The sequence below is a fragment of the Phacochoerus africanus genome, chromosome 8 (genome assembly GCF_016906955.1).
Source record: "Phacochoerus africanus isolate WHEZ1 chromosome 8, ROS_Pafr_v1, whole genome shotgun sequence".
In the NCBI taxonomy this organism is placed as follows: domain Eukaryota; kingdom Metazoa; phylum Chordata; class Mammalia; order Artiodactyla; family Suidae; genus Phacochoerus; species Phacochoerus africanus.
The window spans coordinates 58,802,675-58,946,321 of NC_062551.1; the positions used below are offsets into that span (position 1 = coordinate 58,802,675).

Genomic DNA, 143,647 nt, shown 5'->3' on the forward strand with positions numbered 1-143,647 from the left:
ATCATAACCACCTAAAACCCATAGCTCACCTCAGGGTTCACGCTTGGGTTTGAATATATAACGACATATAGTCATCATTTACGGCATCATAGAAAGTATTTCCTCTGTCCTAAAAATCCTGTGTCTTCTGCCTATTCATCCATCCCCATGCATCTTTTCTGGCAAGCATGGATCTTTCTATTGTCTCCACAGTTTTTCCTTTCCCAGAATGTCAGAGAGTTGGTATCAGACAGTATGCAGCCTTTTCTGATTGACTGCCTTCACCCCGTAACATCCAGTTAAGTTTCCGCCATGGTTTTCACGGCCTGACCGCGCATTTCTTCTGGCACCGAGTATCAGTCCGTTGTCTGGATGGACGACCGTTTACATTCCTGTTCGCTCACTGAAGGATATCTTGGTTGCTTCCGAGGTGGGGCAATTATGAATCAGGCTGCTATGAACAGCCACATGCAGGGTTGTGTGTGCACCTGCTGGACTGTAGGCTGGACGCTTAGTCTGTAAGAATCCTCCAAACTCTCCTCCAAAGTGGTTTTGGATTTCTACCAGCAGGATTTGTGAGTTTCTGTGGCTCCACAGCCTTGTTGGCATTTAGCATTGCCAGTATTTCAAATTTAGGGTATGCTAACAGGTGTGCAGTGGTATCTCGCTCCTGGTTTAGTTTGTCTTTCCCTGATGACACATGATATGGAGCATTTTTTCTTTTCTTTTTGTCTTTTTAGGGCTGCACGCACAGCATATGCAGGTTCACAGGTTAGGGATCCAATTGGAGCTGTAGCCGCTGGCCTACGCCAGAGCCACAGCAACGCAGGATTGGAGCCGCATCTGCCACCTACACAACAGCTCACGGCAATGCCAGATCCTGAACACACTGAGAGAGTCCAGGGATCAAACCTGCATCCTCATGGATGCTAGTAAGGTATGTTAACTGCTGAGCAGTGATAGGAACTCCTGGAGCATTTTTTCATGTGTAGTTTTCATCTGTATACCTTTGGTGAGATATCTGTTAAGGTCTTTGATTCATTTTTAATCAGGTTTTTTTCTTATTGCTGAGTTTTAAGAGTTCTTTTCAATTTTTTTTTTTGACTAATAGTCCTTTACCAGATGTCTTTTGCAAATATTCTCTCCCAATCTGTGGCTTGTCTTATAATTATCTTGATTGTCTTTCACAGAGCAGAAGTTTCCAATTTTAATGGAGTCCAGCGTATCACTTCTTTTGTGGACTGTGTCTTTGGCACTGTCTAAAAAGGCATCACCGTGGTCTTCCAGGTCTTATCCTGTGTTGCTGTCTAGGAGTTTTATGATTTTGTCTTTTACATTTAAGTCTATGATTCACTTTGAGTTAATTCTTTTGACAGGTCTAAGGCCTGTGCCTAGATTCATTTTTTGCCTGTAGATGTTTCACAATCTGTTGAGGAAACTATTTTTGCTCCTTGGTCAAAGACCGTTGATAATACTTACGTGGGTGATTTCCAGGGTCTCTATTCAGTTGCATTGATCTCTTTGCCTGTTCTTTTGTCAATACTGCACTGTCTTGATTACTATAGCTTTGTAGTAATTTGTGAAGTCAGGAACCACTGGTCCTACAATTTTGGTCTTTCAATATTATGTTGGCGTTTCTGGGTCTTTTCTCTCTCCACATAAACTTTAGAATCAGCTTGTTGAAATCTATAAAATTACTTGCTATGATTTTGATTTGAATTGCACTGAATCTATAAATTAAATTGGGAAGGACTGGCATCCCGACAGTATTGAGTCTTCCTGTCCATCAACATGGACCATCTTTCCATTCATTCAGTTTTTCTTTTATTTCATTCATTATAGTTTTGTAGTTTTCCTCATATGTATCTTAATGGATTTTGTTGGACTTATGCCTAAATATTTCACTTGAGGGGGTACTAATATAAACGGAAAAGTGATGGGTCTTAAGACATCCTGTTTCCTCTGTTCTGGATGTTGTTTTTTAAGGTCTTGTCACTGTTCCTTGAAACATTTTTGTATTCTTTTAAAGTTTCAATGTAGATATCTACTCCTCAAAAGAATCATTTTCTGACCTCATGGTTTAGGTCAGCTGCTTGTTTCCCCATGGTTTCATTTGTTCCCATTACTGTAGATATACATTATATATAAAATGTTACTCTATCTGTTCTCCATTGGTTTGTTACTCATTCCTGGACTGTGAGTTCCTTGAAGCAGAATAAAGTCTGATTTATCTTTAAGACCCAAGTTTACGTACAAAGATGCAGCACTTAGAGGCTTCAGGAAGTACACGTCAAGTGAATGATTGGATTCCTTCCTCTCTGAAGACAGATAAAAATCCTATGGGAATAATATGCTACCTACTTGCACTAGCGAGGTTCCTTTTATAAGGTGGATCAGTTCTGGGACCTAACATACAGCATGGTGACTATATTTTAGGTGTGTAGTTGGCATTTAAGTTAGCAATGCCAGTGAACAACAATGAAAAAGATTCATTGCAATGACCTTGGCAGACTCACTCTGCGATGTGTGTTTTATACACACTTCTTTGCTGAATCTTCGTATTTGTGTGGGGACCCAAATAGAAGATTCCTGATCCCATCTCCTGTCTGCTGGACCACCCCCTATAAACAAACATCACACAGTAGAGTTAGGGGTTTGGTCCAGACATGGGCTTGGAGAGACACTGGGTCTGAGAACAAGGTGAGATCTTGGGTTTAGCTCAAACAATTTTCAGGAACATAGATATTTTTGTCCGTACATGTCATGGGAAAACCAAACTAAGCATGGGAAAGAAGGAAGCTGTTCAACCTCCTCTGTCGTCATCAGTTTGTGGAGGGAGCCCGGGGCCCAAGAGACCACAACCAATGCGTGAGTCAGTTCTATGGGGCCCCGGTTTCTGTTTCACAGAGGTGTGCAATGGCCAAGAAAATAAATGTTTTAGGTCTTAGCGAGATCTGGAAGGAAAATGAAGGGAAGAGCAGGATGGAGCTACTTGGAATTGCTGCTCCGAATTCCCCCGGAGAAAAGGGCATGCCCTCAAGGTGGGGCGTACTCTCAGAATACAACTAACTTTAATATTCCTCTTCTACAGAAGGAAATAACAAAAGAAAAACTCACGCCAAAGTCTGTGGTGAACTAACACACTGTGCCCATGCTGACTGATAACTGTGGTTCAGGCCTAGAAAATCATTTAGTTTTGAAGCAATGTTTATAGGTTGTTTTCTGCTTTTTAGGGCCACACCCGCAGCACATGGAGGTTCCCAGGCTAGGGGGCCGAATCGGAGCTGTAGCTGCTGGCCTGCACCGCAGTCACAGCAACGTGAAATCTGAGCCACATCTGCGACCTACACCACAGCTCACAGCAATGCCGGATCCATAACCCTCTGAGCAAGGCCAGGGAGCGAACCTGTGTCCTCATGGATATTAGTCAGATTCATTTCCACTGTGCCACAATGGGAACTTCAATATTCATAGTATTTTTAATCAGGTCATTCTGTCTCTAGGAGCCCTGAATTTTTTCACTACTCCTTTAACTCATTTAAAATACCCAACTAAGAGCACAGACACTATTTTCTCTCTACCCAAGCCACATTCGAATGAGAGTAAAGAAAGAAAGAATGCCTAAAGCAAAAGAAAGAAAACTGGAATGTGGGGCAATTTTCTGCAACCTACCTCACTAAATTTTCAGGTGACAGATATATATGGAGATGGATGAAATATGAGGAAAAAATCCACAATTTAAATTTGCACAAAATCGCTCAGACAATTCCAAAGGCAAAAGTCTGCATCTATTAACCCCAAACTCCCAGTCCATCCCACCCCCTCCCCGCCCCTCCCCCCCGGCAACCACAAGTCTGTTCTCCATGTCCATGAGTTTCTTTTCTGCAGAAATGTTCATTTATGCTCTATATTAGATTCCAGACATAAGTGATATCATACGGTATTTGTCTTTCTCTTTCTTACTTCACTTAGCATGAGAGTCTCTAGTTCCATTCATGTTGCTGCAAATGGCATTATTTTGTTCTTTCTTATGGCTGAGTAGTGTTCTATTGTGTATGTATACCCCATCTTCCTAATCCATTCCTCTGTCAATGGACATTTGGGTTGTTTCCATGTCTCGGTTATTGTGAATAGCGCTGCACTGAACATGCAGGTGCATGTGTCTTTTTTAAGGAAAGTTTTGTCTGGATATATGCCCAAGAGTGGGATTGCTGGGTCATATGGTAGTTCTATATTTAGTTTTCTGAGGTACCTCCATACTATTCTCCATAGTGGTTGTACCAATTTACATTCCCACCAACAGTGCAGGAAGGTTCCCTTTTCCCACACCCTCTCCAGCATTTGTTACTTGTGGACATATTCATGATGGCCATTCTGACTGGAGTGAGGTGGTACCTCATGGTAGTTTTGATTTGCATTTCTCTAATATCTAGTCACGTATGATGGTGCATGATCATTTAAAAAAATGTATACATGTATGTGTGACTGGGTCACCTTGCTGTACAGTAGAAAACTGACAGAACACTGTAAACCAACCGTAATGGAAAAAATAAAAATCATTATTAAAAAAAATAGCTCAGACAAGAGTTGATTTGCCTTCCGAAAGATGAGAGAGGCTCAAGTCTTTACACTCGGTACACTGGAAAGCATTGGAAAGCAAAATTACCAGGAGCTGGGCTGGGGAGATTGGGGTATGAAGGTCAAAGGGCACAACATTTCAATTAAAAGACAAGTAATTTCTAAGGATCCAATGTATGGCATGGTGAGTATAAGTGCCCATACTGTAGTCTATATATATTTATTTATTTTTGTCTTTTTGCCATTTCTTGGGCCGCTCCCGTGGCATATGGAGGTTCCCAGGCTAGGGGTCAAATTGGAGCTGTAGCTGCCAGCCTATGCCAGAGCCACAGCAACACGGGATCCGAGCCGTGTCTGCAACCTACACCACAGCTCACGGCAACACCGGATCATTAAACCCACCGAGCAAGGGCAGGGATAGAACCGGCAACCTCATGGTTCCTAGTCAGATTCGTTAACCACTGCGACACGACGGGAACTCCTGTTTTCTATACTTAAAATGCGCTGACAGAGTAAATCTGAATGTTTTGACCGCCCACACACCCCCCAAAAAAGAAACGGCAATTATGTGAGGTGATGGAGCCCTCAGCTAACGCCACAGTGGACATCGCCTTGCAGGACAGAAGTGTATCAAGTCGTCATACTGTGCACCTTAAACTTACCCAATGTTACGTCCACTACATCTCCATAAAACTGGGAAAAAAGAGTGATGTACTGGAATGAAATGAGACAGCTAACAGAAAGACGGATGTGAAGTATTTGACTTCTAATATTTGAAGAGCTAGTAACAGTCAGGTGTCTATAACCCACTCCATCTATCTATAGATTAATCTATCCATCCATCGATCTAATCTATGCTCTCAATCCATCTATTAATGGATTATAGACATAAATACAGATGTAGATTCAGACCCGGATACAGATATAGCTAGAGGAGTTCTTTCTTCAGAGTTGATTAGTACCTCCTGTAAAAAGGATTCCTCTACATGCTGGCATTGAGATAATCCAGGCACAAGTATACCGCCTGCCGCACAGCAGAAATTGGCACAACAATGTAAATCAACTATACTTTAATTTTAAAAAGAGAAGCGTACACAGCCTGCCTGATTAAGCCCAAATGGGTATACTTGGTCCATGAATTCCTGGAAGGACATGTAGAACTGTAACAGGTAAGACCACATAGCTTCTGACTGATGGACCAATGGAGAAAAATCTGTGTGTCTACGGCACCCGTCTTATGTTCTTGGACGTGGGATCTGGTCCAAAGCAAGACTTGAGCCCCATGAGACACAGGTTGAGGAAGAGGTTCACTTCTCATCTGAAACACAAGCAGGAAGATCCGTCTCCTCTTAGACTCCACCCAAGAGCTCCCCAGAACTAAGTTCTTTGGGAAGGAACCATTCCTGTGGAGCAACAGATGTAGAAATTCTCTGACGAGGAACTCTGGTCTCATACTTCCTGTGGACCTGACAGTCTCATGAGACTCTGTCATCTGCTAACATGCACCAACAAGAGGCTAACTGGGCTGAGGCCGGCCGTGTCAGAATCATGGTCCCCAGAAACACCACCCTCTTCTGTCTTGGTGAGTCCTGAAATGCAAGTGGGATAGAGGGAAGCGGGGGGGGGGGGGATTCCAACACAGTCACGCTCTCTCTCGACACGCAAACTCAGTGATTTTGTGGCTGCCAAGAAGACTCTGATCTCCTTAGTGGAGAGATGGTCTTTGCCCAGGTATCTCTAACTGTGTCCACCCAAGTTCGTGCTAACTCGTAAGGCTCAATGGTCAAATGGTCCAGGTGACCTTGTGGGGCTCGTTCAACCTATGGCTATCTGGAGATTCACGACAGTTCCGGAGTTCCTACAGACGAAAGCCCCAGGTAAGACTGAAAAATGAGCCTTAAAGCTATGCTTACTGTAGAAGAAAAAAAAAATGACACCTGTATGTCATGTTGGGTGATTTATGACAAAGACTGGAAACTGGAGGATTGTGTTTTCATGAATGTCTCTTTTCCAGTGTTCTGTCTTGGCCAGAAGATTGAGGCACAGGAAGGTAAGTATTCCCCTAGATCTCTCCCAATCCCCCTATTCCTTCGCGGCCACTCTGGGATAGAAAAGCTGGAGAGTCTAAAACCCAAAAAAATTCCAATTTTATTCTCCAATCTAGTTGTCTCTGCTGGGTTGCTCTTGCATAACTTCTACCTGACTCACAACTGCAGGGATGAGGAAGTCAGGAGACACCTTCTACTGCCCCATATCCTTCCCATATAGAGAATGCACTTGTTTCCACAACCTAACTCTCCCCAGTCTATCCACTTTGTTTCATTTAAAGGAACACTGCCTTAGCCCAACGCTCCTGTAGAATCTGTGTATTTCCCGGTACTACTAGAGTACCAAGCACTAAGTAGTACTAAATGACTCCTGTATATTCTGTCATCCCAACTCCCCTGGCCTCCGGGTGGGTGTAATTCCATGTCCATTCGCGTCTTCTTTCTTCCAGTTCCTTCTAAAGATTATAGCTTGGATTATTTGTGTCTTTAAAATACAAATGTATTTACCTCCCTCTTAAACGCCTCAGTAGCCTATCTTCAAATAAACCCATGGACTTCCCCCTGTCTCTCAAGCTCTATCCTTCTGGCTCGTGACTACCCATCTAGTCTATCTTCCACTCTCCACCTCAGTTTCTGCTCTTTACCCTTGCTGATCTCAATTTAGTTTCTCCTTCACTCACTGCACATTATTATTATCATTTGCTTTTTAGGGCTGCACCTGTAACATAGGGAGGTTCCCAGGCTAGGGGTTGAATCGGAGCTACAGCTGCCAGCCTACACCACAGCTCATAACCCATTGAGCGAGGCCAGGGATCCAACCTGCATCTTCATGGATCCTAGTCGAGTTCGTTAACCACTGAGCCACAGAGGGAACTCCTCACTGCACACTATTAACTCAGGGCTTTCTCCCACTGCTCCTTCTCTCCAAAATGCTCCAAATCTTCCTCTCCACATCGCCCTGGCAGTTCGTACTCATCCTCACCCGTCAGCTAAATCCTTCAGGCCTGCCATCAGATCTCCAAGCTCTATACCTTAATAATTGCAGATCATTATATCATGTCCTACAATTGCATACTAGTATATTTTTTAAATTAATAGCTGGCATTTTCCTCATTATCCTTCCCTTAAAGGTTTGGTTCTGCTTTGGGCAGAGTTTCTCAGTCTTAGTAGGGTGGACATTTGAGACTGGAGAATCCTTTGTTTTAGGGGCAGTCCTGTGAATTACACAATGTAGAGCAGCATCCTTGGCCTCCACCCACTAGATGACAATCGTACCTCCTACCACAACTGTAACAACCACAAATGCCTCCGGATATTAACAGATTGTCCCCTGGAGGTGAAAACTGCCTGTCTCCTGTTGATAACCACTGGTTCTGGTCATGAGAGTAGATAAACCATGTGCCTGGGTTTAGGGAGGCATGCCTCTAAGTATTTTTTTATATATAATGATTTTTACTTTTTCCACAGCTGGTTTACAGTGTTCTGTCAATTTTCTACTGTACAGCAAGGTGACCCAGTCACACATACATGTATACATTCCTTTTTCTCCCATTATCATGCTTCACCATAAGTGACCAGACATAGTTCCCAGTGCTACACAGCAGGATCTCATTGCTAATCTATTCCAAAGGCAAGAGTCCGCATCTACGTATTTGGAAAAATAAATACTGGATGTATTGGTGAGTGAACAACACTGAATATAAGGAAGTCCTGCAGGGTTCATCTTGCTTCACAATCCCTGTGGGGTGAGCAAGCTCCCTGCGTATCCCCTTTCGCAGAGCTGTGGTTGAGCACATTACCATTAAGTCTAAAATAGATGATACGAAGGGAACCATCAGGTTTTGAGTGTTTCTCTATTTGATAGTTGTTGTATTGCCCAGAACAGAAGTCCTCAAAAGGCAACATCACTCAGAGTCACTCAGTATGAATGGCTTGGTGCCAAGAAGCCAACCAGTACCTTCATGTGCCCCCAAAACCTTTCCAAATCCTGTTACACTCTAAATCCCACTCCCCGAGCTGTTTAGTTTCCAAGTCTCAGACTTCAGGCCCTCTCCCACAGAACTAATCATATGTATCTGACACTCGGGAGAGGTCCCTCACATCGTGCTAACTGCTTCCAGAGAGGGAGCTCTCCCCATCTGCAGAGGGGCGAGGGCACAGAAGCTGGAGTGAGATACTAGTTTCCAAACCAGATACGATCGCTCTTCAGCTTGTGGTCTTGAGCAATGCACGTGGTTTCTCCAAGCGTCAGGACCCTCCCCTTCGAAGAGCAGAGGGCATGTTGATGAGGATTACCATGACAACAAAACACCAAGCCAGCTTGTGGTTGCTAGGAGCTGCAGGGAGGGTGGGATGGGGAGCGCCTGATTCATACGTGTGGGGTCACCTTCTGCGGGCAATGAAAATGGAACTAGATAGAGGTAATGACTGCACAACATTGTGAATGTACTAAATGCAACTGAATTGTATACTTTAAAAATGGTGAATTTTATGTTACGTGAATTTCACCTCCATTTTTTTAAAAAACATAAAAGGAATTCAGTTCCTCAAAAAATCCTTCAGTTCCTCAAAAACAAAACACCCAATCCAGCAATTCACATGTGTGTGTGTGTATATATACACCCATACAGATATATACACATATACAGATATATACACATATAGAGAGATATACACCCATACAGATATATACACATATATAGATACATACACCCATACAGATATATACACATAGATATATACACCCATACAGATATATACACATATATAGATATATACACATAGAGATATACACCTATACAGATATATACACATATACAGATATACAGATATACACATACATACACACAAAAGGAATTGAAAGCAGGGACTCTAACAAAATATGCACACACCAACGTTCACAGCAGCATTTTTCGCACCAGCCAAAAGTGGAAATAATCCGAATATCCATGCACATGAATGGATAAACAAAACATGGTCTATACATACAGCGGAATATTAATCAGCCATGAAAAGGAGGGGTATTCTGACACATGCTACAACGTGGATGAATCTTGACAACATTACACAAAGTGAAAAACACCAATACAGAAAGAAAAATACGGTGTTAATCCCACTGACATGAGGTGCCTCGGCTAGGCACATTCGCAGAGACACACACAGATGAGCAGGGACCAGAGCCAGAGGAAAGGGACAGTGGGAGTTAGTGCTTAGCGGTTATAGGGCACTTGTTTGGAATCATCAAACAATCTTGAAAACAGACGGTGGTTGTTTCACAACACAGTGACTGTAATTAATGCACCAAGTTGGGCATGGTTTATATAACATGTTTTATTTTACCACAATTGGAAAATACCCCCCCAAAAATGAAGGCAGGAATTATAAGTCTGTCACACCTTACTTTATTTGTTCCCCCTGCAGCAAAACAAAGAAGTATGGTTTCTCCTTGGCAGACCACCTGACGCTGGGCTCTGTTTGCTTCTAGGGCATTTTCCCATTCCTATCATATCTGCCACACCCGGTTTTGTGATTCCCTGGAATGAGTCTGTGAAGATCCTGTGCTGGGGAACTCCCGAGTCTTACCTGTACCAACTGGAGATCATGAGGAACTCTACATACGAAGTGGTGGAGGAGAAACTGCGGTTTCAGAAGGCAGCTGAGTTCATCATCAACCACATGGACACAAATACAGTGGGGCGTTATCGGTGCCGATATAAGAAACAGTACAGCTGGTCAGAGTATAGTGAGGCCCTGGAGCTGGTGGTGACAGGTGAGGAGACATCCGGGGTCTCTGGCCTTTTCTTATTTTTTCATAGATGCTACTTTTAGAACAGTTTCAGATTCACAGAGAAGTTGAGAAGCTACACCAGAGAGTTCCCACATACCTGGTACCCAGTTTCCTCCTGGTGTTAATATCTTCCTTTCATATGATACACCCATAACCACTAAGAACAAATACTGATACATTATGATGAGCCAAAGTTCACAGGATTTTTTTTTTTATTTCCTTAGTGTTTACCTAACATCCTATTCTGTGATCCCATCCCTCATTGCATTTGGTCATCCTATCGCTTTAGGCTCCTCTTTCCTAGGGAGGCTTCTCTGATTTTCCTGGTCTCTGACAACACTGAAAGTCTTGAGGAGTCCTACTCAGATATTTTGCAGGATGCCCCACCATTGGAAGTGGCCTGATGTTTACTCGTGATGCAACAGAGACAGTTATGAGGAAGACCACCCAGACCTGGTGCCTTTTTCACTCTATCATATCAAGATAGGTACGATGAAAACGAATGTGGCGGCTGGTATGCGCTCAGGCACCTGGCTGAGATCATGTTCCTCAGACTTCTCCATGGTAACATTACGTGTCCCCGGACCTTCCTTTACACATGGAAAGAAATCACTGTATGCAGCTCTTGCCGACGAAGTGGGGAATTACGCTCCCACTGCACGAGTCCAGTCCGCCAATGCAAGCTCTGTCTTCAGGGTGGCCTAACCCTGCTTTTCCAGAAAGATGCACTCCGAATTTCCAGATCTTTCTTTCTTTTTACACAATATCGCCTCCTTCGGCCCCTGACATAACTTGTCAAATTATCTGGATACCATGCTCCCCCTTCCCCAGCATGTGGCTTGTGATGTTGTGCCTTATAATAGGAAATAAATACAGCTGGTTTTCATCCTGGTTCTGGGCACAAAGCTCCCCAAACCCTTGGAATTTTCCAAGTGATCAGAGTGATAAAGATGTCTTAATATTTATAAGAAATCCATTTTAACCACACCTGAGTTCGTGTTAGTAAGGTGACTTCTGGAAAGTACCTTAGGGGACTGGGTGCCAGGGGAAAAACCAACCAAGTAATTAATGGGAGGGCTGACCTTTCAGCCCCACCACTCCCCACCCACACACAACGTGATCTTCATGGAGGGGAGAGAGGCTGGAGTTGAATCACATGTCAACAGTCAATGATTTAATACTATGCCCAGGTAACGAAGCCCAATGCATCTCTTTTATCTAGCTGTTCCTGATTCACACTTTGATAGTAAACCAATAATCTAGTAAGTAAACTGGTTTCCTGAGATCTGTAAGCCACTCTAGCAAATTAACTGAATCCAAGAAGGGGGTCCTGGGAACTTCGAGCTTAGGGCCATTCAGTCAGACGCTCAGGTCATGACATGGACGTTTGATTGGCATCTGAAGTGGGGGTGGTCTTATAAGACTAAGCCCTTAACCGGCTGGATATGACATTCACTTCAGGCAGATAGTTTCAGAATTGAGTTAAATTGTGGGATGCCCAGCTGGCGGTGTCTCAGACTTGCTCGGTGGTATGGGGAGAACTCCACATGTCGTAACTGGTAACAGAGTGGCATGGTGCTTCTGATTGGAGGGCGTTCTCTCTTGAAGACGGAACCTCATCTAAGTCCCGCAGGCTACTTGTTTGCTCAGCCCTATCCACCATAATTTGGAACAAATTATCAGTCCTGTGGCAGTGAGATGAGATGTTCCCTGCTCCCCTATCTCTGTGGCAGGAAAGACTAGCACCTTCCCTCACAGCATGGCTCCAACACGAGTGGCAGGGATAAAAGAGAATGAAAAGAAATTCTTACTCATAACGTATCTCTTCTCTTTTAGGCTTGTATGACAAACCCTTCCTCTTCGCTGATGAGGGCCTCGTGGTGAGGCCAGGGGAGAATATTTCCCTCCAGTGCAGCTCGGCACACATGGCATTTGATAGATATTCACTGAGCAGTGAGGGAGGGGCCGCTCTGTCCCTGCACCAAAATGGGAGACGCCAGGGTGCTTTCATTCTGGGTCCTGTGAACCTCAGCTTCTCAGGGAACTACGCATGCTATGGTTGGTACAGTGGCAGCCCTTATGTGTGGTCGGCCCCCAGTGATGCCCTGGAGCTTGTGGTCACAGGTAAGTGCACCCCAGCCCAGCCTACATCCTCCTCCTTGGAGCTCTAGCTGGCTGTCCAGGGCCTTGGCTTCGGGCAGGACTATAAAGAGACACACTGAGAAAGAACGGAGTGCAATACAGAGTTTCTTCTCAGAGAAGTGTGGAGAGAGAGAAAGCACTTCTCACCTACGTCCATGTGGCATTCGCATCCTTTCCTAGAGTTCTCCAGTGTCTTTTGAAAACACGTGGCTTGTTAAGAAAGCAGAGGCCAACACTCAGCACCACGCTAAGTGGTCATGTGGAGGCAGTCGATACTAGATACAAGCTTATACTGTTCACATGCTCAGCTGCAGCGGGAAATCCTTATAGGAACCTACAGCATTAGAATCAACTCTTAAGTGGTTGACTGGTAACTTAGGGCTCATAGAGAAGATGCTAAAAAACTCTATCGAGACTCCCACTTTTATACTGTTTGCAGGCATCACTCTGCTCAGAGGGAGAAACGAGAGTTACAGCAGAGGAAAGCAAGTGCTGATGGCTGAGCAGGGTCACCACACGTGCCTCTCATGCTTGCCCTGTCCAGTCATTCTCAAGCTAAGCAAATTGACGGTCATGGGCTGAGAGAGCATAGAGGCTAAATGGTCTTTTCAAGGAATGGTTCAGGGACAAATGGGCACCTGTGCAGGAGGGTGAACTGATGAGCCTTTTTCTTGAGAAGATTCATTGTATCTTATTTTGGATTCATTGTATCTCCTACCCCAATGTCAAGATGATCCTCTCCTGGATTATCTTCCCAAACCTGAAACAGTCTGCCTCTTGCAGTTAAGAATTCCCGTGGGACTGATATAGGTAATTGGGCAAGGCCCATGGGAGGAAACCACATCCTTCTGGCCCCCATCTTTAAGGGATTAAAAACCCCTATAGGGCAACAGAGAGGGGGGCTCTCCTCTCCCCTCCCAGCTGTCCAGGGAGTTGTTTGCTTTCCTGTAATAGACTTTGTTTGCTTGCAAAAAAAAAAAAAAAAAAAATTCCCTTGGAATTCCAAATCCACTTGGAATTGATTTGTCCTTTAATAGGAGAGCATTACTAGGATTTCTGAGCATTATAATTTCACAGTGTTTTATTACATCCTTGAGAGGGATATAGGCCCCTGAAGTCCATAAAACAAAGGAAGAATTTTTTAAAGATTCAAAGAGTACCAATATCTAGTGAAAGGTCATACAATAAGGGAGAGAAAGTTTACCTGAGTTTTCCTGAAAAGTTTCTCCTACCTGCTTTCCAGATGCCCCCCATCCTGTACCCTCTGTCACGCATGAGAAAGGAACACGAATCATTATGGGGGGTGAAGAAGGTGCAGAGGAGAAAAGTTAGGACTCTGGGTCTACGGAGATGTCACAGGGATAGGATGAGACACTCGGCAAAATCGCCACGTGAGGAGGGACTGAAAAGCAAACACAACGCCCCACGACCGCCTCCTTTCCTATCGACAAGTTTCCCCTGGACTGCAGTTCCTCACTCTCGGACCCAGGCTTAAGACAAAGCCGGGGGCTCGCGAACGCAGGCGCTCCCTGAGGAGGGGGTCAGAGGGAAGCCACACACGGGGACAAAGGCTCCCTTTTCGGGGCTCTTGGGACGGGGTGAAAGGAAACATGACCAGTGACCATTCCTCTCCTTCTAACCAGACACCACGAACCAGGGCTCCGCGATGGAGAATGCGATCCGAATGGGCGTGGCGGGGCTGGTCCTGGTGGTGCTCTTGGCCATCCTGGCTGAACACTGGCATGGCCGTCAGATGCCACACACAGACCAGCCCGATGTGCCTGAATGGAGCTGAGTAACCCGAAAAGTCAGGCAGAATGGACTTACAGACGGACTCCTAAGAGCCCCCAGGTATACACCAGGCCCTGAGGCAGTGACGTGATGTCACAACGTGAAATGAGGTCACATCCACGCTCCACACCTTAATAAAATGTGGGAGATTCCACAGCGCCCCCGGCCCAACGTCTAGGCAATGCAACAGGGATGGAGCCACACGGAGGCGGGATAATTACCTAAAACCCTGAAGGAGAGGCAGCTTTCTCTCTCACGCGTGGATTCACGGAGGGCTACTGGGGTAACACAAGAGAGAAGGCAGTACTAACAAGCTTGGGCCCTGTTTCTAACCAATCGAATGGTATTTTCTTACATGGATATGGGATATCTGCAGCCCACCTGTCTAGACATTGGTGATAAAATCCTCAGGATAATCTCGGTTCCTATGATAAAAAATAATGCAAAGCATTCTCAGTTCTCCTTGCTGTTTTTCACACTTCCTCTACAGAAGTTCTGGCTCACAAATTCACTTTGTCTGGACTTAATCAGCAAATGCTGTTTTGTCCTCCTGTAGGACCTGAATACCTAGAATTCCAGTAATTATGACTATGAATAATTAATTAGAATACTGTCCACTCAACATATCACATATTCCAAGATGTAAGTGCACGCACACTAACACTTGTGTGCTAACACGTGCTTTTCCCACGGTTACAAAGACTCTCCCGTTCTTATAAAATTCATGTACTTTAAAATGTCTCATGCCTCCGATGCAAGACAGCCAAAGAAGCTTCTCCTTTGGATTATCTCAGGACTTTAAGCTACTGATTCATCTTTTTGTGGCATTCATCATAAGAAAACATGAAACACTGGAAATGTTTATGGCAGTGATGAATAAATTGAAAATGGAAATGGTTGTGATTGGACCAGACAAAACAGGGAAGTGTCACAGTTTCAGAGGGAAGCTCATAAGAGACTTTATCTCAGATCCAAATCAACCAGAGATGCAATGGGGTTTGATTTGAGAGAGCAATAAGATTAGCCTCACCTGTGTAGTTGTGTCTGCTAGGGTGGTGGCTTGTTTGGAAAGGAGAGGCTGAGAAGAAAAGGGTCCTACATGCCTAGGAAAACACTTTATTGTCTTGTGGCCATGACGACAGGGAGCCGCCAGAACAGGTTTTCAACCCACCATCAATGACCGCTCACCTTGGTGAAAATGCCTTGGTGATTCAACCAATCCGCTCCTTGCTTCTAAATGTCAGCCAGCTAGAAACAGGTTCATGCCAATAAACACACCTGTGAGTGACAGTCAATCCAAGCAGAGTCCCCCAGAACCCTCCTACACCGTTGGTGGGAAGGTAATTTGGTGCAACCGCTATGGAAAACAGTACGGAGGTTCCTCAAAACACTAAAAACAGAACCACCACATGATCCAACAATTCCACTCCTGGGCATATACCCAGAGAAAACCATAATTTGAAAAGACACGTGCACCCCAATGTTCATTGTAGCACTATTTACAATAGTCAAGACATGGAGGCCACCTAAATGTCCCTGGACAGAAAAATAGATAAAGATGTGGTACATATATATCATGGAATATTACTCAGCCATAAACAAGAATAATGTCATTTGCAGCAACACGGATGGACCTAGAGATGATCGTACTAAGTGAAGTAAGTCAGAGAAAGACACATATCAAACGCTATCACTTATAGTGGAATCTGAAAAAGTGATACAAATGAACTAATTTACAAAACAGAAAAAGACTCAGAGACTTCGAAAACAAACTTCTGATTACCAAAGGGGAAAGTAAAGGGAGGGATAAATTAGGCATTTGGGAATAACATATACACACTACCTATATACATATTTTACAATGATTTTAATTTTTTCCATTACAGTTGGTTTACAGTGTTCTATCAATTTTCTACCGTACAGCAAAGTGACCCAGTCACACACACACACACGCACACACACACACATATATTCTTTTTCTCACATTATTCTCCATCAATGCTCCATCACAAGTGACTAAATATAGTTCCCAGTGCTATACAGCAGCATCTCATTGCTTATCCATTCCAAATGTGAGAGTTTGCACCTATTAACCCCAGATTCCCAGTCCATCCCACGCCCTCCCCCTCCCCCTTGGCAACCACAAGTCTGTCCTCCAAGTCCATGAGTTTCTTTTCTGGACACACTACTATATATAAAATAGACAAACAACAAGGACCTACTGTATAGCACAGGGAACTACCCTCAATATTTTATAATAATCTATACGAGAAAAGAATGTGAAAAAAGAATATATGTATATATATAACTGAATCACTTTGCTATATACCTGAAACTCACATAACATTGTAAATCAACTCTGCTTCAATAAATAAATAACTTTTTAAAAATAGGGTTCCTCAAATAAACATGCTTGTATGGTTAATGTCAAAACCACACGAGCCCCTGAAAATCTCCATTTCCCAAAAGCCCTGTAAAGGATCATCGGAAGGCCCTGCTAAGAGACCCTGTGTCTGGCCAGCATAACGCTCCCTTGCCACAGTACTAATAACTTCTGCTTTGCCTTTTTATTTCAGACATTGAACAGAGAGGGTACTGGCCTCTGACAGTTTATGTACTGGCTTGACTCAGGTCAGGTTTAAGGTCCTTGCTTAAGGACAAGATGCTCAGGGATTTATACTCCATGACCTTCAGTTCTGTACAGGGCATTGCGCTGGTCGTGTCATCGCAGGAGCACACTGCGGCGAATTTCATTTTAATCAATCCACACGTCACGGGAGCCAACAGAAGCTCAGAAATGATAGGCCTGGATAATGACCCAAACATACGGATGAAGAGTTTCATCTTGGGAGGATGAAACGTGCTAGAGATGGACAGTGCTGATGGGTGTCTGAGGATGTGAAAGTCCTCAAAGCCGCTGAACTTTATACTTAAAATGGTTAAAATGAAACTATACTCGTTAAACAATTCCCCTTGCGGGGTGCAGAGTTTCGGTTTTGCAAGGCAAGAAAGTTCTAGAAATTTGCCTCACAACAATGTAAAGACACATCGCACTACGGAACAGGACGCTTAAGATGATAAAGACGAGTGAGTCTTACACGTGGGGTTTTACCATTAAAAAAAAAAAAAACAACCTTTAAAACACTTAAATGGTAAGTGCTGTGTTATGTATGTTTTACCACAATTTTTAAAAGTTCTTTGTGGTCTCTAGAAACTGAAAGTAGATTAGGGCTGCTCAAGGCAGAGAAGTGACAAGGTAGCGGGAAGTGAGGGCAAGTGTGTATTGGGTTGTGTGTCGGGGGCGGGGGGAATGATTACAAGGTTTTGAGGGGAGTTCCCGTCATGGCGCAGCAGAAACAAATCTGACTAGGAACCATGAGGTTGTGGGTTCAATCCCTGGTCTTGCTCCGTGGGTGAAGGATCCGGTGTTGCCGTGAGCTGCGGTGTAGGTCGCAGATGCGGCTCATATCTGGTGTTGCTGTGGCCATGGTGTAGGCCAGTAGCTACAGCTCCGATTCATCCCCTAGCCTGGGAACTTCCATATGCCACAGGTGCGGCCCTGAAAAGCAAAGAAATAACTAAATGAAACAGTTTTGAACTTACAGCACAGGATACCGTACTCAATATTCTGTGATAACCCACATGGGAAAAGAATCCGAAGAACAACGGATGTGTGTTTAGGTATCACTGATTCACTCTGTTGTCCAGCGGAAGCGACCGCACTGTTGTTCATCAACTATACTTCACTCAAACCTCAGAAATGGGAGGAGTTCTGAAATGAGGCTGTGGTGATGGCTGAGCAACTCTGCCAATATAATAAAACCACTGAATGCCATACTTTAAATGGGTACATTGTATAGCACGTAAATTGTATCTTAATAAAGTTGGGTTTTTTCCAAGTATCAAAAATGATTACATTATTAGCAACACCCTCAGGGCCACTTACCCTTTGAGTGGTTGAGTCACGACTTGAAATCCATCACCTTCAAATGGACTTAGAGTCTACACAGGGGAATAGTCCTAGGAGTACAGCCGTGAGCTTAGGTGAAAACTGGGGCTAGACTAAACAGGTACAGAAGAGTCCATGAGAAACAAGAGAAGGACTTAGTGAGAGCGGATGGTGTGGCTGACCTTAGCGTGTGCTACCCAAGGAAGACACTCCAGTTTTGAAACAGCTCCCCTGAGAGGATCAGCCGATACCTCTAATAAGCTGGATAACACACGGCATTTACTGAACTTACTTGTGCTTCGGTTCCTTATCTGAAAACAGTGGAGTAAATACTGCCGAATTCATCAGGTTAATCATGATAAGTCCAAGAATTAATGATGCAAACCACTGAGAACAGTGCCTGACATATAGGAAATACTTTTCAAATCTGGTTACCACAAACCTTACCTCTAAAGGAAATTTTATCTTCAGATCTCTGCACACTGTTGGAGTAATTTGTTCCACTCTGAGTGACCTCCTTGGTGAGTTCTGCAGCAGAAAACAGAGGAGGAGAGAATCATCATTATTTCCATGCCAGCCTCAAGAATGGCTGTAAGTAATTAAGAATGTGTTATCGGCAAAAACAAACAAACAAACAAACAAACACCAGGCAAATGGATCAAAAGAACTAAATAGATAGCTCAGAAATAAACCCATATAAATATAGTCAACTGATTTTATTCACAAGGGAGCAAAGACAATACCCTGGAGCAAAAATAGCCTCGTCAACAAGCGGTGCTCCAGCAACTGGACACGTACGTGACCAAAAAAAAGAGTTGAGATACAGACTTTATACCATTCACAAAAGTTAACTCAAAAACTCCAAACAGATCAGGGCCCTAAGTGTAAAATGAAAACTATGAAACTCCTAGGTGATAACATGGAAGAAAAATAGATGGTCCTGGGTAAACCCAAACGGCTCATCCCAGAAGATGCGATCCATGAGAAAGGTAAGGGATGAAGGGGACTTCAATAAAATTTTAAAATCCGGCTGTGTGAAAGACGACGTCAGAAGAACAGAAAAACAAGCCATGGACTGGAAGAGAGTATCTGTGAAAGATGAAGTGGGACACCTTTTTATACCATACGTAAAAAATTACTGGAAATGGACTAAAGACTTAAACATAAGACCTGAAACACCAAAACTCAGCTAACAGAATATTCGATGGCGAAAAGCTGAAAGCATTCCATCTGAGATCAGGAACAAGGCAAGGATGGTCACTCTCGCCACTTGTATTTAACATAGTCTTGGAAGTCCTAGTCTCAGCAATCAGACAAGAAAACTAAACAAACAAAAAAAAAAACCAAATTGGGAAATAAAAGTAAAACTCAAATTGTTTGCAGATGACTTGATACTATACATAGAAAACCACTGGGGAGGAGTTCCCATCGTGGCGCAGCAAAACGAATCCAACTGGGAACCATGAGGTTGCAGGTTTGATCCCTGGCCTTGCTCAGTGGGTGAAGGATCCGGCGTTGCCGTGAGCTGTGGTGTAGGTCGCAGACGCGGCTTGGATCTGGCATTGCTGTGGCTGTGGCATAGGCTGGAGGCCACAGCTCCAATTAGATCCCTAGCCTGGGAACCTCCATATGCCATGGGTGCGGCCCTAAAAGGACAAAAGACAAAAAAAAAAAGAAAAAACCATTGGTCATCATTTTTTACTTTTTTTTCCAATTCGGACTTCTTTTATTTAGTTTTCTTGGGTCATCATGCTGTGCAGTAGAAAAAAAACAAAATAAAAGGTAAAAAAAACCATAAAGAATCCACCATAAAACTATTAGAACTAATAAATGAATGCTTTATTAATTGATTAGTTCTAATGGTTGTAGGACACAAAGTTAATATATGAAATCTGTTGCATTTCTATACACTAACAATAAGCTATCAGTGGGAGAAATTAAGAAAACGATCCCTTTTATAATTGCATCAGAAAGTGTAAAATGCCTATGAATAAATCTAACCAAGTAAGTAAAAAAACTTATACTCAGAAAACCATGAGACGCTGACAAAAGAAATTAAAGATAACACAATGAAATGGAAAGAGAACCCATGCTCTTGGATCAGAAAAATTTATATTCTTAAAATGACCATACTATCCAAAGCAACCTAGAGATTTAAAGCAATCCCTATTGCAATACTCATGGCATTTGTCACAGAACTAAAGCAAATAATCCTAAAACTCATATGGAGCCACAGGAGACCTGAATTGCCAGAGCAACCTTGAGGAAAAAGAGCAAAGCCAGAGCTGCTACACTTCCAGACTTCAAACTATACTACAAAGCTACTGGAATCAAAACTGCATGTTACTGGCACAAAAACAGACCTACAGATCAACGGAACGGAATAGAGAGCCCATACATAAACCCACACACATTTAACTCACATCAAAGGAGGCAAGAGTATACAATGGAGGAAAGACCGTCTCTTCAACATGTGGTGCTGCAAAAACTGGACACCCACACGTACAACAATGATTTAGAACATTCCCTCACCCCACAGAGAAAAATACACTCAAAGTGGTTTAAAGATTTAAATGTAAGACTGGAAACCATAAAAGTCCTGCAAGGGAACAAAGGCAGAACACTCTCTGACATAAATCATAGCAGTATTTTTGTGGCTGTCTCCTAAAGCAAAATAACTAAAAGCAAAAATAAACAAATGGCATCTAATTAAAACAAAAGTTTTTGTACAACTTAAAACTATGGACCAAACAAAATGGCAACTCCAGAATGGGAGAAAATATTTGCAAGTGATGTGACTGATGGGGTTAATATCCAAAACATATAAACAATTCATACAACTTACTACAAACAAGAAACGACCCATCAAAAAAATAGACAGAAGACCTGTATAGACATTTTTCCAAAGAAGACAAACGGATGACTAACAGGCATCCTAGAAAATGCTCCACATCTCTAATTTTAGAGAAATGCAAATCAAAACAACACTGAGATGTCCCCTCACACCTGTCGGAATGACTATCATCGCAAAGTCTGCAAATTACAAGTGCTGGAGAGTTTATGGAGAAAGGGGAACCCTCATACACTGTTAGTGGGAATGCAAATTGGCACAGCCACTATGGAAAATGGCATGGAGGTTCCTCAAAAAATTAAAAATAGGAGTTCCCATCATGGCACAGTGGAAATGAATCCGACTAGGAAACCATGAGGTTGCAGGTTTGATCCCTGGCCTCACTCAGTGGGTTAAGGACTCAGCATTGCCGTGAGCTGTGGTGTAGGTCACAGCTGCGGCTCAGATCTGGCATTGCTGTGGCTGTGGTGTAGGCCAGTGGCTACAGCTCTGATTAGACTCCTAGCCTGGGAACCTCTATATGCCTCAGGTGCAGCCCTAAAAAGACAAAAGAAAAAAAAATTAAAAATAAAACTACTCTATGATGCAGCAGTTCCACACCTGAGTATGTATCTGGAACAAATGAAAGCACTAATTCAAAAAGATAGATGCATCCTCATGTTCAGAGCAGCACTATTCACGATACCCAGGACTCAGAAGCAACCCAAGTGTCTGTCAACAGATGACTGGAGTGAGATGTCATATACATACATATATATATACACACACGCACACACACGGGAATATTACTTAACCATAAAAATTATGAAATTCTTCCATTTGTAGCAACATAGATAAACCTAGAGAATATTATACTTCGTGAAATGCAGCAGAGAAAGACACAGAGCGTATGATATCCCTTATACACACACTCTCAAAAAGAACACAAGTGAATGCGCATGTAAAACAGACTCAGAGATGCAGAAAGTGAACGTGTAGTCACCACAGGGGAGAGGGGAGGGAGGAGGAACCAATTAGGGGGATGGGATTAAGAGAGACAAACTCATGTGTATAAAATAGATGAACAACCAACATATGAGACGGCACGGGGAAAGACAGCCATTAGCTCGTAATAGCATATAATGAAGGATAATCTGCAAAAACACCAAATCACTACGCTGTACACCCAATACTGCAAATCAACTCTACTTCAATTAGGTAATTAATTGATTTAAAAATTTAGACCATTTTTCAGTTCCTATTGTGGCTCAGCAGAAATGCATCTGACTAGGCTCCATGAGGACGCAGGTTCGATCCCTGGCCTCACTTAGTGGGTTAACGATCTGGCATGGCCCTGAGCTGTGGTGTGGTGCAGACACAGTTCAGATCTGGCAGTACTGTGGTACTAGGCTGGCAGCTGTAGCTGCGATTCAACCCCTAGCCTGGGAACCCCCATACACCGTGGACGCAGCCATAAAAGACCAAAAAAAAATTAGATGGTTTTTAAAAAGAACAATGGACATATAGAACTTAATATTTAATTTCTGCTTTATAACCCACTAAAGGAATGTCATTATGTAAGAAATAAAATACATTTTCCTTAAAAACAATAGCACTTTATTAAAACATTGTAACAAATATTTGAAGAAAACAGTGGTATCATTACATTCTGACAAGATCAGCAAACATCCAAAAATGTGAATGCTGTACACAAGGGAGTCAAAGTTAAATACATATTTTTTTTAATGATTCCAAGGTTTTTGCTCTGTACCCTGCCCCACACCATCCCTGGGCATAATCCCCGTATTTCACAATTTAGAAGTTGACGCACTATGTCATGTGGGTTAATGATCCAGTTTCTCTCTTTGGAGGCATGCGTCTGACTCCAGCCCATTGCGGTGGGTTAAGGATCCAGCGCTGCTACAGCTATGATGTAGGTCACAGCTCCAGGATGGATTCCACCTCCGGCCCAGGAACTTCCGCATGCCCTGGGCACGGGCCAAAAAGAAAAAAAAAAAAATTGACCCAGAAGTGAGTTTCAGTTGGGGCAGACAATCGTGAGAGGTTCGGGTCAGAAACCACAGACACCATCTGATGTGTCAGGGGGACTGGGTCCTTCCCTTACACCCAATGGCCAGAGGTGGAGGGAGACGCTGAACCCTCTCGTAAGAAAGTCAGTGAGGAAGGCCCATGGTGATTGGTGCCCGCTCTCACTCACCACATCCTCTGCATCTCCCCGGCCTGCGGGCCTTAGTCTTCGCCTAGCTGCTCCACACCAGCCCGGCAGACCGTGAGCTATGCCATCGGCACCTGCGGCCCTTCTCTTCCTTGGTGGTGAGTTTCTGCGTGGCAGAGGTGGAGTTTGGGGGTCTGGTGCAGGAGGGGCAACGCACACATCGTTCCTGTTTTCCAGGGCTGTGTCTGAGCCAGAGCACCGGCACACAGCAGCGTGAGTCTCTCCTTCAAAGCCCCAGAGGCTGGGTTCCAGCTAAGTATCCACCTGAGAGCCGCTGGTGGCGAGGGCAGGGGCTTTCCATGGCTCGGAGGGCCTGAAGCCAGCAGCTAGGGGGAAAGCGGGGTGGGGGGGGGGACTTTATGTGGAACCGCAGCCTGTGATTGCTTTCCAGAGACCCTCTCCAAACCTGTCATCTGGGCCAAACCCAGTTTCATGATTCCCAAGGGACACCCAGCGGTCATCTGGTGTCAGGGACCCCACCAGGCTGTTGAGTACCAGCTGCTCTTCGAGGGGGGCCTTTCTGCCTTAGACAGACCGAAGTCACCTGGAAGCGTGAACCGGGCCAAGTTCTCCGTCCAGGCCATGAGCTCCAACACCGCAGGGCAGTACCAGTGCCTCTACCGAAGCGGGGAGCGCTGGTCCCAGCCCAGCGACCCTCTGGATCTGGTGGTCACAGGTGACAGTCCCACTCTACAGCTGCAGAGTCACGCTCTCGGCCTGAATCCTGGGGAGGGTTATCCGTTGCTCCTCCTCTCCTGTGTCTCCCAAGCCTCCCTCGGGTACTGGTCCCTGTCTTGGAGGTAACAGAGGGAGCAGACTGCTGCTTACAGGGATTCTCTTTAGAGAAGTTGTCTCTATGTCCTAGAGGCAGATTTGTCTTAGGTTCTTCAGAAAAGAGACTCTGAGATGGGTGTTTGGCACAGAGGGGATGACAGTGGAGTAGCCTCAAAAACACGTGGGAAGAGTGAGGGACCCAGGCTGGGCAGAAGGTGGGGATGGACTGGGAGGCAGTTTCCCCAGGGGCCTCATCCGAGAAACCACGGAACTCCAGACCTGGGAGGGCCCTTCCGAGTGGTCTTTAAATGCAGTTGGGGGCGCTGGACCCCTCGGCATCAGCCAGTGACCGGACGAGAACCACTCCTGGGGACAAACGTCTTTGCTTGTGTAGTACTTGCTTGTGTTGTCGCAGAAAACAGACCGTGAGTCCAAGTCAGGAAACTCAGATCAGTGAGAGAGGACGTGAGGTACAGAAAAAGACAACGTAAGCGGGGTTAAGGTGAGTGGGAGGCCAGGTGACCTTGAGTCAGATGACTGCCTTGAGTGAGGAATGTGCTTCTCAAAGTAAGCAAATACCAGAATCGCCTGGAGGACTTAGACGACGCACAGATGACTTAAGTTAACCCATGTTCATGGAAGCACTATTCATAATGGCCGAAAAAAATAGAAACAGCTGTCCACCCATGAGTGAATGGAAGCAGAAAATGGGGTCTATTCATACAACTGAATTTTATTCAACCTTAAAAAGGAAGAAAATTCTCACATGCTATTAAAAAAAAGGATGCGCCCCGAGCACATTATACGAGTGAAATAAGCCTGTCCCCAAAGGAGCAGTAAGCGCCAGGGTGCACCCGCCTCACCAGGGCATCTAAGCAGTCGGGTGCAGAGGCAGAAAAGAGGACAGTGGTCGTCAGAGGCTGGGGGAGGGGGACGAAAAGCTCGAGTTTAAGGAGGAGTTTCGGTGTTGCAAGACAGAAGAAAGTCCTGGAGATGAATGGCGATAATTGTACAATGACGTGGATGCACTCACTGCGAGGGAACTACGCAATTAAAACAGTCAGAGGGGAGTTCCCGTCGTGGCGCAGTGGTTAACAAACCCGAATGGCATCCGTGAGGACAGGGGTCCGATCCCTGGCCTCGAGCTCAGTGGGTTAAGGTCTGGCGTTGCCGTGAGCTGTGGTGTCGGTCACACACGGGGCTCAGATCATGCACGGCTGTGGTTGTGGCGCAGGCCGGTGGCTGTAGCTCCAATTCAACCCCTAGCCTGGGAGTCTCCATGTGCCATGGATACAGCCCTAAAAAGCCAAAAAAAAAAAAAAGAAAAAAAAAGTCAGGATGGACACATGTATATATATAACAGAACCACGATGCTACACAGCTGAAACTAATACAACATTGTAACTCAACTATACCCCAATAGTTTTTTCTTCATTTTTGATATGCCACTTTTATTTTTTAAGTTTAATTTTATTATAGTTGACTTACAATGTGGTTTTTGTGTCAGGTGTACCAGCAAAGTGAGGCAGTCATACATACAAATATACCCATTCTTTTTTCCCATCTAAGTTACTACAAACCAATAAGTAGATTTTCCTCTGTATTACAGGAGGTTCTCACTAATCATCTACTTCATACAGTAGCAGGAAGAATGGGGAGGGTCAGAGAAACATATAACACATAAAATTTCATTTTAAAAATAAAAAGTCGGAGTTCCCATCATGGCACAGTGGTTAACAAATCCGACTAGGAACCATGAGGTTGCGGGTTCGATCTCTGGCCTTGCTCAGTGGGTTAACGATCCGGCGTTGCCGTGAGCTGTGGTGTAGGTCGCAGACTCGGCTCGGATCCCGCGTTGCTGTGGCTCTGGTGCAGGCTGGCGGCTACAGCTCCAATTAGACCCCTAGCCTGGGAACTCCATATGCCGCGAGAGCGGCCCAATAAATGGCAAAAAATACAAAAAAAAAAAAAAGGCTAAAGAAAAAAAAAAGTCAAGAGGGCAAATTTATATACATTTTACCAAAGCTAAAACTAAGACTGCTTTCAAACGCAGACAGCTGGCCCTCTCCTAAGTTCCTGATGCAATAGGTCTGGGGTAGAGCCTGGAAATTTGCATTCTTAACAAGCCTCTAGATAATGCTGGTCCCAAGGATCAAACTGGGAGGACCACAGATGCGGGGCAATTCCCAGAGAGAGATTCGTATTAACGCCCCTGGAAGCTAGGGGAGCAGCCCCGAAGGGAGAGATCAGAGAGGATGTTTCAAAGACCAACCGAGACAAATTCAGGAACTAGAGGAAGAGGCTGAGGTTCTGGGGAGCAAGAGCCCGGTCCTAAGGAGCAGAGGGGTGGGAGCGAGGAAAGCAGGATCGAGAGGCTCCTTACCTACCAGCCGCCTCCTCTCGCAGGGCTGTACGACACACCCGCCCTCTCTGTTCAACCCAGACCCGAGGTGACCTCAGGAGAGAACGTGACCTTCTCCTGCCGTCTAGAGACAGCAACAAGCATGTTCTTCCTGCTCAAGGAGGGGAGGTCCAGCCGCCCGCAGCACGGATACGGGACTATGCAGGCGGAGTTCCCCATGGGCCCGGTGACCAGGGCTCACGGAGGGACATACAGATGTTTTGGCTCCTACAACAAGCACGCATGGTCTTTCCCCAGTGAGCCTGTGAAGCTCCTGGTCAAAGGTGAGGACACCCCCCTGCTGCCACCCGCTCTTTCTCCTGTCTGGATCCCACGGTGAACCCCGGACAGGAAGGAGGGAGGCAGCGAAGGGGAGGGTGGGAAGAGGCAGATCGGTTATTTCCACCACACCTTCTTCCACAGCCACTTTCTAGAGGCGCAGCTGATAGTTCATGAGGAAGGTTGCCAGAGGGATAGGGGGCAGAGGGAACCAGTGGGAAGACCAGAGGAAACCCAGAGCCCTCTATTTTTTTTATTTTTTTTTATTTTTTTTTATTTTTTTTTTTGCTTGTCTCCACTGCCAGGAGGTGGCGAGGACACCACCTTTGCACCCACAGAGCACACCTCTTATCCTGGTGAGTAACAGGTACTTCTAAACTTGGGCAAGGAGTCAGTGCCTCCCACAGCAGGCAAAAGCGGGTGTCCATTCAAAACATCCCCTGAATGCACAGCACCTGCCATGAACTATAGGTCCATCCGCCAACCAGACAGACAGCCCTTTTTGGGTGGCATTTGCATTCTCGCAGGAGAAGGCAGACCGCGAGTCAGAGTCAGGATCCATAAACCCATGACGGGACATGTGGGGAGGAGATGACGGTGCGGAAGAAGAGAAAAGTAGGACAAATGGAGTGAGGGGACTGGGAGGAGGGCAGGAAGCACCACTCAGGAGAGCTGGCTGAATCGGTCTCATGGAGACGGAGGCACCAAGCCAAGCCCTGAAAGAGCTGCGGTGTTAGTCCTGTAGCTGTCGGTTAGAAAGAACTTTCCAGAGAGAGAGAGAGAGCAGCCATAAGGATGGCATAAAGATGGGCAGGGAGACAAAAGAAGAAAGGAGGCCAGTGGGGCTGGAAATGGTGTCAGGGGGGATGAGGGGGATGGGGGGGATGAGGGGGATGGGGGGAGATGGGGGGCTGGGCCAGCTCACTTGGGGTCTTGGGGAAGGTTGGTGATACTCGGAATGCTCTGCGAGGAATAAGAAAGGAGAGCGACGGAGGGACCGAGGAAGCAGGCTCAGGCAGAGATAGGCCGGACATCACTGGCATGTGGAGGCTACAACACGACACAAATGAACCCATCTACCAAACAGACTCAGGCACAGAGAACAGATGTGTGGCTGCCAAGGGGGAGGGAGAGGGGGGATGGACGGGGAGTTTGGGGTTGATAGATGCAAACGATTCCATGTAGGACAGATAAGCAGTGAGGTCCTGCTGTACAGCACAGGGAACTCTACCCAATCACCTGTGATAGAATTTGATGGAAAATCATATGAGAAAAAGAATACATATATGTATGACTGGGTCGCCACGCTCTACAGCGTAAACGGCCACAACACAGTACATCAGCCATACTTTAAAAATTAAACTTAGGAAGAGACTATCTCTGCTCCCCTATGTGTTGTCTCCTTTGTCATAGATTAATCGACCATAGGCGCTTAAGCTAAAACAGGACACAAAGGGACCTACCTGTGACACAGAAACAGACTTGCTGACACAGAAAATAGATCTGCGGTTGCCAAGGGAGATGAGGTGGGGAGATTGGGGGTTTGGGGGAGCAGATCCGAACTCTTACACACAGGATGGACAAAGGACAAGGTCCTGCTGTGTAGCACAGGGAACGCGACCCGATGGCCTGTGATGAGGCGGAAGAGAAAAGAATACGAAAAAGAATATATATATATATACACACACACATATATAACTGAATCGCTCTGCTGCACAGCAGAAATTAGCACAACATTGCAAATCAACTGTACCTCAATTTTAATAAAAAAGGAATGCCTTAAAAATAGAAGATACGCCTGGAGACACACACTTATTAGTCCTAGAGCTGAATCCTTCCCCTGGTTTGTCTTTTGTTTTGTTTTGTCTTTCCTAGGGCTGCTCCCGTGGCATACGGATGTTCCCAGGCTAGGGGTCTAATTGGAGCTGTAGCCACCAGCCTACACCACAGCCACAGCAGTGGGGGATCCGAGCCATGTCTGCGACCTACACCACAGCTCACAGCAACGCCAGATCCTTAACCCACTGAGCAAGGCCAGGAATCAAACCCGCAACCTTATGGTTCCTAGTCGGATTCGTTAACCACTGCGCCATGACAGGAACTCCCCTTGGTATGTCTTTGGACTCTCATTCTACCTGCCAGATGAAGTCACTGAGACCTGGAATGTGGCGGGGGGGGGGGGGGGGGGCAAAAAGCTACAGCACGGCATGGAGTGTGTCCAAGGGTGGGAGAGACAGGGATAGAAGAGGCCGACACTGTCTTTCTCTCTTCCTCACTTTCCTTATCACCTGCAGACGGCTGGGACCCCTACATGTTAACCGTAGACACCCGGATCCAGAAAGGTAAGCGAGCCACTGGCGGTGGGCACGCAGGGAAGGAGTGTCTGGGACAGAAGAGGAAGAGAGGCCGGGAGTGGTCTTGGGAGGTTCCTGCGAGTGACCACTCTGCTCTTCTGACCCCAGAGCCTGACCTCTGGGATCACACTGGCCAGAACCTCCTTCGCATGGGCATCGCTTTCCTGGTCCTGGTGGCCCTCGTGGGGCTCCTGATTGAAGACTGCCTCCACAGGAAGAGACGGCAAGACAGAACCCACGGGGCTTCAAGTAGGGGATGCAGGAGAAGGCCCAGAACACAGAGCCCCCTGGAGAAATGACCAAGACGTGCGGGGGGCCACAGGGAGCTCGGATGCTGGTCCCCACCTTGGGCTGTGGGGAGCTCTGGGTTGTACCCACGGAGGAGGGGGTCGCATGGCAGCAAAGTGAAAGGGAACTGCGTGGACTCTGGCAGGATGGGGGATGAAGACGCTAGATTTTTTTCTGCAGACAAATCCCATTGTCCCTTCCCAGCTCTAAGTATGGTTAGGACTGCTTCCTGCCCACCGCAATCTCCACTGCGCCCATCGTTCCGAGAACGTCTTCTTGAACAGCATGGCAGTGGGATGTCTGCCTTCCTGGTTCTGTCTTTATCTCTCTCTCTTCTCTGCCTCTGCCATTCCACATATGTAATAACTGGTCCAGAAACTGGCATTTATCAAAAGGCACAGGAGGCAGAGAGGCAAAAACCAGCCAATGGAAATGCAGACTATAAATGAACAGCACAGCGACGGAAACGTGTCCGGCTGGATGGCAACCGTGCCCCGATTCCCTCTGTCCTTGGCCTTTGTAGGATTCCATATTCTTCACCTCTTTATCCACACTTTGCCTTATTCTTTGGGTCTCTCAGAAGAAACATCCTCCAAGGAAACTTCCCACATCCTCCCGCCTGACTTAAGATACTACCTCTATACTCCCTGAGCACCTGCAATTTCTCCACAGCAGCACCTGAACCCCAATACTGCCCCCCGGCCCGCTGTCCTGTATCTACTGTGACCTCATGTGAATTAAATGTATGTCAGATTTAACGGCTGTGTTCGTTGTTCCCACGACTAAGAGTCCTCAGCTCGTGATGTTGGGTAAGTGGCGATGCAAACGTGACTCCGAGCACGACCCCTGAAAGGTTGTGCGGGCCCCAGAAATCCTCTCCTTTCAGAGAGTTTCTCCCTGATCAACCCAAGAATACATCCATTGTGTGGGCCTCCACCTCCTCTCAACATTGGGACACCTCACCCCCGTCAAATTCGTTCTATAAATCTGAGTTTTCTGTTTAGTATCAGAAAATAGGAATTCCAACCTCGAAAGGATACCTTGAAGATTTAATGAGATCGAGAATATCCAAACACTGGAAATCAACTAGACTTTAATTTTTAAAATTGTGTGAGTAACAATAACACACACCCACAAAGAATTATCAGGAAACCAGCACGAGCTCTGACGTAGAACAGTGGCTCAATGTGTGGCGACCATTCCTGGTCCCAGCACGACAGGCAATTCGAGATCGTGCCAATTACTGCCTCATGACCAGGGGCCCCAGTACCGAATCTCTTCCTTTCCAGCCTTCATCTGCCAGTGTTCTCATGCATGAGAACTTCTTAGTTTATATTGATTTATAGTCGTCTCATCTCAAGATGAGACGGACTTGGCTGGAGGGAATCTATGTCATTCCGCATTTTGCAGCTTCCAGTTCATGGCAAGAAACCAAGAGTCTCAAGGGGAAAAAAGCCGATCGGGTAGAAATATTTTAGGGGTTGGAGTTCACATTCAGGCTCAGCAGTAACAAACCCCACTAGCATCCATGAGGATGTGGGTCCGATCCCTGGCCCCGTTCAGTGGCCGAAAGAGCTGGCACTGCTGTGAGCTGTGGTGTAGTCACAGACGTGGCTCGGATCCTGCGTGGCGGTGGCTGTGGTGTAGGTTGGCAGCTGCAGCTCCAATTCGATGCCTAGTCTGGGAACGTCCATATGCCATGGGTGCAGCCCTAAAAAGACAAAAAAAAAAAAATTAGGACTCAAGATAGAGATGCAGGGGCTTGAGCCGGGCAAAGGAGTGTCCTCCAGGGAATGGAAGGGTCTCAGCAGTCCAAGTGAAATGATGAAGTGTTGCATTCCTCTTTTCGGGAGCTTGTCTGGAGGTTCCATCCAGGGAGCACCACTACTTGTACACCCCTGACCGAAGAACGGCCCTCCTCTATCGGGCACAGTGGTCCTGCTCTACCGAGCACAGCTTCGGGAGGGATGCACATGGAGCGGGGAGGGAGGAAGGGGACACCCACCCAGCCATCCAGATCAGCCGAGTCCACGCTGACCATCAATGGGGTGACAGATGTCACAGCCAGCTCGCCCTCACACCCGCATCACTCTTTTTTGAAATATTGAACATGGCTGATAGTCCAGACAGAAAAACGAAGCATGGGGAGAAAGAAGAGAGGGAGGAAGGAGGTGGGGGGCAAGGAAGAGAAGGAAGGGAGATAGAATACAGGTCAACTGTTAGGATGCTTTCTTGGAAACACTCAAAACCACTTCCATCTCTTCCCAATGGTCAGAACTGAAGAGCCTGCCCCACCCAGAGGCAAGGGAGAACGAAAAACGTGGCCTTTACCCCAAGGGGCTCTGTGGCAAGCTAAACATGGGTACTTCCGTCCCCAGTGACGTGAGAAGTGATGTATCGGGTGGGAATAAGCGGTTCCGATCTCTGGTACAAGAGCCTACCACATGCCAGGCACTGACGAAAGCTTAACACACCAAGGGGAACCTCATCCCCAGCATAACAAGGTTTACTGTCCAGGAGCAGCGACCCTAAAGAAGGGAGAAAATAAAAGAGGATACATCCTGTGAGGAGGAAAATACAGGATGACTTTACAGCCTCTTCCTGTGAAAGATTTCATTAAACAGACATGGGGGGGGTGCTGCAGAGGTCAGGAAAGGGGACGATGTGGGGGTGCTCATTTGTGCGAAGGCTCAGATGCACAACAGAGGCTGAAAACATTCCATACGGCCAGAGCTTTGAGTGTGAGAGAAAAGGTGGCGCTGGAAGATGCTGGGCACATGCAGGGGATGATCACGCACGGCCACGGATGCTGCATGAATAAATTTCACCCTCAAGACAAAGGGAGCTCGTGAGGCATTTTGGTCGCAGTTGTGTTATGATGAACTGTGTCCTGGATAAAGATCCTTCTGGTTGCAGTGAGAGGTAGGAAGGAAGATGTGGGTCCCGTAACAAATCCTGTAACGCAGAAGGACAGCCAGCTACTGGGGAACGGGTACATGGTCTTGAGACTTGGTAACTTACTCTTTAGCTCTGTTCTTAGTTATCGAGATTGCCTTGATTATTCTGCATGCTTTGGATTTCAATATTCACTTTAGGGGGTCTGTTTTCACAAAATAGCTGCCTGGTAATTTGCATTAAATCCTGGGATCCATTCTACAGTTCATTATTTTCAACCACCACTATGTGTTTGAATAGTACAAAAAAGGGATTCTTTTTATGCAGTGCATATATATATTTTGTTTGTTTTGGTTTGGGTTTTGCTTTTGTTTTTTTTTTGTTTTTTTTTTTTTTTTGCTTTTTAGGGCCGCACCCATGGCATATGGAGGTTCCCAGGTTAGGGGTTGAATCAGAGCTACAGCTGCCAGCCTACACCACAGCTACAGCAATATGGGGTCCGAGCTGCATCTGTGACCTACATCACAGCTCATGGCAACACCAGATCCTTAACCCACTGAGTGAGGCCGGCAATGGAACCCACGTCCTCATGGATCCTAGTCGGGCTCATTAACCACTGAGCCACAAAGGGAACTCCCACAATGCATATATTTTTGACTAATTTAACGTCATATAAATGAGTTCATCTCATAACATAGTTTCTTTCATTAAAAAGTGTTCTGAGATATATTTGCAACCTATTTAATATAAATAGTAATTGCACTTTGTTTATTGTAATATCTGCTAAATTAATGCAGAACTGTATGGAAAATTCCACTCAGATCCACCCCTAAATTTTCTTTTTGTATCCTATTTCCTCTATGTAATATTACGATTATTTTATTAGCTCATATAATATTTTATTCGCTTAATGAGTGCTACTTTCCCGTAAGATTGTGTTGAAGCTGCAGATCAGTTTAGGGAGAACCATCTCTTCAATCTATCAATGGAAGTTTCAAGCCACAAATGTGGTGTATTTCACCATTTAACTTCACATTCAAAAATTTATATAAGTGACATCTCCTAGTCTTCTGTGGAGAAAATATGCGTCTTTTGTTAGATACCCACCACCTATACCCACTAGGTGCAATCACCTGCAGATTGATGCCGACTTATATGACTTTCATTTTGTAATGCTTTCATACTTCAAATAATTTTATTGCTTTTGTTGGTTGCTAGTATTACAAGAATAAAATTGAGTTTGTATATTGAACACATCTTGCAAAATTCACTTAATTTTTAGATTATTTCACATTATTTTTATGTTGTTGTTTTGTTGTCTTTTTAGGGCTGCACTTGAGAGATATGGAGGTTCCCAGGCTAGGGGTAGAATCGGAGCCGTAGCTGCTGGCCTACACCACAGCCACAGCAACGCCAGATCCGAGCCGTGTCTGCAACCTACACCACAGCTCACGGCAACACCGAATCCTTAACCCAGTGAGGAAGGCCAGGGATCAAACCTACGTCCTCTACATATACACAATGGAGTATTACTCAGCCATTAAAAGGAACGAAATACCAGCAGTTTTAGCAACATGAGTGGATCTAGAAATTATCATGCTAAGTAAAATCATTCAGACAATGAGATACCAACATCAAATGCTTTCACTGACACGTGGAATCTGAAAAAAAGGACACAATGAACTTCTTTGCAGACCAGATGCTGACTCACAGACTTTGAGAAACTCATGGTTTCCAAAGGAGACAGGTTGGGGTGTGGGGGGATGTGCCGGGGTTGCAGGATGGAAATCCTGTAAAATTGGATTGTGATGATCAATCACTGTACAACCATAAACGTAACAAATTCATTGCATAATTAAAAATATGGATTTCCAGCCATTTAAAAATCAAAATAATCAATATATCAGGAAATAGATATATTATTGCAAATGAGCTTCTTTTGCCACTTGGTTTATGGTTCCTGTTTCTAATCTAAAAGTTCGCAGCAATATTCTTTACTTGAAACAATTTCATAACGCTGTCGAGGGTTTTATGTTTTTTTTTTTTTAACATTCAACCTCTCTGTACTAGTACCTACATGACATTGTAATTTAGCATTATTAGTGGCTAAATCGCAGGCCAAAGCACCCAATTAGAATGAGACCTCTGACTCCTGAATCGAGGTTTTACATGTGCCATTTCTAGAACATATACGTTCTGCAGTCTGTGCTGTGTCCCACAGGGTGAACGTGATGAAATGCATAAAACCTTACAAGGAAGAATGAGGCCCATTAGTCAAACTGGACCTCTAATCTGCGCAGGCATTACATCCTGAGTCATTCAGAGGAACGGGCAGGGTGTCCTCCTGAATTCACTACAGCATGAAAGTAACGTTTAGAAGGTAGGGTGTCCAACATGAAACTGTACCTCTCAGGTAAAGCATTTTTCCCATGAGAAAGTCCACCTTCTATTTTAAGAGAGACCAACAGTATTCCTTCTCCAGTTCATCATGTATACATGACTGGAACCTTATGAGCTCATCAGCCCAAAATCCCTAGGACGCCTGATGCAAGAAAGAGGCAGTGCACATCAAGGCCACATAAAAATACAGCCAAGAGAAGTTATTTCATTTAAGGAAATGGTCTGTGGAGATTTTGTTGAGTCTAGAAATTTCTCTAGCAATACAAACATGCAATCAAAACATTCTTCTCGAAGAGCACTGGGTAAATAAAATGAATGGCTTCTCCCACATTTTTATCTTAGGATTTACCAACCTCATATCTAGGAACTTCCAACATTCAAATACTTGATTAAACATTAAGAACCTGAAAATCAAAATGTAATGTAACTCTGTGACCTCGAGTTATGTCTAAAATAAACTCTTTCTTTCTTGCAAAAAAAAAAAAAAAAAAACAAACAAAACAGGAGTTCCCGTCGTGGCGCAGTGGTTAACGAATCTGACCAAGAACCAGGAGGTTTCGGGTTCAGTCCCTGCCCTTGCTCAGTTGGTTAACAATCTGGTGTTGCCGTGAGCTGTGGTGTAGGTTGCAGATGCGGCTCGGATCCCACATTGCTGCGGCTCTGGTGTAGGCCGGCAGCTACAGCTCCGATTCAACCCCTAGCCTGGGAACCTCCATATGCCGCGGGAGCGGCCAAAGAAATAGCAAAAAGACAAAAAACAAACAAACAAACAAACAAACAACAAGCCTACGTCCTCATGGATGCTGGTCAGATTCATTACCACTGAGCCACGACAAACTCCGTATTTCACGTCTTTTTTAGATTCAAAGATTTTTAGATTTCTTTTCAAAAAAAAAATTTTTTTTTTTTTTTACCTGTTTAATGACCTGGCTAGAACCTCCAGTAGAGTCATGAATAGGAGTGACGATGGAGGAATCCTTTTCTTAGAAGCGATATTATGGGGAATTTTTTTCTTTTTTCTTTTTTTCTTTTTTTTTTTTAGGGCCTTACCTGCAGCATCTGGGAAGTCCCCAGGCTAGGGGTCGAATAGGTGCTGCAGTCGCCAGCCTATGCCACATCTGTGACCTCCGCTGCAGCTTGTGGCAACACCCAATCTTTAACCCACTGAATGAGGCCAGGGATCAAACCCACCTTCTCATGGAGACTGTGTCAGGTTCTTAACCTCCTGAGCCACAATGGGAACTCAAGGGGAATGACTCTTGAGGGAGCTAACTGCTACGATTTTTTTATAGCTACTCATTGTCCCAGTTAGAAAATTCCTTTGTATTCCTCTTCCGCTAAGTTCATTTCCAGCAGAAATGGACACAACGCTGTCCATCAGCTATACGCGAATACAAAAAATATACTTAAAAAACGAGAAAGAGCGTATCAAGCGAGGCTCCAACATCATTCCAGATGAAAGCCGACAACCACTCAGAGATGACGGACACCTCTGTCACACGTCAGGCGCAGCAGCCATACTTCATCTTACTGCTTAGAAATGATGAGTGAGGAGGTGACAGAGTCAACAAGAACTCTTTTTGAGTCTGGAAACTAGGTAACTGGATAGGCTCATTTTTTCCCCCTCATTCCTACTACAGATGAGCCATGATAGATATAAGAACAAGATACGGCTGGGGCAGCCGCAGAGACACCAGAGAGAGTCTTTTGTCCCAAACTGAAAAGTGGGTTTTTTTGGTTTGGGTTTTGGTTTTTGTCTTTTCTAGGGCCGCACCCACAGCATATGGAGGTTCCCAGGCTAGGGATCTAATTAGAGCTGTTGCTGCCGGCCTGCACCACAGCCACAGCCACAGCCACGCTGGATCCTTAACCCACTGAGCAAGGCCAGGGATGGAACCCACAACCTCGTGGCTCCTAGTCGTTAACCACTGCGCCACGACGGGAACTCCAAAAGTGGTTTTTTTAATTGAAATACAATGGACAGCTCACATTGTGTAGATGCACACGGCACTGATTTGAGGTATTTCTCTATTATAAAGCGACTGCCACTGCAGGGTGAGCTAATCCTGCTATCGCATCACCGAGTTACCATTTCTTTTTGTGTGTGGTTGGAATAATGAAGATCTGGTCCCTGAGCAAGTTGGATGGTTTTCACATGATACTGTTTATCTATAACCGCACACTGTGCCTCAGATCTCCGGGACGTGTCTACTCGTTCCAAGTTTGTACCCTTAAAATCATCTTCCCAGGTCCCCCGCCCGAGGCTTTGGGAACCACCATTCTACTCTCTGTTTCTATGAGTTTCACTTTTTTAGATTTGACTTCTAAGTGGTGTCATCTAGCATTTATCTTTCTCTGACTCATCTCAGCCTAACACCCACGAGGTCCCTCTTAGTTGTTATAAATGCCAACACTTCCTTCCTTCTCATGGCTGAAATACATACATGCATGTATTATTCTATGTTATGTTGTATGTATATAGACACATATCTTTTGTCTTTTCTAGGGCTGCACCCGAGGCATATGGAGGTTCCCAGGCTGGGAACTACCACTGCCGGCCTACACCACAGCCACACCAACGCCAGATCCTTAATCCACTGAGCAAGGCCAGGGATCGAACCCAAAACCTCATGGTTCCTAGTTGGATTCATTAACCACTGAGCCACGATGGGAACTCCCACTTATGTATTATATAACTATCTTACACACACACAAACACATCTATTTTCTAAGCAGGCTTGCATCATCCTACACCACAGCATGGGTTTGGCCCACCTCCCTTTCTCAAAGAGCTCACGTGCTCGGGGATGTTCTGCAGGTGGATGCTACAGCATCCAGACCTCGGGGCTGTCGGGGGAGGGGAGGCTTGAGGGTTGAGAGAGCATCTCCTCCCTCCGCCTCGGCCCAGCCTCTCCTGCTGCCGTCTGCCCCCACGGTCTCCCGCGTCCCCAGGGAATGACTCTGAGGCGGGCCCTCCCGTCGGCCTCCCTGCCTGTTGCCCTCATCCCGTCTCACGCAACGGATGCCCTGAGAAGTCAGGAGGGCGGGGGAAGGACCAAATCCCAGCTCCCCTAAAACCTCTGTTCCCGACACAAGCTGTGGCCCTTCTGTTTCGCCTTCCACTTGCCGAAAGAAGGGAACAGGAGCGTCCTCTTGGGAATGGAGGTGTTCGTGATGAACTGCCAAGGATTTGTCTGGGCTCCCAGTTACAACATCACCACACCTGTACCCAGAGTTTTTCTAACTCTGGGTTAGAAACAGGAGCTAAAGCTTCAGAACACAGATACGATCAGGCAGAAGGCGGCCCATGTCCTTCCACTAGTAGTGGTCCCCGGATGTGGCCATCAATGGCCCGGAGATACCACCCACCCTGGCAGAGTCTGCTCTGGAACCTGGTTTCTCACCTCCTACTTCCTCTGAAGCTGAAGCTGTTTTTATAACAAACACTGATGGGCTTCCTGGAACTCTCAGTGGACACGTCTCAGCCCTTATCTCATCGGGTTCCTCTGTCAGTGGTCTGTGACCACGTCCTCTCTCATGCAGGACTCCGAGCCAGGCCCTGGGGCTCTCGAGTGCCAGAGCTGGGAGGGTCTACGGCCGACCGGCACTTCTCTGGACACAAGTCTGGGCTGACCTCATTTAACGCCATGGCTTCCATTTCTCCCGGGGGGTCCGGACTTCAACATGTACCTTTGAAGGAGCCAAAATCAGCCCACGGCAAGGACCCTGAGCATTGCAGGGAGTTGAGCAGCATCCTTGGCCTCGACACATTAGAGGCCAGAAGCACCCACCCAGCAGGTGACAACCAAAATGCTCTCTGGACATTGCCAAACAGCCCCTTGGGGACAAAATTAAGAACCCCTGTTTTTTGTTTTGTCTTTTTGCCATTTCTTGAGCCGCTCTCACGACATATGGTAGTTCCCAGGCTAAGGGTTGAATCGGAGCTATAGCCACCCACCTACACCAGAGCCACAGCAACACGGGATCCAAGCCGCGTCTGCGACCCACACCACAGCTCACAGCAACGCCAGATCCTTAACCCACTGAGCAAAGCCAGGGACTGAACCCGCAACCCCATGGTTCCTAGTTGGATTGGTTAACCACTGAGCCACGACGGGAACTCCAAGAACCCCAGTATTAAGAACCCCTAGCTTGGAAGGATATAAATGGGATGCTGGACGAGGTGAGTGTGATGGGGGAGGGACCTCACTGAGAGCCATCCAGTGGGCAGCTCGGCAAGGGCCTGTTGATGGTACTGAGAATGGGCAGCCACGTGAGATGCTGCAACGCTCCAAAAACACTCGCCCACAAGGCGGAAAAGAACAGCAGGTCCCAGGCCCAAGGCAGGGAAGTAGCAAAATGCCCAGCACAAGTGGAGGAGAGCGATCAAGAGGAAACCGAGCTGGAAAGAGCATAAAGAGATCAGCAGGGCCAAAGGGAAAACCTCTGAGTAAGGCTTTTCTTTGCAAAGCATCTCCGTCTATCCATGTTTTCCAGCGGTGCTTCATCTCTTCTCACTGACATGGAACCTATGGCCAGTCCCCTAAAACACAGCAGTGTTTGATCCAGAGTTTGGCCAATTGCCCCAGACCTGTGACCAGGCCTTTCCCCCCAAATTGGGTGTTTTCAAAGGTGGTTATTATTTTCGGGCCAATAACCATCTAGGTCAGGGTTTCTCACACCTGGCGCTGTTGACATTTGGGGCCAGAGCATTCGTGGTTGCATGGGGGTGGGGTGCTGTACTGCGCAGGGCACAACGTTTAGCAGCAGCTCTCGACTCTGCCCGCCAGACACCAGTGACACTCCGTCTCCTAGCTGTGACAACCCGAAATGCCTCCTGACGTGGGGAGGGAGGAGAGGGAAGGTCAGCGCCCTTGAGAGCCACCAGGCTAGAGAGAGAGCTGGGAGGTTAGCCTGCCTCCCAGAACAGGAAGCAGACACGGTCTGTGTGAGTGTCTGTGTGAGCCCCGGACGGACTGGGACGTGGGATGGGAAGTTGGGGGTGGATCTTCTGGGACACCAGACCCCAGCCTTACCCTGACCAAAGCGGCCCTGGAGGGTCTTACTCACTGGTCACCGATGGCTCCCCTGGGTCCCTGAGCTCTGCCCAGGGTCCTCTCTCTCTGTAGAAAGAATGGTATCTCCCTGCTCTCTCTGCATCCATCTCTGAGACGTGCATGGACCCGGGCTCTGGACACAGGTTCTCCCCCTTGTTCCATGATGGAATGTTCTGCTCCTGACACCCTCTCGGTCTAGAGAGCACGTTCCACTTCCAGAGGACGGAGCCAGGGGTGACCACAGACTCCTGCTTTAGAATCATGAATCGGAGTTGCTGAAAGAGAAGGTCGGGCAACTAGCACGAAAGACCAAATCCCGACTCCCTCTGAAATCAGCTCTCCCTGCCGTCCTTCCTACTGAGACTTTGGCAGAAGTGACCTCATCACCCCGAATCTGCCTTCCCTTGCACAAAACGAGAAGAGGGATGAACAACCGTGAGCTTGTGGGAAGGACGCACCCACCCGTGCCTGGCTCTTCTGTATCACACAGCCCTGATCAGATCAGCCCAAAAGTCAAGAGTTGGCCTCCACTTCGAGGCGTTGGTGCCCCCCTCCCCAAAATCTTCTCTGAGGGACTCACTAAGGCTCAGCAGGACGGCAAGCACAGGAAACCAGATTCTGCAAGCACTCAGGGCCTCTGGCCCCACAGAGCTGAGCTGTGAAGGGACAGAGCTATGATGGGAGCTATGATCAGAGGTCATCATATGATGAAGAGCTATGACAGGAGGTCAGGGAGAGGAACAAGATGCGGAAAGGGAAGCTCGCTTGACGCCTTGAGGCTGAGGTTCTTACACCTGCTCTCCCAAAGAAAAAGACAAGAAAAAATAAGCTACCCCTCCTGGATCTTTTACCCTGCGGAGCAGGGGGGCCTACGGGAGGGGGCAAGATCCTGAAGACATCACACCATCTCCGTTTGCCATGGGGCTATCAACCTCAGGACGATGAGAGGATTCTGGGTTGTGGGGGCTGTTGTGGGCATTGTAGGATGTCTCTGCCCCCTAGAAGCTGGTAGCACAACCAACTGGGACGGGGAAAATCCAAAGTCGTCAAATCTGTGGAAACAAAGTCAACTGATGGTGACAAAAGAGTTCCGGGGAGCTCCCGTCGTGGCACAGTGGTTAGTGAATCCGACTAGGAGCCATATGAGGTTGAGGGTTCAATCCCTGGCGTTAAGGATCCAGCGTTGCCGTGAGCTGCGGTGTGGGTCGCAGACGCAGCTCAGAGCCCACGTTGCTGTGGCTCTGGCGCAGGCTGGTGGCTACAGCTCCGATTAGACTCCTAGCCTGGGAACCTCCATATGCTGCAGGAGCAGCCCAAGAAATGGCAAAAAGACAGAAAAAAAAAAAAAAAACAAGAGTTCCGAAACTAGACAGAAGGGATGGTTTCGCAGCGTGGTGAATGTATCAACTCCCACTGAATTGTATGCTTTAAGATGATTTAAATTGTTAGCATTGATAGGTGTATTATGCCATGATTTCCTAAGTCTCCAGACGTTAGTAGACTCGGGGCAAAAGCGTGCTCAGGTAAGGACCGCGCTTATTCTACAGCAATGAAGAGCTAGGCTGTCAAGTTTCTCCATTTCAGCACCACTGAAATTTTGAGTAGAATCATTTTTTTGTCTATCAAAGGCCGTCCTGGGCATTGCAGGGTGTTTAGCCGCATTGCTGGTCTCCACCCATGGGATGTCAAGAGCGCCCCCTAGCGGTGACAATAATACCTGCAAGCACCACCCAATGTCTCTTGGGTGGTAAAAATCGTCCCTGCTGAGAACCACGGATCTAAACTGTAGGTGGTTTTACCCCCAATCGCCTAGGACTTTTTAAGAACTTCTGCACAATGTGAGCTGTGAGACCAGCCACAGGCTTTACAATCTGAAGACGTGTTTCCAGTTTCAGTCTTTGAGATTCCGTCACGGAGGGTACTCAGTCCCCTCACTATGTCTCCTGACTGATAAACCAAACCATGACGAGGTATTCGAGTGGGGACTGATATTCCCCAAGCTATCAATCAGAACATAGTTAACTGCCCAGGGGGAGAGGGGGGGAGTGGGAGGGATGGGGAGCTTGGGGTTGATGGATACAAACGATTGCTCTTGGAATGGATTTACAGTGAGATCCTGCTGGGTAGCACTGAGAACTATGTCTAGATACTTACATCGCAACACAACTATGGGAGGAAAAAGAATGTATACATGTATGTGTAATTTGGTCCCATGCTGTAGAGCAGAAAAAAAATTTTAAAAAAAAGAACCTATTTAAGACACCCAGCAGAGAGTCTGACCCAGACACTGGCAATCACGACCTCCCCCCCACTCTATTTATTTATGCTTTTTTAGGGACACATGTGTAGCCTATGACGCTCCCAGGCTAAGGACCACTTAAAATCTCATCATCTATTTCTGAAGTTTGGGTGGAAGAAATAAGGAGATCACTCACTTTTGTCAGCGCCTAGAAATTAGCACAAAGTGGTGATTTTTTTGTTTGTTTTTGTTTTTAAAGCAAGTTCTGAAGGGGCTTTCCTGCCTTTTCTATGCATGACCAGCAATCAGTTGTAGGTAACAGAAAAGCCCTCTTCTCCAATGCTGTGGATCTCACTCACTCACACACACACACACACACACACACACACACCATCACTCCAAGTTTAAAGCCAAGAGGGATGTGGTCAGGTTTGTGCTTCATCAGTAACAGGTTAGGGTTTTTTCTTTGTTTTGTCTTTTGAGGGCGGCACCCATGCCATATGGAGGTTCCCAGGCTAGGGGTTGAATCGGAGCGCCCAAAGCACCACGAGATCTGAGCCTCATCTGCGACCTACACAACCACAGCAATACCCGATCCTTAACCCACTGAGCGAGGCCAGGGATCGAACCTGCGTCCTCATGGATGCTAGTTGGATTCTTTTGCACTGGAACTCCAACAGGATGGTTTAGAGCAGGAAGTGGCAAACCAGGACCATGGGCCCCATCCGGCCTGTTGCCCGCTTTTCTAACCGTTTGCTGGAACGCAGCCCTGCCCACTCTCGCATGTGCTGTTTGCGGCTGTCTCACATGCTCTTGGCAGAGTTGAGTAGTTGTGACAGAGACCACGTAGCTGGCAACACCTCAAATATCCATTAGCTGGCCCTTTACAGAAAAAGTGTGCCCACTCTTAGGGTTACACTGTCATACGACGGATGCAGAAAACCAAAACCCACACTGATCATGGACATGCACTGGCCAACTATTACCATTGGACATGACGTATCTGCACTAGAACAGAAAGACTAGAGAAACCCATCATCTACTGACTTTGTAGCATCTTTTCCCAGATCCATGGACTCGAAGTTAGCTCTTGGGCATATTCATAAGGACGCCATCAAACCAAGTGCTCTGCCTTTTATTATCTTTGCATGGATGTGAGAGAGAACTCTGCCACACCAAGTGGGACTTGTGCAGAATTTACCAGAAACCCAGACAGTGAAAACCAGTGCTCGGTTCCACACTTTGATCCAGTGTTTGCTGCCTGACAGCCTGGTCTTCGTTGCCGAGACGTCCTAGTGCTCTCCCGTCACCCCCTTTGGGACGTGCGGGAACATGATCTCGGGGCGTTTCAGGAGAGGAAGTCACAGCACGAGGACCTCCGGGTGCCGGCGTGGTTCCACTCAATGGTCAGCTGCGGATTGTCTTCCCGCACAGCCTCCGCCATCCTCTGGATCTCTGTGGACTCATCCGCCTTCAACCTGAGTGTCTTTAAGGGGCCGTGCTTTTGTTTTAACGCCTCCAAGAGCGCCGTGATGCCGCTCTGCCCCAGGATGTTCTGGCCCAGGTCCAGGGTCTCCAGGCTCTGGTTGCTGAGCAGAGCAGACGCAAGGTCCTGACAACTAAAAGGGGTGATGGAACAGCCCCAGAGCCTGGGAGAAAGAACAGAAACCCACCTGTTTGGGACGCGAGTTCTGATGGAGACCCGGTGTTGCCAGGCATCCTCTTACTTACTGGGGACTGAGTGGTCAAGGACTGAAAGTGATTTTCTCCCCAGAGCTTGTTCTAGCACCATCAGCACATGCTCAACTGAAGACAGGGGCACGTGGTATTAGAAGGAGGCCAAGAGGAGTCGGATGAAGAGGACAGAAGAATTAGGTAGATTTGTGATGGCCATGAATTCCCCACTGGAAAGACGACAGGAGAAAAAAAAAAGAAGTCCAGAGTGAACCGTTATGACAACGGGGGCGGGGGGGAGGACATAAGTGAAGCTGCAGTGCCAGGCTAGAGGGAACGTACAAAGAGCGGCTCGTCATAGGATCCCAAAGCGTCTTGCAGGCTATTACAAAAACCTTGCTAGTTTAGCCACAGTGGTACGAGGAGCTTTTTTGAGTCTTTTTGAAAGACAAGTGCCGAGGCTTCCAAGGGCAAGGACCCCTCGGGGCGATGTGCTGAGAACCAACGTCCGGACACCAAGAACCCAAACCCGCAGACGAGTTCAGAGCCGACACCATCATCCCTGTGACAGGCGCTAACTCCGTGGAGAGCCCTGGCGGCGAGGCTGGTCAGGCAGGAATCGGCCCAGAGGTGCCTCAGAGCTGCTCTCGCGTGAGGTGGGGAAAGATGGAAGGAACAAGGGTCAGAAGCCCGAGAGCCAGCGAACAGGACGCCAGGAAGGTTTTCTTTAGACCTTCCAGCGCGTGAAGTTAAACTCAGTCACAGATTCCACTGCCTCCGCCTCCACGCCTCCTTTTCCCACATCTCCTGCTGGACTAACAGATGTTCTTACCCATTAAGGATGGAGAGAGGCGCTATCCAGGGCAGATACAGTTTATGCCCAGCTTATACACAGCCTCGTGCGCCAACTCAAGCCAGACTGACACCCGAGCCACGTGGCCTTGACCACTGCACCATCTGCCCATCTAACTCTACGCGGCATCTCCAACCATCCCTGGGCTGCCCTCGCACTCAGGTAGGCACTAGAGAGGCGCAAAGCTGATCTGACGCTTCTCTGCAGGACGCTTAACTGGTAAATGGATGGACAAGCCTGTGTATCCACCCAACGGGGCACTGCTTAGCCATATAAGGAACGAAGCACGTACACACACAACCATGTAGATAAACTTTGGAAACAGTGCTAAGCCCAACACACAAGGTCACATGTAAATATACCCAATAGTAAGTCTTTAGAACAGAAACAAAGGGGGTGGCCAGCAGCTGAGGAGAAGGAAACTGACGGCTACGTGGGTAGAGCGTTTACCTTGAGATGAAGAAGTTCTAGAACTAGAGAGTGGCCATGGTGACTCGACATGGTGCGAATACTCAGCGCCACCGGGTATTACCATTTAATACACAATGGTTCATTTTAGGTGGCGCTGAGGGAAATTCACGTCCATCAGTGTCGTTAGGATCGTTATTTCTGCCCTATTTCAGATTCCACGTGTGAGTGTTATCCTACGGTATCTGTCTCTTTCTGATTTATTTTGCTTATTTCTACAAAAAAGGAACAGAGCAGAGACACGGAGAATAGACGTGCAGTGGCTGGGGCTGGGGTCAGGGAGAGAGTGGGACGGACTGGGGTTTGGGGTGAGGAGATGCCAAGTATTACACTTGGAGTGGACAAGCAGTGAGGTCCTCCCATGCAGCACAGAGAACTATATCCGGTATCTTGGGACAGGACAGGATGGAAGACAGCACGAGAAAAAGAAGGTGTGTGCATTTACACGCATGACAGGGTCACTCGGCTCTAGAGCTGAAACCGACAACACTGCACCTGCTTTCATAAAACTAAAAAATTTTAACTAAGTGTCTATAAATCGTCTATTTCCAGTGACTGGGCAGAACAGTACCATACTCAAGTGGGTATTTGTTACAGAGACGAGATCCTACTGCAACAGCATCGTCAGAAGGTCTCGCAACCATCAGAGCTCGTTTGTCCTCCCTGCAAACAACCCAACCAACATGAGCACCGGCAGAGAGCCCTACAAATTTCAGGGTCTGTCAAAACATTTTTAAAAATCACAAATGAGACCAAAGACCTTGCTATGGGGGGAAAGGGTGGGTTCTGGGAACTGAGAAGCTAGCTGAGCGGGCAGAGACACATCAGACGAAGTGACACAGGAAGGAAACTCCGGCACAGATAGCGGTCTGGGATGTGGTAGCCCACACAGATTCACAAGCTTGTTACATAAAAATGTGTCCAATGAGGGAGGCCGTCCAATTGACAAAGTAACTCATCACACGCATTAACTGTCCTATGAACAGGAGGGTCATGCAAAAGAACTGTCCATTCCGTAAGGAGAAAGTTAGGAGTCAGAAGTAACAGCTAATTAGTATCCAACGGAATCTGAAACACACCCCAATGTCCAAAGCCAGTACTTGATGCCTCTGCTATGGTGCTGGGCCCTTGTTCAGTGCGAGAAAGATGAATTTCCATCTGTGGAGACCATGGATTTTCCTCTCCACCCTCTATGTCAAAGGAGCTCTGATGTGACTGAATGTTAGAATCAACTGGAATATCCTTAAAAATTCTGATGTCTGCCTCCACCACCACCAAGAATCAGTTTCTCCAAGGGAAGCTCCATCATCAAAAACGTAAGCTCCCAGATTCAGCCAGGATGCCCAGATATAAAACGAAACCACCACATAGCCTAGTGTTCATTTTGCTCAAGGCTGAACAACTATTTACACTTGTATAACCCAGATTCGCTTTCCATTAGGGTTCTAGTCGCAAAGGAGGTTGCATCAATGAGATGCATTTGACAGACTTGGGAGAGAGACGTGATACACGGCTCTCCCTCCTGTTGGGGCCACTGCATATCCTAGGGGGGTGGTACCCCGCTGCATTTCCTGGGTGGGGCAGGGAAACGAAATGGGGCAGGCCCACCGCGTCCTGATCACTGGATCCCAGCAGAAGCAGTGTGCCTCTGACGTCTCCTTCACTGGAGGCCATCCCCACCTGTACCTACACCCCCAGCCCTCTGACCACCTTTATAAGGACCCAGTTACCTGTATTCGATTCCTGCAGGGGGTTGCTCCTAAAATTGGACCATAGCATCACCAAGAGTGGTGCTATTGCAGCTAATATTTCCAAGTCTCAGGAAGTGATAAGCACTTTCCAATCATTCTTAAACTGAAGAAAATGCTCTTTATAACAGGATGAAGGCTGCTCGGTATTCCAGACAAATGGAAGCTGTCTGGAATTACTTTTGAGATTCCATTTTAAATACTGTGATGAACTGTAGTTTTTACGTAAACCCCTGGTTTTCTTAATGTTTGTTGCTTTCTAATCTATCTCAGTATCAACTCTCATCTCTACATATAGACTGTAACCTCCCAAACGTCAGATGCATACCTCCTTTGTCCACCACATAATCAAGACTTCATCATTTACTTAATTTTCAAGTGAAGAGATAAAAAATATCAACCTCTAAAAAAAGAAAAATGAGGAGTTCCCGCCGTGGCTCAGTGGTTAACGAATCCGACTAGGAACCATGAGGTTGCAGGTTCAATCCCTGGTCTCGCTCAGTGGGTTAAGGATCTGGCGTTGCTGTGGCTGTGGTGTAGGCTGGTGGCTACAGCTCTGATTCAACCCCTAGTCTGGGAACCTCCATATGCTGCAGGAGTGGCCCTAGAAATGGCAAAAAGACAAAAAAAATTAATTAAAAAAATAAAGAAAAATAGAAACATGAGGAAAACGACTTACCCTAGACATTTCAGCTTACAGTTCGGTTTCTTCAACGCTTCACAGAGAAAGTACAGTCCAGTGGCGATGGGGTTGAAACCCAGGTCTAAGCTTGTGAGGCTGCAGTCTCCTTGGAGAAGCTTTGAGATGTATTTGCAGCCATGTCTGTTGATGCTGCAATGATGCAACCTACAGGGACAGTCACATGAAGCCTGTTATCCCTCCAACATTCATCCTTGTGCAGCAGTCGTTACTCTGACCATGAATTTTTCACCTCGAGCCACATGCTCCTCAGTAGACTTGTACGTAAAGACACAAGCAGAAGAAGATTAGTTCTACCCTGCCTCAGTGGTAGAGAGTTTAACTGGCCTCTGTCTGCCACTATTTATGATGCACAAAAAGACTAACATCTTGCAAGATGCAGGTATCCCACAAGTCAAGGGCTCTGGGTCCAGAGGGACTCAACCTGAAGCCTCACTGACTTCCTGCACGGTTCGGTCTTTGGAACTCTCCTCTGTCTCATGTTTTATTTCAAGTCCCGTATTTAACCGTCCCAGCACAACTGGGGTACACCAAGAGCTCGATATTCCTGCTCTCTTGCTGGCTGTGTTTCTCATTTAAATACCGTAGAGTCTCCCACAGGCTTAGACTCCTACACATGCTCCCCAGACAGCAAATGACGGGCCTCTGCTATGATTAAGCTGGCAGGTCTGCAGTCGACCCGAAGAGCTTGGTATCCCAAGTGTGGTGAAATAGCCGTCAAGGCTGTAGAGCCTGAAGTGACTGGACCAAGAGCAGACGCATAATGACTGGGCCACAACATGCCAAGCTTTGTACTGTTCAAGACCCTAAGATCAAACTCTCGCACACTGTGGGTAGGAATGTACACTGGTACAACCACTACGGGGAGCAGTCTGGAAACTCAATATGAAACTACCATGTGAGCCAGAAATCTCACCTCCTGGCCGTCTACCTGGATAAAACTGATGCAAACAGATGCACTCGCACGTTCACTGCAGCACTCCTCACATGAGCCAAGACACGGCAACGACCAAAACATCCAACCACAGACGAACGGATGAAGATGTGGTACATACACACAACCGAATACTACTCGGCCATTAAAAAACAAAATAATGCCATCTGCAGCCACATGGATGCAACTAGTGATTCTCTTATTCAGTGAAGGAAGCCAGAGACAGAAAGACAAATACTATATGATATCACTTATATGTGGACCCCAAAACGTGGCACAGAGGAACCTCTTTATAAAACAGAGACACACTCACAGAGAGCCAGACCTGCGGTTGCCGAGAGGGAGGGAGTGGGATGGACTGGGAGGTCGGGGTTGGTGACGCCAACTACTACATCTAGACTGGATGGGCCTAAGTCCTACTGTACAGCACGGACTCTCGCCCTCTCTTGGGGTAGATGCTCATGGAACATAGAATGAGGAGTGTGTGTGTGTATATATATATATATATATATGACGAGGCCACTTTGCTATACAGAGGAAATGGACACTCTACTAGAAATCAATGCTAACAAAAAAAAAAAATTTATAGACTGCAGCAAAACTAAAAAAAAAAAAAAATTCCAGGAGTTCCCGTCGTGGCACAGTGGTTAACGAATCTGACTAGGAACCATGAGGTTGTGGGTTCGGTCCCTGCCCTTGCTCAGTGGGTTAAGGATCCGGCGTTGCCATGAGCTGTGGTGTAGGTTGCAGACGCGGCTCGGATCCCGCGTTGCTGTGGCTCTGGCATAGGCTGGTGGCTACAGCTCCAATTCAACCCCTAGCCTGGGAACCTCCATATGCCGCGGGAGCGGCCCAAGAAATAGCAACAACAACAACAACAAAAGACCAAAAAAAAAAAAAAAAAATTCCTAAAATCATACCTGACCCTAGGCAGCTTGGGAGAGGGCCTACCACATCCTCTAAAATTAAGTTTTGACAGACAGCCTACACAACAGAGGTTGGCTTAGGCACTGCCTCTATGTATTTAAGGTCATGACCGTCGACACCTCAGTTTCTAGAAGGAGCTTCATCCCGACTGCCCAGAGGTGATCATGGGCAAACGACGTGGCCAGGCTTCAGTTTTCTAACTAGCTTATTGGAAAAATTCAAATAATGGTAACTATTGCCTGTGGTGGCAAGTATTTAAAATATTCTAAAATTTAGTGACGTCCCTGAAATACACTAAGTGCTTAAGAAGCATCAGACATGTGTTGTTGATGAGATGCCTGAATCAGCTCTAACTTTACAACAGGGTGGCTCACATAGTGCTGTCATACAGAACTTTTTTTCATTTTTTAACATTCTACTGCAGTAGAGTTGATCAATAGAGGAAACTGTATTCTTCTCATTCTCTTGAGGCAGAAACATGACCTTTTTCTCTCTCTGCCACCATCACTGGGTACTTGGTTTTCCTTTCCAGTTTTGAACCCTGCTATGTAACTCCATCTGTTCCCAGTTGCTGGAAGACAGCATGGGAACTTTCAGAATACATGGCAGGACATCAGAGCAAATGCTTATCTCAAATTCTCAGATTAGGAAGAAGCTGGCAGGTCAACCCTCCTCTTTAAGACATGCGAATAGGGGACTTCCCTTTGTGGCTCTGCAGGTTTTAAGAACCTGAGTAGTATCCACGAGAATGTGGGTTCAAAACCTGGTCCCACTCAGTGGGTTAAATGATCCGGTGTTGCTGTGAGCTGCAGTGCAGGTCACAGACGCAGCTCCCATCGGGCATTGCTGTGGCTGTGGTGTAGGACAGCAGCTGCAGCTCCGACGGGACCCCTAGCCTGGGAACCTCCATGTGCCACAGATGCAGCCCTTAAAAAAAGAGAAAAGAAAAGGGCACCCAAATATCAACATCTGTTTCTACCTCACCTTTCTCTAATTTCCACCATGATCTTGCTGGTTTCTTTCACGGAGAATCATTAAGTGCTCTTCTTTCTGCCCTACTTGAATCCAAGTGTGTGTATGTATATACAACACACACACACACACACAGTCAGCACAGACTTACACCAGGGTTTGTAGTTGACATTCGGGGTAACTCAGACCTTCACACAGAAGTTTCACCCCACGATCCCCAAGGTTGTTTTTGGCCAAGCACAGGTGGGTCAGCCGCTGGTTGACAATCAGAGCAGAAGACAGCTCCTTGCAACAGGCTTCTGTCAGCTGACAGTCTTCCAACCTGCAAAGGCACCACATTAAGTGCTAAGGTGTTTCCAAAGCCCAAACTGCTTGGCTGATGGCCCCCGTTAGTTTCTCACCCTCTCTATCCCACGCTAGTGATCCAAACATCCAGGACCAGGAATGAGAGAAGGGCAAGCGAAACTCACAAGTTATCCACTCGGAACCAAGAATGGGAGGCAGCTGTCTCTATCAGTAAGAGGTCCCATTGGGGTCGCTCCGAAAGTCTGGTCTCAGCATTGCTCTTCTCTATGGGGCCCCCGAGACCTGAAATGAAGATGCTCCATGGAGAGAGGAGAGACTTACGATAACTTCTGCAGGGAGCACTTTGGGTGTCTCAGAGTTGCACACAGCAACTTGACGCCCTCATCCAGGAACTCGCTGGCTGTGAGATCCAGACATTTCAGAGACTGGTTGATTTTGAGAGCCGAGGAGAAGTCAGCCCACTGCTGTGTGGTGTCAGAACACGACCCCAACCTGTGGGCGAACAGGGGCAAGTCATTCTTCTGGGAGAACCAAGAGACCCCTATCAGCTGTGTCGCCCTGAAGGTTGTACCCCTGCCTCTCATCTCATTCTGCTCCAATTTGCGTCAGACACTGGCCTGCATTACCGTGGAGAGTGGATCGCCTTCACTTTTTCAAGGATCTCCATGGCCATCGGACCAAGATCCAGCCTCCTACCTAGGAGGACAAGCTCCAGGACACAATTCTGTGTCAAGTTTCACCAACATGGCTTGTTATTTCTCACACCCCACTTTTTATAGGATCACAGTCGCCAACCTGAGTCTGCCCTAATCCCGCTGAAATGCAAATGTGATGCTACTGAAAGAAAAAAAAAAAAAGATGCTGGATACTCAAAAAAGTTCACCTTTCTAAGTTACTAGGAAATGAACTAATTAACATAAGGAGATAGGCGTTCCCGTCGTGGCGCAGCAGAAACGAATCCGACTAGGAACCGTGAGGTTTTGGGTTCGATCCCTGGCCTCGCTCCGTGGGTTAAGCATCTGGTATTGCTGTGAGCTGTGGTGTAGGTTGCAGATGCAGCTCGGATCCTGCGCTGCTGTGGCTGTGGTGTAGGCCGGCAGTTGTAGATCTGATCAGACCCCCAGCCTGGGAACCTCCATATGCCATGGGTGCGGCCCTAAAAACACACCCTAAATGCACACACATCAAAAAAAAGAAGAAGATATAATTTGGCACTTAGGCAGCCAGGTCCAAAACTTGCTTGAGTTTGTGTTGCAAGAGTTGGAAACTCCTTCTGTTGATGGAAATGTGCGTGTAATACATTTAATTTAGAGAACACTGAGGTGACCCATTAATCCTGTATTATATTGGGTTAACTCAGCTGCTCTTGTAGACACAGGTCAGAGTACGGGCCTCTAGGACAAGCTTGTTTGAATCATGGCTCTGACCCTTAATGGGTTCAAAATAGTCTATTCGACTTTTTCTTTCGTCTTTATTTGGGGACAGATGACAGCTTTATGTCAAACAAAAGATGTAACCAGCCCATACGTTGTGCATATTACAATGTATGTCGTCGGAAAACTGAGTTTCTTAAAAATCAGTACCTCCCCAACTTCGCCTAGAACAAGGACAGCTAAGTTCTCTTAAGCAGTTGAAATGCCAAGTAGAACATAAAAGTGTCTCGAGTCAAGTGAGCGGATGTACATTTTTGCCCCAAACACTGGTCCTTCTGGAACCTCTGTCTATCCACTTCGAAGGATCATTTATCAAACCTTTCAAGAAGGGATGCTTTCTCCCCAATTAATGAAGAACAGCACCGTCAGACCTCACTCATAAGGCTAAGAGCTACCGTTTGTGCCTGGCCCTATGCAAGGGCGTTCCCATCTTCGGTTTCCTTCAGTTCTCCAAAGCCCACCTTACAGATGGGCGAGCAGCACAAGATCATACAGGTCCCTGAGTGTCACAGCCAAGACTGGAGCTCATTTCCAAACCCACAATCCTGTGTCCCTAGCCAGGACTTCAAGGTGCACTCAACTAAGCAGAGGAAGGTACCCTACAGTATGCTGTGATTCTGAGAGCACTCATAAGACACACACACACACGCTGAAGATAAAGGACCTCGAACCAGATGCTTCTACAGTGTCACTGAGTGACCAGTTAAGGTTGATGACTGCTCTAACAGCTAGGCCACATGCAGCCTGAAATGCCACGTCTATGAACCAGAAGATGATACGGACTTCTGAGAGTTTCCCCTCTCTTTATTTTTCATTCAGGTTTCAATCAATGCAGAAGACCAGCTGGCTGGGCAAAGACTACAGGCTGACACGTCATCCACATTCTATTTGCCATTATGTTCCCCTGTTGAGCAGGGTACCCGATCGGGGTGGCCACCTGCTTCTTGGTTTTCATGCATCTCATAGCATCCTTTCGATGCTGAGAACAGCAGCGACATGAGACCTACCTCAGATACTGAAGATTGCATCTTGCATGTTTCAGGATCTCACACAGCAGCAGCAGCAGCATCTTATCACTGTGGACATTGCCTTCCAGAACCAAGTGTGTCAGAGTTTTCTTACCAATGAAAGCCAGACAGAAGTCTCGATAAGCATCGGCAGGAGAAATGTTTTTAATCCTAAGGAAAATAAAAAGAAGGGATTCCATCTCCAGTGCTGTAGGTGACTAGTACTATGAACACTTAGTGGGATGAGGCGTTACAAGTCAAAACGGGGAGGGGAGACGGTCTGGTGGGCTGCCCCGAGGAATGAGCCTACACGTGATAGCTGCCAAGAGGGAAAGGACAGTCCACTGATGGGAGGAGGAGATGGCGACACTTGGGAAGATGGAAGTGGATGGCAAAGGGCTTGCCACACCCTTGTCTTTGCTCATCCTGATCTTCAGCCAAAACACTCCCATCTTATTTTTCGAATTGTAGGAGAACGAACACGAGTGTATTTTTGGCAGGAAGATCATTTCAAGCTCAAAACAATCAAGGCTGAAAATCCTCAGCAGAGACTGACTTTTGCCCTAACTTCCTACAGAATTTAGATAGAGGTACAGTTCCAAAGTAAGAGCTATCACCAGGGATCTCTGCAGAGAAGACTGGCGAGGTGTGGGGGAAACTCCTTGAGATGGAAGTCCGCTCTGTGCCCCACTGTCTCCGCTGGCCCTGTCACCATGTGTAAACAGATGGTGAGCACACATTCGGTTTTCTGTGTCCCTGTCCATCGTCTTCTTCTCCTACGAGGTCCCAAACCACTACCCCCAACACTGTTGCATCTTTAGTTGAGGACATGGGAGGACTTCAGTCATTGAGGGAGTTACCCAGTTTTCCTGGGTCCCCCCCCCATGATATGTGTTATTAAAATTGTGTTTGATTTTGTCCTGTTAATCATACCAATTTAGTTTGTAGAGCAGCCAGAAGAACCTCCAAGTATACAGACAATTCTTCTTCCTCTCAGACAGTTTATCATATCCTTTATTTCTCTCAACATTGAATTCACATATAACTTTTCCTCCTCCTCAAAGCCTGACTTTTTCTAGTAAGAATGTAAGGCACCTCCTACTTCCCCATGCAGGCAGGTCTCTTTCCACAAAGCCGTTTTCATTTAGGCTACAGTAAGTTATGCTTTCTAGGTCAGTAAACAAATCACTGTCTCTTTGGAGATATGGACTCTTCGGAGTTTTCTGGTGTTTGCTTCCACGGCACAAGCACAGAAATAGGGATTGATACACAGAACCATTAGCATGGCTCCGTCACCAAGATAACATGCCAACTCTTGAAGCATTCCACATTTTTCACAAAAACCAAGAAGAAGATATGAGCACAAAAATCAAACCGTAAAAGGAAAAACAAAAAGGGGCAGAGAAGAAATATATAAAAAAAAAATCAATGGGGAAACAGGTTTAAATCAGCAATACATACATCTCAGTAATTACCTGAAATGTCACTGACTAAATGCTCCGATCACAAGACAGGGGCAGACAGGATTAAAAAAACAAATAAGAGCCTACAATACGCTGCCTACAAGAGACCAGCTTTAGGGCAAGGACACACACAGATTGACAGTGAGGGGGTGGAAAAAGCTACCTCATGACAATGGAAGTGTCAGGAGAGCAGGTGTCACAATACTCTAATCAAATCAAATACATGTTAAAACGAAGGCTATCAAGATCAAAGAGGACACTATATAATCATAAAAGGATCAGTGCAAGAAGAGAATACTCTACCAACATCCAAGAAAGAACTTGCACTGAGCCTTCTCAAACTCCTAAGACCATAGACTACAACCAAGCTGGACACACTGTGGGGTCACAAGTGGTTCATTACATGCAAATCAAGGTGAGAGACCACATCCACAAAGCAAACACTACATGATCATCTCAAGAGATGCAGAAGCAGCACTTGATGAAATTCAACACCCATTCATGATCAAAACTTTTATGAAAGAGAAGGTAAAGGGAACATCTCAACATAATAAAAAGCCGTTTGTGACAAACCCAGAGCCAATTTAATACTCAGTGAAAGTTGAAAGACTTCCTGCTAAAATCTGGATTAAGACAAGGATTCCCACTCTCGCCACTTCTACTCAACATAGTATTGGAAGTTCTAGCCACCACAATCAGACAAGGAAAAGAAATAAAAGGTATTCAAATAGATAAGGAAGAGATAAAATTCTATCACATGATACTAGATATAGAAAACTCTGAAGACTCCACACACAAACTATTAGAAGTTATCAACTAATTCAGCAAAAGGTAGCAGAATACGAGATTATCACAGAGAAATCAGTCGCTTTTCTTTACACTAACAATGAAGTATCAGAAAAAGAATGAGATTTTTTACTTTTTATTTTTTAACCTTATTGGAAGATAGTGTTGACTTATGAAGTTGTGTTCATTTCAGGTGTGCAAAATAAATCATTTATACATATATATATACACATGTATGTATGTATGTATGTATGTGTGTGTGTATATATATATATCCATTCCTTTTCAGATTCTTTTCCCATACAGGTTATTACATGGTATTAAGTAAATTTCTAGGCATAAACCTCATCAAGGAAGTGAAAGGCTTATATGCCAAGAACTACAGAACATTAATAAAGGAAGCTGAAGATAATACAAAGAAATGGAAAGATACCCCATGCTCTTGGACTGGAGGAATTGATCCTGTTAAAATGGCTCAACTACCCAAAGCAATCTACAGATTGTGTGCGATCCTTATCAAAGTACCCATGACATTTTACACATAACCATAACAAATCATCTGAAAATTGACATGGAACCATCAAAGACCCAAAATTGCCAATGCAATCCTAAGCCAAAAAAAAAAAAAATCAAAAGCAGGAGTCATAACTCTCCAGACTTCAGACTTTATTACAAAGCTACAGTAATCAATACAGTGTGGCACTGTATAAAAGCAGACATACAGATCAATGCAACATAACTGAGAGGCCAGAAAGAAACCCAGAGACCTATGGTCAATTAATCATCAACAAAGGAGGCAAGAATATAAAATGGGGAAAAGACAGTCTCTTCAGCAAGTGGTGCTGGGAAAACTGGACCACTGCATGTAAATCAGTGAAAACTAGAACATGCCTTCATACCATGCACAAAAATAAACTCAAAATGGCTTCAAAATTTAAATGTTAGACAAGATACCATCAAACTCCTAGAAAAGATCATGGGGGAATAAACTCTAGTATAAATCATACCAGTAATTTCCAGGTCAATCTCCCAAGGCAACAGGAATAAAAGCAAAAATAAAGAAATGGGACCTAACCAAACTTACAAGCTTTGGAGTTCCCACTGTGGCTCAGCAGTAACAAACCCAACTAGTATCCATGAGAAGGCAGGTTTGATCCCTGGCCTCACTCAGTGGGCTAAGGATCTGGTGTTCCTGTGAGCTGTGGTGTAGGTCACAGACATAGCTCAGATCCCGCACGGCTGTGGCTGTGGTGTAGGGCGGCAGCTGGAGTTCTGATTCGACCCCTAGCCTGGGAACTTGCATATGTTTCAGGTGCAGCCCTAAAAAGCAGAAAAAAAAACAAAAAACACAAGCTTTTGCACAGTAAGGAAATCAAAAAAAGAGTAATCTACAGAATGCAAGAAAATACTTGCCAGTGATATGCAGTTAAGGGCTTCAATTCCAAAATATAGTGACAGCTTATGCAAAAAACAATCCAATCAAAAAAAAAAAAAAAAAGGTCAGATGACCTAAATAGAAATTTCTCCAAAGAGGGCATACAGATGGCCAATAAGCCCATGAAAAGATGCTCAGCATTAATTATTAGAGACATGCAAATGAAAACTACACTGAGGTATCACCACACACCAGTCAGAATGGTCACCATTAAAAAGTCTATGAATAGGAAGTGATGGAGAAGGGTTATAGAGAAAAAAGGAACCCTCGTACACTGTGGGTGGGAGTGTAAACTGGTGCAGCCAGGACAGGGAACAGTACGGAGCTTCCTCAGAAAACTACATACGGAACTACCGTACGATCCAGCAATCCCACTCCTGGGCAAACATCTCAACAAAACTAACTCAAAACGGTGATGGTTACCCCAGGGGAAACGTCGAGGGCAGGGATGGATGGGGAGGCTGGGATCGATGGAGACACACGACTGTACACAAAATTCATCGGTAACAAGGACCTACTAAAACTGGGGACCATCTATTGGCTCTGTGGTAGCCTACACGGGAAAGAGACTGAGAAGCATGGGTATGTAGGTATGTTATGATTTATTCCCTTGACTGCACACCTGAGACACATGCAACATTGTAAGTCAACTATACGCCAATAAAAATTTGTAAAATATCCATGCGTATCTATGTTCACAGCAATGCTATTTACAAAAGCCAGGACATGGAAACCACCTAACTGTCCATCTACAGAAGAATGCATAAAAAAACATGCTATTTTATATATTTAACACACACACACCCCCAAAGATACAATGGAATACCACTCAACCATCATCAAGAATGAAATAACGCCATTTGCGGCAACATGGATGGACCTGGGGACTATTGTACTAAGAATAACTTCACAAACAAAGATACCATGTGCTGGCACTTCTGGGGGGAAGCTATGTAAGCGACATCTATATAAATATGACATGAGTATCTACACAACGAACAGACTCAGACACGGAAACAGACCTGTGGTTGCCAAGCGGGAGGCAGGAGGGAAGGATGGAGAGTTTGGGATTCTATGACGGATAAACAAGGCCCTGCTGCAGAGCAGGAAGAACTGCACGACTCTGTTCAATATCCCAGGAGAAACCGTAATGGAAAAGCGTATGAAAAAAGTCCATGTACCTATGACGAATTCGCTTCGCGCACACCAGAAATTAGCAGTGTCCATCAAGTACACCTCAAGTGAAAAAACTTTAGAGAATTTTTTTTATTTTCCTGTCATCTTGCATGATTGTGGAATTTTCAATGGGATTTAAATATATCTTAAGTGGAATATAACATGGATTTTCTTTAATCAAACTCTGGGCTTTAAGTAACAATTCAGCGTTATATATATACATATTTCTCCCCTCAGCATTTAACTGTGCCACCTTCTTCAAAATAAGACTCATTCAACCTACTGCTATACAATAATGAAGCTGGCTCCTAAGTTTTCCTGTGTATATAGTAGGACATAAATGGGCAAAGGACTTTTATCAGGACCTCTTCTTAAAACAGGCTTCATTCACCCTAGTTTGAGATTAAAACAACAACAACAACAAAAAAAAAAAACCCACGCCCATGTTATTGCCTCTACCACCACACTCTTCTTTCAGATCCTCATTTTCACTTGTAATTTTAGAACTTTTTTTTTTTTTTAGGGCCACACCCACGGCATATGGAGGTTCCCAGGCTAGAGGTCGAACAGAAGCTGTAGCTGCCAGCCTACATCATGGCCACAGCTATGCTGGAGCCGAGCTGCATCTGCAACCTGCACCACAGCTCAAGGCAACGCCGGATCCTTAACCCACTGAGCGAGAGCAAGGATCGAACCCGTGTCCTCATGGATGCTAGGCGGGTTCGTTAACCACTGAGCCATGAAAGGAATTCTCAGAATATACTTTTTATAGACAAAAGGCAGATCAGTAGCTATGGAGGGCTAGAGGGAGTGGGGAAGGATAAATGAAAGAAAAATAAATAAATGCCATTAATTAAAGTATAGCTGATTTAGTGTTGTGTCAATTTCCACTGCACAGCATAGTGACCCAGTCATACGTATATACCTGTGTGATATATATACACATACAGAGATTCCCATTCTTTTCCTCATACTATCTTCAAAACTGACCGTTCATTTTTTAGGTAATGAGCATTTCCTGTGGCTCATTCAGAAGAAGCCTCAGAATTTCAGCAGAGCGAGCCAGAATAGGGAGGACGCGACTGTTCAGAGCTCCTGCCTCAATGGTCCTTAACTCTTAGTGGAGTGAGTCACAAGTGCCTCCTAGTTCCTGTTACTCCACATAAAACCCCAACAACTCAAGCCTTTCAAAATCGTATGGAAGAAACTGCCACCTTTGCTGGCACCAGCCTATGTTAGATTTTTGCTGCCTTGTACACACAAGAGCATGGCTTTCTGAGATGGCCAAGCTGTGGGCCGCCTAAAACCAAATAGATGTGGGCTATTTGTTCAAGTCCGCATCACAACATTCTCCTTTCAAACCAAACGCTATTTGTTTATGTTATGGGAATGTGGTTGCTTTAAAATGCTGTGTTAATTTCAGGGGTAGAGCAAAGTGATTCCGTGACACATACACATCTATTCATTTTTGTTCAGATTCTTTTCCCATATAGTTTATTACAAAATATTGAGTAGAATTCTGAACAGCACAACATTTTAATTAAACCTTCCAAGCTATGTTGGTTTGGGGGAATTGTCACCCATGTATCGGTGTGGGACTTTAAACCTAACTTAAAAAGTTAATGCCCTACACATGTTTTCCTTTTGTCTTTAGGGGTTTTTTCCCCCAAAATGTGGGGGAGAGTGGGCAGCTATATGTAAAAAAGAATGAAACGTTTCCTTATACCATATATAAAAATAATCTCAAAATGGATTAAAGTCTTAAATGTAAGACCTGAAACCATACAGCTCCAAGAAGAACATGCTGTATACGCTGACACAGCTCTTGGCAGTATTTACACGTACATCCTCGGAGAAGGGAAACAAAGAACAAATAGGACTCCATGCAACGGAAAAGACCTGCATGGGGAGGAAACCAACACAAGGCCACTTGCCGAATAGTACACGTTTGCAAACATGGTCTAGCAAGGTTAATACCTCACTCGTGAGCTCACATCATTAGCAAAGAAAAATCCCATTAAAAATGGGTAGAGGGGAGTTCCCGTCGTGGCGCAGTGGTTAACGAATCCGACTAGGAACCATGAGGTTGCGGGTTCAGTCCCTGCCCTTGCTCAGTGGGTTAACGATTCGGCGTTGCCATGAGCTGTGGTGTAGGTTGCAGACGCGGCTCAGATCCCGTGTTGCTGTGGCTCTGGCATAGGCTGGTGGCTGCAGCTCCGATTCGACCCCTAGCCTGGGAACCTCCATATGCCGCGGGAGCGGCCCAAGAAATAGCAACAACAACAACAAAAAGACAAAAAAAAAATGGGTAGAGGATCTCAACAGGCCTGTCTCCCAAGAACACACACCGACAGCCAACAGATCATCATATGAGAAGCTGCTCAACATCACTCATCAGGGAGACGCCAGTCAAAAGCACAATGAGGCATCACCTCTCACCTATCAGAATGGCCACTGACCAAACAAACGTGTGTTGGCTGAAAAGGATGGACAACTCATGTGCATTATCCTGTATATAGAACAGAAACCAACTCACAGACAGAACAGAGTTGGGGTTGCCGAGGGGGAGGGGAACGAGGATGGATGGGGAGTTTGGGGTTAGTAGCTACAAACTGTTACACTCAGAATGGATAAGCAATGAGCCCCGACTGTCTCTTGGGGTAAAACACAATGGAAGATAATGAGAACAAGAACCTATGTATTTCTATGTGTGTATATATATATATATAAAACATAAACATATATACACGGGTCACTCTGCTGCAGAGCAGAGATGGGCACAACATTGTAAATCACCCCTACTTACACACATACTACATGTGCCAAGTGCCACCTGCCCGGGTGACCTACATCTTGATTTGCTTCCACCACAACCTACCTTAACTCTGACCAATTTCTCAACCCCATTCTACACACTAGTCATAGATGCATCACTGCCTCATCAACATTCTTCACATCTGACACTTTCATAGCCCTGGGAACTGTATCTAGCCACTTCTGATGCAGGATGAGAGAGGATACCGTGAGAAAAAGAATGTCACCACGTATGTGTGACTGGGTCACTTTGCTGGAGGGCAGAAAAGTGACACAACACTGGAAACCAGCTGTAATGGAAAAAATAAAAATCATTAAACATAATAAAAAGTCTCCTCCAAACCCACATGTGCCTTTTCTCTAGAGGCTGAGTTTTTGATATGCCCTGTAGCAGATGGACGGGAACATCCAACCTCCTGGCCAAGTTTCATAAAAATGACTCAACCTAGTAAGATTCTCCTACTAGAAACACGGAAAGCAACCATTTCGTTTCTTTGTATTCTGAGCCCCCAACTGGTCTGAGCCTCGCTGAGCGTTCCAACACTGCTCCCCCATTTAAAACACCTGGAGGTCACGTCACAGGACTGGCTCCTACTTACACGACTTTCTGCAGGTGACAGGTGGCGTGGGTGATGTGCTCACAGAGGATCCTCACTGAGGAGCGACTCAGGACGCTGTCCCTCACGTCCAGGAAGAGCAGGTTTTCGTTTGAACTGAACACAGAGCAAAGATCCACCCAGACTTGCAGGGAGTGCTGGTCGTGCTGGGACCTGGGAGGAGGGGGAGAGGCAAGCACCACTCAAGCACGTGCGGAAAAGTAACAAGGATTGTTACCAAGCTGCACCGCAGAAGGCATCAACAAAATGAGAAGGCAATGCGTGGGCTGGGGAAAAAACGTTTCTATCGCATGTTTGACAGGGGGTTAATATATAAAAATATTAAGAAACAGCTTAAGTATCCATTGATGCATGAAGAGTTACAGAAAGCATGATGGGAGGAAAACGTGAGTAAAAGAATGTATGTATGTATGTGTTACTGGGTCTCTGTTGTTCAGTAGAAAACTGACAAAACACTGTAAACCAGCTATAATGGAAAAAATAAAAGTCAAAATAATACAAATAATACAAACAAGTAAATTAAATCATAAATCAAATCATATGCATAATCAAATCATAAATCAAATCATAAATCAAATCATAAATCAAATCATAAATCATATGAATTAAATTACATAAAATTACATAAATTATGTAAATAAATGTAAATACAGAACTACCCCCATGACCCAGGTATCCCACTTCTGGGTCTTTATCTGAAGAAACCAAAATCATTATCTTGAAGAGGTATATGAACCACGTTCACTGCAGCACCATCTACAATAACCCAGACTGGTTGTTTCCCCAAGTGTCCACTGAGGGAGGAATGACAGAAAGTATGCTGTGTGTATATACACACAATGGCATATTATTTAGCCATAAAAGAGGAAATGCCGCCATCTGCAACAGCATGAATGGATCTTGAGGGTATCACGCTACATGAAACAAGTCCAACACAGAAGACCAATGCTACATAATCTCATTAATTATATGTTGTATAGGCTCTCATGGATACAGAAAACAGACTGAACCGGGCTGGTGTCTGTCAGAGGCTGGGGTGGCCTGGGGGTGGCGCTGAAATGAGGGAGCTGATCAAAGGTACAAACATCCAGTTGTAAGACCATCAAGTCCTGGGGTCTGATGTGTAGCATGGTGACTACAGTTTAAACCACAGTTTTTAAAGAATAGGCAGGAGGAAAACTCTGGGTCATGTCTCACGTGCCCTGGGCCCAGTTTGCACGTGTAAACGCTAACATTAAAACAAAACAAGGTTCCACAGGCCCCATTCCTGTCTCAACACCATTTTCCCCATCTTTAACAGTGAGTTGGCAGGAAGAAATTTCAGCAAGAAGAGAATTCTGACCCTAAGCCACAGGGACAAGGAGGAAATTCTGCCCTCTTCCCAACACAGCACGAGATGAGGCTAGAAATGGGCCAACTGGTAAAGCGAAAATGACATGCCTTTACCTGTCAACCTCAGCGTCAGCATCATTCTCCAGGAATATCCTCTTCCCGACCTGCAGGGAAATCTTCCGCAGGTCCTGACAGTGCTTGAGGCAGAAGGAAGCCTCCCCCATTTCAAACGCACTGGTCAGGTGAACAGCAATCTCCTGGACGTGGGCCATGGCGTCCTTCACCAGCTGCTCCTCCTGCGATTCATGAAGCCAGTGCAGCATCTCCTTTGCGTCCATCATCGAGGAGAAAGGTCCGTTCCCATCGGACTCGGACCTGCACTTGAGTAATTCCCGCCTGACCGCCCCCGACACTCGGCAGCCGAAAGTGGTCTCCAGCTCCCGGGCTCTCTCTTCGTTCAGGAGGCCGAACAAGAAGGACCCCACGCGGGTCAGGTCGGGGTTCTTTCGTCTCTCCTCCTTGGACAGCAGCTTCTGCACGTCCCCGATGTCCCACGTGCAGCTCCCTGCCTCGCCTCCCGCCGCCGCCGCCTCCTCCTCCTCCTCCGTCTCCAGGACGTAGACCATGGCCGCGAGCAACTGCTGGACGCTGAGGTGGACGAAAGAGTAGCAGCCCCCACAGTCGCCGCTCTTCTGGAGAATCTGCTTGTCCAGGAAAGGACAGAGGGCCGACGGTGTGAGCCCGAGCCTCCCGAGGTCGTCCCCGTCGAACACAGACGTCTGTGTCCACGCGCCCTCGGCGGCCAGGAGACACGCAGCCCTCAGCGCAGCCTGGAGGCGCGGACGGGGGCAGGCGCCCGGAGCCGGGGCGAACTGGCTGCAGAGGAAGCGCAGGAACAGCGACGTGGTGGTCTGGCAGGTCGAGGCGGGGTCCTCGCCGCCCTCCATCTGCGCCTTCAGACAGGTGCAGACGATCCGGCACACGGCGGGGGCCGAGCCCAGCCGGAACAGCGCTGCGTTGCCCTTCATCAGGGCGAAAGCTCGCAGGGCCTGCCTCTCCTCCCCGAAGTGCTCCAGGAAGTAGGCCTTCTTGTCGGGCTCCAGGAAGCCCTCGATCTCCACGAAGAGCGGCTGTTCCGCCAGGAGCCGCAGCTCTCGCAGGGCCCCCGGGCGCGTGGTGATCACCAGCGTGGCCCTGGGCAGCATCTTCCTCCTCAGCAGACTCCCCAGGAGGACGGCCACTGGCTTCGGCTGCTTCAAGTCGCCACACAGGTCACGGACGAGGGCCCCCGAGGGTACCCGCAGCTCCTCGAAGCCGTCGACGACGAGCAGGATCTCCTGGGCTAGGGCCGGGAGCTGCGGAACGGCCTCCCGCGCAGCCGGCCCGGCCGCGGCGATCAGCTCTGCAAACGTGCACATCCCCCTGTGGCTGAGGTCCTTGCAGCTGAGATAGAAGGCGGAGTGGACGGCCTGGGCCAGGCCGTTCTGGGTCCAGTCCAGCATCAGCTTCTTTGCCACTGTGGTTTTCCCGACGCCAGCAGGACCGTGCAGGACCACAGTCAGTGGCATTGGCTGTGTGGGTATTGCGGGGTTCAAGTACGTTATCAACTTCTGGCTTCTATGGGCGATGTTGTTGTAGTGGAAACCACCATCGCTTGGCCAAAACGTATGGTTGCAAAGAGAAGATGTTTCCTCCATTGTGTTTCTCCGTCTCTCTCTCTCCTCTTCACCTACACTGATAAGCAGTGGGAGAGAGTCGGGGCGTCAGGGACTATGCTCAGCTAGAGAAATATATATTATAAAGGACCAAGGTCAGAAAAGAAGAAAAGTCGTTCTACCCTTCTGGGTCCTTCTGACTGTGCTAAGAATTAAATTGACAGGGTACAAACAAGAGAAATCCAACAGAAGTTTAACAACATGGACACGCGGGGGACCCAGGACAACTAACCCCTCGCCTTCAATACCATCTCCAGCTAGAGAAGAAGGGGGCTCTGAGTGGTGGTGACGTAGGACTTCATAAGGGGAGGAAGTAATATACACAGAGATGGGGAATAAAGGGTGTGGTCAACACCTGCCTCCTGGACCCTGCAGAGACCCTGGGCGGGAGCGGACGCTGGCGTCTAGGCTCTGCTGAGGTTCTCCCGCCACACCCAGCCCCTGCTCTTTGCCTCTGCGGATGTCTCTACCCAGTGATCTAACTTATTTACAAAGCCAAGAGGGAGTCACAGCTGCTTCCCGATTCCTTCGGGCCTTGATTCTTTTCAGCTTTCCATCATCTGCATGGCAACGAGACATCTTGGGGGTGGCACTCTTGCTCCCCTTCACCAGAAATGAGGAGAACCGGGAAAAGGAGGATTCTCATACACACTACCAAACCCCCAGCCTCTGAGCCAGCAGTTCTCCGCCCGGGTTTTCCACCCTCCAGGTCTCCCCTGGCCTCCCCCAGCTGCGGGTTCTCTCTCCTTCACAATGTGTGTACGTCATTATTTTTTCCCTTCTTTTTTGGCCGCTCTGCAGCATGTGGAGTACCTGACCCATGCCACAGCTGCAGTAGCGCTGGATCCCTAACCCACAGTGCCAGGCCAGGAATCAAACTTGCACCCCAGCACTCCAGAGATGCCGCAGATCCCCCTGTGCCACACTGGGAACTCCTCTCCACATTTCATTCAAGTCACATGGGTGAAAGCGTGCCCACAGGGTTATCTGTGCTTCCTTGATTAGACCTTATTGCAGATAAAGACACCTGAAAATAGTCTTGATTCTTAAATATGCTTGTTTTTATATGGTTAAGAATATTACGTGTATTTTACCATCTTAGCATGTACGACTCGATGGTTCTGAAAACATGCACAACGTGGCACAACCAACCACCACAATTTAGTGCCAAGACTCATCACCCCACACAGATACCTCACACACGTTAAGCAGTCATTCCCCATATGCGACTGCTTAACGTGTACTCCTGTTGGACAAAACAGACTTTAAAACAAAGGCCATAAAGACTAATTCATGATAAAAGGGTCAATTCAAGAAGAGGATGTGACCCTCATCAATGTATATGGCCCCAGTACAGGAGCACGAAAATACATTCAACAAATACCAACAGACGTGAAGACGAGAAACTGATGGGAACACAGGAGATTTTAACACCCCTCTCACATCAATGCACGGATCCTCTCGACTGAAAGTGACTAAGGCAACAGAGATCCTAAGAGACACAACAGTTAGATTTAATTGATATTTTCGGGGCATGACATCAAAAATCAGAATATACTTTATTTTTCAAGTGCACATGGAACATTCTCTAAAACTGAATACTGGGGCAAAAAAATAACCTCAACCCATTTAAGAGTATAGCATTTATTTCAAGCATCTTCTCTGACCACCATGGCATGAAACTAGAAGCCAACCACAAGAAAATAAATGAGAAAAAAGCTGACTGCAAGGAAACTAAACAACATACTACTACAAAGCCAGTGGGTCAACAAGGCAATCAAAAAGTATATTAAAAAGTACCTTGAGACAAATGACATAATAACAACCATTCAAAATACTTGGGACGCCCCAAAAGCAGTTCTTAGAGGGAAGTTTATAGCAATACAAGCCTTCCTCAAAAAAGAAACATTTGAGGAGTTCCCGTCATGGCTCAGCAGTTCATGAATCCGACTAGGAACCATGAGGTTGTGGGTTCGATCCCTGGCCTTGCTCAGTGGGGTAAGGACCTGGCGTTGCCGTGAGGTGTGGTGTAGGTCGCAGATGCAGCTCGGATCCTGCGTTGCTGTGGCCCTGGCGTAGGCCAGCAGCTACAGCTCCGATTCGATCCCTACCCTGGGAACCTCCATATGCCGCAGGAGTGGCCCTAGAAATGGCCAAAGGAAAAAAAAAAAAAAAAAAATATATATATATATATATATATATATATATATATATATATATATATATATATATATATATATTTGAAATCAACAATCTCATCTACCACCCAAAATAATTAGAAAAACAAACAAAACCTAAAGTAGCAGAAGGAAGGCAATCATAAAGAGCAGAGTAAAATAGAAACTTCAAAAATAATGAAAAAAATAGCAATAACACCAAGAGCTGGTTCTTTGCAAGGGTAATAAACAAAATTGAAAAACCTCTGGCCAGACTCACCAAGAAGAGAGGAAAAAACCAAACAAAACAGGAAATGACAAAGGAGAAATCTCAATACTGGAGAAATACAAAAAAAAAACAAAAAAACAAACACCAGAACATTATCAACAATTGCATGCCAACAAATTTGACAACCTAGGAGAAATGGACAACTTTTGTAGAAACATAGAGCCTGCCCAAACTGAATCAAGAAGAAACAGGTCACATAAACAGTCTGATCACTGTAAGAATGAATATGTATGTGATAATAAAAAATAAAAAAAAAACCTCTCTACGAATCCAAGTCCAGGACCAGATAGCTTCACAGGCGAATTCTTCCAAATCAAGAACAACTTGTGGAATTCCATTCCTGGCTCAGGCATTAACAAGAACCACGAGGATGCGGTTCGGTCCTGGCCTCACTCAGTTAAGGATCTGACGCTGCGTGAGCTGTGGTGTAGGTTGCATGTATGACTCTGATCCCATGTTGCTGTGGCTTAGGCTGGTAGCTACAGCTCCGACCTGACCCCTAGCCTGGGAACCTCCATATGCTGTGGGTGCAGCCCTAAAATAGCAAGACAAATAAACAAAAAACCCTTATACCCATTCTTCCTAAATTCTTCCTAAAGACTGAAGAAGGAACACTCCCCAAAACATTCTTGGAAGCCACCATCACCCTAATACCAAAACCAGGAAAAGGTACTACCAAAAAAACAAAATTACAGGTCAGTATCTTTGATGATTATAGTTGCAGAAATTTACCAATCTTTAGCAAACTGAATCTAACAACACATTCTAAGGATCCTAACACCTCAACCAAGTAAGATTCACCCCAAGTTCACAAGGGTGGTTCAACATATGCAAGTCAAAGTCATACACCACATTAATAAAAGCAAAGGCAAAAATCACATGATCTCAACAGATGTGGAAAAGCTATTTTGACAAAATTCAACATCTATTCCTGATACAACTCTTACCAAAGTGGGTACAGAGGAAACCTATCTCAAATTAATAAAAGCCATTTATGACAAACCCACAGCCAATATAATACTCAATGGAGAAAAGCTGAAAGCCTTTCCACTCAAGTCTGGAACACAACAAGGATGCCCACCCTCACCACTGTTATTCAACCTAGTACTTGAAGTCCTAGCCACAGCAGTCAGACAAAGAAAGAAAAAAATACCCAAATTGGAAGAGAAGAGGTAAAACTGACACTCTACGCAGATGACATACTATATATAGAAAACCTTAAGGACGCCACACAAAAACTGCATGAACTGATCAACCAATTCAGCAAAATAGCAGGATACAAGATTAACATTCAGACATCAGCTGCATTTCTGTATACTAACAATAATATTATAGAAGATAAGTATTAAAAAAAAAAAAACCAGTATCTCTTAAAACTGCACCAAAAAAAAATCTAGGAAAACACCTGACCAAGGGGGTAAAAGACTTATACACTGAAAACTGTAAGATATTAATGAAGGAAATTAAAGAAGATTCAAAGAAACAGAAAGATACCCCATGCACCTGGACTGGAAGAGTACCGTAAAAATGGCCATGCTACACAAAGCAATCTATAGAATTAATGCTATCCCCATCACATTACCCGACACTTTTCACAGAACTAGAATAACCCCAACATTTATACAGAACCACCAAGAATTGCCAAAGCAATTCTGAGAAAAAAGAAAACTAACACCAAAGCAGGAGGTATAATTCTCCCCAACTGCAGACAATACTACAAAGCTACAGTCATCGAGACAGTGTGGTACTGGTACCAAGACATACAGACCAAGGGAACAGAATAGAGAACCCAGAAATAAACCCAGACACCTATGGTCAATTAATCTTTGACAAAGGAGGCAAGAATATAAAATGGGAAAAAGACAGTCTCTTCAGCAACTGGTGCTGGGAAAACCGGACAGCCGCATGTAAATCAATGAAACTAGAACACACCCTCACACCATGCACAAAAATAAACTCAAAATGGCTGAAAGACTTAAATATAAGACAAGACACCGTCAAACTCCTAGAAGAGAACATAGGAAAAACCTTCTGACGTCAACTGTACACATGTTTGCTTAGGTCAGTCTCCAAAGCAATAGAAAGAAAAACTAAAATAAGTAAATGAGACCTAATCAAATGTACAAGCTTTTATCACAGCAAAGCAAACGATTTAAAAAAAAAAAAAAAACTACAGAATGGGAGAAAAAATAGTTGCAAATGGTGCGCCTACAAAGGCCTAATATCCTAAATGTACCCAAAACTCATACAATTCAACAACGACCCAATCAAAAATGGGTACAATACAAAAATAGACTTTTCTCCAAAGACATATGGATGGCCAGCAGGCACATGAAAAAATGCTTAACATCACTAATTAGAGAAAGCAGATCAGAACTAGAATGAGGTACCACCTCAAACCAGCCAGAATGTCCATCATTAGTTAAGTCTACAAACAACAAGTGCTCAGGAGGGTGTGGAGAAAGGGGACCATCTCACACTGTTGGTGGGACTGGAAACTGGTTCAACCACCATGGAAGACAGTATGAAGCTTCCTCAGAAAACTGAATAATGAATTACCATATGATCCCGCAATCCCATTCCTGGGCACGTATCTGGACAAAACTGTACTTCAGAAAGATACACGCACCCCTATATTCAACAGAAGCTCTATTCACAATAGTCAAGACATGCAAACAACCTAAATGTCCATCCACAGAGGAACGGATTAAGAAGCTGTGATACAGATACACGATGGAATAGTGCTCAATCCTAAAAAGGAGAAAAATGCTATCATGGATGGAATATCCAGCAACATGGATGGAACTAGAGATTCTCGTAGTAAGTGAAGTTAAGTCAGAAATAGAAAGACCAATACCTATGCGATCATTTATACCTGAAATCTAGAACATCGAACAGATGAACCTACCTACAGACCAGAAACAACAGACCCACAGACATGGACAACAGACTTGTGGTTGCCAAGCGCAAGGCGGAGGGAGTGGGAGGGACTGAGAGTTTGGGGTTGGTGGATGCAAACTATGACATTTAGAATAGATAAGCAGAGTTCCTGCTGTGGCTTAACAGGTTACGAACCCAACTAGTATCCATGAGGAGGCAGGTTCGATCCCTGACCTCACTCAGTGGGTCAAGAATCTGGCATTATAGCAAGCTGCTGTGCAGGTCATGGATGCAGCTCAGATCTGGTGTTGCTGTGGCTGTGGTGTAGGCCAGCAGCTGGCTACAGCTCCGATTTGAGGTTGGGAACCTCCATATGCTGCAGGTGCAGCCCTAAAAAAAATAAAATAAAAATATATGGATAAGCAATGAGGTCCTACTGTACATCACAGGGAACTATATCCAATCACTTGGACAGAACACAATAGAATATAATATGAGAAAAAATGTGTGTGTGTGTGTGAGAGAAAGAGGGAGGGAGGGAGACCTGGTCACTTTGCCATACAGCAGAAATTGACACAACATTATCAATCAACTATACTTTAAAAAAATGAAAAAATAAATAAAATCAGATCAAATGGGATAAAAATCAAGAAAACAGAATGGATAAACAAGGCAGTCCTCCTGTAGAGCATGGACAACGATACCCAATCACTTCTGACAGAATATCATAGAAGATAATATGAGAAATCGAATGCATATATTAAAAAAGGAATGGAGAAGCAATGAGGTCCTACTGTATAGCACAGGGAACTATACCCTGTCTCTTTGGATAGAACATGATACAAGATACATACATTCTTTTTCTCATATATGTGTAACTGAGTCACTTTGCTATGCAGCAGAAATTGGCACAACATTGTAAAGCAACTGTAACAAATTGTACACAATTTCGTATAAATCAATAAATGGAGGGAGATTATACATACATATAATGGAAGTTACTGAGCCATAAAAAGAAAGATATAAAGCCATTTGCAGCAACATGGATGGTCCCAGAGACGAGCATACGAAGTCAGTCAGAAAGACAAAGCCCAATACCTTCTGACATCACTTACATGGGGAATCTAAAATATGGCACGAATGTACGATCTACAGAACAGAAACAGACTCACGAACATGGAGAGCAGCCCTGTGGTTGCCAAGGATGAGAAAACGATGGAGTGAGAGTTGAGGGATTAGCAGATGCAAACTATTCTACACAGAATGATATTAACAAGGTCCTACTCTACCGCACATGCAACTATATTCTATATTCTGTGACACACTTTTTTACATTGTTATATTATGATGTGTGTATCTATCTGCATCACTTTGCTCTACAGAAGTTAACACTGTAAACCAGGAGTTCCTGTCCTGGCTCACTGGTTAAGGAATCTGACTAGGAACCATGAGGTTGTGGGTTAGTTAACCCATTGAGCGAGGCCAGAGATCAATCTGCCGTTGCCGTGAGCTACGGTGTAGGTCACAGACACAGCTCAGATCCCGAGTTGCTGTGGCTCTGGCGTAGGCCGGTGGCTATAGCTCTGATTGGACCCCTAGCCTCGGAACCTCCATATACCATGGAAGCAGCCCTAGAAAAAAAGCCAAAAAAGCATTGTAAACCAACTATACTTCCACAAAAAAAAATTTAAAAGAAAAAAACAGCCCACAGCAAATACTCAAGGGAGAAAAGCTGAAAGCCTTCCCACTAAAATCTGGAACAAGACAAGGATGCCCATTCTAACCACTGTTATGCAACACAGTATTGGAAGTCCTAGCCATGGCAATCAGACAAACAAAAGAAATAAAAGGCATCCAAACTGGAAGAGAAGAGGTAAAACTGTGACTGTATGCAGATGACATGATACTATATGTAGAAAACCCTAAGGACTCAACCCAAAAACTACCTGAACTGATCAACAAATTCAGCAAAGTAGCAGGATATAAGATTAACATTCAGAATTCCATCACATTTCTGTACACTAACAATGAAATATTAGAAAAAGGGACACAAAAATACCTTTTAAAATTGCACCCCAAAAAAAATACCTGGGAATAAACCTCATCAAGGAGGTGAAAGACTTATATGCTGAGAACTAGAAAACATTCATCAAGGAAATCAAAGAAGATACAAAGAAATGGAAAGATATTCCATGCTCCTGGGTTGGAAAAATTAATACTGCAAAAATGGCCATACTACCCAAAGCAGTCTACAGACTCAATGCAATCCCCATCAAATGACCCATGACGTTTTTCACCAAACTGGAACAAACAATCCAAAATTTTATATGAAACCATAAAAGACCCAGAATTGCCAAAGCAATTCTGAAGAACAAAAACCAAGCAGGAGGCATAACTCTCCCAGACTTCAGGCAATACTACAAAGCCACAGTCATCAAGACAGTGTGGTACTGGTACCAAAACAGACAGACCAATGGAACAGAATAGAGAACCCAGAAATAAACCCTGACACCTATGGTCAATTAATCTTTGACAAGGGAGGCAAAAATACCGTATGAAAAAAGACAGTCTTTTCAGCAAGCATTGCTGGGAAAACTGGACAGCTGCATGTAAATCAGTGAAACTGAACACACACTCACACCATGCACAAAAATAAATTCAAAATGGCTTAAAGACTTAAATTTAAGCCAAGACATCATTAAACCCCTAGAAGGGAACATAGGCAAAACCTTCTCTGCTATCAACCTTACAAATGTTTTCTCAGGTCAGTCTCCCAAAGCAACAGAAGTAAAAGCAAAAATAAACCAATGCGACCTAATCAAACTGACAAGCTTTTGCACAGCAAAGGAAACCATAAAGAAAACAAAAAGACAACTTACAGAATGGGAGAAAACGGTTTCAAATGATGCAACCGACAAGGGCTTAATCTCTAAAATATACAAACAATTAATACAACTCAACAGCAAAAAAAGCCAACAACCTAATTTAAAAATGGGCAAAAGACCTGAATAGACATTTCTCCAAGGAAAAGATACAGATAGCCAGCAAGCACATGAAAAAAATGCTCAACATCATGATTATTAGAGAAATGCAAGTCAAAACTACCATGAGGTACCACCTCACTCCAGTCAGAATGGCCATTATGAATAAGTCCACAAATAACAAGTGCTGGAGGGGGTGTGGAGAAAAGGGAACCCTCCTGCACTGTTGGTGGGAATGTAAGCTGGTACAATCACTATGGAGAACAGTATGGAGGTACCTTAGAAATCTATACACAGAACTACCATATGACCCAGCAATCCCACTCTTAGGCATTTATCCAGACAAAACTTTCCTTAAAAAAGACACATGCACCCACATGTTCATTGCAGCACTAAACACGATAGCCAAGACATGGACACAACCCAAATATCCATCAACAGATGACTGGATTAGGAAGATGTGGTGTATGTGTGTATATATATTTAGAATGGAATACTACTATAAAAAAGAACAAAATAATGCCATTTGCGGCAACATGGATGAACTGGAGCCTCTCATACTGAGTGAAGTCAGAGAAAGAAACACCGTACGGTATCACTTACATCTGGAATCTAATATACGGCTCAAATGAACCTTTCCACAGAAAAGAAAATCATGGACATTGAGAAAAGACTTGTGGTTGCCAAGGGAGAAGGGAGGGAATGGGATGGATTGGGAATTTGGGGTTAACAGATACAAACTCTTGCCTTTGGAATGGATGAGCAATGAGAGCCTGCTGTGTAGCACTGGGAACTATGTCTGGTCACTTGTGATGGAGCATGATAATGGGAGAAAAAAGAATGTATACATGTATGTGTAACTAGGTCACCTTGCTGTACAGCAGAAAATTGAACACTATAAACCAGCTATAATGGCAAAAATAAAAATCATAAATGAAAAAACAGGTTAAAGCTGAAAAAACACCCCAAAATTTTTTTTAAATGGAGAGGTAGCATTCATGGGTTGGAAGGCTCTGTATCACAGTATCAGCTCTTTCCAAACTGTTCAACATTTTCCATTACAGGGAAGCAAAACTTGCCACCTCCTAGATGTCTCTTTGTCATGTGCATTATTTTGAGGCCGAAAACAATTGAGACCCAAAAGACTTGGGAAAAATCTTTTGCCTTTCTCCTTAACTGCCTAAAAATCTTCACATGAAGAGTCTATTCTGGGAACAGAGCCATCACCAGAAATGTCGAGATGCGGCCATTTGGGCAAGTTACTTAGTCTTGCTGCATCTTTCCCACGAATACCTTTGAGAACTGTTGTTTGACTTCCTCTTGTTAATCTCTCTCATGTTACCTCAATTCCTAGACTAGTCAGAAGAACCTAGAAGGGCAAAGGAGTATTTCTTCCTCCTGGGCCTATGAAAATAAGATAAAACTCAAGGAAAAGGAATTGAAACAACAAGGTGTTGTGTAGCACAGAGAAAAATAGTCAGCGTCCTCTGATGAACCCTAACAGAAAAAGAATATTAAAGACAAGTGCATAAAAATAGAAGAATAAAACAATTCAACTGTTTTTAAAAATGAACAAAAAGACAAAAAGCAATCAAAAGACTTGGAAAAAGCATTTCAAAAAAAAAAAAAAAAAAAAAAGCCCAAATAGCCAAAAAGCATACTGAAAGATTCCACCTCAGAGAAATGCGAATTTAGAAGCCCATGAATAGAAAATGACGCTCCCACCAGAATGGTTAAAACTGAGGACAGGCATGAGCCCTGCTGCACCCAATGAAGCAGCAGTTTCAACATTCCCATTGCTGACAAGAGCTAAGTTGAGCAAACACTCCACTGCCCAACGTGACGGTGCTTTTCCCTGCAGCTGGCCAGGTGCACACGCTATGACACAGCAATCTCACCTCCAGTCAGAAACCCCACAGGCATCAGGGCTGAAGTTTACAGAAGATGCATGCTCACCTGCTCACAGAACCTTTATTCTTCATGCTCCCCAACTATCGCTGTCAAACTATACAGTAAGAGCCCTGGAATAGAATGGATTCCATTTATACAAAGTTCCTAACAAGCACAATTCACCTATGGTGGCAAATGTCACAAGAGTGGCTGTCTTTCCCCGACACCTCAAGGATGACAGTCAACACCTGTGGTGCTGGGAAAGTCGTCTGCTGGCCTGGTTAGTGATTACATGTCGGTGTGACTGTATGCAGAAATGTACGTGTGTAATCACCAGAGTATGATTAATTACGACTGTCAGTGTTATGTCTAACCACCCAGAGAGTTATTTATACACAAACAAATGCACAAACTTAAATCTTTTTTTTTTTTTGTCTTTTTGCCTTTTCTAGGGCCGCTCCCGCAGCATATGGAGGTTCCCAGGCTAGGGGTCCAATCGGAGCTGTAGCTGCCAGCCTGCGCCACAGTCACAGCAACTCGGGACCTGAGCCGAGTCTGCGACCTACACCACAGCTCACGGCAATGCCGGATCCTTAACCCACTGAGCAAGGCCAGGGATCGAACCCACAACCTCATGGTTCCTAGTCGGATTCGTTAACCACTGTGCCACGACAGGAACTCCCATTTTTAAAAATTAAGTAGCATTGGGAGTTCTCGTTGTGGCTCAGCAGGTGAAGAACCCAACTAGTATCCATCAGGATGTGGGTTCAATCCCTGGCCTGGCTCTGGGGGTTAAGTATCTGGTGTTGCCGAAAGCTGCAACAGAAGGCTGGCAGCTGCAGCTCTGATTTGGTCCCTAGCCTGGGGACTTTCAAATGCCACAGTGCAGCCCTAAAAAAGAAAAAAAAAAAGAAAAAAAAAGAATTTACACAGAGGATAAAATATGACTGTGTGAAACATTCACTTTATAAACATAACCCCCTGGAATTTCCATCGCGGCTCAGTGGTTAACAAATCCAACTAGGAACCATGAGGTTGAGGGTTTGATCCCTGCCCTTGCTCAGTGAGTCAGGGATCCAGCATTGCCATGAGCTGTGGTGCAGGTCGCAGAAGCAGCTCGGATCCTGAGTTGCTGTGGCTCTGGTGTAGGCTGGTGGCTACAGCTCCAATTAGCCCCCTAGCCTGGGAATCTCCATATGCCTCGAGTGCAGCCCTAGCCAAGACAAAAAGACAAAAAAAATAAATAAGTGTAACCCCTTTGACCCGGATAATCTCCTTTACGTTTTTTGTAATCCCTGGTTTGGGTTTTTCGTTTGTCTTTTTAGGGTCGCACCCACAGCATATGGAGGCTCCCAGGCTAGGGGCTGAATCAGAGCTATAGCTACTGATCTACACCACAGCCACAGCAACTCAGGATCTGAGCCCCGTCTGCAACCTACACCACCATTCATGGCAATGCCGGATCCTTAACCCACTGCGCAAGGCCACAGTTCAAACCCACATCCTCATGGATCCGAGTCAGGTTCCTTAGCCACCGAGCCACCATGGGAACTCCCTGTAGTCCCCGTCTGTTCTGACGGTATTATGACCGTCAACATCCGAGCATCTACCCTGTGCAGCCACTATTACACGCTCTCCCACAGGCCACCTCCATTTCCTGCAACCATCTTACTGGTAAATCCTATTATCTACGCTTTGTATGATGAATCTGAGGCTTAGAGCAGTCGGTCTCCACGTGTGGCTCCCGGACCAGCAGCCTGATCAGGGGACTTGTGCAAATGCAGGTTCTTTTTTTCAACCTTTTTTCAATGATTTTTTATTGTTTCTATTATAGCTGGTTTACAGTGTTCTGTCCATTTTCTGCAGTTCAGCACAAGTGACCCAGTCACACACACACACACATATACATACATTCTTTTTTCTCACATTATCATGCTCCACCCTAAGTGACTAGATCTAGTTCCCAGGGCCACACAGCAGGATCTACTGCTTTCCCATTACTAAGGCAACAGTTTGCCTCTATTAACCCCAGATTCCCAGTCCACTCCCTCCCCCTCGGCAACCCCAAGACTGTTCTCCAAGTCTATGCATTTCTTTTCTGTGGAAAGGTTCCTTTGTGCCATGTATTAGATTCCAGACATAAGTGCTACCACATGGTATTTGTCTTTCTCTTTCTGACTCACTTCACTTAGTTTGAGAGGCTCCAGCTCCACCCAGGTGGATGCCAGTGGCATTAGGAAACACCGGTTCTCAAGCCCTACCCCAGACCTTCAGAATCAGCAACTCCGACGATGGGCCCAGAACACCACGGTGTAACCAACATTCCAGGTGACTGTGGTCAAGGCTCATTTAAGGGCCGCGGCCCTGGGGAAACCAAGGCCCACGTCCGCACATTCTCACACATCGCGGAGTTGAACTCACACACCTGTGCTCTCCATTGCCCGCACATGTCAATCAAACAAGTAAAAACAAAAAGCTTCCCTCTTCGTGTGTTCAAGGGGCCACACCGGGAATGAGCCGCAAGATGAAAAATCAACCGTTTACAAAGCACCCAGGCAACACTGCATCCCGGCAGCTTTATGATGCAAGACGTTACCATGTACGGAAACGGCTCATGATCATCACATGACACCTAAGACTCAGTGTTTACGCTACAATGCCAAGTCCCAAGAGCACAGTAACCAAAAATGAGAACAAGCAAATGATGTGCCCACTGCAGCAAGACCTACCATCACCTCCCGTAACCTCCTCCAACGGCCAAGTTCCAGAAGCACGTACACCCTCAAAACCCAAGGGTTGTGTTCGAGTTTCCCTGCCATGGATGATTTTACCCTGTTATTGTCCTGTTTGCAATGCTGTCTCATCAATACGCACTTGGTTTTGTAAAGAAAAAAGAACAACAGGGATGAAGTTCCCGTTATGACTCAGCAGAAACGAATCTGACTAGGATCCTTGAGGATTGATCCCTGGCCTCGCTGAGGGGTTAAGGATCCAGCGTTGCCATGAGCTGTGGTGTAGGTCACAGACTCAGCTCAGATCTGCTGTTGCTGTGGCTGTGGTGTAGGCCGGCGGCTACAGCTCTGATTGGACCCCTTGCCTGGGAACCTCCTTATGCTACCAGTGCAGCCCTAAAAATTAAAAAAAAAAAAAAAGTTAAAAAAAAAGGGGGGGAAATTGAGTTGCCCAGGCATAGCAAGTCATCAAAAGGGACCACACGACGTCTGCAGGATAGGATACAGTTTCAGTTTCAGGAAGGTGGTTGGTGATGAGGTGAGAAGCCAGACTGAGTGGACCAGTTACACAGGAGTGAAGGGGACCTGGAGGCATATACAGCTCGTCCTAGAAACCTCCTGGGGAAAGTGAGAACCCAGGTTGCAGGTTTAAGAGCACCCAGGTGAAGCTCCTCGGCAAGTCCACAGAAGCTAGGAAGAATTGCGTCTGACAGAATTCTAGATACAGAGAGTGAGCAGGGAAAAAGGTTTGCACCTGAAGACAGAGCAAACAGAAAACCAATGTGAAGTAGGCCGTTAAGGTAGGCAGGGAATTCCCGCCATGGCACTGTGGATTAAGAACCTGAGGGCAGCAGCTCAGGTCTCTGCAGGGGTGCAGGTCCAATCCCTGGCCCCGTGTAGTGAGTTAAAGGATTCAGCATTGCAACAGCTGCGGCTCGAACTCAATCTATGGGCCCACGAACTTCCACATGCTGGGGGTGTGACTGTAAAAAATAAAAAAACAAAGGCAGGAGGTGGCCCTCTCTTTCTACCCAGAGCGCTGCTTAGGCGCTGATCATTTCTTTCTAACCACAAGATGACCAGCTAGGATGGCACTAAGAACGGCTCACTTCCTCAACAAGGTAGGTCAGTACAAAATGCCCTCAGAGCCACGCGGGAAGACGAGCAGGGGAAACCTCAGGATCAGATGGTTCTCGGAGGGAGCTCTCCGGACCATCCACGAGATGGAGCTTAATTCCTTGAAAGAGATGTTAAATGCAAACCCAAACAAAGCCAGAAGCAAACAAAAGAGGAACTTGTGGTTTTGGACGAAGGGCTAAGAACGAACAGAGATGTTTCAGAAATTTCCCAGAGGGGAGCGTATTGTCAACCCTCAGGTTTCTACGCTGACCCGGCTCAAGGAACAGGCTAAGCCGCTTCATTTCTGGTTTCTATTCCTGTTCAGCCGAGTGCCACACCTGAGCCCTGGGATGCCAGGAACACAGAGGCTCCTTGCCTGAGTGAGCGTGGCTTGTGGCCACAGCTGCAGAAGCACTCGCGCTTAGGCAATTCCCTCCAGTACCACCGTCAAAGCGTTGCTCCCGCCCAGGATGAATGAATACCAGGAAAAAGCAGGAGGCAGCAGCTCAAAGAGGGACTGGAGAGGGAGTTCCCACTGGGGCTCAATGAGCTAAGAACACAACCCAGTATCCCTGAGGATGGAAAGGTTTAGGCCCTGGCCACGTTCCGTGGGTTCAGGACCCAGAATTGCCACAAGCTGCAGTGTAGGTCGCAGATGCAGCTCGGATCTGATGTGCCTGTGGTGTGGGCCTGCACCTGCAGCTGGGATTTATCCCCCTGCCTGGAACCTGCCCTATCATATGCCACAGGGGCAGCTCTAAAGAGAAAAATAGCAAGAGAGACTAGAGAGGTAGCCTTGTTAGATGAGTTAATAAAATGAGGAGTTCCCATCGTGGTGCACTGGAAACAAATCTGACGAGGAACCATGAAGTTGCGGGGTACATCCCTGGCCTTGCTCAGTGGGTTAAAGATCCAGCGTTCCCGTGAGCTGTGGTGTAGGTTGCAGACAAGGCTCAGATCCCACACTGCTGTGGCTGTGGTGTAGGCCGGGGGCAACAGCTCCGGTTAGACCCCTAGGCTGGGAACCTCCGTATGCTATGGATGTGGCCCTAGAAAGACTGAAAAAAAAAAAATGTTGATGATGGAGCCCACCCAAAGGAACTCTAGGTGAAAGGATTTTCCCTGAAAAGAGAGCAATTCTCTATTTCACACAGGTGTGGGTCATGTGAGGTTGAAGACCTAGGCTAGTAAACTTAAAAGCTGAGCCGACACAAGCCTGAGAGGCTCTGCTGCAAAAAGCAAAAGAAAAGTGAAGGCACCGGCTAAGAAGAAGCCATAGGAGGCACCCTCGAACTATAGCATCGCTCAAGTCTCCCTTCCTTACTAGCAGCAGTAGTGTCCTCCAATGCTCCATCACCACAGGCATCCTGGGGGAAATACCAATAGGTAAAGCCACGACCACGTTACTGTCGCTCCCCCTTCATGACAGTGACACGTGCATTCACCTTTGAGCTCAAGGGCGGATGCCATCCCAAATTATAGATGAAAGACTGAGTAAGCCCTGCTCAGAACCACAGCAGAGGGCAAAGACAGGGCAGGGGGGCCTGAGGGATCTCTTCGGGGGCATGCAAACGTTCTGAAATCGGGTTATTATGACAGTTGCACAACCTTGAGTCGGCTAGGGCTCACTGTACACTTACAACGGGGGGATTTTGCAAGAGAGAAAGCCAACCCGCATGCAACACTTAAAAATAACACCAGGAAAAAATTACAGACAAAAACCACTGGCAGCTGCCCCCTCCAAATCGCTTTTTCTCGTCCTTATAAAGGGGGGCTCAGCGTTAGGACCTCAAAACACCTTCCAGAAGTCTCCCGCCAGCCACTAAAATGAGCACTGTCCCGTGGTAGAAACTCAACCAGTAATTGCGACGGATGCCAGAGGCGAGACAGAGAAGCAGAGAAGAGAGCTGGTACTCACCCCCTGGAGGCTGGGACGGCGTGCGCCTGTGAGGCCCGAGTGCGCACGAACCCTCCAATAAGACGACGTCTTCTGCCAGCCCGCGCTCTGTGATTGGTCTTTGGCGTGGACCTGGGTGGGGGCAGGACTTCCGGCCCAGGAGGAAATGGGCGGGCCTCAGTCTTCAAAACGAGGCTCACGTGGAAACGGCCCGGGCCCCATCCCTGAGGATCCCAATTGAACTGGTCTGGGGAGCGCTCGAGGGAGCCAGGAACCTGCAGCGCTCCCCAGGTGATTCAGATATGCAGCCTCGCAGCCACACCGGCCAGGTCAGGTTCTTCAGCCTAGGCACCACCAGCATGTTGAGATGGACGGTGCTTTGTTGGGAGGGTGGGGCTAGGGGTGGGGCTTTCCTGTGCCTCGTAGGATGTTCAGCAACACGCCTGGTCTCTGTCCACCAGAGGCCAGTTGTACCATCCTGTTCTGACCACCAAACACGTCTCGAAACGTCGTCAAAGGTCCCCCAGGGGACAAAAAACCATCGATGTTGAGAACCGCCGACATAGTTGCAATTAGCTGCCTCCCTAATCATCCCAGTTATATTCAGCATCCATAGGCTATCTTAAATAAAACGTGTATATCACAACAGTCAAGCTCATTTGTTCCAGAGGTGATGGTATTCATTTACAGTGACATTTAAATGTGTATTTTTTCACTGATTTTTTTTGTTAATTTGCACATATATTCATTTTAACACATTTTTGCCTATTGGAGAGCCAATGTTTTTTGAGGTTAACAAATTGAAAACTTGAAGACACTCTGGACTAGGAAATAGCCTATGGTTAGATAAGAGGGATGAAAGAATTCAGCAAATTGTTTGTGGTTTCTCTGGGTGGTTATGTTATCTTACGGGGCAAGAGGGATTTTGCAGAAGTAATTAAGTTTACTGATGAGTTGATGTCAAGATAGGGAGAGTGTCCTGGCTTATCTGGAGGGTCCTGCATAATTATATGACTGCTTCAAAGAGAAAGAAGCCAGAGGGATGGGTTAGCAGAGGAAATGAGCGATATGAACTCTCAGAGGGATTTAATGCATCGCCCCTGGTGATGAGGGTAGAGAGTAGGTGGGCACATATGCCAACTCTAAGAAGGAAGAGAATTCTGCAAACAACCTAGAGGATCCTGGAAGTGGATGCTTCGCGAGTCTTAAGAAGAGAGTCCAAACTGGATGACACCACAGTCAGAGTACTTAGCCAGCCCCTCAGGCTTCTGACCCAAAATGTGCACAAAATCTTTAAATTATTTGTGGGATGGAGTTCCCGTCGTGGCGCAGTGGTTAACGAATCCGACTAGGAACCATGAGGTTGCGGGTTCGGTCCCTGCCCTTGCTCAGTGGGTTAACGATCTGGCGTTGCCGTGAGCTGTGGTGTAGGTTGCAGACGCGGCTCGGATCCCGCGTCGCTGTGGCTCTGGCGTAGGCTGGCGGCCACAGCTCCGATTAGACCCCTAGCCTGGGAACCTCCATATGCCACAGGAGCGGCCCAAGAAATAGCAAAAAGACAATAAATAAATAAATAAATAAATAAATAAATAAATAAATAAATAAATAAATAAATAAATAAATTGTGGGTTTTTTCCCAGGGAAGTCTTTTGTTTGGTTTGATTTTTTCTTTTGGCTTGGAATTATCTCCCTGAGACATTTGCTGATTTCCCCAATTATGGGTCTCAGGTAAAAGAGAGAGAGATAATTGCAGGCTTACCTAATTTTGACTCTTAGGAGAAGTATGGAGAAGGGGTAGAGAAATAAAACACTGAGGTAAAAATGATGATGTCAGAAACAATAATTGTGCTAATAATTGTTATAAAAATACATAAAATAAGTGAGACACAAGATGGAATATTACTCAGCCATAAAAAATGAAACAGTGCCATTTGTGGCAACATGGACGGCTCTAGAGAGTATTATACTTAGTAAGTCAGACATTGAAAGACAAAAATGATACAGTATCTCTTATATGTGGAATCTAAAAAAGAATACAAATAAATCTATTTACAAAAACAGAAACTGATTAGAAACTGACAAGAGAAAACAAACTTACAGCTACCAAAAGGGAGAAGAAAAGAAGGAGAGACAAATTAGGAGTATGGGATTAACAAGTACAAACTACTATACATAGCACAGCACTGTAAGCGATACTTTGATTAAAAAAAATTAAAAAGAATATCATAGTCCAAATATGGAGGAAACCAAACATGCTTTTTAAACATAAAAACCAAACTACCACACCTAAGATAAGCAAGAAGGATTTACTGTATAACACAGGGAGTTCTATTCAATATCTTATAATAATCTATAATGGAATATAATCAGAAAAAAACTGAATCACTATGCAGTACACCTGAAACGAACCCAATATCGTAAATCAACTGTGACTTCAACTTTTAGAAACATGAAATTTAGTGATGATTTCATATGCTTTCTAAGCCCACTGCATATATTAACTCATTCGATATTCAACCAAGAGTGTGAGACATAGCATCACCATACTATTTTGCAGACAATAAACCTGAGGCAAGACAATTTACAGAATGGGAGAAAGTAGTTTCAAATGATGCAACTGATAAGGGCTTAATATCTAAAATATATAAGCAACTTATACAACTCAACAGCAAAAAAAGCCAACGTCCCAATGGAAAAATGGGCAAAAGACCTGAAAAGACATTTTTCCAAGGAAGATATACAGATGGCAAATAAGCACATGAAAAAATGCTCAACATCACTGATTATTAGAGAAATGCAAATCAAAACTACCATGAGATACCACCTCACACCAGTCAGAATGGCCGTCATTAAAAAGTCCACAACTAACAAATGCTGGAGAGGGTGTGGAGAAAAGGGAACCCTCCTGCACTGTTGGTGGGAATGTAAGCTGGTACAACCACTATGGAGAACAGTGTGGAGATACCTTAGAAAACTATCCATGGAACTACCATATGACCCAGCAATCCCACTCTTAGGCATTTATCCAGACAAAACTTTCCTTAAAAAAGACACATGCACCCACATGTTCATGGCAGCACTATTCACCATAGCCAAGACATGGAAACAACCTACATGTCCATCAACAGATGACTGGATTAGGAAGATGTGGTATATACACACAATGGACTACTACTCAGCCATAAAAAAGAATGAAATAATGCCACTAGCAGCAACATGGATGGAACTAGAGACTCTCATACTGAATGAAGTAAGTCAGAAAAAGAAAGACAAATACCATATGATATCACCTATATCTGGAATCTAATATATGGCACAAATTAACCTTTCCACAGAAAAGAAAATCATGGACTTGGAGAATAGACTTGTGGTTGCCAAGAGGGAGGGGAGCTTGGGGTTCATGGATGCAAACTCTTGCCTTTGGAATGGATTAGCAATGAGATCCTGCTGTGTAGCTCTAGGAACTATGTCTAGTCACTTATGATGGAGCATGATCATGTGAGAAAATAGAAGGTGTACATGTATGTGTAACTGGGTCACCATATGCTGTACAGTAGAAAAAAAACTGTATTGGGGAAATAACAATTAAATAAATAAATAAATAAATAAATAAATTCATAACCCCCTCCCCAAAAAAACAACCCCGAGGCAGAGTGTGGGGAAGGCAGTCAAAACTGAGAGGACATACTCTTAACCAGGAGCCAGGATGACTTTTCTTTAAAGAGCCAGATAGTAAATATTTTGAATTTTACAGGAAATACAGTCTCTGTTGCATCTACTCAATTCTGCCACAGACAACCCATAGTGAACAGGCTGACTGCGTTCCAATAAAACTTTATTAACAACAACAAGTAAGGGGCCAGGTTCAGCCACTGGTCATAGGTTGCCAGCCCTTGCTCTTCCCTATTATTCTCAACTTTCCACTTTAAACTGGAGAAATAGAGAGAAAGGGTGAGGGGGAGAGAAAGGGAGAGGAAAGGAGGAAAGAGAAGAAAGAAGAAAGAAATTCAGAGTTCCCACTGTGGTGCAGTGGAAACGAATCTAACTAGAAACCATGAGGTTTCGGGTTCCATCCCTGGCCTCGCTCAGCGGGTTAAGGATCCAGCACTGCCATGTGCTGTGGTGTAGGTCGCAGGTGTGGCTTGGATACTGGGTTGCTGTGGCTGTAGCATAGACCGGCAGCTGTAACTCCAATTTGACCCTTAGCCTGGGAACCTCCATATGCCCCAGATTGCAGCCCTAAAAAAAAAAAGACAAAAAAATAAAGAAGAAGAAGAAAGAAATGCGAGTTAAATCAAGTCAAGGGTAGTACTCCATTATTACATTTAGAGTGGATGAGCAATGAGGTCCTACTGTACAGGGCAAGGATGGAAGAGAGCATGAGAAAAAGAAAGTGTGTATATGTATGACTGGAGCACTCTGCTGTACCCAGAAAGTGGCACAACACTGTCAACCAACTGTACGTTAATACAAATATTTTTTTTAATTTAAAAATTTTTAAATGTCAAGGGTATTCACCAGGTCTCTACATAATCAAATATGTGGAATCGCCACCACATATCTGTGAAAAGGACAATATTTCAAATATACGATTGAGAACTAGAATCCTACTAGTATCCATGAGGATGTGGTTCAATCCTGGCCTTGCTCAGTGGATTAAGGATCCAGCATTGCCGAAAGTTGCAGCATAGGTCACCGATGCAGCTCAGACCCAGCGTGGCTGTGGCTGTGGTGTAGGCCGGCAGCTGCAGCTCCAGTTGGACCCCTGGCCTGGGAACCTCCGTGTGCCACAGATGCAGCCCTAAAAATAATCACAAAATGTTTAAAAGTAATGTTCAGTTACCTCTAGGATTATAACTGGCTAATGATACAGGATTCAAATCAAGACAATAAGGCATGACAGTCAGGGCCTTGAGCTGTCAAGCACAATAGCTCACGAGATGGTTAATTCATCGTCTAAATAACCACATGCATATATTTGTCACATCACACACATTTCAGAGTTCAGAAAACCAACTGGAAAGACACATAATCATGTATTTATCCTCAGAATCGTATGTGTTATGAGCCAGTCTTTACATCATTAAATAATCCCACCATCCTGGGATGTACGTGTGCTATTGCCATTCTTTTTTTTTTTTTTTTTTGTCTTTTTGTCTTTTAGGGCCTGCATTTGCGGCATACAGAGGTTCCCAGGCTAGGGGTCAAATCAGAGCTGTAGCCACCAGCCTACACCAGAGCCACAGCAACGCCGGATCCTTAACCCGCTGAGCAAGGCCAGGGATCGAACCCTCAAACTCATGGTTCCTAGTCGGGTTCATTAACCACTGAGCCACGACAGGAACTCCCAAAATTCCCTGTTTCTAATTAGGGTCTTCAAATGCTGCCCCCTTGGGACAGATGAAGCTGGAGGACATGGTGCTGAGTGAAATAAGCCAGACGGAGACAGAGAATGGACGGTGCCGCATCTATAAAAGCTGAACCCGTAGAAACAGAGGGGAATGGCAGGTACCAGGGGGTGGGAGCTGGAGGAACTGGGGAGGTGTAGGTCAAAGGGCAGAAACTTCCAGTTACGAGGTGACTAAGTCCTAGGAATCTAAGGTGCAGTGATGACTACAGCTCTCCATCTGGCACCGTGTGCTTGCAAGGTGCTGAGAGAGTCCATCTCAGTTACTCCCACCTCAAAAAAAGAAATGATGTAACATGATACGAACGTTAGCTAAGGCTCTGGAGGAATGCTACTGCCTTACATAAATGTATCAAATCAACACTGGATTTTCACTTACAGTGTAAGTGTAATGTATCAAACTTACCCAGCATCAGAGGTCAGTGACATCCCATCAATCAATCAATCAAAATCAAAGGAATGAGGTCCTGATACATGTTACCACAGGGAAGAACTCTGAAAACATGCCAAGTGAAAGATGCCCAATGCAAAAGCCCACCTATTGTACAATGGAATACGACTCAGCCATAAAAAAGAACAAAATAAGGCCATTTGCAGCAACATGGATGCAACTAGAGACTCTCATACCGAGTGAAGTAAGTCAGAAAAAGAAGGACAAATACCATATGATATCACTGATATCTGGAATGTAATATACAGCACAAATGAACCTTTCCACAGAAAAGAAAATGATGGATTTGATGAACAGACTTGTGGTTGCCTAGGGGGAAGGGGAGGGAGTGGGATGGATTGGGAGCTTGGGGTTAACGGATGCAAACTATTGCTTTTGGAATGGATTAGCAGTGAGATCCTGCTGTTAAGCCTTGAGAACTACGGCTAGTCACTTATGACGGAGCATGATAATGACAGAAAAAAGAATGTAAGCATGTATGTGTAACTGGGTCGCCATGCTGCACAGTAGGAAAAAAACTGAATTGTAAAATAACAATAATAAAAAAATGTGATAAAGAAAATTCCAAGAAAGTCAAACTTAGATATAATTTCCAAGAACGTTTCCAAGAAAAAAAAGTTTCCCAGGAAAAAAATTTCCAAGAAGGTCAAACCTATAGAGTACATTGCCTGGAGCCAGAGGTGTAAGAAGCACAAACTGCAAAGGGGGATTTGCGATCTTATCGGGACCATAAAATGTTCTAAAACTGGCTCATGGTGATGGTCACATAAACTGGTAAACTCATTAAAAATCATTCCATTATGCATATGCATGACTTTTTCTAGGAATTTTTCTCTGAAAACCATCAGCAGAGTGACAGGTGTCTGCTGGCTGTCATGGCCATTCTAAATCAGGAGTCAGCAAACTTTTTTGGTCCAGGCCAAATACCAAATTGCAATACATTTGGTCTCCATTGCAACTGCTCAGTTCTGCTGTTACAGCCTAAAGCGACTGTGTGCCCATAAAAACTCTGCATATGAACACTAATTTTTTTTGTCTTTTCTTTTTTTTTTTTTGTCTTTTCTAGGGCTGTACCCGCAGCATATGGAGGTTCCCAGGCTAAGGGTCAAATAGGAGCCATAGCCACAGGTCTACACCACAGCCACAGCAACATGGGATCCAAGCCACATCTTCGATCTACACCACAGCTCACGGCAACGCCGGACCCTTAACCCACTGAGCGAGGCCAGGGATCAAACCCGCAATCTCATGGTGCCTAGTCAGGTTCGTTAACCACTGCGCCATGACAGGAACTCTGAACACTAAATTTTGAATTGTGAATCATTTTCATGGGTCACAAAATATTGATTTTGACTTTTTTGTCATTATTTTTCTTAATTTAATTTGAGTGGAGTATAGTTGACTTACAACATCGTAATCATTTCAGGTGTACGGCAAAGTGAATCAGTCATACATACAAACAGATCTGTTCTTTTTCCCCATGTGAGTTATTACAGACTGTTGAGTGATTTTCCCGTGCTATGCAGTAGGTTCTCACGAATTATCTATTTTACACAGGAGGGCATGTGCGTGTGTGTGATTCCCACCTTCCCAAGTCTTTCTCCCCCAAGTGGTTTCACCTGTGATAACCGTAAGATGGGTTTTGAAATATGTGAGTTTGTTCCTGTGTCCTTCTGTATCACTTTTTATTAGATTCCACATATACGGGATATCATGTGATATTTGTCTCTCTCTCTCTCTGACCTCCTTCACTTAGTAAGATAATCTCTACTTTGATTTTTTTCTTATTAAGGCCACACCCGAGGCCCATGGAAGTTCCCGGGGGAGGGGTCGAATCGGAGCTGCAGGTGCCGGCCTGCACCACAGCCACAGCAACATGCGATCCGAGCTGCATCTGCGACCTACATCACAGCTCAAGGCAGCACCAGATCCCTGACCCACGGAGCAAGGCCCGAGATCAAACCCACATCCTTATGGATACTAGTCTGATTCGTTTCTGCTGCACCACAACAGGAAGTCCGATTTTTTAACCATTTAAAGTGTATAAAAATAAGCTCATGGAACATTCAGGGTTTGTGCTGACTCACAAATAAATAAATAAAATAAAATAAAATAGGAGTTCCCATTGTGGCTCAGCAGTAATAAACCTGACGCGTATCCATGAGGATGCAGGTTCGATCCCTGGCCTCGCTCAGTGGGTTAAGGATCTGGCATTGCCATGAGCTGACACAGCTCAGATATTGCTGTGGCTGTAGTACTCGCCGGCGGCTATAGCTCCAATTCAAACCCTAGCCTGCGTACCTCCATATGCTGTGGAATGTGACCCTAAAAAGACCAATAAATAAGTAAATAAATAAATAAAATGTATAAATCATTCTAGTCCTTGGGCATACAAAAACAGACAGTGGATTTAAGAACTCATAACCCAGTCTTGCTCCAAAAAACTGAAACCAAAACAGCTTAAGAATAAGGAAATGCTTAGGATTATGCCTGGAAAGCCAGGAGTTCCCTGGTAGCCTAGTAGTTAAGGATCTGGCCTTGTCACTGCTGTGACACAGGTTCTACCCCTGGCTCAGACACAGCCAAAAAAAAAAAAAAAATGGAATGCAGCATTACGTAGCCAGGGCCAGGATTTCCGCTATGGCACGAGGAGGTCTGTGGTGTCTCTGCAGTGCCAGGATGCAAATTCGATCCCAGGCTGGGCAGAGTGGGTTAGAGATCCCCACGTTGCCACCAGGGCGGCATAGGTCGAAACCGCAGGCCAGCCCCAGAACTCCATGTGCCGTGGGGCCGCCAAAAACAGAAAGAAAAAAAGAAAGGGACAGGCATGAATTCACTCGAGGGTTCAGAGCCGCCCTCCAAGTGGAAATGACAGCATGTTTTGCTCCTGAGGCTCTCGTACCCCTTGTTTTTTGCAGAAAGATTTAAATGTTGATGTGGGAGTGCAGATGAGAAATAGGCATCAGGGCGTTCCCGTCGTGGCTCAGTGGTTAACGAATCCGACTAAGAACCAGGAGGTGGCGGGTTCCATCCCTGGCCTCGCTCAGTGGGGTAAGGATCCGGCGTTGCTGTGAGCTGTGGTGTTGGTCACAGATGCAGCTCAGATCCCGCATTGCTGTGGCTCAGGCCTAGGCCGGCGGCTACAGCTCCGACTGGACCCCTAGCCTGGGAACCTCCATATGATGTGGGTGCAGCCCTAAAATGACAAAAATAAATAAATAAAAAGGAAAATAGGAATCAGGCTAGACCACTTGTAGTTTAAGTTCACAGGTTTCGTGTCTTCATGAGGAAGCCCCACCCAGGGGAAGTGGGGGAAGAGGATGTAGGCTGGCCTTGCTCCGGTGGGGAGAGCAGGGTTTCATTCCCACACTTCCTGGAGGGCCAGGTCACTTCCGGAGAAGCCTGCTCAGCATCACGGAGCCCAGCAGGATGGCCTGGACCCAGGATCATGTCCCTGCTTCTGCCCATGCTGCTCTTCCTCGGTGAGTCCAGGAGAGAGGCTGGGGCACAAGCAGACGGCTACGGGGGGCAGGCCTGGCGGTGCCTTAAGGGGGGCTCTTCTCACCTGGGGTTTCCTTCCAGGGTTTTATCCAGGCCAGAACACGCAGGAACAGAACGGTGAGTCATCCTTGTCATACACCCAAGGACCCTGACAGGTTCAGCTCAGACAGCAGCTCCCAGGGAGGCTGGGAAGCGGGGACTGGGCATTTGCTCTGGGGGCTGCGCAGGGGGCCGAAGTGGAGGCTGGTGTGAGAAACAGACACACCTGTGACTCCCTTACCTGTCCCCTTGCTTCTAGGAAATCTCTCTCCACCGCTTATCACAGCTCTGCCTGGATCCTTGGTTCCACCAAAACAGCCTGTGACCATCCTGTGCCGAGGGCCCAAACAAGCTGAAGCGTACAAGATAACCAGAGTGGGAAGTCCTGAGCCCCAGGAAAGAAAGGCCAACACGGTGGCTTTCCCAGAGCTAAGCCCAGACCTTGTGGGCCCGTACCACTGCTCCTACAAGATTGGAGAGGACTGGTCCCCGCTAAGCAACCTCCTGTATCTGGTGATGACCGGTGAGTGAGACACAGAGGCTGAGCCAGGACCAACTCCCCTGCAGAGGGAAGAACCAGGCTTTGGAGAAGCGAAGCACAGAGGACCAAACCTGTGTCCTCAGCGAGGATTCGGGGATGATGCTGAGCTAGGTCTCCTTGGGGCAGCACGAGGAGGGGAGAGAAACCAGAGCCTGTCTGTCCTCAGGGGGGAAAAGGGACAGTGCCTACGTGACACCCCCCACCATCTCCAAACTTCCTTTTTTCTCAGAAGCTTATGAGAAACCCTCTCTCTCAAGCATGACTGGCACTGTGGTGGCTGCGGGGGAGAATGTGAAATTGCAGTGTTTCTCCAAAGTAAACTTCGAAGCATTTATTCTCATCAAAAACAATGGAAGTCACACCTTCCAGGAACAAAGCTCCACCCCCCAGGACAGAGGAGCCCAGGCCATCTTCCTCTTGAGTCACGTCTCCTCTGTGCAGGCAGGGACCTACAGATGCTGTGGTGTCTTCAACCAAGGCCCCTTCGTGTGGTCTCAGCCCAGCAACCAAGTGCAGCTTCAGGTCAAAGGTGAGGACGCCAGCCCATCCATCCCATGTCCCCTTCTGGAAGCTGTCACCATCCAGTTTAAGCAGCACTTGGGGAAGGAAGACAGCGGATGGGAAGGTGGTATCAGCACCTGCTTAGACACGAAGCGGTGAGGCCTGCGCCCCCTTGCCCACCACCAGGGAAGGGTCCTGTAAGTCACTGGGAACCTGGCAGCAGAGATCAAGAAAACTCCCCTCCTTCACCCCTGTTTTGCAGAAGCTACTGATCCTGATGCCACGGAGTCCAAACATCCAACTGGTGAGTAACGGAGTTTCGGTGGAAATCCGAAAGGAGTCTCCATTGTCCTTCCCTCTGACGCGGAGTCGCAAGGGCGTGCAGCAGAGGCAGAACTGGCTCTTTGGGAGGCTTCTGCTGGCTGGAGGCAGGGAGCAAACAGATATAAGAGGGAGGGCTGCTCTCCCTAAGAGAGCACAGGCGATTAGAGGGTCTGCGGATTGCACATAAAACCAGGAGAATCCATAGACACCGTTTGCCAGTGAGCTGTACTGCCCGTAGTCCTGAGAGCTTCTAGAATTCACAGCCTCACCCCTGAGCCCTACTCCCAGGAGGGCTGAGATGCCTAATCGTCAGCTCAGAATAATGGAGATAATCAGACAAGCTTGTTGGGCTGCTGGCTCCATCCCTGTACTGTGCTGAGGACACTGCAATGAGACGAGCTGTCTCTACAACTAACACACCAGGAGCCCTGCTCCCGTCTTTCCCCTCCTCTGAGCCTCACTTCCTTCTCATAAACTCTGTGCAGTATTAAGAGGAACTACTGGGCCAAGACCTTCTGTGGTTGTGGCCACTGTCACTTCCTTCTCGAGGAGAATTTAGTGTGAACTTGCTTCCCGGGCCATGTCTCTATCAGAGCCTGCGCTGTGTGTTTGGAGGGACCACCCGTGCAGAAAGAGGCACATGGGAGGAGTTCCCAAAGCTGGGGAGGGGGTGCAAGAGCAGGGGTTTCCTCTTGGGCTTGTTGCTCTTGAGTTGGCTGTGCCACCCGAGAGGGAATGTGCCCTGGGAAATCAGCCTCCTAAGTCTGAGTGAGAAGAATTCAGGACAGAAGATGCAGGTGTGTGACTGACAGGTGTTAAGCTTGCAAAGAAAGTGGATGGGCTGAGTTCCCCTTGTGGCTCAGCAAAAAAGAATCAGACTTGAGCACCCAGGTTCAATCCCTGGCCTCGCTCCGTGGGTTAAGGCTCTGGCATTGCCGTGAGCTGTGGTGTAGGTCGCAGAGGCAGCCTGGATCCCACACTGCTGTGGCTGTGGTGTAGGCGGGCAACTGCAGCTCCGATTCAACCCCTAGCCTGGGAACAGGCTGCTGGTGAGGCCCTAAAAAACAAGAAAAGAAAAGCAAGTGGATGAGTTTATCCAGGCACCGTGGGGGGAGTGTGAGGGGAAACCTAAGGGAACACACAAATGCACAAGCCAGAAAAATCCACTGGGGTCAAAGAGAGCTAAGAGATGGAGAGACCCATGAATGCAAAACCATAGGTGGGAGCTCTATCCAGCTCACTGGCTTTTTTTTTTTTTTTTTTTTCCCCAGCTTAAGTGGAAGCTAGTATGCTTTAGCCAGGCTTTCTGGAATCCAGCCAACGCACTAAGTGTGGTCTCCGGTTGCTTTTGCCTAATGCTAATGCGGACCCATCCTTTTTCCATACATTTTGATGTAACGACTCAGTTCTGAATTCTCCACGTGAACTGCTGGCCCGTTAGTTTTGCCAGCCGCTACCTCTTGATGCCCCTCTGCTGACTCTCTTCTGAGCGGTTCCTCCTCTACCGGGGGTCGGCAAATACGTGCTGTCGTGGGCCAGCGAGTCAGTGTTTGGGGGCGGTGTGGACGTCTGGTCTCCTGGGCACCTCCTCAGCTCCGCCCCGCGGCGCCAGCGCATCCACAGCAGCAGGTGGGAAGAAGGCAAGGTTCCCGTGAGATGGTGTTAACGGGCCCCGGAACGTGCACTGCAGACCGTTTGCACACGTCGCAGAACTTTACTCTTCCTTTGAACAGTGTCACCAGTGTAAGAGTCTAAGTCTATGCGGAGCTGGAGGGTCAGAGGGAAACAGCCACGGGCAGGCCCTGCGTCCGCGGCCAGCGTGTGCGGTCTCTATACTGAGCCCAGTTTCCAAGTCCTTTCTTCCTACGACTTCATGGAGCAAGCAGACGTGGTGGTCGAAGCGCACCCCCTTTTTCTAGGACCTGGGGTCAACGACTCTGAGCTCCGAGAGTGCGGTGGCTCCGCCGGGACACACAGAAACCACGCGGTAGGCGAAAGTCCTTGATACAAGGCAGCCGCTCCAGCCCCGCTTTCTCTTTTGCAGCAGGGCCTCCCACCCAAACCTCCAAGGAGAAACGCCTAGGCCTTCTGATTGGTGTCCCAGTGGCCTCTGGTCTCCTGCTCCTCCTCTTGCTCCTCCTCCTCCTCGTGTGCTGTTGTCGCAAAGCCAGGAACAGTAGGTCCTTGAGAAGGATGGGACGCCTGCGCCGAGACCCTCGCGCAAACCCCACGGGCAGATGGGCGGGGCACTTGCCGGGGGCGGGGAAGGGGCCGAGGGATCTGGAGCTGGGGGCTGTTTTGTGAGCTGATGCGGGGATTGTGGGAGCTTCCTGGGCCCCAGCTCTTACCTGTCACATCGGAAGGCGGGGCTGTGCAACACCTACAACCGCCCTCTCAAAACAGGAGGCTTATTTATAAACCTCTCCTTCAGGTTTATTGCAGTAGCGTTGTTTTGCAAGATTGTGTTAACTTCTGCTGCACGACCAAGCGACCCAGTCATACAGACACTCACATTTGTTCTCTCTGATTCTTCTCCCACGTGGATTATCACAGGATACTGGGCAGCGTTCTCTGTGCCCTACAGCAGGTCCCTGTGGGCCAGTCATTCCATGGACCTCAGTGTGCATGTGCCCAGCCCAGCCCCCAGTCCCTCCCTCCCCTGCCACCTGGCCCCCTGGGTAGCTAGAAGTTTTTCTAAGTCTGTGAGTCTGTTTCGGTTCTGCAGATAAGTCCGTTCGTACCCCTTTTTTAGATTCCACATGGAAGTGATACCATCTCTAGAAGGCCATCTGCAGCCACGTGGACGAGCCCTCTCTTTGGTTATACTCACTGGGGCGCTGTATTTCTCAGATTGCAAATACAGAAAACAAAGTAGTGGTTACCAGGCGGGAGGGGGAAGGGGGCGGGACAACACGGGGTGGGGGGAGGAAGAGGTACAAACTATTCGGGGCAAAATAAGCTACAAAGATGTACTGTGCATCGTGGGGCATATACCAAATACTTCATGATAACTGTAAGCGGAGGATAACCTTTAAAGTGTACAACTCACTCTACTGTACACCTGTAACTTCTTTTTTTTTTTTTAGTTTGTTTTTTTTTTTTTTGTCTTTTTGCCTTTTCTAGAGCCGCTCCCGCGGCACGTGGAGGTTCCCAGGCTAGGGGTCGAATCGGAGATGTAGCCGCCAGCCTACACCAGAGCCACAGCAACGCCGGATCCAAGCCACGTCTGCAACCCACACCACAGCTCACGGCAACGCCGGATCCTTAACCCCACCGAGCAAGGCCAGGGATCGATTTGGTAACTACTGAGCCACAACAGGAACTCCTGTAACTTCTATAATAGGGTACATCCACTATAGTTCAATTAAAAAAAAAATGACCCTCACTTTCCTAGTCTGCTCAGGCTGCTGTAACAGAAAACAGTGCATGTAATTCAAACAGCCAGCACTCACGTCTCACAATTCTGGAGGCTGGGAAGATGCAGGTGCCGGGGATTCGGTGTGGGGTTAGGGTACTTTTATGGACAGCCACCTTCTTGCATATCCTCACACAGCAGAGAGAAACAGTGTGTGTGTCCTCATACTTCTCCATGGAATCATGAGAATGCCACCCTAGCGACCCCGTCTGAACCTGATTAGCTCCCAAGGGCACCAGCTCCAGACACCCTCCCCTTGGGGGTTAGGGTGTCGCAGATGAACTGAGGCAGACACATCTATGTGGTCCGTAACCACCTCTTCTTCCATTCAGATGCTGCCAGCAAAGAGAGGCGGCTAGAGGCGGCTGGACCCACGGAGGGACAGGTGAGAGTCCCCCCCACCCCTGCCCTCACCTACCCCTGGGGCCCCCGTGTCACACATGCATTCCACAGTCTCCCTTCCTTCCCCAGGCCTCTGAAGCACCAGACCCGCAGGAAGTCACCTACTGCCAGCTGACGTGCAGTGTCCCCCAGCAGGGGACAGCTGGATCACCCTCCTTGGTGCCCAGGCAGACCCAGACCAGCGAGTATGCAACGCTCGCCCTAAGATGAGCCAGGCACCGGTGCCGGCATTTCATCAGGACGGTGGAACTTCCAGCTGCCTGTTGGTGGCTCCCTCCTCTGGAATTGAGCTTCCAAATCAGAGGCCATCAGCCTGGCTGAGGGGACCCACGTTACTCAGATGGTCCTGCTGCTCTCCCCCGCCCCGAAATCTACAGAGCTCAACAGGATCACCCAGTCAGCTCCAGAATCTCTATTGTAATTGGCCGGGGATTCCTGAGACACTCCAAAGTTATCAGAAAAGCCACAGGGTCATGTTTCTTAACTTTTCATTGTGCATCAATTAAACAGATACGCTTAAATTGGCTTGGATGCCAGGTTCTGTGTCCCAGCCGAGGGGCACAGGAAAGACCCTAACACCATTCCTCTCGTCCCAGAGCTAACGGTCCAGGGCTGGCATCAGTAAATGGGGGCCCGGGAGCCACATCTGGCAAGCCACCTGTTTCTCACGGCCCAAACATTTTACATTTTCACACTTTTTAACATCTTTGGCCTTTTTAGTGGTAAAATAAACACAACATAAAATTTAGCATTTGAACCATTTTTTATTTTTTTTATTATTATTTGTCTTTTTGCCTTTTCTAGGGCCGCTTCCCACAACATATGGAGGTTCCCAGGCTAGGGGTAGAATCGGAGCTGTAGCCGCCAGCCTACGCCACAGCCACAGCAAGGCAGGATCCCAGCTGCATCTGCGACCTACACCACAGCTCATGGCAACGCTGGATCCTCAACCCACGGAGCCAGGACAGGGATGGATTTGTTAACCACTGAGCCACGACAGGAAATCCACCACTGCACGTTATACGGTTGAAAAACATCAAAAGAAGAATCCTATTTGAAACAGCTTCGTTGCAGTATGAATGACACACAAGGAACAGCACGTCTTTAATGGGTACTGTGTGGTGAACCTGAACAAATGCAAACCGTGTGACCCACCGCCACAACTAAGGCTCCAGACCCACCCAGATTCGCCAAACCCAAAGGGCCCCAACTAGGATGAAAAAATAACATTTTACGACATGTGGAAATTATGTGACATTCAAACTTCGACATCCCTAAGTAAAGGTTTATTGGAACACAGCCACGCAGGCTGACCTAACGTGCTGCTTGTGGCTGTTTTCACACGATCATGGTCGAATTAAAGAGCTGCAACGGGGGTTCCCGTCGTGGCGCAGAGGAAACACATCCAACTAAGAACCACGCGGACTCAGGCTCCATCAGTGGCTTAAGGATCTGGCGTTGCTGTGACCTGTGGTGTAGGTCGCAGACACGGCTTGGATCCTGCATTGCTGTGGCTGTGGTGTAGGTCAGCGGCTGTAGCTTCGACTGGACTCCTAGCCTGGGAACCTCCATATGCCGTGAGTAGGGCCCTAAAAAGAAAAAAAGAAAAAGAGTGCAACAGAGACTACATGGCCAACTATTGCTCGTGGGCCAAATCTGGTCCATTGCCTGTTTTCTGCAAAGAAAACTTTATTAAAACATGTCTGTGTTGGCTTTCATCGTACCTCCTTTTTCCCTTTAATGGCAACGTGCAGCCTTTGAGACAGAGAACTGTGGTTGGCAAAGCCTGAAAGAGCTACTGTCTCGCCATTTACAGAGAACACTTATCAGCGGCCAGCCCAGGGGGTGGCCGAAGTTAGGCAGACAGACTATCTTGTGATAATGCACTTTGTCAGGTCATGTGGGCGTGATACCAAATGAGGCCTTGGGAATTAGCCAGACGAACAGGAACCAGCCATGGAGGCCACGGCGAAGGATCTATGGGCATGAAATGTGGATAAAAGAGGCGATCCCAGCATTCGGTACAGGGTTATTAAGGAGTCGTCACCACTGTGTCGTAGATATTATACATCAGCTTCCACTTAAAAAATAAAACAACAGCTAAGAAATGAGGTCCCCCTGCATAGCTCAGGGAAGGATATCCAATCTCTTGAGGTAGAACATGATGAAAAATAGGATGAGAAAAAAAGCGTATGTATACATATGACTGGGTTGCTGTGCTGTCCAGCCAAAATTGACACAACACTGTAAATCAATGATACTCCAATAAAAAAATTAATTTTTAAAAATAATTAAGATTCTGGAATCCGATGAGGAACCACAAGGTTTCGGGTTCCATCCCCGGCCTCGCTCGGTGGGTTAAGGATCCGGCATTGCCGTGAGCTGTGGTGTAGGTTACAGATATGGCTTGGATCTGGCATGGCAGTGGCTGTGGCTGTGGTGTGGGCCGGCAGCTGTAGCTCCGATCAGACCCCTAGCCTGGGAACCTCCATATGCCTCAGGTGCGGCCCTAAAAAAAACAAAAAGACAAAAAAAATAATAATAACACACACTACTGTATATAAAAGAGATGGGTAACAAGGACCTGCTGTCTAGCCCAGGGAAACTTACTCAATTCTATATAATCACCTACACGGGAAAAGAATCTGAAAAGGGATGGATATATATATGCACATGTGTAACAGATTCACTGTGCTGGACGCCGGCAATGAACAGAACTCTGTAACTTGACCACACTCCAGTGAAGTTTTTAAAATAAAAAAATAAATTAATTAAAAAACCCATCATCCCTTCTGATAAAAAGACATGGTAAACACAGGTCACCCCACATGTTAGGGACACCCACACTTTGCCTGGATTGAGCAGCAAGTGAACAGACATGCGCAAAGAGAAAAGAATCCGCTGAAGCCAGATTCCAACAAGCCTTGAAAACCATACTCAGTCTGGGTTTTTACAGAAAAGGGGGTTGGAATCGAGGAGCAGTTTTGAACAGAGAAGGGACAGGGTCAGAGCCGCCCCTTCAAAGGCTCCCAGGAGGCCGCCACAGCGATTAGACTGGGAGGGAGGAACAGAACCAAGGAAAGTGTGTTTGAAGACTCATGAGAGTCCACGGCTGAGGTCAGGTCTGACCCCGACGGGAAGGAAGCAGCAGGTTTCAGAGCCACCCAGAGGGCCACCAAACAGAGGCCGTACCCCCCAACTCCTGCTGCGGTTGAGTCACAGGACGAAGCTGGTGGGAGCATCAGCTGGGGCAGAATTTCAGGAGGGCAGCTGGCAACCTGCCTCAAAGATAGAAGATGCGGGTCCCATTTGACACAACAAACCCATTTTTTTTTTTTTTTTTGCCATTTCTAGGGCCCCTCCCATGGCATATGGAGGTTCCCAGGCTAGGGGTCCAATCGGAGCTACAGCTGCTGGCCTATGCCACAGCCACAGCAATGGGGGATCCAAGCTGCGTCTGCAAGCTACCCCACAGCTCACGGCAACGCCGGATCCTTAACCCACTGAGCAAGGGCAAGGACCGAACCCGCAACCTCATGGTTCCTAGTCAGATTCGTTAACCACTGGGCCACAACGGGAACTCCAACAAACCCATTTTAGAAACCTGACATCAAGAGATGGTTACACAACGTAGAACTCCTTTCTCAGGAAATTCTCGCTTCGGTGTCAAGAGCCACACGAAAACACAAAAAGAATGTGTGTGTGTGTGAGAGACAGAGAGACGGTCTCCATGCTTTACAGCAGAAATGGACACAACACTGTAAATCAACTCTACATTCACAAAAATAAAACTTTTTTGGAGTTTAGTTTTCATCAGTTTAAAAAAAAAAAAGTTGACCTAAACAAACAGACTGCCGGCTCTGTCTCCAGGGTGCAGTCAGAATGAGAGGACTGCAATTCAGGGTCTGCAACCTGGCGAGCGCAGAGCAGGGGAAGGAGACGCTTCTACCCAGAGGCAGAGGAGGGTGGAAGGCTGCAGTAAACGGAGGCAGTGGCTTTTCAGTGTGGTGTTAAGGCCAAGAAAGAAGAGGCCTCTTTTCTTCCTTTAGGGCTTGGCTTTCATCACAGGGTGTGAGCGCGCCTCCTTCTGGTCTTCCAACTCCATTTAATTGACTTTTTTTTTTTTTAATTTTTTTGTATTGTTCTTTCCCCAATATGATTTTTTTTCTACTGTACAGCAATGGCGACCCAGTCACACATACATGTTTACATTCTTTTTTCTCCCATTATCACGCTCCATCCTAAGTGACTAGACAGAGTTCCCAGTGCTACACAGCAGGATCTCATTGCTAATGCCCACGTCACATGAGTGATGCTCAAAGTTAGAATATCTAGGATTCAGGTAAAAACAAGAGCTCTAAACACTACTCAGCCATAAAAAAGAACAAAATAACGCTATTTGCAGCAACATGGATGGAACTAGAGACTCTCATGCTGAGTCAAGTGAGTCAGAAAGACAAATACCTTATGATATCACTTACATCTGGAATCTAACATACGGTACAAATGAACCTTTCCACAGAAAAGAAACTCATGCACTTGGAGAACAGACTCGTGGTTGCCGAGGGGGTGGGGAAGGGGGAGGGAGGGGGATGGACTGGGAATCTGGGGTCAGTAGACACAAACCGTTGCCTTTGAAAGGGATAAGCAGTGAGATCCTGCTGTGTGGCACTGGGAACGCTATCTGGTCACCTTATGACGGAGCACGATGGAGGATAACGTGAGAAAAAGAACGTACACATAGCTGGTGTGACTGGGTCTCTTTGCTGTACTGCAGAAAACGGACAGAACACTCCAAACCAGCTATAGTGGAAAAAATAAAAATCATTTTTTAAAAAATGAGAGCTCTCCTCTCCAGGAAAAGCAAAGCCTGGCGCTCCAACCCCAACCCAGGTATCTTTCCCTGGGTCCCCACTCCAGTTTCGTGTAGGGAACATACTCTTGCACCCCTGGACACACCGTCTCAGTCTCCCTGGGAAGAACAGGCACTGCTGTGGGCACTGTGGGCGTGAACAGGTGTGTTCTCAAGAGCAAAGATCCTCATGTGTGAGCCACGGACCAACTTCCCCAGAGGTCCCATGCAGACCCATGCTGCTCCCGAGGCCTGGGGGTCACGTGGCCAGCTCTAACGCAGGTATTACGGTGATATGCTGTGTCCCGATCAATAGGAAACCGTCAAATCAAAACGCTTCAAACGCCGAAGATGCCTGGGTCTGTGCAACTCGGCTCTGCAAACAGAGCCGCTGAACACTTTCCTTCACACTCATTCTCGGCTCCCCTCGCTCGACCGAGGATCCCCAGTCAGCCAGCAGCCCATGGAGCTTTCTCCTGCCGTCGCGGAGTCAAGAAGAACACGGTTACTGCCTTTCCATTCTTGAATCTGCCTACTTTTCTTCCACTTGCCAACATCTCGTCTCCTCTGAGGCGTGTTTATCCTTAAACAGAAATTCGTAATACTTCCTGTATTCCACGCACAGTTTAAATGCATTACAATCAGGTACCTCCTTAAAATATCCTTCTCCTGTGAGAAAGGCATAGAGGTTAAGAAACCTGACCACGTCTGCACAGCCCAGAGGTGCTCGGAGGGGTGGACAGCCCACCTCTGGCGCTGTGTCCGGAATGCCAGCTCCAGGTTCTCAGGCCTGAGGGCTCATGGCTTAGCTCCTGTTCACGTTGGGACTCTTGGTATTAAGAGGCTCAAAGAAATTAACTCATGCCAGGAGGCCGGCCCTTTGGATCCCTTGACCCTCTCGCTTTTAAAGTCAGAGGTGAACATCAGAGGTCACGTTCCTGTCTGCGGATCTAAACCAAACCCACATCCCAACACATGGCTACTGAACACCAGAAATGTGGGCGGTCTAAGCTGAAACACACCCTGAGTGAGAGATGCTGGCCAGATTGTGAAGCCTTAGTACCAACTGTTAAAAGTAAAATATCTCAATTGTTTTTATATGGACTACCTTTGAGGCAGTATTCTGGATACATTAGGTTTGAATGTGTTATAAAAATCAATTTTACCTGGTTCTTTGCACTTGTTTAATGTGGCTATTAAGACATTTTAAATTACAAATGTAGCTTGTGTTACCTGCTTACTACATTGTTTTATCGTGTTAAACCACCTTATATCTGACTTGCTGTTCAGTGCGCTGTGTTGGTCTGGAGTCTTCAGTTTTAAGTAGGTAGATGGGGGAGGGGCAAGACAGATGTAAGCATCGATATCCCGGTTCTAAAACGTGAAAACTTCAAAGTTTGAGATGTTGAAGTCTAGTGACGAATCTGCAGAAATCAGTACTGTCCATGGAAAGCTGACGCACAAGGGTCTAGATGCACCCCTTGCATTTAATGCGTCCCCTAGTTAACGTGACATGCGCATGGATTTTAAGGTATCTGGTTTGCCAGGAGGCGGCAGCTAACCCCAGCTGAAGGTTCTAAGCAGGGGTTCTCAAGCCTGGCTGCAATTACACTTATCTGGGGATCTTCAAAGAACCTGATGTCCGGGCATCTCCAACCCGACCTAAAAATCAGACTCTCTGGGCATCGATACTTTGAAATAAAGCCTCAGGGAAGTGTTCACCATGCAGCCAAGGTTGAGAACCACTGGTCTAGAAGAACTGGACACAAACTGAGGAAATGGTCCCCACGTATCCATCATCGTGTGGATGCAGGAAGTTCTCTGCAATGGGATTGGGTCTCGAGGGCCAATCTCGGAGCTTGGGCAGCAGGAGAAACTCCTTAATGGGAGGTTTCCTCGGCTTGCAGCCCTTACAGCCAGGATGCAAGTCCTGGAGCGGGAGGCCGGCGCTGGCGAGGTGAGTGAGTAGCAGCCTGCTTCTTTGTAAGCTTTGGTAAGTCGCTACGATAAAAATTCCTCCTCCCTTTCTTTGAATGTTTGGAGGTCAGACCTTTGAAAGGTTAGTGAGGTTTCAATTCAAACTCCTCTTTGTGCAAAGACACAATTATTCTTGGAGGGCAGACCCTGACAATGATGCCTTCTGTACCTTTAAATGGGTTTTTTTCTCTTGACGAACTTCAGCTCCCTAAAGTCGCTGGAATATGAGTGTAAACCGGATTAATTTCACCCAAATGAGCACAATATAGAATAGCACTATTTTGTATGTAAGCATTTCATGGTATCAAAGGTGAAAAGACTCTTGAAAGTCAATGGATTCATGAGTTGCCATAGGAAGCTGGTATCGAATTTCTTTCTTTTTTTTTTTTTGGTCTTTTTGTCTTTTTAGGGTCACACCCGTGGCATAGGGAGGTTCCCAGGCTAGGGGTCTAATCAGAGCTGTTGCTGCCAGCCTACACCAGTCACAGCAACGTGGGATCCGAGCCACATCTGTGACCTGCACCATAGCTCATGGCAACGCCGGATCCTTACCCCACTGAGCAAGGCCAGGGATGGAACCCGAAACTTCATGGTTCCTAGTCAAATTCATTCCCGCTGTGCCACGATGGGAACCCCTCTAATTTCTCATTTTCCCTAACACTGTACCTAATCTCTCGTCTCTCTCTTTTAGGGGAGTTTCTAGAAGTAGCATTCGACACGCAGGTCTCCAAGTTAAGACAACTCAGGGATGTTCAGATCCCTGCAATCTAGCTTCTTATCCTACCATTCTTCTTGAAATTGATCTTCTTGAGAAATCATCTGCTAAATACAAAGGAAGTGGGAAGCATCCTTCTCTGACAGGTATCCACAAGGGGGCTGAATCATTCTTCTCCTCAACGTGTCCTCACGCCAATAAGACGCATGCGGAGTAAAGACAGGAAGGTCAGGAGTGACGAGAATCTCACCCCCGCACTGTGATAAAACAGAACGACTGAACATGCGGAGGGAGGTAAACACATACTCTTTCCAAGAAAGACAACTGCTGCAATTACAGTCACGTGACACGTGTGACTCTTTCCTGCCGTATCCAACGGGTATGCTGTGGTAATCACCACCCTTGAAGACACAGGAGACTGTGACTTATGACGGAACGTCTCCCGGCTTAACTGAACACTTGATGCTGCGTAATCACTTGACTTTGCTCTTCTGACTGATCTTCATTTTTGCCCGGGATTTCTGGGGGTGCTGGGGTGGTGGTCTCTCAATCAGGGAGCAAAGGAACTGGGGTCACAGGCTCTCGCGAGAGTACTGGCTTTAACACTGGACATCTGGAGGGAAGCTGGCGCTCACCTCACCCTCTAGATCTCCCTTCTCCGTGTGTGCAAGGATCCCCTCGACACCACGACCTCACTGACCCCTTTCAGAAAAGGCTGACTTACATGACTGACACCGATTGGCGTATAAACAGCACTGGGAAAGGCGCAGTCGCATCATTTCTTTAAAAAGGAGTAAGTGTGTGGTACCTGCGATCTGAAAACCCTGAAATCATAGGGCCAAGAAGGACTCTGCAAACGAGAAAAAAATCCGAGATATTGAGGATGTTTAGGGCGGGGTTTTTGTGCCTTTTGAGGAAGGTGAGGAGTTGGGAAGGGAGGATCACAGCTGCTCTGTTAATCGGAGAAGAGAAGTGAATTAGAAAAATGGGAGTTCCCGTCGTGGCGCAGCAGTTAACGAATCCGACAAGGAACCATGAGGGCGCGGATTCGGTCCCTGCCCTTGCTCAGTGGGTTAAGGATCCAGCGTTGCTGTGAGCTGTGGTGTAGGTTGCAGTCGCGGCTCGGATCCTGAGTTGCTGTGGCTCTGGCATAGGCCAGCGACTGCAGCTCTGATTGGACCCCTAGCCTGGGAATCTCCATGTGCCGCAGGAGCGGCCCAAGAAATGGCAAAAAGACGAAAGAAAGGAAGGAAGACAGGAAGGAAGGAAGATGTCCTCTGTCTTGAGCCTGCATCAAACTCGAGGTGGGCTCATAAATACCTTAAAATGTTAGGTGATTTTTCCCCTTATGTTTAGCTCTCTGGTCCATTCTGAGTTAACCTTTGCATAAAATGGGAGACTCCACTTATGCGAAACTTCCAGAATAGGGAACTGCTTAGAGACAGGAAGCAGACTCTGGTTCCCAGCGGATGGAGAGGGGGGACACTGGGGAGCAGCTGCTTAGGGGAGAAGGGTTTCCTCCTGAGGTGATGAAAACGCCTGGACCTAGACAGAGGTGCTGGTCACACAACACTGTGAATGAACCAAAGGCCACTGAACTGTTCACATAACAGGTTCACACAAAATTTATGTTACGTGAATCGATTTTCGTTTATGTTTAATTAACATGAAAAATATAAACTTAGTTGAAAAAAAGGTGATCAACAAGATTTGTCTCAGGCCCCAATGCAGCAGATTTAAAAGGCCTGTGGTTGGACGTTGGGCTGACAATCTCCCGTTTTCAGAGGCGGATGTTCACGTGGGGGATCAGATAGAGGGAAGCTGGCTTGATACCCTCACATCTAAGCTGCACCGAAGTAGACTCGGGTGCAGCAACCTGACCCCTACAGGGTCCATAGTCCTTCTTGGAGCCCTGCCGCCTTCAGCAGGGGCTTTAGCCGTCATGATGGCAGGACTCGTCTGCATGCCAGGCAGGACAGAGGGACAAATATGGAAGGAGCACTCGGCTCTCTCTGCCCCTTTTATCAGGATGGCGCTACCATTCTCAGAAGCCCCATCACATAGACATCGGCTCATTTCATCAGCCAGCGATGTCCTAGGAGCACCCTGAGCTGAAATTCGGTTCAGGATCAAGTTTGCAAATGGAGTTTGTGACCAAAGTTGAGAACGGGGTAGAGCGAGCTTGCGCCTGAGGATCACAGCACAGGAGTGGCTGTCGTCTCCACCCTAAGCCCAGTCCTGCCTCAGGGTGAAGGGCCCAGAGATCCCAAGCAGCGGAGGTGGAAGCAACCCGGCTCACGTGGGCACCTCCGACACGGGCGTCTGTTCTCACTAGTTTCTCCTGTCTCTTCCTCCATGTTCCTGGAGTCAAAAACTGTGGATTTCTCCTAGAAGATGTAACCTGGATTCCACTAGTTCTGTCCAATTACACCCCGTATCAAACAACCATCACGGCCAAGTGATGGACTGAAAGGTGACTCCAGAGATGTTTGTTACACCCGAAGTGGGTTCAGAGCCCACTTCTGCCACTTTCTGACCAGTGAAACTTGGATGATCCATCCAACGACTCTGCGGCTGCAGCATCACTGCCTGAGACAGGGAGCATATAATACTTGGAGATACCTGAAATGAGCCAAGTCCAAACAGCTCATTGCCGTGCCTGGCACCTAGCAGGGACCAGGCAGGGACCAGCCAGGTGTCACCTGGCCCCACTCTCACCTAGATGAGTTCAGAGCCCTAAAGAAGGCACTGAGACAGACTCTCCTTGACCCAACTTGAGGCAGCCTCCTCGGAGTCCTTTTTCAGGAGACCTGACCTTGCCCCCCGCCCCCCGCCCCTGGCCCACCCTCAGCAAGAATCTCGTTGATGTGACCTGGCAGGAAGACCCCAGCCTTGATGTTGCCTGTTGGTCATCTGCTACCCACCGGCCCTGCCCTGCCCCTGGGCTACCAATCTCGACTTGTCCTTACTGTGTTGGAGGCTGAGGTCTAGCTCTCCTCTCCTCCAAAACCCCCGCCGCAGTAGCCTCTCTTGAATACAGCCCACCTTTCCATCTTCGAGTGTCAGGAAACTTCTTTGTTCACCATCTCCTTGAGGGGACTCCCCATTCTCCCTGAGAAGCAAGAGAATGTGTTTCTGTATATACATCAGACCTTGAGGGATCCTCAGTGAAACCCTTGGAGCAGCCTCCTGCTGCACCTGGCAGCCCATTTTAAAATCCTCATGTGCCCTGCAGCTGCCCTCATGATAGGATGTCTGAGCCTAGGATTTGAGTCGCAATGCCGTGTCCACCTGCTCCGGGCAAGGGACACATCTCTTCTGTGCTCACACACACTGACCTCATTTCAGCCCTGAGCCTTCAAACCGGTTATTCACGCTGCTTAGAACTTTTTATCCCTGGCGTTCCCGTGGTTAACGAATCTGACTAGGCACCATGAGGTTGTGGGTTCGACCCCTGGCCTTGCTCAGTGGGTTAAAGATCCGGTGTAGGTTGCAGACACGGCTCGAATCCCACGTTGCTGTGGCTCTGACGTAGGCCTGCAGCCACAGCTCCGATTAGACCCCTAGCCTTGGAATCTCCATATGCCGAGGGAGTGGCCCTAGAAAAAGACAAAAAAAAAAGGACTTTTTATCCCCCACGAATTCTCATAATTGGTGGCTCCTTCTCTTCATGATCAGCTGAAATAGTTTCTCTGAGAAAATGCCCTTGGTCATGTGATCCTAAATAACCCTCATCCTAATTTTCTGTATCATCTTGTCTTCATATTTTTATGTACTTTATATTTGTGAAATACCTACTTCTCCCCCCAAACCCCACAGGTATACTCAAACTGCGTATAAACCCCAAGCAGGCAGAGGCCTTACTCATCTTTAACACTGTCACTTAAGTGCTAAACTTGTTAGATGTAAACCATTACATTTAGAATGGGGGTAGCCAGTAAGGTCCTACTGGAGAGCCCCGGAACTATAGCCAATCTCCTGGGATAGACCCTGATGGAAGATAATGTTAAAGATACATTTTTTATATATTAAAATACTTATATTTTAATTTACATGTATTAAATATATATTTAATATATATAACTGAGTTACTCTGCTGTACAGCAGAAATTGGCACAACACTATAAATCAACTACTCTTTAATAATAAATTTAAACTTTTTTTAAAGTTCTAATATTGTTCCTGTCATTTGATGGAGTTTTTTTACTGAAACAGATGAAGGCCCACAGCCACTTAATGAGGTGGGGGACAGTGTGGTTGATTTACATCTAGAAAATTTGGGGCTCAGGATCCTTGGTTCAAACACTCACCTGTTCCAAGAACAGGATTTCAAATCCAGTTCTGCTGAGGTCAGGAAATGACTCTTATTTAAGCAACAGTCCATTGAGAAGGCATTCGCACCCACTCTAAGAGAATACCTGTTAAGGCAGTTTCTCTTGTGATGCTTTTAATTAAAGTATAGCTGTTTTTCAACGTTGTGCCCATTTCTGCTGTGCAGCCAAGTGACTGAGCCATACGTATGTACACATTCTTTTCTCTCATGTTTTCTTCCATCGAGGTCTCTCCCAAGAGACTGGATATAGCTCCCCATGCTGTACAGAAGGGTCTTGCTGCTTATCCATTCTAAATGGAAGCATTCCCTGGTGAAGGGTCCGGCATTGTCACTGCTGTGGCTCAGGTTCGATCCTTAGCCCGGTAACTTCCACACGCCACAGGCAAAGCCAAAAAAAAATTTTTTTTTTCAACGTAAATCCTCACGTAGTAGTCAAAACTCCATTAAATATCCTAAGACAATTACATGTCCACTTGGTGTTAAGAGCTAAAGTCAGTCGTTCTCATTAACTCACTTGCACATTGAATCCACTGGAAAAAAGCACATGATCTAGTGTGTACAGGGAGTTCCAGCAGTGCGACTGACTGCCTACCTCAGACACAGCTGTGTTCTCAGAAGAGTCCCCGTGGCTCTTACCCCCTGCTGGGGAGTTTGTTCTTAGAGCAGCAGGGCAGGCAGTGAGAGCCTCTTTCCTGACTCAGCAGCAGTCAGCTTGTGAGGCAGGAGGACCGGTCCCCTGTCTCTGTCCACGTCTTCCCTGAGTGCGTCTTTAATGCCAAACGTGGGGGTCTCCCTTGTAAGTCGAGATGCTGCCTTCTGCACAGCTGCATTTCCACCTGCAGCCCCTTCTGGAACAGCTCGACCAGCAGGAGTTGAGCAAGTTCAAATCTCTGCCGAAGGCCCTTTCCCTGCAAGAGGACTTACAGTGTGTCCCCCAGATGGCGCTGGACGAGGCCAGTGGCAGAAATGCTCACCAAACACTGTCCCGGCTACTGGGTGGAGATGGTCGCCACCCAGGTCTTTGACAAGACGGACGGGACGGATCTGTCTGAGAGGCCAAGGGTGCGCTCGGGGGTGAGCAGAATAGAGTCCACAGGGACGGATCTGTCTGAGAGGCCAAGGGTGCGCTCGGGGGTGAGCAGAATCAAGTCCGCACTGGGTCTCTGGGGAAAGAAGCAGGAGTCTCCGTGGTTTTCGAAGTGGTTGCTAAGGGGAAGGGGGAGGGATGGACGGGGAGTGGGGGGTGAGGGATACAAACGATGACACTGAGAATGATAAGCAAGGACGTCCTGCTGTCCAGCACAGGGAACTGCATCCAGTCTCTTGGGATAGAATGTGATGAAAATAGGAGGAAAAGATAGATATATATATACATATACATATGTAATCTTTTTTCTCATATATGACTGAACACATATTTATGTATGTATGAATATATATATATATGACTGCATCACTTTGCATAGCAGAAATTGGCACAATGTCATAAATCAACTATACTTTAAAATTTTTAAATTTAAATCTTTAAAAAAAAAAAGAAATGCCGAAATAACATGCAGCTTTGGAGAAGCTGCCTGTCCTGAACACAAAGGCTAGACCTTCAGAAAATCTGGTGGAGTCTTTCCTAGTTATCAGACTCCGGTTATTCTGGCTTCTTCCAAGCACTGTCTTCCCACCCTGGCTGCCTCCCCACAGAACCCTTCTCCTGTTTGAGGCTGTTTCTCAACAGTTTGAGGCTGTATCCGTGATCCCGTCCCTCACGCGTCCTCTGCGACCTTAAATGATGATATGCCCTCTGTTTTGTTTTCAATGCCCATTTCAAATGTTTCTTTGCTTCACATAGTACGTCTCCAAACAAGTGCCAATTTCTTCCTTCTCCTCCTTTTTCAGAAACAGCTTTGAAGTCACTGCAGGAAAATAAGCCTCCATCACGAGGTAAGAAACCCATTCACAACCCTTTTTTTTTTTTTTCATGGGAGATTCTGGGATTCAGAGACTTGTTTCGATTAGAAAAGACATGGTGCCGAGCGCTAGAAACGTAGAGACCTCATCGTTGCTGTCATCCAGCTGGGCAGCAGTGAGACGTCGAAAGCCGCAATGAAGCAGTGCTCACACTGGAAATCCGTAAACACAAACCGACGTGGGGGAGAGAGTGAGCTTTCCTTTGGACTCTGGACAAGCGAGACGGACTTTATAAAGCGAGGGTCGGTAAAGCCGTGGCTCACAAACCCCATTCAGCCCACCCCACCACAGCTTTCGAAGCACAGACCCCCTACAAGCTCAGAACGACGCTTAGGTTTTTAAACAGTTGGGGGGAAAAATCAAAAGAATATTTTGTAGCCCAAGAAAATCATAGGAAATTTGAATTACACTATATGTGATCAAAGTTTTATCGGCACACAGCATCCTTGCTGGCTCATATATTACCTATGACTGCCTTTGCCCCACGAGGGCAGAGAGGAGTGGATGCAGCAGACTGCATGGTCCACGAGACAGAAAATACGGATGATTGGGTCCTTTGGAGGAGAAGTTTGCTCATCCTGGACAAACGGATTTCTGAATTTGTGATTTTCAACATTTTTTTTTCTTGACATTACCATATCATTTAAAATGAGCTGGGTTCAAGGCAATCGTAGCTGAGGGGACGGTTTGAAAAGTGAAGATGCCGCCATTCAGACCTAAACCCCCGGGTTCTGGCCACTTCCAGTGATACACCCATACGTTAAACGTCCCACAATGCCCACCCAGATGCCCAGCGTTAGGTCGATGAACTGTGAGGTTCGACATTCAGCAATGCTTTGAGGCAGAATAACCTGCCAGCGTTGCTGTTCCATTAGCTGTTCTATGTGGACGACCACCAGAGCGTTCTTGGCTTAAAACCTTAACTCTTGTGACGGTTTTCCCTTGGTTCTTTCGGAGCCCCTGTTCTCCTGCTCACTCTCCAAAAGGGACAGCCGGCTGGCCGTTTTTCGCTCCCTAAACGCGTCCTGGCTGATCCACTTGGCTTCCCACCAGCTACTTAGAAGCCAAAGACTTCCCAGAGGAAGTCTCCAGACCAGCATTTCTCAGAACCCCATAGGCTGCCTTCTCGTTGCCTCCTGGATATGTTTCTGCCAGTCCCACACTCAACTTCCTCACTCCGCAGTGTCGAGCTTGCAATTTTTCTTCTCCCATTCGGACTCCACCCCGTCCCTGGGTTCCTTCCCAGGACTAAGTAACTTCATCCACCTCGTCATAAACCAGGGAATTCCTCCTTGGGGAAAAGCCATTGTCTGCAGGTACCCACTTCTCTCACCCGAGGTCTGAACGACACAGGATTGCACTTGCCAGAAAAGGCAAGGAGATCAAGACAGGACGCTTGAATTTTACCTCCGGTGCCTCATCAACATCCTTCTCTTGTAATCTAGGCTTAAATACCATGACTCTCTTGTTGGCTTAAAGGCATCTTGAAATCCCACTCGCTCCCAAACAGAAGCTTTAATACTTAGCACAGTGGCGGGACCATCACGTCCCCTCCGTTCTGCAGGGATTACACGGATGCGGGAACCAAGTGTGAGAGCCTGGAAGACACCCGGCCGCATCGAGAAGAAGAGGACGAGCCAAGCCGGTCTTGGAACGTCCCGGGTGGAGGAAACCAAATGAAATGGACCCCGCCGGGCCGCCCTCTCCACGCGCTCTCTCCAACCTCGTCCTCTCCGCTGTTCACAACCCCCGACCGGCTCCCAGAAATGTCTCCCCCTCTCCCGTGTTCTTCCCACAGTAGGAAAAAAAAAAAAGGGAGAAAACATGGGAGAGAACCCGTTCACGGAGACTCAGGAGGGTGCCGTCTGGAGTTTCTCTCGGGTTTTGCAGTTTCAGATGCTCCGGCACCTCTGACCGCATCAGCGCACAGATGAGGAGAGGAGACCTGGTCCAGGAGGGCGATTTGCCTCGAGAGTCGCTGAGGTCAAGTCGGCTTGATGGAATTTTTTTAATTTTTTTTTAATTTTTTTTTTGTCTTTTGTCTTTTTAGGGCTGCACCTGCGGCACAGGGAGGTTCCCAGTCTAGGGGTCCAATTGGAGCTGTGACCACCAGCCTCTACCACAGCCACAGCAACACCAGACCCGAGCCCATCTGCCACCTACACCATAGCTCACGGCAACGCCGGATCCTTAACCCATGGAGGGAGGCCAGGGATCAAACCCGCCACCTCACGGTTCCTAGTCAGATTCCCTTCTGCTGCGCCACGACGGGAACTCCCATTTTTTAAATTTTTTAGTAAAGGGCAGCTGATGTACAGTGGGGTGCCATTGTCTGCTGTGGAGAACACGGACCCGGTCACACATACGTATGCATTCTTTTTCTCATACTATCTTCCATCCCTTTAATGGCTTTACTGAAGTATAACTGATACATCATACATTTTACTTATTTTAGGTATAACCACTGGTAATTTTTACTAAACACACACAGCTGTGCAACCATCCCCACTGCCCAGCTTTGCAACATTTCCACACCCCGCCCCCCACAAAGACCCCTTGTGTCCATAGGCAGGTGCTCCCTGGCCTGTCCTCCAGTTTCAGGCAACCATTAATTTACTTTTTTTGGGGGGGGGGTCTTTTCAGGGCCACACCCATAACGTACGGAAGCTCCCAGGCTAGGGGTTGAATCGGAGCTGTAGCCACTGGCCTTTGCCACAGCAACACAGAATCCAAGCCGCATCTGTGACCTCCACCACAGCTCACAGCAACGCTGGGGATCCTTAACCCATTGAGTGAGGCCAGGGACCGAACCCACATCCTCGTGGATACTAGTCGGGTTCATTAACCACTGAGCCATGATGGGAACACCCCATTAATTTACTCTTTGTCTCTCTAGATCTGCTTTTTTTTTTTTTGTCTTTTTGCTATTTCTTGGGCCGCTCCCGCGGCATATGGAGGTTCCCAGGCTAGGGGTCGAATCGGAGCTGTAGCCACTGACCTACGCCAGAGCCACAGCAACGCGGGATCCAAGCCGCGTCTGCAACCTACACCACAGCTCACGGCAACGCCGGATTGTCAACCCACTGAGCAAGGGCAGGGACCGAACCTGCAACCTCATGGTTCCTAGTCGGATTCGTTAACCACTGCGCCACGACGGGAACTCCTAGATCTGCCTTTTCTGATTTTGGCAGCCTTTTCTGTCTCTCTTATTTACCATAATGTTTTGGAGGTTCAGTCCTGCTGCTGCAGGTATCAGGAATCCATTCCTTCCACTGCTGCATAATATTCCGTGTTATTGTGTGGATACACGATATGCTGGATTGCATGGATATACCATCTTTGGGTTGCCCATTCGTCAGTGAATGGATGTTTGAATTACTTCTCTTTTATACCGTCTAGAATAATGCTGCACGAACACATCTGTGCAAGTCTTTGTGTAGAAACATTTCCACGTATCTTGGGTTAGGAGCTGCCTGGTGTTCCAGGCAGGTGGCACGCCTCCACGTGCTTAATGCCTGAGCAGGTAGAATGACAGGGGGCTCTTACAGTGAAGGTGTTTCCTGTTTAGGCTGGTGAAAAAAAGAGACTCTCGTTTCGATAAATCGCATTGAGTTTGCACAGGGCAAGTGTTTCTTGTCATGATTCTATGAGAGGCGTGCAACCCGGCTCAGGGCGTCATCTGCTCCATGCACGTCTAGAAACCTGACTACTGCACGTCCCAGCACACAATGTGGACAAGGAACTCAGATTAGATTCTGGACTCCTTGAGTCTGCTTTACAGTTCTATTTCTGATAAAAGAAGTACACCTGGAGTTCCTTTCATGGCTCAATGGAAATGAATCTGACGAGCATCCACGAGGACGCAGGTTCAACCCCAGGCCTCGCTCCAGGGGTCAAGGATCCAGCGTTGCCCTGAGCTATGGTGTAGGTCACAGACACATCTCGGAGCTGACACTGCTGTGGCCGTGGCATAGGCCAGCAGCTGCAGCTCCAATTCAACCCCTGGCGTGGAAACTTATACATACCACTGGAGCAGCCCTAAAAAGACACACACACACAACACAAGAAGTACACCTGTCTTGTGTCAAGTTCACGTTAATCTCTTGGAATAAAACAAGATGGGAGATAGTATGAGAAAAAGCACATGTGTAAATATGTATGATAGGTCCCTAGGCTGCACAGCAGCAACAGACACAACACTGTAAACCAAATAGACTCTAACAAAAATAAACTGAAATAAATACAAAGCAAAAAATAAGAATTTGTATTTTGCAGAGCTGACAAAAATACAGGAAGAAGATGTTGCACACCCAGGAGAAGCAAAAGAAGGTTTGGAAGGAGAAAAGCCAGGTCTGTACCTGATCGACCAGGAGCGAGTTTGGTATCAGGCGGTTCTTCATAAATCTCACTTCGCCTTTTCTCCCTTTCTACGTAACAGCAAGTATTGTTTCCTAATGAATAACCAACTGTACCCTGTCTATCCCCGGCCTCGTATCACTGAAGGTGAACAAGATAATACAGAAATGCACTGAAGAAGAAGTCCTGGCAAATCTGGCAGAATTCACGGCCTGGTGCCAGTGAACACGTCCACATTTTCACACGGAGATATGAGGCCCCGGTCCCATTCTGCAATCCTCAAGTGCCCACAGGGCCGTTTCCTCACACTGTGGTCCTGCACGGTCCTGCTGGCGTCGGGAAAACCACAGTGGCAAAGAAGCTGATGCTGGACTGGACCCAGAACGGCCTGGCCCAGGCCGTCCACTCCGCCTTCTATCTCAGCTGCAAGGACCTCAGCCACAGGGGGATGTGCACGTTTGCAGAGCTGATCGCCGCGGCCGGGCCGGCTGCGCGGGAGGCCGTTCCGCAGCTCCCGGCCCTAGCCCAGGAGATCCTGCTCGTCGTCGACGGCTTCGAGGAGCTGCGGGTACCCTCGGGGGCCCTCGTCCGTGACCTGTGTGGCGACTTGAAGCAGCCGAAGCCAGTGGCCGTCCTCCTGGGGAGTCTGCTGAGGAGGAAGATGCTGCCCAGGGCCACGCTGGTGATCACCACGCGCCCGGGGGCCCTGCGAGAGCTGCGGCTCCTGGCGGAACAGCCGCTCTTCGTGGAGATCGAGGGCTTCCTGGAGCCCGACAAGAAGGCCTACTTCCTGGAGCACTTCGGGGAGGAGAGGCAGGCCCTGCGAGCTTTCGCCCTGATGAAGGGCAACGCAGCGCTGTTCCGGCTGGGCTCGGCCCCCGCCGTGTGCCGGATCGTCTGCACCTGTCTGAAGGCGCAGATGGAGGGCGGCGAGGACCCCGCCTCGACCTGCCAGACCACCACGTCGCTGTTCCTGCGCTTCCTCTGCAGCCAGTTCGCCCCGGCTCCGGGCGCCTGCCCCCGTCCGCGCCTCCAGGCTGCGCTGAGGGCTGCGTGTCTCCTGGCCGCCGAGGGCGCGTGGACACAGACGTCTGTGTTCGACGGGGACGACCTCGGGAGGCTCGGGCTCACACCGTCGGCCCTCTGTCCTTTCCTGGACAAGCAGATTCTCCAGAAGAGCGGCGACTGTGGGGGCTGCTACTCTTTCGTCCACCTCAGCGTCCAGCAGTTGCTCGCGGCCATGGTCTACGTCCTGGAGACGGAGGAGGAGGAGGAGGCGGCGGCGGCGGGAGGCGAGGCAGGGAGCTGCACGTGGGACATCGGGGACGTGCAGAAGCTGCTGTCCAAGGAGGAGAGACGAAAGAACCCCGACCTGACCCGCGTGGGGTCCTTCTTGTTCGGCCTCCTGAACGAAGAGAGAGCCCGGGAGCTGGAGACCACTTTCGGCTGCCGAGTGTCGGGGGCGGTCAGGCGGGAATTACTCAAGTGCAGGTCCGAGTCCGATGGGAACGGACCTTTCTCCTCGATGATGGACGCAAAGGAGATGCTGCACTGGCTTCATGAATCGCAGGAGGAGCAGCTGGTGAAGGACGCCATGGCCCACGTCCAGGAGATTGCTGTTCACCTGACCAGTGCGTTTGAAATGGGGGAGGCTTCCTTCTGCCTCAAGCACTGTCAGGACCTGCGGAAGATTTCCCTGCAGGTCGGGAAGAGGATATTCCTGGAGAACGACTCCATGCAGAAGTCAGGCACTCAAGCTGAGAGGTAAGGACACATTTTTTACTCTACGAGCTCTCCCATCGTCCGCCTCCCTCCACGGTCCATTAAGAAGAGGTCGGGGTACCCTGTTCCTTCTTGCTTAAGGTCAGTAGGCAGCCTTTTGTCCAACTTAACATGCAAGGCAGAAGTACGATGCTGGAATGAGGAACGGGGCCTTGGAACCAGACCTTGTGTTGAGACTTGCTTCCCTGGAGTTTTAGCTGAACCACTTTGGTCTATCTCTCGACCTCTTTCAGTCTGCATAGTATTGGTAGGGTAGATGTGGGGAGATGCACAAAGTGGCACCCCGTTTTGGCACGACTGCTAAAGATGTGCGGCCCGAGGCTGAATCCATGAAGTTTCTGAAAGCTACACTTCACCCACGGCCACAGAGATTCTGCTCCCAGGAACCTCACCCGGGAGACTTCGAGGATGAGGGGACCCTGGTCAGTTATGAGTCTTTGTTATTCTTCACTGAGGCCCGAGAAACATCAGCTGAGCTCATACAGTTTCCTGATACTGTTTCTAACCTCATGACTCCTGGAAATAGGTCACCTTTATTTATTTTTTTATTTTTGACATTTTTATCATAATCTATCTTGGAGACCTCTATTTTTCTTTTGTCTTTTCCAGGGCTGCACCCGCGGTATACGGAGGTTCCAGGCTAGGAGTCTAATCAGAACTGTAGCCACCCGCCTAAGCCAGAGCCACAGCAACGCGGGATCCAAGCCACGTCTGCAACCTACACCCCAGCTCACGGCAACACTGGATCCTTAACCCACTGAGCCAGGCCAGGGATCGAACCCGCAACCTCATGGTTCCTAGTCAGATTCGTTCACCACTGAGCCACGACAGGAACTCCATATGTCACCTTTCATGTTAAGATGAAGATATTAGGGACTTTGGGGTGAGCAGATGTGAACAATTATATGTGGAATGGATAAGCAGTGAGAGCCTGCTGTACAGCACAGGGAACTATATCCAATCATTGTGACAGAACCTGATGGAAGACAGTACGAGGAAAAGAATGTGTGTGTGTGTGTGTGTGTGTGTGTGAGAGAGAGAGAGAGAGAGAGAGAGAGACTGGGCCACTTTGCCGTACAGAAGAAACTGGCACAACCCTGTAAACCAAGAATACTTTTGAAAAAAGATTAACTGAGGTGGAAAAAAAAAAAAAAAAACATGAGGACAGCAGCTTCCAAAAACAATGTTTGACCAGGACCCGCACTCAAGGCTCTTGGCTTATGAAGCCCTGGGTCACAACCCAACAGTGCCATCCCCCGGCAACAGCAACGGGAGGGGATGCTTATCTCGGTAACGCCCCTCCTCCTCCCTCCTGAGTTCTCACCCGAAGTCGTCCTCGGGTGTGTTCACTGGGCCAGAAAGAAGCTCCCCGGCTCCCGCCCCCCGCTGGTGGAAGAGCGTCCTGCGCGTACTCCCCTGACGGGCCCTCACCACTTCGTCAAGAGCCATCCCTCAGTTACCCCCAGAAGCGCTACGACCGTGCTGATCTCCACCCTGCAGATAACCAGCCATCACAGACCTTATCCCTTTATCCGTATCCTGATTTTTTTTTTTCTTCTCTCACCCAAATGTTTGGCCAGGCCTGCCTGCGGGTCTTTCTAAATCTTTCCTCTGCAAGAGGATTATTTAAGACAGGCTTTGAATGAAAAAGAAATGGCACCAATAACCTTCTCCCCTCCATCCAGGATTCCAAGTCAAGAGTCCGTTTTCGTTTCTTTTTTAAAGATTTTCATTTTTTTTAATTTTTATTAGAGTTGATTTACAATGTTGTGCCACTTTCTGCTGCACAGAACAGTGACCCAGTGTGTGTGTGTGTGTGTGTGTGTGTGTGTGTGTACACACACATTCTTTTTCTCATTTTATCTTCCACTCTGTTCTATCCCAAGAGACTGGATATAGTTCCCTGTGCTGTAACAGCAGGACCTCATTGCTTAGAAAATACTTTTGTTTCTTTCTAACCTTGGCCAGGTTAGGACGACGATGCGGGTGTTAAGGGGCACTTCATCGGCCACAGTTGGGTTGCCTGGTTCCTGCCGCTCCTGCCTGAGAAGGGAAAGGCCGTGATGCCTCTGGAGGCGCGATTACGGTGGTTCTGATCGTAACACAAGCTCCTTTCCGCGGAGGCTTTTTGCCACCCTGCCTGCTGCTCTGCCCATCCTAGCAGGCCCGCAGCCATGCTGGGCTATAACCGCCTAAGACGGCCAGATGCTCTGACTGACTCACTTTCTCCGGCAGCTGAGTCCTGAGGGAGGTGTCAGCCTGCCTCGACAGTTTCTAACACTAACACGGTGCCAGCGTTTACTTTCTTCCTCCGGAGCACAGAAGCGATGCTCTCTGCAAAGTCCCAAATTCTGGGCTGGCCCCAGCCCTTCCTCCTCATCTTGCCTGAAGACGTGCAATGAGGCCATTGACTGTGAATGTGTCTTTCGAAGGGAAGGCTCCACGAATACAACCCAAAGTACAACTAGTCTTAAAACAGCCAGCAGCACTAGAGCTGAGAAAAAGTCTGAGTTCTGGGCGCTTGCTTTTTTCTTCTCCTAAACTGAATCACAGAATGCCGACTGTGCGGAGAAATGCTGACGCGGCCAGGGCTCCTCATGAAGCTTTTCGCCTTGAGAGGCAGTTCACGTCTTGTCCAGGCTGTTCTGAATTAGGAAGCTATCCACACGGGCTCCAACGTGGTTCGCCTTGCATTTAGGACCCTGATAAGAGTATCCCCCCAACACGGTCTCCCGTAAGGGGCCTGCCCGCAGGAGGACCAGGGTTCCTCAGAAGATAGAGTAACTGAGTGACCCGTCTCCAAAGGGTCAGAGGCAGGGTGGACTTTCAGACACACTGTTTTCAAGTGTCCCCCCCATCTCCCTGAAAGCTGAAATACTGATGACTGCCAAGATCCCACACATACACAGAAAACCGAAGCAGTGCTGAAATACACAAAGAAACAGTGTCCCCCACAATAATCCTTCCACCCAGAAGCACCAGAACAAAAGGAACGTTCTTGGAGAAATCTGGGCACGTGACGCCGAAGTACGTAGAGACGGGACTTTCTCACATTTCTGTGTGCATCATTTTAGGCCGGCAAACCCGGGTGTAAAGTAGCCTGAGTGTCACGTCTGTGGCTATGCCATCAGATAGTCAAATATCCTCTACCGGCGTGTATGTCACTCCCAGTTTTTATCAGTGATGTGCATGGCTCGCCATCTCTTATCAATGACGTGCTTACAATTTTGACTCGTGCTAAGCCTCTGCTGGATTAATGTGCAAAAAGTTGACATTCGTTCTCCAGGAATGTCTGAGATGGTGAGTTATCTGATAGGGGTGCTAAACGATTAAAGCACCCAGCTTTTACTTACTTTGTAGGGCTGCGTGCCCAGAGAAACCCCAAACACGTTCCCAGTGGCAGACAAAAGTTACTTTCCTCTCCAGCAGTTTTGGGTCAGTTCCCTCCTTTTGCTCTTTCTTGCAGGTCCCTGAATGACCCTTTGCTTCCTTTCTGGATGGACCTTTGTTCCGTGTTTGACACAGACAGGAATCTGCTCTTTTTGGACATCAGTTAGAGCTTCCTCAGTTTCTCAGCAGTGAGGATTCTTTGTGAAAAAGTAGCCTCTGCTACCTCGAGTCTCCAGAAGGTGATGTAAGCAGAAGGTAGTCCCTGGATTTTTTTTTTTTGTCTTTTTTGTCTTTTTTGTCTCTTCTAGGGCCTCACCCGCAGCATGTGTTGGTTCCCAGGCTAGGGGGTCTAACCGGAGCTGCAGCCGCCGGTCTACACCACAGCCACAGCAATGCAGGATCCAAACTGTGTCTGCAACCTACACCACAGCTCAAGGCAACGCCGGATCCTTAACCCACTGAGCAAGGCCAGGGATCGAACCTGCAACCTCATGACCTCATGGTTCCTGGTCGGATTCATTTCCGCTGCACCAAGAGGGAAACTCCTAGTCCCTGGATTTACACCCCCCGGGCATGACCAAGCTTTTCACACGGTGTCCCCGTAAGACAGCACTGGAGAGCCTCCCTGGACCTGAGGTTGGTTTGTGCAGCCAGTGCTCTGGGAACACCCTGCGCACTTCCGTCTGGGCAGGTGGGGCAGGAGCAAGCTTGGGGACGCAGAGTCCACACGAGCGTGTCAGCTAACTTAGCTCTGCCATCAGCGAGACCTGCCCAAGCTGCTGGTACCCCCTCTGGCATTTTCCTTTCTCGGCGAAGGGAAATGAGGAGTCTTGCCTACTTAGAGTTATGCTGGCCGTGCACCCCTAGTTCCAAGCCCAAGAGTCAAAGTCTCCGGCAGGATGGGAGCCACAAGGTCGGCCTGATTGGAATGAAAAGCTTGATGAGGAATGCAGCCCAGGAGACACAGACTCAAGAAGCTCTTGAATTGTGTTCTGCCCCATGACAAAATTAGGGAGGCTTTAAGATTTCTTTTAGTTACATGCGTTATTTATCAAGAATGATAACTGGCGCCAGCATCAAGTAAGGGTGCTCATGGAGCAGGACTGACTGGGGTCTGAAATGACGGCTGAGTTACAAGGGGAGACCTTGAGACCACAAGGCTGCAGCTGGCAGGTGGTGGCCTTGGGTCTGGTACAGCTCAAAGAAGGTTCAAGTTCTCGGCGGTGCCAAGATGCTCCTGAGACCAGACCCTCAGTCACGCCTGCCTCTGACTGTACAGCTGAACGGTGCTGGCTGCACTATAATTTCAATTTGACATCAAGGACGTTGCATCCCTGCGATGTGCCCACTGCTGACATTTCCGCGAAGAGAGAGACTGCCTTCGCTCATCTTTCTCCAAAAGCTACAGTCAAACAAATGCTTTTGTTTGACTGTCTGTACGGGTGTGTGTATATACACATGTACATGGCTGCTTCTGACTGACTTCCCTTTTTCAAGAGTTGGAGACGACTAAAGAAACTGGAGCTTCTAATAGACTGTAAAATGAGACGTTAGTCAAGCAGCAGGAAGGTTCAGCCATGCAAGACGATGGACACAATGTGATGACAGTTGGAGTTCCCGTTGTGGCTCAGTGGCTAACGAATCTGACTAGGAACCATGAGGTTGTGGGTTTGATCCCTGGCCTTGCTCAGTGGGTTAAGGACCCGGCGTTGCCCTGAGCTGTGGCTCAGATCTCACGTTGCTGTAGCTCTGACGTAGGCTGGAGGCTACAGCTCCGACTGGACCCCTAGCCTGGGGACCTCCGTATGCCGCAGGGGCAGCCCTAGCAAAGGCAAAAAAAAAAAAAAAAAGAAAGAAAGAAAGAAAGAAATCAATATAAGGATAGTTAAAAATACTGCACCGTATGCCTGAAATTTGTTAAGAATTAAGCTAAAGTGTTCTCGCCACAAAAGAAAAGGAAGTGGTAGCTGTGTGAGGTGAGGAGGTGGTAGCCAGCTTGCTTGTGGTCGTGATTTCACAGGGGACGGTATGTCAAAATACGAAGTCATGCCTTAAATACACACACTTTCATTTGCCAATAATACCCCAAAGGGGAAAAATATAAAAAGGTCGTTTCTAACATTCGAACACATCGCAGCTCTTTGTTCTCTGTGTGGGTAGGGCAGGTATAGAAACTCAACGTCTCACTTCTATTTTTTCTCCCTAGCCTCAAAAACATGTCCCCAGCGGATGCCTATCGGAACTTGTGCATCGCTTTTGGGGGTCAGGAGACCCTGACACATCTGACCCTTCAAGGCAATGACCAGGATGATATGCTCCCCCCACTGTGTGAGGTCTTGAGACACCCGAAATGTAACCTGCAATATCTGAGGTATTTCTATCTCACTGTCACTGAAAACCCTCGGCATGTGAACAAAGCTGCCGCAAGCCTGTACCACAAATCTGTGTGAATTTGGGGGGGGTCGGGGGGCGGATCCCTCATTTTGACTGGACGCAGTGCCACCTAAGACATAGATCCCAGAATAGAAATGAGCTGAAGTTTAGTCTCCACTTGCACTGATCACTGGACAACCTGGGCAACCACACATAACATCCCCGAGTCCGAAGAAACACCCGGAACCTGGATTCCATCCCCTATCGGAGATCATTCGTTGATGGGTCATGTTCCTCCTGCGTCCTGACGAGAAGAGCAGCCACCGGACTCACCTTTCCAGGCAAAGACCCTGCAGGAGCATCACGTCTTCCCTCTACGTGCAGTCTCTGGGTCTGACGCTCGCCCCGTGGGCAGCTCTCCTCGTGGTCACTCTGGCGATCACCCCGAGCGCCACTGTGCCCCACCCGACCACACCTGAGCAGTAACGGGCACAGAGTCTAAGGGGACCTCGGTCTCCAGGGACGCCTCTGCCTCTAGTGATAGGACCGTGGGCTCCTCCCCATCGGCAGAACAGAAGGATGCACATGTCACAAGGCTCTGAGGATGCAATGACACCAGGTCCAAAGAGACATGCGTTCAACAGTGGCTGCAGCCATAGTGTTATTATTACTATTGACCTGCCTTTCTTCTTCCTGCGAGGATTCGTCTGGAGGAAAAACTGGGTGACTTGAAGACTGTGGTCCCTAATTTCGTTCTCAGTGACTAAAAGGACACCCAGAATGGAAAGAGGAGACTCCGCCTAAGTTCCGCTTATCTTACTGGAAGTAACTGGCCTTCCACTTGGTGGTCTAATTCCCTAGGTGTTTTTTTTTGTTTTTGTTTTTGGTCTTTTTGCCATTTCTTGGGCCACTCCCGCAGCATATGGAGATTCCTAGGCTAGGGGTCTAATTGGAGCTGTAGCCGCCGGCCTACGCCAGAGCCACAGCAACGCGGGATCCGAGCTGAGTCTGCAACCTACACCACAGCTCACAGCAACGCCGGATCCTCAACCCACTGAGCGAGGCCAGGGATCGAACCCGCAACCTCATGATTCCTGGTCGGATTCATTAACCACTGCGCCATGACGGGAACTCGCCCAATTCCTTAGTTTACGTTGGTTCCTTTACTATAGTTTAGACTCGAAGGGAGGGGTTTTGGCTGATTGTAGTGCTGATTAGTTCTGTGGCACATTATTCCGCCTGGCACTTCATGTGAATTATCAATTAAAAAAAACAATTACCTTTACCTGTATAATGACAGAAATGAGGTTTCATGAGGCTCACAGTAAGTCGCAGAAGCAGGACCTCTGCAGAAGCCTCTCCCAAAGGCCTCGATGATAGCCATGTTCCGGAGATGTTTTGTTTGCTCACGGAAAGAATGTGTGTCTCTAGGAATAAAAGGTGGGTGCCATGCTGCACCATGTGCTTGACTGGATTTATAAATGAGTAGTTCTTCTTAAATTTTTTATTCAGGTATATTTTATTTTCAGTGTTGTGCCACATACATAGTTCTTGACGTGTGGTCTCCAGACCAGCAGCAGCAGCAGCAGCAGCACCCGGGAACTTCCTAAAACCCAAATTCTTGGGTCTCGCCCAAATCTTCTGAATCAAATTATGCATATATATGGCCCAAGAATCTGACACATCTTCCAGGTGACTTCAAACGGACCGCTGGGCTCTGCACCCAGAGTTTCCGATGACGGACATTTCTAGATCACGTGGATGCAGCCGGCCCAGGAACCAGCTTTTGCAGTCACCGCCCCAGACAATGGAGACCAGGGCTGACACAATGCAGTGGGAGAGGAAACTGGAGGCAATTCTGCGTCTGGCGTTGGGGTCTCACGAATGACCTGCTACCATTTCTCCCGCAGGCTGGCATCTTGTGCGGCCACCAGGCGGCAATGGACTGATCTCTCCTGCTGCCTCCACGTCAACCAGTCCCTCACACGCTTGAACCTCACAGCAAATGAGGTCCTGGATAAGGCGGCCAAGCAGCGGTACGTGACCCTGGGACACCCGAAGTGCTGCCTACAGAGGCTGTCGTCAGTCCTCCTCTCCCCCCTGCAGCATCTCTGCTGTACATCTAGGGCCCTATAGCGAAGAGCAACGCCCACAGCTGGCTTTGCTGGGCAGCCAGCATGGAACCTCCTAGAGATGGAGACGCCTGGTTCCCATTTTTGGTTCCCCTTTTTGGTCCAGCACCTCATCCTTCCCTCTCTCCTGTTCCTGTACAATCACGATTGCTGGGAGAGGGTGGGGAACGGATGCGAAGGGGTGGGTAGCTGAGGACCCTAGGCTTGGAAGACAGCCAAGAATGTCTGCTTCTAGAAAGATTCTCACCATCTTCCCATGTGTGCGGCGCCTCTGCAGGCTGGAAAACTGTCAACTGACAGAAGCCTCTTGCAAGGAGCTGTCTTCTGCTCTGACTGTCAACCAGCGGCTGACCCACCTGTGCTTGGCCAAAAACACTCTTGGAGATCGTGGGGTAAAACTTCTGTGTGAGGGTCTGAGTTACCCCGAATGTCAACTACAAACCCTGGTGTAAGTCTATGCTGTGTGTGTGTGTGTGTGTGTGTGTGTGTACGCGCCCATGTGTGCATGCACGCGTGCGTGTGTGTGTGTGTGTGCACGCCCATGTGTGCATGCACACGTGTGGGGGGGGTACACATACTGGACTCAAGGAGGACAAGTGTGAGCATTTAATAATGCCTCTGAACACCCCAAGTATGATGCTGATGGTCAGATCTTGGGAGAAGGTGATGAAAAAGAATTACAAGAAGTGGTGCCAATAGTCCACAGGAGGGTGTAGCTGGTTCCCAGGTTTGGCCTATCTTTGTAACGCGGGTCCTCAGAACTGTATTACATAAACCCTACCTGCAACTGTGGGTAGGTGGAGTTATTTGCCAACAAGCTTAATATAATCCTCCTGTTTATACTAAAAAAAAATTTTTTTTGTCTTTTTGCCATTTCTTGGGCCGCTCCCGCGGCATATGGAGGTTCCCAGGCTAGGGGTCTAATCGGAGCTGTAGCCACTGGCCTACACCAGAGCCACAGCAACGCGGGATCCGAGCCGCATCTGCAACCTACACCACAGCTCACTGCAACACCGGATCCTTAACCCACTGAGCAAGGCCAGGGATTGAACCCACAACCTCATGGTTCCTAGTCGGATTTGTTACCACTGCGCCACGACGGGAACTCCTGTTTATACTAAAATTATAAGACTTTTTCTTAAGTAAGGAATGGGGCTGCACTGATTGTTTCTATCCAGAGATTCAATTCAGTTTTTTTGTTGTTGTTATAGTTGATTTATAGTGTTGTGTCAATTTCTACAGTACAGCAAAATGACTTAGGTGGAATTATATGTATTGTGTATATATATATATACATATATATGCATACATATTCTTTTTCTCATATCTTCAATCATGTTCTATGCCAAGAGACTGAACTTAGTCCATGCTGTCCAGTAAGACCTCATCACTTATCCATTCTAAATGTAATAGTTTGCATCTGCTAACCCCAAACTCCCATTCCTTCCCACTCCCGCCCTGTTGGCAACCACGAATCTGTTCTCTATGTCTGCTTCTATTCTGTAGATAGTTTCACTTGTGCCAAATTTTAGATCCCACATGTGAGAGATATCATATGCTATTTGTCTTTCTCTGTCTGACTTATCTTCAGTTAGGATGAGAATCTCTTAGTTGCATCCATGTTGCTGCAAAAGGCATTTGATTCTTTTTTATGGCTGAGTAGTATTCCACTGTATATACGTACCACATCTTCTTAATCCATTCATCTGTCAATGGACATTTATGTTGCTTCCCTATCTTTCTTGGCTCCTTCTTATAAGGATCCTTGTGATGACACTGGGCCCAATCTCCTCACATCCAGATCCTACTAAATCACACGTGCACAGTCCCCCTTATATATAGTGTTACATAGTCACAGAGTCCAGAGATTCGAATGCAGACATCTTTGGGGGGAGAGGTGTTATTCTGTATGCAGACCACCCATAATTTAATTTCCTTGCCTTCACTGCGTTCAAGCTTAGCTAAAACTTAGGGCTTGAGGTGGATGATCATGTTTTGGGTGCATCTCACCAGACGGGCAGGGGCGGGGGGAGTCTTTCCTTCATGTGATTGATTTCCAGGCTATGGTGTTGCAACATAACTGGTGATGGCTGCAGTCACCTTTCAACGCTTGTCCAACAAAATTCAAACCTTACACACTTGGATCTGGGACTGAATCACATAGGAATTGTTGGACTGAAGTTCCTGTGTGAGGCTCTGAAGAAACTGCTGTGTAACCTAAGGAGTCTATGGTAAGTTATGGCTTTTTGAACTTCACTCTGTATCCGAAATGAACTACTAATGTAGCAAACCCTCTCCAGCTCTGATATAAAGAACTGGAAAGAATTCAACTGAGTATTTTAAAATACTCAATAAAATATTCAATGGCCACTAGGATAGCATTTTTCTCACACACACACACACAAATTTAATCCCAAAATTCACAGTGAACTGCAGAAGACATCAAATAGTCAAATCAACCCTGACAAAGAACAACAAAGCTGGGGGCATCATGCTTCCTGATTTCAAGTTATTACAAAACTCAACAGCATGGCACTGGCATAAAACAGATACAAAGACCAGTGGAACAGAATGATGAGCCCAGGAATGAACCCACACATACGGAGTCAACTAATCTTTGACAAGGACACCAAGACACTCAATAGGGAAAGGACAGTCTTCTCAACAAAGTGTTGGGAAAACCACATCTCTACATGCAAAAGAACGAAACTGAGCCCTCACACCATCCATAAACATTAACTCAAAATGGATCAAAGGCTTAAACATGAGACCTGAAGCCATAAAGCTCCTAGAAGAAAACAAGGCAAAAGCTTGACATTGGTCTTGGCAATGATTTTTTGGACAGGATCCCAAAAAGCACAGGCAACAAAGGCCAAAGCAAACAAATGAGACTTTATCAAATTAAAAAGCTTCTACGTACCAAAGGAAACAATCAAAATGAAAAAACAACCTCAAGAATGGGAGATAATATTTGCAAACTATGTATCGCTAAGAAGTTAACACCTAAAATATGTGAGAATCCATACAACTGAATAGCAAGAAGAAGAAAAGGGGAAGGAGAAGATGAGGGAGAAGGAGGAGGAGGAGAAGGGGAAGAAGAGGACCTGAGGAAACTTTTTTCTGCACAAGACAGACCAACAGGTACATGCAAAGGTGTTCAGCATCACCAATCACCAGGGAAATGGAAATCAGAACCAGGCTGAGATAGCAACACCACTTCACACCTTTTAGGGTGGCTCACATCAAAAACCTAAGAGAAAAACAAGTGTTGGTGAGGATAGGAAGAAAGAAGAATCCTAGTACCTTATTGGTGGGATTGTCAGTTGGAACAGCTGTATGGAAACCAGTATGGAGATTCCCACTATGGGTATACATCCAAAGCAAATGAAAACAAGACCTCCAAGAGGCAGCTGCACTCCCATGTTCGCAGCAGTGTTATTCACCACAGCCAAGATAGGAAAGCGACCTGAGTGTCTAGGAAGAAATGAATGGATAAAGATGTGAGATACACACACACACACACACACACACACACACAGAGAAGACTATGACTCAGGCAGGAGAAATAAGGAAATCCTTCCATTCGCAACACATGGAGGAAACTTGAGGGCATTATGCTAAGTGAAATAAGTCAGAGAGACAATGACTGTTATGATATCACTTAAATGAATCTAAAAGCCACACTCATAGAAACAAAAGAGAATAGAATGGTTGTGGCCAAGTGCTGAGGGGGAGATGGTGGCCCAAACTTTCAGGTCTAACTTAAAACTTCGGGGGAGCTCATGTACAGCATGGTAATTACAGCTCAGAAGACCATGTTATATTCTTGAAAGTTGCTACAAAGAATAGCTCTTAGGAGTTCCCGTTGTGGTGCAGTGGTTAACGAACCCAAGGAGTATCAGTGAGGATGAGAGTTCTGTCCCTGACCTCACTCGGTGGGTTACAGATGTGGTGTTGACATGAGCTGTGGTGTAGGTTGCAGATGTGGCTCAGATCTGGTGTTGCTGTGGCTGTGGTGTAGGCCAGCAGCTGCAACTCCAATGCAACCCCTAGCCTGGGAACCTCCATATGCTGCAGGTGCAGCCCTAAAAAGATTCCCCCCCCCCAAGAAAAAGGATAGATCTTAAATATTCTCACCACAAAAAAAGAAATGGTAACTATGTGTCAGGATGGAAAGGTTAGCTAATGCTATGGTGCTCATCATTTTGCAAAACAGAAATGTATTAAAGCAACATGTTACATACCTTAAACTTAGATGATGTCATATGTCAATTAGATCTAAATAAAGATTAAAGAAACACTCCCGCAGCTTCCACCTATCAATAATAAAAAAGAAAATTTGCTGAGAGTAGATCCTAAGTGTTCTCACCACACATGAAACGGTAACAACGTGAAGTGATGGATGTTAATTACCGTGATTGTGGTAATTAGTTCACAATATATACATAAATTAAATCATCACGTTGGACATCTTAAACGCACACAACTTTTATTTGTCAATTGTACCATAAAGCTAAGGGAGAAAATTCACCAGGATGGTTAAAGGAATAGCTCCAGTCTGGGTTATCCACAGGCTACCAGTGAAAAAAATTAAGGATGCAATGACTTCAAGAATCAAGAAGCATCCGCTGCTGCCCTAACTCCCTACCTGCGGAGAGGTATGAACTGGACATTGTACCAGAAAACACTGTGTCCAGAACAGATGCATGGCCTCAGCTCAACTCTGTCTCACGCCATGTGAGTTAGTACCATCAGTCCGATGTACTTGCATCTGGAACCCTACCTGTGAAAGACCTTCAAAAGGTAACCGACCCGTTTTCTGGCCTCTCCAGTACAAGAGGATGAAGTGGAATTGTAATGCTCAATCTCTGTTGCTTAGTAGATATGCCTGGAGCTTGGAAAATTCCAACACCCAGGCTGCCCGCCAGATCCCTCGAGGCAGACTCTCCAGAAGACAGACCCAGACAATGGTATCATTAAAGCCCCAGCACGACTGTAACTTTCCCCAACGAGGATGTCACGTGAGCACATCCTCAGCTGCGCAGGTGGGGAACCACCGGTGGTCACGACTCACGGTAGGAACCCGTTCGCAGGAGAGTGAAATTGTTACCGGGTGAGGAGGTGCTCTCTTCATCACCTGTACCCCTGCTGTGGAGGACGACTTCCCTCGAAACGATCAGCTGTAACTTCCCGGCAGTATGATCCCAGGGATACATTCTAGAGAAGAGTTCGTTTCATCCATCCGAAAAGTTGATGAGGATAGTGACATAGCATGTTATCCCACAAGGTGCCATGAAGGATGCCAACCACTTGATAGCAGGTTTGACCTCTTCCACATCCTGGAGTTAAATACATACCTTATCGCCTTCTCACACGTGTCTGTGTACATGTATGTGTGTGTATATACATATACACAGATCCTTTGACCATCTATACAGCAAGCAAGGATGTGTCTTCCGCCCATCCACCAGCGCCAGATGGAAGAAAGCATTCTCCTCTGAACTGTATTGATCCAACATCCAACTTCACACTCCCCCTTGGGATTTGGAGAGGCGGAGTTTACATGTCCATCCCAAACTGAATTGCTTTTTCCCCTCTGCAGCTGCTCCTTCTGCAGCTCAAAAAAATCATTCACTCAGGACGAAATCCTTTGTGTCCTCTTTTATTCTCTTTCCCTTTTATTCCTCATGTCCACTCGCTTCTGAAATCCTGCTGCCCTCTTGCAGGTAACCAAAACCTGCCCCATACTGTTTCACGCGATAATCATGCAACCTCGGGGCCTCTGTACAAACTATTTCTCTACTTGGGGAAGCTCCTCTTCACCCCTCAAGTCTTCCTCACCCACTGTGGGGAGCTCGCCCAGCTGCTCTCTCTACCCCTGTCCTTCATAACCCGCAGGGAATATGGCGCACTCTCTCCGTCTGTTTTCTGTTACTGGGTGAGCTCTTCTGTTGTTCCTGGCTGGACCCCAACCCCTAAGCGTGTGCCTGGCATGAAAGCTGGTATCCATAAGCACTGGCGGAATGACTTAATTTCTGTGTTCCATCCACAGGTGGTGGGGATGTGCCCTCTCTCCATTCTGTTGCGCAGACCTCTCATCTGCCCTTAGAAGCAACCAGAACCTCATGACTCTGGACCCGGGCCAGAATTCCTTGGGGTATAACGGGGTAAAGATGCTATGTGATGCCTTGAAACATCAGAGATGCCCCCTGAAGACACTCAGGCACGCTCCTCCTCCCACTCCCCACAGGGTTTTCTCCAGGATCGTAGGTTTTATGGGAGCACAAACTACAGGAATTTGCTGTTGGCATCCAGCACTAACGTTCGACTTTCATCTACTGATGTCTGGTCATGAGGTAATTCATCTATAGGTTCCTTCTGTTGCTTTGGCAGGTAAGATGAGTCAAAGGATGAGACCAGGAGTTCCCGTCGTGGTACAGTGGTTAATGAATCCGACTAGGAACCATGAGGTTGTGGGTTCAGTCCCTGCCCTTGCTCAGTGGGTTGACAATCCGGCGTTGCCGTGAGCTGTGCTGCAGGTTGCAGACGCGGCTCGGATCACGCATTGCTGTGGCTCCGGCGTAGGCCGGTGGCCACAGCTCCGATTAGACCCCTAGCCTGGGAATCTCCATATGCCGCGGGAGCAGCCCAAGAAATAGCAAAAAAAAAAAAAAAAAAAGATGAGACAAAACGCAATGTGAAACCAAGATGCTAGATTTAGGACTTACCCAAATGAGGGAGATTTATGGCTTCCACCTATCATCTCATTAGGAAAACTGAATGGCAACTATTACCCGGTGCTTTGGGAAAGGGTTTGTTTGCAGGGTGTATGGATTCCAGAGTTTTAGTGGGTCAGGGTCAGCCTGAGAAGCATGTCCTCTGGAATAAGTCTATTACCTAATGAGAGTCACCTGTGACTGGAGCAAGCGGTCGCTGAGCTCTTTTGTTCACGTGCTACTTTGGCCACAAAGAACCATAAAGCTCTTCCTCCAATGTGGGGACTTTTTTAAATCCTCAGATGCAACGTAGACAGTTGTCGGCTTAACATGGTCATCATTATGTGGAAGAAACACTGAATACGCACTTAACGTGAATCTCAGGCCCCAAGGTGCCTCACTAGTTGAAAGAAGGAATGTGTGTTCCCTAAAGTACTTATTCCTAGCTCCTTTAGCTTTGTCACTTCAGACAATATTGGTGAATTTCAATCAGGATGGAAAGCTCCCACAAAGAAAACACTGGAGCTGTACGCTTGGACCAGCCAATCAAACATTCTTTGCCAGTCGTGGACTGTCAAGACGAGTGATTGGAGGTGGGGCACTCCCCTGAATCAGAGGTCCTAAAAGGCACAAATGCCCTGGACATGCCCTTTTAGAAGGTGGTTTTTAGCTCCTTGATTCTATCAGCTACCCTACAACCTTCTGACAAGCCCTTTTAAGTTAACTACAGTCATTTCCTCTCACTTGAGACCAAAACACATCGTCACACCTCATTCTTAGAGCAACACATCTCCATCTTCTAGACTGGCAGTTTACACCCCATTTCTGATTCCTTCAACATTTTTTTTAGGGCTGCACCTGCGGCAGATGGCGCTTCCCAGGCTGGAGGTCCAAAAGGAGCTGTTGCTGCTGGCCCACACCACAGCCACAGCCACAGCAATGTGGGATCTGAGCTGCATCTTCGACCTACACCAAAGCTCATGGCAATGCTGGATCCTTAACCCACTGAGCAAGTTTTTGACCAGATATAGATCTAGTATGGGGACTATTTTTGCTTTTATGACCAACCCCTGACAACCATAAACAAACTTATGTTTGACCTTAAAGGGTCATGTTCAAGCTACCTGGCCCTTATTTTAGCCAAAGTTACACTGATGGCTGACAAGGTATCTGCAGAAGCTGGCTTAAGATTGTACTGAGTTCAGGGGTGGGGGAGTTCTTCCAGCTTTACTGAGATATAATTTCTTTTTTGTCTTTTCGCCTTTTCTAGGGCCGCTCTTGAGGCATATGGAGGTTCCCAGGCTAGGGGTCTAATCGGAGCTGTAGCCGCCAGCCTACTCCAGAGCCACAGCAATGTGGGATCCAAGCTTTATCTGAGACCTACACCACAGCTCACAGCAACGCCGGATCCTTAACCCACTGAGCGAGGCCAGGGATCGAACCTGCAACCTCATGGTTCCCAGTCGGATTCGTTAACCACTGAGCAATGATGGGAACTCCTAATTTAAATTTTAAAATAGCATATATTTAAGGTATGTGATGTAACGCGCTGAGATATTGTGAAATGACCACCACAATCAAGGGGATTAAAGCATCCATCACCTCAGAGTTACTCTGTGGTGAGAACACTGAAGATCTACTCCCTTAGCAAATATCAAGTACATAACACAGGAATAGCAACCGCAATCGCCATGCTGTACATCAGATCTCCAGCACTTACGCATCCTGTAACAGAAGGCTGTTGCATGGATGTATTGTGAACCCCAAATAAGACAGAGATGGACTAACATGGCAGCCAAACCAGAACTATAATGCCAGTAAGAAACATGGCAGTCAATATCCCTGGTCTCCCGTTTTCATACTTTTTCATATCTTTGCTTTAATGATTCCCTCTCCCTAACCACATACATGTGACTGAATTTGGCTGCCAAAAGGTGACTCAAGAGAGGAGAGTGCTCTCATCACAGGTCAGATACAGGGTGGTAGTTATCTGGTATCTTGTAACCAAGGGGGATAAAAAGCTAATCCCACTGACCTGGCTCAAGGACTTCTAGCTGGGTCCACCAAGTAGAAGGTATCAAAGTGAGTTATGGAGTTAGGAAGGGATTAGAGCTGCATTCAGCAACTCCATCCCCAGTGCTGAGTATGATATGATAATCAACCAAGATCATCCATGCATCTGAAACTATACGGTGGCTGTATACCATTTTGATGTCAACCTAATAGTATCTTTTTTCCCTATCAAATCAATACGGGACTCTAGCTGCAGCATGCAACAATCAACAAAGACGACCCTCGCTCTGCACATTCCTAAAGCATGCAGGCGCTTGGGTGTTTGGAACAAATCCCCTTGAAATAATAAAACGTTTCCCCCCATTTTATCCCTTAGATTGAAGATAGATGAATCTGATGCTCAAGTCCAGAAGCTGCTGAAAGACACGAAGGAAAACAACCCACAACTGACTATTGAGAGTGACCGCAGAAATCCAAAAAATAACAGACCTTCTTCTCATGATTTTATTTTCTGAATCCTGGGGTTACTCATTCTCCAGTAAAGTCGGGGATCTTCAAGCTGATGGTGAGCTTCCTGTGAGCTTTGTCAGTGATGTCAATTGCTGGGCTGGATGTTATTTTAACTGTGCTTGTGCCTCCAGCTTATATAAAACATATGCACATCACTTAACTTTGCTGTGGATGAAATGTCTGTATCCCAAGTACGTCAAGAGAAATAAAGGTAAAAGCATTCATGAATGAAGTCTCATTTTATTCATGGATTCCGACCAAACATAGAGAAAAGATAATTTGTTTGGGGAGAACTTAGGTCAGGGTGGGGACAGGGGGAGAACGTGACAGAAATGTTTCCAATCACACTGATTTTTGTTTGTCTTGTCACGTCATTGCCCAGAGCAGGTATTTCTTGATCCACATGGGTGGCTGTCTGAGGAATCTCCCTCATCAGGTTATTTCTTCTACCAACCCCACAGTCTTTTGTAGTATCCTTAGGTGCTTCAATGAAGCTTATGTGTGATCATCACTGCTTTTTTTTTTTTTTTTTGGCTTTTTAGGGCCACATCCACGGCATTTGGAGGTTCCCAGGCTAGGGGTCCAACTGGAGCTACAGCTGCCAGTCTACACCACAGCCACAGCTACTCGGGATCCAAGACACATCTGTGACCTACACCACAGCTCACGGCAACACCAGATCCTTAACCCACTGAGTAAAGACAGGGATCAAACCCACAACCTCATTGTTCCCAGTCAGATTCGTTTCCGCTGCGCCAAGATGGGAACTCTCTGATTAACTTTTTAATAATTCCACCTTTACTTACAGAAAAGACAACTTCATGGTATGTACAGCTCTTCCTCTTAATAGGCCCCAGAATTTCCTTATGATGTCCAGAATCCCAAAAATGCCTTAAAGTAGCTGTGTAAGAATTACTTTTTTATTAAGTACTAATTTTTTTTCTTCCACTCCTCCTGCTTCCTTATATATCTTCACTGGGTTCCATCAGTTTATCATTCTCATCAAATACACTATGTTCTTGATACCTTCAAATCACCCCTTAGCATGCGCCACCATTTCAGCAACATCACTGCACACGGTGTAGGCTCTTGAGGTTTCCTTTAAGTTTCCTTCTGTTCCTATCTCATGGCCTCTTGTTCAGCCGGATACATTCATTCCTAGGGTATCTTCGTTCTCAGGTTCTGAGAAGTGTCTTTAGTGGGCGTAGATGGAGTTGTTAAAAGGAATAGAAGCACGTGATTTAAGCTAGAAAAGAATTGAGATGTCTTCTATCGAAGGGTTTCTCAACCGCTACATAATTGTCGTTCGGGGCCAGATAATCTTAACTGTATCTCAGTAGTATTGGTGTGAGACTGTTGCATGCATTTGTTGGCAGGGGGTTGGCAGCATCTCTACCCACTAGATACCAGTAGATACCAGTTGAGACAAGCAAAAATGTCCCCAGGCATTAGCAAATATCCTCTGGGATGCAAAATGGCTTTGAGGCCGAGAATCACTGTAATCTAGCCCAACCCCTGAAGAGATAAAAAAATCGAGCAACAACAATCACATAGATCAATTCAGGGACTGATATGCTGTGTGCTTCACCTGGAAAGTGAAGGTACTCTACCACAACAACTCGCTGAGACAGACTGGTGCAGATGACGAGAAGATACTGCTAGTGGGCTGAACTCAACATCGCCATTGTGCAAGGAAAAACAGGAGTTGAAGTCAGGAGACAGGAAGTGAGGTCAGGAGACAGGAAGTGAGGTCAGAAGACAGGAAGTGAGGTCAGAAGACAGGATGTGGTGTCAGCGGCACATCCCTGCCTCCCTTCCTTCCCCTCCTCAGCCCCCTCCAGACGCATCACATCAAATATAATATTTGAGTAACTGTGCACAGCTCAGCCACCCACATCTTTCTCCCATTCCTGTCCTGTGAACCCCAGAGATCACTCCGCACCACTTTCTCCGTTTGATCTTTTCCTTCATTTTTGGAGATGAAATCCCAGCGTGAATGGGTGAATTATTGCAGCAAGTGACAAGGCAGATTAAAGAACCACCTCATTCTTTCATTTTGTTGTGGGTTTTTTTTAACTTTTTTTATCAAGGTGTGTCTGACAAATGCAAAAGCTATATATAGTTAATGTTTACATCTTGATGAGTTGGAAGCTTATACACTTGTGAAACTATTACCATAAACAATACCATAAACACAACCACCACTTCTAAAGTTTCCTTTCTCTTTGTGATATGAATATTTAACATAAAATCTACCTTATTAACAGACTTTAACTGTATAATACAATATCATTAACTATATGCACTATGCTGTACATATTTCTAGGACTCACTCATCTTGTGTTACTCAAATTATGTGCTCTCTGACCAGCATCTTCCCCATCTGCCCTCCCCCAGCCCCTGGTAACCACCATTCTACCCTCTGTTTCTAGGATTGTGACTGTTTTTGAGATTCCAGATATAACTAGAATCAAGTAATATACAAATAATCCACCTTCTGGTATATACGCTTGAGTACCTCAACTTTTTTTTGTTTGTGTGTTTGTTTGTGCTTTTTAGGGCTGCACCTGCAGCACATGGAAGTTCCCAGGCTAGGGGCCAAATCAGAGCTGCAGCTGCCTATGCCACAGCCACAGCAACGCAGGATCCCAGCCAGGTCTGTGACCTACACCACAGCTCGAGGTAATGCCACATATTTAACCCACTGAGTGAGGCAAGTGATCAAACCCCCTTCCTCATGGATACTAGTCAGGTTTGTTTCCACTGAGCCACAATGGGAACTCCAAGGTTTTAAGACTGGAGTAGGATCCCTCTCCCCCAGCATCAGGTAGTGAAAACTAGAAACACTGTTTTAACCTATTGAAGACATACTATCTCTGCTTTTCTAGAAGATCCCATGGCCAAGCCCAGAATATCATCATGTCCAGTGTCCCTGGGGGAAAGTTCCCCTCCAGGTCAGGGTCTGAGGTTCATACGGAATAGGAATTTGAACCTTAAATATGTACAAGAGCCATACTCATGGAAGAACCAGGCTGGATTTTATCTAAATACTGTGAGTGTCTGCAAAAGAAAGGCTTCAACTTAGCAGGTGGGGACAGCCCTCAACAGGGTGCTGAAGCCTAGCAACCGGGAAGGGAAAGCAGTTCTCATGTACCTCACACCACTCCCTAGGACAAGTGACCCCACACAGAGATGGACGGTATCACAGGGTGGGGTAGTTTTTTTCTTTTTTATTGAGGTATAACACGAAATGAACCATTTTAAAAACAAACAATCCAATGGCATTTAGTATAATCACCTTGGAAACCACCACCTCTATCCAACTCCAAAAGTTTCATCAAAGCAAAGCTTTTTTAAACACACTGATTAAGCAATCGCTTCCTATTCCTTCCTCCCCTCAATCCATGCCAACCACCCGTCTGCTTTCTGGCTCTAAGGATTTACCTACTTTGGCCTTTAGAACAAGCTTAGGCCTTTGGATTTTTTTTCTAATATAAAGGGAAACCACTAACATATTAATTATAATTATTATATTCTAGGGGGAAAGAATAAAATGCCCCAAAACCTGAAAGAACCTGGAGCATCCCAAGAAACAGGAGGAGTGTTTTCAGACTGTAGTTTAAGATAGGGTTAGAGTGAGTGTTAGGTTTGGGGATAACCAGAAAAAAGCACAGGGGGGGAATGGGGTGGGGGGACATGGAAGAGTTTAGTGCAGAGGATAGAACAGGTCACCTGTGAGAGTTGGGAATATGAGCAGTCAATCTGGGACCCACATTAGAGAAGGTTAAAGAAAGAGATAAGTATGATGGTCCAGTTAAGGGGCCACAAGGTCCACCCTCAGCAAGATATCAGTAAGGAGACTGGGGCATCCACTTGATCCTTCAGCCCAAACAAAGAGCGTCCCAGACCAGTGAGTCTGATAGACGCTGACTCAGCCACTCCTTGATGGGGCACCGAGAAGGACCCCCGGGGCCTCCTCCTCCACGGCTGTGGCCTCTGTCCTTTTGCTCTGACACTCCACATACTCTCAGCCCCCTCCCCACTCCCACAACCTATCTCTTAGATACAATCAAGCCTTGGGATTCTAACAGTGGGTACCACTGGGCAGACCCCTGTCCTGACAACTATGACTTCTGTGTCTGGGAAGGGGTGGAAGTGGCCTGTGGACAGCTCTGACCCGGTGCACCAGGGGTTTCTTTCGGCTGTGCCAAGCTTCTGCCAGAAGCCCCACCAGGAGTATTAGAATCACGGCCCCAAGACATATCCGGACCAGATTCCCCTCAGTGTAGGACTGGAGGGCAAGACCTAGAAAAATGAAGGGACAGGAGCAGATGATAAGAGCTCATCTCTAGGACCCACTCCAAGCCACGTACTGGGTTTCCCAGAGTGTATCCCTCAGCTGAAGACCTGTTACCAATCTCCTTCCTCTCCTCTTCACCAAGAGTTAGGACTTGATAAACACAATTTCTTAAATATTACCTCTTCCATATACCCCCTCACAGGCCTCTGATACAACCCTTCCACACATGCAGACACCACACAGTCAACCGGCTGACTGTGGGAGAAAAGACTGTTATAAGGGGTGGGGAGAGAAAAAAAAATCTATCTTTCTCTGACCTCTTAGAAAATCTCAAACTTTCACACTGATCTTTGCCCAGTTCTGAGCTCCACATGCTAATATTCCCCGCCTCCCAAATATCTGACACACCAGAACCCAGGGTCACAGAGCCGTAGTGTCCGTGTTGGGAAAGCAGCCAGCTTTAGGTAAGGACACAGGGGGAAGGAAGTTGGTCCACAGAAGGACACTTTGCTCACCAGGTGGAGGGTCTGACTCCTTTGGAAGGACAGTGACATTCCTGGGAGGTTCTGGGAATCAAAAAGGATAAGTGTGAAGGGATGGAACCATCTCCCCTATCCTCTGTTTCAAACCCCATCATGAGCATATGCACTTGGGAGGCAGAATTCCAGAGTTAATAAGAAGTGCATGAACTACAGAGTCAGGGTGTTCAGACGTGAACCCCAGACCCAGCACTTAGATGGGGGGAGGGGCAGTCTCTTGACATCTATGAGTCAGTTCTCCTACTTGTCCTGAGCGTGGTTGGGAACCCAGAAGGGTTTGAACAGAGGATAGAGAAGGAACCCAACAGGGTCTTATAAAGAACGTGCTGGCTTCCGGAACCTCAAGAAAGCGAGAGCTGTGAGGACCCGGTGTAGATAACTAACCTATCCTAACCTGCCAAGGTTTTCTGTTTTCCAAGGGAAATGGAGACTTTTTCTGGGGAAGGCGAGGGCAAAGAGAACCGCAGCCTGAGGAAAGCATATGTGCATCAGACCAGAGCAATAAGAGGATGCACTGTGTCCAGACAACTAGTACCTACGTGGGGCTGAAGCACAGGCTCTGCGTGGAAGCCGTGGGCGCGAGAGTACACACATGGAAAAATAAATTACGTAAGAACACCCACTGTAAATGACATAAGCAGAACGGCTATGTTTACAGAAAGCTTTTAAAATGAAAAAGAAAAAAAAAAAATGACATACGCGGGTCAGAGCCAGGTCGGAAGAGCGCAGCGCACAACGAGCGACGGTCCCCCCACGAGGGCAGCCTGGGCGCCGCCATCTTGGAAATACCCACACTACCCAGAATGCCCCTCGGGTCCCAGGCTCCGTGCCCAGCTCCCTCCCATCCTCATCCTCAAACCGAGGGCTGTGCCGGGAAGAGACAGGTGGCTTTGAGAAGCGGATTAAAAGCCGACGTGATGGAAGAGACAGCCCAATCCTCACACTCCTTCCTGCTAACCTCTGGGTGTCTGGTTACTTACCAGTGGAGGAGCCTTTGTTCACCAGCAAGTGGTTCCATCTCCCCCCGAATTCTGAGAATTCTAAGCAGGCGGATAGCAAAGAAGTGGATAATGTCAGGTCTGCCCCGGAGTCCCTGCGCTCCATACCCCTTCTGAGGTGTCCGGGCTCCTTGGAACCCATTTCTCTAACACACACTACACAGACACCGAGGAAAGACAAACTCAAATGGCCCCAGACGTGCTGTCTTCCTGCTGCCTCTCAGCAGCTGCGTAAGAAATGGATCCACTCCTCCGCCGAGGGACCCTGGGTTATTTCCACTTTGGGGCTATCGCGGACAATGCTGCTATGAACACTCCCGTACAAGCTTCTGTTTGAATTTACATTTTTAAGTATTCTTGGGTACACATGTAGGGTGGCATTTCTTGATCGTCTGGTAATCCTGTGCTGAGCTTTTTAAGGAACCACCAAACTGTTTTCCACAGCAGCCACATCAGTTCTCGTTCCCACCAGCAATGCATAAGGTTCCAGTTTCTCCAAATCCCCACCACACCACTTGTTGTTGTGCTTTTTTGTATATAGAGCTATAACGATTATAGCTATTTCAGCAGATATGATACATTTCATGGTATGAGACATATCTCAATTCTAAAAATACACAGTGGAGCCACAGGCCTGGGTGAGCTCAAGGGAAAAACAAGCTGACAGCAGCCTCTGAGCTTAAGACTCCTCCTAAGACCATTTTCTTAACCAGGGACTTCCTACTGGTTTAACATCACCGCCAAGGTGTTACGTGAAACCCCCTCAGCTTATAAATATGCAGCTCCTACTGAGAGTGGGGATAGTGTTTGAAGACTTCTTATAGTGCAATCAGCTCAGCAAAGCCTGACTTATGCTCACCCATCAGTGGTAGAATCAGAGCTTGGATTCATTCTCTATTATTTCTCTCCCTGTGAGTTTCAGGAATAAATCTTTCTTTGACTTGAGATTTAAACATGGTGTGATACCACAGATTACTACTCAGCCATAAAAAAGGAGTGGACACACTATGGATAGATTCATCAACTTGGGAAAATTCCAAGGGCATCATAATAAGTGTGTGTGGGGGGAGCACTCTCAAAAGGTCCCACGCCGTATGACTGCATTTGTAAATAACTTCTCAAAATGGCAAAATTAAATTGAGGAAGGACAAATTAGTCCTCTATAGGCATTAAAGATCATGGGAGGGGAGGGGTGTCTACAAAGAGAGAAATACCTTTGTGGAGATTGGATTTTTTTTTTCTCCCTTGGAATAGTATATTGAATGCAATGGAGATTACATGAATCCACATCTATGATAAATTGACCCAGAACTATCCACATATATGGGGCCCATGGCAGATTTCTGCTTTTTCCTACTCTAATTACAGGAGATGTGATCCCTAAAGGTACATGGGATGAGACATACCCGTCCTATCTTTGCAACTTCCTGTGAATCAAGATCTCAAAATAGAAAGTTTTTAAGTTTCAATGAGAAACACAGACAGACACACATGCACCCACACAGGCTGTGTCTCACTGGGCATGGCACCATCTTCCTGCCCTCAACCCCATTCTTGCCAACCTTGGCTCTTTCCAGCACGATGCTTCTTATCAGAGTTTGAGGTCTACCTGAGACACAGGAACTGTTCCAGATGTCACAGCCTAGCACACTATTTCTTAAGGCACAGGCTGTCGTCTGACCCCCCAGAAGCAGCTGAGACACCTTGAAAACGGGAACCACACACAACATAGTACAATGGTTCTCAAAGTGGCATCCCCAGACCACCAGCAGCAGCAGATGCTGGGAACGCATTAGAAACGAAAATTATCACAGCAACATGGATGGACCTAGAAATTACCACGTTAAGTGAAGTCAGGCAATGAGACACCAACATCAAATGCTATCACTGACGTGCGGAATCTAAAAAAAAGGACATAATGAACATCTCTGCAGAACAGATACTAACTCTCAGACTTTGAAAAACGTATGGTTTCCAAAGGAGACAGGTTGGGGGGGTGGGGGGATGCACTGAGGGTTTGGGATGGAAATGCTATGAAATTTGGTTGTGGGGACTGTCGTACACCTATAAATGTAATAAAAGTCATTAAGTAATCAAAAAAAAAAAAAGAAATGAAAACTATCAGACCCCACTGCAGACCTTCTGAATCAGAAACTCTAGGGGTCTAGAAGCTTCTCAATAAGCCCTCCAGGCAATTCTCAAGCTCACAACGGTTTAAGAGCAACTGCCCAGTGGAATCCAAACCTCACACTTGGAGTCTAAGAACCTACAATTGCACAAGTTCTTCAGCTTATTCTCCTACAGGCTAAACACTATAAACCGTCCCCCGAGGCTGGAGAGAAGTTGGAATGTGGGACAGCACAATCATATCCACCGAGGTACTTCTCCACCAGCCTTCTTTGCAGGCAGAAATAAAGGACTTTTAAAAGAAAGCAACTCTGTGAAATAGCAAGTCAATCAAACTGAGAAATTGAGACAAGAGAGGAGAAAGAGAGGGAGGGTTCCCGTCCCTTATACCCCAGACAGTGACGTGAACCATCCAGAACTTACCTTTCACGGTGGAAGGTGGTTCTGGGGGCAACCGGGTGGTGGTCACAGAGGTCCCTGAGAAATCAGGAGAAAAAAAAAAAAAATAGACTTTTGGAGTTCCCTTTGCGGCTCAGCAGTAACGAGCCCAACGGGTACTCGTGAGGACGCAGGTTTGATCCCTGGCTTTGCTTAGTGGGTTAAGGATCCAGCGTTGCTGTGAGCTGTGGTGTTAGGTCGCAGATGCAGCTCCCACGTGGCTGTGGCTGTGGTGTAGGCTGGCAGGCACAGCTCTGATTGGACCCCTGGCCTGGGGACCTCCATATGCTATGGGTGCGGCCCTAAAATGTGTGGGTGTGTGTTTGTATGTGTGTATGTACATATATTATACACGTAATTTATATAATTTTGTGTATATTTATGTGTATATATTTATACATATAATTTATATAACTTTGTGTATATATATTTATGTATGTGAGTATCTATTTAATATATATAATTTATATAATTTTGTGCTTTGTTATGGGTCCTGAGCAAATAACAACGCCTTTCTGCAACCCAGTTTCCTCACCTGGAAAAAACAAAGCTCTTTCATCACTGGATGGTCGGTCACCCGTGTTAAAAAGCGTTTGCGAGCGGGAGCAAGACGGCAAAGGAGCAGTACGGGGCGCTGGGCGCTCCCCTTCTCCCACAAACACGTCCAAAAAAAAAAAAAAACCATCCGCCTGCAGAACAATTTGCACAGAACCGCTCCCGAACGCCGGCAGCCCACCTCGGACCTCCCCAAAGGCCAAAAAACCCTCCACATAACTGGGAAGAACAAAAGGAAAAAGAGGCGTCCAGACACCACAGCCTAGACCCTCAGGCCGGGGCTAGGCGCCAAGACCTGGGCCGGAGGTCAGGTCCAGAGAGAGAGAGAGGACAACGGTCGGCTGTGCGGCGTCAGCCCGAGCAGGCTGGGGAGCGGTCGCCACAGCGGAGAGAGCGCCGGAGGAGGCGGAGGAGGCCCGGGGCGGAAGAGTCAGGCGCCACGCGGCCAAGGCCACGAGGAGGCGGCGGGGCGGGAGCGCCATGGGCACGGCCTCCTCTGCGCAGGCGCAGGCTCTCCGCTCCTCCTGCGCAGGCGCGGGCGGGGGCAGGGGGTTCAAATGGCTGCCACCGTCTCCCCTCGCTCCAGACGTGGGCCAGGCCCGCCCCGCTCAGAGTCCCATGAACAGGCACTACTTGCAGCCCCGTCACCGGAGGGGTCGCCACCATGGAGAGGCCTGCCACCGGGCGCCACCCATTCCCTGACCTCCTGCCATCGCCACTGCCTACAAGAGATCCACCTTAGGGCGAAGGACACACGGAGATTGAAAGTGATGGATGGGAGTTCCCGTCGTGGCGCAGTAGTTAACGAATCCTGGCCTGGGAACCTCCATATGCCGCGGGAGCGGCCCAAAGAAATAGCAAAAAGACAAAAAAAGAAAGAAAGTGAGGGATGGAGTTCCCATTGTGGCGCAGTGGTTAACGAATCCGACTAGGAACCATGAGGTTGCGGGTTCGATCCCTGGCCTTGCTCAGTGGGTTAAGGATCCGGCGTTGCTGTGAGCTGCGGTGTAGGTCGCAGACGCGGCTCGGATCCCGCGTTGCTGTGGCTCTGGTGTAGGCTGGTGGCTACAGCTCCGATTGGACCCCTAGCCTGGGAACCTCCATATGCCACGGGAAGTAGCCCTAGAAAAGGCAAAAAGACAAAAAAAAAGAAAATCAGTAAGGCGACAGAGATCCTAAATGACACAACAGAAGTGAGACTTAATTTATACTTTCAGGACATTACATCCAAAAAACACCAGAATATATATTCTTTTCAAGTGCACAGGAATGACCACATACTGGGGCACAAAACTCTCTTTTGCTGAGGTAATTAAAAAATTTAAGAGTATAGAAATTAGTTCAAACATCTTCTCTGACCGCAATGGCATGACACTAGAAATCAACCACAGGAAAATAAATGAAAAAAAAAAAATCTACATGGAAACTAAACAACATGCCACTAAAAAAACAATGGGTCATCAAGGAAATCAAAAAGGAAATTAAAAAATATCTTGAGATTAATGACAATGAAAACACAACCATACAAAATCTATAGCATGTCAAAAAAAAGCAGTGTGGGTTTTTTTTTTTTTTGTCTTTTTTACTTTTCTAGGGCCACTTCCCTCAGCACATGGAGGTTCCCAGGCTAGGGGTCGAATTGGAGCTGTAGCTGCCGGCCTACACCACAGCCACAGCAACGCGGGATCCAAGCCGCATCTGCAACCTACACCACAGCTCACGGCAACACCGGATCCTTACCCCACTGAGCAAGGCCAGGGATCGAACCCGAAACAAACCCATGGTTCCTAGTTGGACTCGTTAACCACTGCGCCACGACAGGAACTCCAAAAAAAAAAAAAAGCAGTTCTCAGAGGGAAGTTCATAGTGATACAGGACTTCCTCAAAAAAAATAAATATCTCAAATCAACAACCTAACCTACCACCTAAAAGAAGTATAAAAACAGGTATAAACAAAACTTAAGGTCAGCAGAAGGAAGGAAATCATACAGATTAAAGAAGAAATCCATAAAAGAAAGATTTATTGTTTAAAAAATAGGAGTTCCCATCGTGGCGCAGTGGTTAACAAATCCGACTAGGAACCATGAGGTTGCGGGTTCGGTCCCTGCCCTTGCTCAGTGGGTTAACGATCCGGCGTTGCCGTGAGCTGTGGTGTAGGTTGCAGACGCGGCTCGGATCCCGCGTTGCTGTGGCTCTGGCGTAGGCCAGTGGCTACAGCTCCGATTGGACCCCTAGCCTGGGAACCTCCATATGCCGTGGGAGCGGCCCAAAGAAATAGCAAAAAGACAAAAAAAATAAAATAAAAAAATAAAAAATAGAAAAAAAAATCAATAAAACCAAGAGCTGATTCTTTGAAACAAAATCGACAAACCTCTGGCCAGACTCACCAAGAAGAAAAGAGAACCCAAATAAACAAATTAAGAAATGAAAAAGGAGAAGTTTCCACTAATATTGCAGAAATACAAAAAAACCCCACAAGAGAATGACAATTACATGCCAACAAATCTGACAACCTAGAAGAAATGGACAACTTTCTAGAGACACGCAGCCCACCACAACTGAATCAAGAAGAAATAGATCTTTTGAACAAACTGATCACTAGAAATGAAATTGAATATGAATAACAATAAAAAAAACACCCTAAACAAAAATCCAAAACCAGATGGC

The 143,647-nt window shown here is 46.8% G+C and overlaps 6 protein-coding genes across 12 annotated transcripts in view; 4 read left to right on the forward strand and 2 right to left on the reverse strand.

Annotated features, from left to right (window-relative positions):
* Nucleotides 1-4,979: 4,979 nt before the first annotated feature.
* On the forward strand, nucleotides 4,980-15,219 carry LOC125132777 (immunoglobulin alpha Fc receptor-like). 2 transcript variants are annotated; one of them, XM_047790481.1, is made up of 5 exons: nucleotides 4,980-6,139; nucleotides 6,572-6,607; nucleotides 10,090-10,374; nucleotides 12,229-12,516; nucleotides 13,778-15,219. In XM_047790481.1, exons 1-5 carry the CDS (start codon nucleotides 6,058-6,060, stop codon nucleotides 13,864-13,866), a joined length of 780 nt encoding a protein of 259 aa, XP_047646437.1. In that variant the 5' UTR covers nucleotides 4,980-6,057; the 3' UTR covers nucleotides 13,867-15,219. The 2 variants fall into 2 exon arrangements, with proteins under 2 accessions (XP_047646437.1, XP_047646436.1); XM_047790480.1 differs by having other exon boundaries at nucleotides 14,178-15,219.
* Nucleotides 15,220-23,226: 8,007 nt separating this feature from the next.
* On the forward strand, nucleotides 23,227-30,194 carry LOC125132776 (natural cytotoxicity triggering receptor 1-like). The gene is made up of 7 exons (XM_047790479.1): nucleotides 23,227-23,438; nucleotides 23,518-23,553; nucleotides 23,732-24,016; nucleotides 26,521-26,799; nucleotides 27,100-27,150; nucleotides 29,089-29,136; nucleotides 29,257-30,194. Exons 1-7 carry the CDS (start codon nucleotides 23,402-23,404, stop codon nucleotides 29,445-29,447), a joined length of 927 nt encoding a protein of 308 aa, XP_047646435.1. The 5' UTR covers nucleotides 23,227-23,401; the 3' UTR covers nucleotides 29,448-30,194.
* A 12,952-nt stretch (nucleotides 30,195-43,146) lies between these two features.
* On the reverse strand, nucleotides 43,147-80,895 carry NLRP7 (NLR family pyrin domain containing 7). The gene is made up of 9 exons (XM_047791381.1): nucleotides 80,806-80,895; nucleotides 80,353-80,555; nucleotides 62,787-64,406; nucleotides 61,323-61,493; nucleotides 53,050-53,220; nucleotides 50,931-51,101; nucleotides 50,455-50,625; nucleotides 47,450-47,617; nucleotides 43,147-43,676 (listed from the first exon to the last, which is right to left on the reverse strand). Exons 1-9 carry the CDS (start codon nucleotides 80,893-80,895, stop codon nucleotides 43,376-43,378), a joined length of 3,066 nt encoding a protein of 1,021 aa, XP_047647337.1. The 3' UTR covers nucleotides 43,147-43,375.
* Nucleotides 80,896-89,523: 8,628 nt separating this feature from the next.
* LOC125132774 (leukocyte immunoglobulin-like receptor subfamily B member 4A) lies at nucleotides 89,524-95,660 on the forward strand. Of its 5 annotated transcripts, none has more exons than XM_047790474.1 (8): nucleotides 89,530-89,671; nucleotides 89,772-89,807; nucleotides 89,989-90,252; nucleotides 90,500-90,799; nucleotides 91,034-91,075; nucleotides 93,140-93,271; nucleotides 94,843-94,895; nucleotides 94,964-95,660. In XM_047790474.1, exons 1-8 carry the CDS (start codon nucleotides 89,638-89,640, stop codon nucleotides 95,120-95,122), a joined length of 1,020 nt encoding a protein of 339 aa, XP_047646430.1. In that variant the 5' UTR covers nucleotides 89,530-89,637; the 3' UTR covers nucleotides 95,123-95,660. The 5 variants fall into 5 exon arrangements, with proteins under 5 accessions (XP_047646434.1, XP_047646430.1, XP_047646433.1 ...); XM_047790477.1 differs by having other exon boundaries at nucleotides 94,982-95,660; XM_047790475.1 differs by having other exon boundaries at nucleotides 93,143-93,271.
* An 11,935-nt stretch (nucleotides 95,661-107,595) lies between these two features.
* Nucleotides 107,596-132,028, forward strand: NLRP2 (NLR family pyrin domain containing 2). The gene is given in 14 exon segments (XM_047791382.1): nucleotides 107,596-107,750; nucleotides 107,752-108,032; nucleotides 108,680-108,724; nucleotides 109,935-110,067; nucleotides 110,316-110,519; nucleotides 110,642-110,734; nucleotides 113,273-114,871; nucleotides 118,356-118,523; nucleotides 120,486-120,650; nucleotides 122,563-122,733; nucleotides 123,062-123,232; nucleotides 124,845-125,015; nucleotides 128,837-129,007; nucleotides 131,890-132,028. Coding segments are annotated over 14 exon segments (3,666 nt in total).
* A 2,739-nt stretch (nucleotides 132,029-134,767) lies between these two features.
* The window catches only part of GP6 (glycoprotein VI platelet), a 24,350-nt gene continuing 15,470 nt past the window's right edge, over nucleotides 134,768-143,647 (reverse strand). The window contains exons 5-8 of one of the 2 annotated variants that reach the window (XM_047792601.1): nucleotides 140,411-140,464; nucleotides 137,843-137,902; nucleotides 136,839-136,889; nucleotides 134,768-136,328 (exon numbers count right to left, since the gene is read on the reverse strand). In XM_047792601.1, coding sequence (XP_047648557.1) covers nucleotides 136,108-136,328; nucleotides 136,839-136,889; nucleotides 137,843-137,902; nucleotides 140,411-140,464 — 386 coding nt within the window. In that variant the 3' untranslated portion in view covers nucleotides 134,768-136,107. The remainder of the gene's footprint in view (nucleotides 136,329-136,838; nucleotides 136,890-137,842; nucleotides 137,903-140,410; nucleotides 140,465-143,647) is intronic. The other variant, XM_047792603.1, reaches the window with a different exon arrangement.

Coding starts and splice junctions, on each gene's coding strand:
- LOC125132774 (XM_047790474.1), top strand. CDS start 89,638: ATGTCCCTGCTTCTGCCCATGCTGCTCTTCCTCG. Junction 89,808..89,988: donor GAACACGCAGGAACAGAACG/GTGAGTCATCCT, acceptor CCTTGCTTCTAG/GAAATCTCTCTCCACCGCTT. Junction 94,896..94,963: donor CTGGACCCACGGAGGGACAG/GTGAGAGTCCCC, acceptor TGCATTCCACAG/TCTCCCTTCCTTCCCCAGGC.
- LOC125132776 (XM_047790479.1), top strand. CDS start 23,402: ATGCCATCGGCACCTGCGGCCCTTCTCTTCCTTGGTG. Junction 27,151..29,088: donor AGAGCACACCTCTTATCCTG/GTGAGTAACAGG, acceptor TATCACCTGCAG/ACGGCTGGGACCCCTACATG. Junction 29,137..29,256: donor AGACACCCGGATCCAGAAAG/GTAAGCGAGCCA, acceptor TTCTGACCCCAG/AGCCTGACCTCTGGGATCAC.
- NLRP7 (XM_047791381.1), bottom strand. CDS start 80,895: ATGTCGGCGGTTCTCAACATCGATGGTTTTTTGTCCCCTGGGGGACCT. Junction 80,556..80,805: donor TTGGTGGTCAGAACAGGATG/GTACAACTGGCC, acceptor TGGGATCCTCAG/GGATGGGGCCCGGGCCGTTT. Junction 53,221..61,322: donor TGTCACCTGCAGAAAGTCGT/GTAAGTAGGAGC, acceptor TATTTTCCTTAG/GATTAAAAACATTTCTCCTG.
- LOC125132777 (XM_047790480.1), top strand. CDS start 6,058: ATGCACCAACAAGAGGCTAACTGGGCTGAGGCCGGCCGTGTCAGAATC. Junction 6,608..10,089: donor GAAGATTGAGGCACAGGAAG/GTAAGTATTCCC, acceptor GTTTGCTTCTAG/GGCATTTTCCCATTCCTATC. Junction 10,375..12,228: donor CCTGGAGCTGGTGGTGACAG/GTGAGGAGACAT, acceptor CTTCTCTTTTAG/GCTTGTATGACAAACCCTTC.